General features: G+C 47.4%; 2 protein-coding genes and 1 long non-coding RNA gene across 4 annotated transcripts; 2 read left to right on the forward strand and 1 right to left on the reverse strand.

Moving 5' to 3' along the window:
* MAP6 (microtubule associated protein 6) lies at positions 10725-91949 on the forward strand. Its single transcript, XM_018059335.1, has 4 exons — positions 10725-13214; positions 70161-70374; positions 72988-73187; positions 90505-91949. Exons 1-4 carry the CDS (start codon positions 11995-11997, stop codon positions 91808-91810), a joined length of 2940 nt encoding a protein of 979 aa, XP_017914824.1. The 5' UTR covers positions 10725-11994; the 3' UTR covers positions 91811-91949.
* LOC108637660 lies at positions 99011-101756 on the forward strand. The gene is made up of 2 exons (XR_001919216.1): positions 99011-99198; positions 101348-101756. It is a non-coding gene; the product is annotated as an uncharacterized LOC108637660 (long non-coding RNA).
* On the reverse strand, positions 106889-117392 carry SERPINH1 (serpin family H member 1). Of its 2 annotated transcripts, XM_018059337.1 has the most exons (6): positions 117250-117363; positions 115682-115725; positions 112495-113150; positions 110917-111015; positions 110562-110794; positions 107256-107887 (listed from the first exon to the last, which is right to left on the reverse strand). In XM_018059337.1, exons 3-6 carry the CDS (start codon positions 113114-113116, stop codon positions 107585-107587), a joined length of 1257 nt encoding a protein of 418 aa, XP_017914826.1. In that variant the 5' UTR covers positions 113117-113150; positions 115682-115725; positions 117250-117363; the 3' UTR covers positions 107256-107584. The 2 variants fall into 2 exon arrangements, with proteins under 2 accessions (XP_017914825.1, XP_017914826.1); XM_018059336.1 differs by lacking the exon at positions 115682-115725 and having other exon boundaries at positions 106889-107887; positions 117250-117392.

Here is a 143706-nt window from a genome sequence, read left to right on the forward strand (position 1 = left end):
CAGTGATTTTAGAGCCCCCCAAAATAAATTCTGACACTGTTTCTGCTGTTTCCCCATCTATTTCCCATGAAGTGATGGGACCAGATGCCATGATCTTAGTTTTCTGAATGTTAAGCTTTAAGGTGATAGAAGTAAGGTCCGATGCTGTATAGAGCAATATTGCATAGGAACCTGGAATGTTAGGTCCATGCTGCTGCTGCTGCTGCTGCTGCTAAGTCGCTTCAGTCGTGTCCAACTCTGTGCGACCCCACAGGTGGCAGCCCACCAGGCTCCCCCATCCCGGGGATTCTCCAGGCAAGAACACTGGAGTGGGTTGCCAGTTCCTTCTCCAATGCATGAAAGTGAAGTCGCTCAGTCATGTCTGATTCTTAGCGACCCCATGGACTGCATCCTACCAGGCTCCTCCATCCATGGGATTTTCCATGCAGAGAGTACTGGAGTGGGGTGCCATTGTGTTAGGTCCATAAATCAAGGCAAATTGGAAATGGTCAAACAGAAGATGGCAAGAGTGAACGTCGATGTTCTAGGAATCAGAAAACTAAAATGGACTGGAATGGGTGAATTTAACTCAGATGACCATTATATCTACTATTGTGGGCAGGAATCCCTTAGAAAAAATGGGGTAGCCATCATGGTCAACAAGAGTCCGAAATGCAGTACTTGGATGCAATCTTAAAAACAACAGAATGCTCTCTGTTCGTCTCCAAGGCAAACCATTCAGTATCACAGTTATCCAAGCCTATGCCCCAACCAGTAATGCTGAAGAAGCTGAACAGTTCTATGAAGACCTACAAGACCTTTTAGAACTAACACCTCAAAAAGATGTCCTTTTCATTATAGGGGACTGGAATGCAAAAGTAGGAAGTCAAGAAACACCTGGAATAACAGGCAAATTTGGCCTTGGAGTACAGAATGAAGCAGGGCAAAAGCTAATAGAGTTTTGCCAAGAAAATGCACTGGTCACAGCAAACACCCTCTTCCAACAACACAAAAGAAGACTCTACACATGAACATCACCAGATGGTCAACACCGAAGTCAGATTGATTATATTCTTTGCAGCCAAAGATGGAGAAGCTCTATACAATCAGTAAAAACAAGACCAGGAGCTGACTGTGGCTCAGATCATGACCTCCTTATTGCCAAATTCAGACTTAAATTGAAGAAAGTAGGGAAAACCACTAGACCATTCAGGTATGATCTAAATCAAATCCCTTATGATTATACAGTGGAAGTGAGAAATAGATTTAAGGAACTAGATCTGATAGACAGAGTGCCTGATGAACTATGGACAGAGGTTCATGACATTGTACAGGAGACAGGGATCAAGACCATCCCCATGGAAAAGTATTTGAATTTAAACACACATAATACAACATTTCTTATCCCTCAGACTGGCAAAAGTTAAAAAAGTCTGGTAATACCAAATATTGGTGACAATACTGAAAAACACGAACTTTCACATCACAGGTGGGAGTGTAAATTGTCAAAATCAATTTGGAGAACAAATTGTTTCTTCTTCTATTAAAAGAAGCATATAGTGTATGACTTAGAAATTTTACTTCTGGATTGTCAACCCTGGAGAATTTCTCTCATACAGGCAATGTGATAGCTTACAGTGTTGGGTGCTGAGTTCGTCGTCTCCAAAGGAGAAGATTTAACTCTGGGACCAAAGACACAGTCTCAGTCACTCAGAGCTTCGTGCAGTAAAGATTTTTATTTAAAGTGAAAGGACAGAGAAAACTGATAAAGACATCAGAAGAGGGTGGAAAGAGTACCTGCCTCATTAGTTTAAGCAGGGCATTATATACTTTTCAATTGACTGCTGAAAATAGATAAAAAGAACACTTCAAGGCTGTACAAGGCTGTAAAAGTTTTACCAAATCCCTTCTCCCCAAATAACAGTGACCCAAGATTAGTCAAGGAGAACAGGTTACTGGCAGAATGTCTCTGGGCAAGATATATTATTTCTTAGTAAGCAGTGATATGAGAAAACAGGTTCCCAGGAAAGATTTGTTGCAATTAGAATCATTAACATAGAGGCTAAGAAAATCATACCCATGATTAAGATATATTACCACTGTGTATTTATTAGCTCCAGCTCTAAAGAAAAGCTAGTTCTCTCAGGCAAGATACATTGTTACACAAGGCTTAAGGAAAGTATGAGCAAGATATATGTTGCCTGTGCAGCCTACCCTGACTAAGGCAAAAGAATGTGAAAGGGCCTTGGACTCCCTATCAACTTGCCTAAGCTTTAACTCTCTCAGATGGAGCCAGACATAAGGAAAAATATGCTGTTCCAATTGTAACTAAAAAATGGCAACGTCCTAACTGTTCATCAGTGGAAGTGTAGATTTTTTAAGTGGTTTATCATGCAACAGACTGCTAGAGAGCAGTTGAAATGGCCTAACTAAATCAGGCTATATCAGTATGGATGAAGGAGAAGGCACATTGAAAAGTTTCATTAAGTATGATACCACTCAGGAAAAAAAATACCAAATTTATTGTAGGTACATGGGTATGTAATACATGTACAAAAACATGCATCTATACCATCTTCTTTTGGAGGTAACTTTGGAGAAAAGATAGGGAGTGTATTCACCATGGACCTTAATATGTATCTGTATCATTTTATTTAAGGGAAGCTGCAGAGTCATATCAAGTGGCTCCCACTGTGAAAATCTGGAACAATTTGAGCATCAAAATAAAAAATGATAGTAACAAAAATTATGCCCATTGGAAAAAAATTCATGCTGATATAAACAATGATGTCAACTAATAAATATAGAAGGAATGATGGAGTTAGGAAATCACTGTTTGGCAAGCAGCATAATAACTGTTTCAGGCAAGAGCCATCAATAGTTGTTAAAATAGTGGATGAAAGTTTGATGGGTAACAGGAGGTCTATAGCATATCAAAGTATCCGGCTTTTAGTATAATATTTGCATATGATAAGTGCAAGAATTAGGAATATTTTACCCCGAAGTGAAGTGAAGTGAAAGTTGTGTTCAACTCTTTGCAGTCCCATGGCCTATACAATCCATGGCATTCTCTGAGCCAGAATACTAGAGTGGGTAGTCTTTCCCTTCTTCAGGGGATCTTCCAAACCCAAGGATTGAACCCAGGTCTCCCGCATTGTGGTCAGATTCTTTACCAGCTGAGCCACAGGGGAAGCCGAAGAATACTGGAGTGGGTAGCCTATCTCTTCTCCAGAGAATCTTTCCGGCGCAGGAATCAAACCAGGGTCTCCTGCGTTGCACGCGGGTCCTTTACCAACTGAGCTATCAGGGAAGCCACTGTACAATCACAAAGAGTAGGACATGACTGAGTGACTTTCTCTTCACCCTGAGAAGAGAAGAATGGGGATATAACCATTGCTTTTTAATATGACTTTAAAATGTTGTCATGGGTGGTCTCAAGGAAGGATAGAAACTGTAAGAATTCCTATTTTAGCTCAATAAAGGAGCTACAACAAGTAAATAAAGGGTTTTAAAGAATATTCAGTTATTCCCAAATTGTAGCAATTTTAGCATTCATTTTTCTAGGATTCTAGGATTGTATCCTTCTATTAATTATGAGATTCTGGGACTCATAAGTATTTTATGACTCTAACATTCTACCCTTTTAAAATTCTGGTTCTAAGATACAAAGATTTCACTATTTTGGTATAATTTCTGTGTCTGTGGTCATGACACTGTTACAAGAATGAAAAGGTAAGTCACAGACCTGGAGAAAATATCAACAAAAAGTGCATCTGAAAAAGGACTGTTATCCAAAATGCACAGGAACTCTTGACATTCAGCAATAAGAAAATGAACAACCTGATTAAAAAGGAGGCAAACTGAGCAGACACCTCCCCAGAGCAGATGCCTCCCCAGAGCAGACGCATAGATGGCAAGTCAGCGTATAGAAAGGTGCTCCCCATCATATCTCATTAGGGAAGTGCAAATTAAGACAATGAGATATCACTGCACAACTATTAAGAAGGCCATAATCCAGAACACGGGTATCCCAAATGCTGGCAAGGATGTGGAGCTACAGGAGTTCTCATTTATTCCTGGTGAGAATGTAAAACATCTTCCACAGGCACTGTGGAAGACAAGCACTCTCCCCAAAACTAAATATACTTTTCTACTATGCAGTAACCATGCTGTGTTTACTCAAATGGATTGAAAATGTATATTCATTCAAAAACTTGCACATAAATATTGATAGAAGTTTTATTTATATTTGCTAAGATTTGGCAGCAACCATGATATTCTTCAGTAGATGACTAAATGAACTACGGTATATCCAAACAATGAACTATTATTTAGTGCTAATAAGAAATGAAATATCAAGCTATGAAGACATGAATGAACCTTAAATGCTTTTTACTCAGTGAAAAAAAAAAAAAGCCAATCTGAAAAGATTACATGCTGAATGATTCCAACTGTATAATATTCTGAAAAAGGCAAGACTATGGAGACAGTAGGCAAGCCCTGGTGGCTCAGACAACAAGAATCTACCTCCAATGCAGGAGACAGTTTCGATCCCTGGGTCAGGAAGATCCCCGGAGAAGGAAATGGCAACTCACTCCAGTATTCTTGCCTGGAGAATCCCATGGACAGAGGAGCCTGGCGAGCTACAGTCCATGGGGTCGCAGAGAGTCAGACACAACTGAGCGACTAACACAGTACTACATGGAGACAGTAAAAAGTTCATTGGTTGCCAGGAGCAAGGGGGAAGGGAAGGATGAATCTGCGGAACACAGAGGATTTTTAAGGTAGTGGAATTATTCTGTAGGACACTATGGTGGTGGTTACATGTCAAACATTTGTCAAAATCCATGGAGTGTAAAACACTAAGAGTGAACCCTAGTGTAGATTGTGAATTCTGAATGACGATTGTGTCAATGTAGGTTCATTGAGCGTAATGAATATACTGCTCTGGTGCAGGATGCTGGTAGTTGGAGAGGCTGTATGAGCTTGGGGACTGACTGCAGTATATGAAAATTCAGTATATTGTATGCTCAATTTCTCTGTGAACCTAAAACAGCTCTAAGAAATAAATATATTTAAAATAAATGTATACATAAGTAGGTAAAGTTCATTTAAAATTTCTAAAATTACACTTAGTACTTTAAATAGCAATCAATATATATTACTTCATATAATTTCTGTGGGTCAGGACTTTAGGAATGACTAGCCAGGTATTTCTGCGTCAGGGTCTTATGTGAAGATACAGTCATGATGTCAGCAAGCGCCGCTATCATTTGAAGGTTTGACTGGAGCTGGAGGATCCACTTCTAATTTGGATCACTCACATGGCTGAGAGCAGGAGGCCTCAGTTCCTCATCATTTGGAGCCTGGATATCCTCCCAATACGGTGGCTGGCTTCCCCAGGGTGGGTGATCCAAGAGAGATCAAGATGAAGCCACAGTGTCTTGTCTGACCTGGCTTTGAAACTCACACACCATCTTTTTCACAGTATCCTATTGGTTGCATGGCTCAGCTCTAAGCAGTGTGGTAGAGGACTACACAGAGCTATGCCTTCCAGAGGGTCAAGGTTATTGTGGGCCATCTTGAAGGCTCTTACCGCACAAGGCTTATAAATTTATCAGCAGACAATAATTTTTAGTGTTTGCCAAAGAGTCTTTAAATCTCTGCTGTATCTACAGTTGTCCCTCCTACTATCCTGAAATTGCTGCTGTGCGATTTTTGTTTCTGGATCAATCTGTCAGAGACTTGTCTTTTAAAGAAGCAGCTTTTAGATTTTTCTTTTTTAAAGTCTCTAGTGTATGGTTATTTTATATGTATTATCTATCTTATTACTTTATTTTTTCCCCTTCTACTTTCTTTAGGTTTGCTCTGGACTATCTCTAATTTTTTAAGTCTAATCACTAGAGCATTCTTTATCTTTCTTTGTTTCTAAAGTATGCATTTAGGTTATAACTTTCCTGTGAATATTGTTTTTAGCTGCATAAACTTTGATGGATAATGGTTTCATTTTCTTTCAGCACTGACTATTTTCTAGTATCCATTATAATTTCTTTTTAAACCCATGGATTATTTAGAAGTATTTTATTATTTAATTTCTAAACATGTGGAAGTACATCCACATGTTTAGAAATGTTTTTTATCTTTGTACCATCATCAGAAAAAGTGATCTGCATGAATCTTCGGTACTTGATTATGTTAGTTTTGCAGCCTACTGTATGCTCAGTTTATATATATACATCATGAAAGTTTGAAAAATGTGTTTTCTCTAATTGTTGAATGTAGAAATCATCAGATCAAGCTTATTAACTGTTAAATCTTCTACATTCTGAATGTTTTATGTTTGTTACCAGTAACTTAGTTGTTAATTTTCAATCTCTTTTTTATAATTATGGAGTTGTGCATTTTTTTCTTAAAATTCTACCCAGTTTTGGAACTTCCCTGGTGGTACTGCTAAGTCGCTTCAGTCGTGTCCAACTCTGTGCGACCCCATGGACTGCAGCCCACCAGGCTCCCCCATCCCTGGGATACTCCAGGCAAGAACACTGGAGTGGGTTGCCAGTTCCTTCTCCAATGCATGAAAGTGAAAAGCGAAAGTAAATTCGCTCAGTCATGTCCGACTCTTAGCGACCCCATGGACTGCAGCCTACCAGGCTCCTCTGTCCATGGGATTTTCCAGGCAAGAGTGCTGGAGTGGGGTGCCATTACAGTAGATAAGAATTCACCTGCCAATGCAGGGAACACTGGTTCAATCTCTGATCTGGGATGATTCCACATGCCTCGGAGCAACTAAGCACAGGTGACGCAACTACTGAGTCCAAGCTATAGAGTTCCCGAGCTGCAACTACTGAAGCCTGTGAGCCTAGAGCCTGGGCTCTGCAACAGAAGAAGACTGTCCACCACAATGAGTAGCCCCAGCTGGCTGAAGCTAGATGAAAGCCCTTGTGCATTAATGAAGACCCACTAAATAAATAAATAATAAATTTATTATAAATGTATAGCCTAAATAAATAATAAATTCTACCAAGTTTTGCTGTATATATTTTGAAGGGTATAGTGTTAGATACAAACTTTGTCATATATTTCTGGTGAATTGTTTCTTCTATTTTTATATGATGACCATTCATTTTTATCTCCAATAATGCTTGTTGTTTCAAGATCACTTTGTCTGTTATTAATATAATGGTGTCAACTTTCTTCTGATTAGTATTTACCTACTACGTCTTTTTCTGTCACCCGCTGTTCACATTTATGTGTCATTGTTCTAAATATGTTCCCTACATACAATGCATAGTTGCTTTTTGCTTTGTTTTGTGTTTTTCTCCAATCTGACATTCTCAGTCTTTTAACTGGAAAGTTTTGTTGGTTTTTTTGTTGTTGTTTTAATTTTTTTTGTTGTTTGTTTGCTTTGGCTGAATGGGTCTTTGTTACTGTGTGCAAGCTTTCTCTAGTTGTAGCAAGCGGGGGCTGCTCTCTAGTAGTGACTTCTCTTGTTGCAAAGCATGGGCCCTAGGGCACATGGGCTCAGTAGTTGTGGCCTGTGGACATAGTTGCCCTGAGGCATGTGGAATCTTCCTGGACCAGGGATCAAACCCATGTCCTCTGCACTGGCAAATAGATTCTTTTTTTGTTTAATACCTATTTTTATTTATTTATTTGGCTGCCCCAGGTCTTAGTTGCAGCTCATGGGATTTTTAGTTGCTATATGCGAGATCTAGTTCCCTGACCAGTGATCGAACCCAGGCCCCCTGCATTGAGAGCTCTGAGTCTTAACCACTGGACCACAAGGGAAGCCCCAGCAAGTCGATTCTTAACCAGCAGACTGCCAAGGGAAGTCCTTATGGAAAGTTTAGGTTATGTGCATTTACTTCAGTCAATGATATGTATACTTGAAAATATTCTCACCACCTTATATTCTATTTTCTATATATTTTATTTGCTTAGTTTTGCCCTTTTGCAGGCCTTAACAAAGTTTTCTATATCTGCTTATATTTCCTCCCATGTGCATTTTTAAGTTAATAAATATTTTAGGTTAATAAATGAATCAATGTCTCTCTTCCTCACAAACAAATAAGGACTTTGGAATACTTTAACTCTTATCATCCTCTCCCATCGCACATGTATCTTAGTTTCACACTGTTTTCATGTACCTCCAGATCCACATGCTCAAATGACTAAAAAGCTAAATAGAGACCCCAGAGCAGTGGTTCAGACAAAATAAAGTGTATTTCCTACTCACATGACAGGGCAGAAGCAGGCAGGTGGCCCAAGGTTGCTGAGAGAGCTCAGTTCCAGGAGATCACCCAAGATAAGTTTCCTCTATTTTGTTCTCTATCCTCCCAGACCCAGGGCTAAATCCTGGCACCAGAACTTTCTTATCCTTTAATGCCCAGGTGATAATTTACATCTGCTATGCCCGCATTCTATGCTATGGGAAGGAGAAAGATGAAGTTGAACCCAAACAAATACCTTAAGGAAGTGGCCTGGAAGTACACACAATTGCTCTTTGCGGTAGAGAATTCGGAAAATGTCTCTGGTTGGGTAAACAAGAGCCCAACTAAAACGTGGAGGTTTCTGCTACTAGAAGGAATATAAGGAGAGAATGAGTGCAAGGGGGAAATTGCAGTTTTTCACTGACATCATCAGAATCCTGCATCCTCTTCTGATTTTCTCTGTTTGCTTCAGCTTTAGGCAGGCAGCCTCCCCTAGTGATGGCAAAGATGGTCAGTAGCCTCATGGTTTCCCATGTAGCAACTCAGTGAAAAAGAGAGCAGCTCTTTATAGGTGATTTCAGCTAATGTCTAGAATTTCCTCCAGTTGGTCTAATATGGATCATGTGTCAGTCACTAAATAGTCCCTTTGGCCAGAATGATGCAGGGACTAGTAAACGGGTGTGCTTCACAGAGTCACCTCTGGAAGGTGGACTGAGTAAGGCTAACCACACCCAAATCATATGGACTGAAATTAGAAAAGAGGCATATCCAAAGTCAACCAATGAGGTGTTGTTATCATCAGAATTGATGCTAAGCAATCCATGTAACAGATAACCATTAGACTTGATTAGCCCATCGGGCCATTAGATGGTTCAAGGAGATTATACAATTGAACATATTTTAAAAATCTAAATGAATGAATGTGGAAGGTGATACTGATGATGAAGATGCCTGAAGTGAAAAGTGTAAGTCGCTTAGTTGTGTCTGACTCTTTGCAACACCATGGACTGTAGCCCACCAGGCTCCTCTGTCCATGGAATTTTCCAGGCAAGAATACTGGAGTGGATTGCCATTCCCTTCTCCAGGGTATCTTCCCAACCCAGGGATCGAACCTGGGTCTCCTGCATTGCAGGCAAATTCTGTACCGTCTGAGTCACTCAGGAAGCCCCTTAAAGAAGTTGCCTGGAGCATTCTTATTAATGCTTACACCTTGACTAGGAGAGTTCCTGTTCAGCCATCATTAGTCATTCATTCAGTACCTTGTGAATGAACCTCTATTATGCTGACCATACTATTTGCTAATTATTTATGTATGTCTCCCAGTCCTTTCATAATACACCCCTGTAATTGAGGGCTGCCCTAGAGCTAGAACCCATCTGTGTTCCATAGTGCCCAAGGCACAGAGCGGGCATCTAAATTAAGGAAGGGTAAATTCTCAATGACTCTTAATGACTTCCAGCTCTGATTTCTAGTCCATCTTTCATCTTTGGAAATTGTTATTGGAAAGACATAAACCAAATCCCAGGGAGTTCCAGAACTGGGGAGAGGAAGGGCAAGACCAGATTATTTTGTTTATAGAAATGTATCTCCTAATAACTGGAAAACAGTGCCAGGCATCATTTTATTTGTGGAAATCAAATGAAGTTACCAATAGGCAAAGACCCACATAGGAGGAAGTTCAGCATTTAATTGACTAGTCAGAGCTGTCTTCTCATTGTGTTTGATTCTAAGGTTTAAAAAGAGCTATATTTTGAAATCGATTCCCAATCGAAACACATAAATGACTTTTCCCCCATAGATATCAATCCCCCCACCCCCAACTTAACTGATGCTGAAAACTCTGGCTGTATTGGAGAGAAACAGAGCTACAGGCCAGTGAATGTAGCTAGGAGTCAGAAGTGGAAGACAGTGCAAGGAGATACCAAAAGGAGACGCTTGGAAGAACAAGAAGCCTTACTGCAGAAGGTGTCCAAGAGGCTGGCCTGCTTGGGAAGCTCCACCTCTGGGTTTCCCTGGGTGGGTTCTGTGAAAACTAATAGCTACCATTTATTGAACCATTGCTATATTCCAGATGTTGTGGCAAGGGTTTTTAGTGATTATCATTTTAATTCTAAGAGCAACCTTGTGAGCTGAGAACTGGCGCCCTCATTCGTGGATGAAACTAAAGGTCAGAAACTTGCAGTAATGTGCCCATGGCCATGAGCTAAGACATGCAAAAGCCAGGATTTGAATCCTCTGGGATTTGATTTGACTCTGAGCCTTTAACTATCTTCACAAAACCACTATGAGGTAGCTATAATTTCCTCCAGGTGAGGAGACTACAGTCTGGGATGACTCAACTTGTCCAAGTGACACAGGTAGTAAGTGTCTGAGCAAAAGCAGGAACATCTGACTCCAAAATTTTTCTGCCTCCCAGATAGAAGAAGAGCAAAGGCCAGGGGTCAGGAACATGGCAGAAAGCCACTGCCTGTCAGGCCCTACCCTTTCCCAGGATAGTATCTGGCTGTTTCCCACCCACCCCAACCTCCCCACTGAGGCCCCTTTTGAGAATTTTCTTCTCACTTCATCTCTTCCTGTGTGGCCCCTGGGCTGAACAGGGACTTGGTAGTTGTTGGGACCTTCTAAGACATCCCTCTCTGCAAAGGGTCCCCCGGAAAAAGAACAGCTAAGGTACCATCAGCCTGCAGTTTCCTGACTCCACATATGAGCAAAGCCTATGCATAAGACTGACAAGTGCTTAGGTCAGAAGCCAGCCAAAGGGGTTCAAATCCAGGCCATAGACTTTGGCCAATAACAGGAGCTCCTTTAAATATATGTATATATATTCTGGGACAGACATTTCACTAGGGGTTTCCTCCGTATTTTTAAATTGAATCTCCCTCCTTCCCCCATGTTTAACCCTTATTTCACAAAAGAGGAGCCTGAGGCTCCCAGTCCAGAGGCAACCAGAATAAAGACTGCAAGTCATAAGGAGCCTGGGACTTGAACCCACCTAGGCCCCAGATTCTGTGGTTGCCTAGGAGCTGAAGAGGGAGGAGCTGGCAGATCAGAGGGAGGGGAAAGAGAAGGCGAGCTCCCAGCAGCGCTCGCTGACGACAGCAGGTGATTTTTTTTTCCTGCAGCGCTCTTTCTCTCAGCATCTTTCCTGGATTTTTCCCCCCTCTGCTGAACGGCAGAAAAGGGTGGGGCCGCTTCCCTGCAGCAGAGACGGCAGCGGCGGCGACGGCAGCGGCTGCAGCATCCTCGGGAGAGGCGGCGGCGGCAGCAGTGCTCGATCTCCTCGAATGGTGATCTCCTCCGAGCCCTGCTAGGTGGCTAGCTGAGACTGGACGCCGGGCGGGGAGAAGAGAGAGCTTTGTCCGCGACCCTGCGACCGCACTGCCCGGCCCTTCTTCTGCGCCATGGCTTAAGCCTGCAGCCACCTCGCCTCGCGTCGCCTCGCTTGGCCGGGGTCTGCGCGCCGCCGCAGCCGAAGGGAGGGGCGCGTCCCAGACGCCCTCGCCGGCGACCCGGGTCGCCGTTTCTCCCGCTGCGGTGCCCGCAGCAGAACGCGCTCCCGAGACCTGTGCGGCGGCTCCAGGAGGCGTTTATAGCAAGGTATCGAAGGACTTTACCGACTTTTATCTCAGTGTTAGCTCTGCCAGCCCGACATTCCCGGGTGCTCTCTGAGACAGGAGGGCGCGGTAGCTCAGGACACCAAGGAAAACAAGGTGGGAACCAGACTGGCCGGTCGAGGGGACTGAGGAAGATTAGGGACTTGCTTTAGAATCCAGCAAGAAAGAGGACGAGTTCTGCAGCGAGCACCATGGCGTGGCCGTGCATCACGCGCGCCTGCTGCATCGCCCGCTTCTGGAACCAGCTGGACAAGGCGGATATCGCCGTGCCGCTGGTTTTCACCAAGTACTCGGAGGCCACCGAGCACCCGGGTGCCCCGCCGTCGCACCAGCAGCCGGCGCCCGCGCCCCCCTCGGCGCGCACGGTCGCCATAGAAACACAGCCGGCCCAGGGCGACGGGGATGCGGTTGCCCGGGCAACAGGGCCGGCGCCGGGGCCTAGCGGAGAAAGAGAGGCTGGGGCCTCCTCTGGCCGGAGCGGACCCGGCCCAACCTCTGGCTCCGGCTCCACCTCCAGCGCAGGTCCCGCGGACTCGGTGATGCGGCAGGACTACCGCGCCTGGAAGGTGCAGCGGCCCGAGCCGAGCTGCAGGCCGCGCAGCGAATACCAGCCTTCGGACGCGCCCTTTGAGCGCGAGACCCAGTACCAGAAGGACTTCCGCGCCTGGCCGCTGCCGCGCCGCGGGGACCACCCGTGGATCCCCAAGCCCGTGCAGATCGCCACTTCTTCCCAGGCGGCAGCGCCTGCGCTCCGTGCCCCCCAGCGCCGACCGCAGAGCCAGGAGCGCTGGCCTGTGCCGGCCGGCGAGGCCTCGGAGCAGGAGGCGGCCCCTGGAGGAGCAGGTGTCCTTGCGGCTGGAAAAGCGTCCGGCGCAGATGAGCGTGACACACGCAAGAAACCTGGGCCCGCCTGGATGGTGCGGCGCGCCGAGGTGTCGCAGAGCCAGGAGCGCTGGGTAGTGCAGGCCGCTGAAGCCCAGGAGCAGGAGGCGGCTCCTAGCGGAGCAGGCGTCCTTGCGGCTGGAAAAGCGTCCGGGGCAGATGAGCGCGACACTCGCAAGAAACCCGGGCCCGCCTGGATGGTGCGGCGCGCCGAGGTGTCGCAGAGCCAGGAGCGTTGGCTGGTGCAGGCCGCCGAGGCCCCGGAGCAGGAGGCGGTTTCTGGCGGAGCAGTTGTCCTTGCGGCCGGAAAAGCGTCCGGGGCAGATGAGCGCGACACTCGCAAGAAGCCCGGGCCCGCCTGGATGGTGCGGCGCGCCGAGGCGCTGGGGCAGGAGCAGACGCCGCTGCCCGCGGCCCAGGACCAGGTCCAGGCCACTGGCCCCGAGGCGGGCAGAGGGCGTGCGGTGGCCGACGCGCTCAACAGGCAAATCCGCGAGGAGGTGGCGAGTGCAGTGAGCAGCTCCTACAGGTGAGACGCGGTCCACAGCTCAGGCCTCGGGGCTGGTCATCCTTACCCTCTCCCATAGATTCTCCGCATCGCAGGCATCCCTGGCCTCCACCTCCCATTCCAGAACACACCCCCTCCTTCCCCCAACTCCTGGCCGACTGCTCTTAGACTCTTTTGTGAAAGCTTGCTACTAACCACTTCAGCCATCTTTTCCCCATCCCCGCCCCACCCCAAGTCCCTGCCTGCCCAACAGAAACCGTTGCAGTCTCTTCACAGGCTTTGCGTCCATTCTGCCCCACCCAAGCCACCGGCTTCATTAGCCTGGGTGCTGCCCTTTGCTGGCTCAGCTGACGCCAAAGAGTCTTGGTGCCTTCCTGCAGGGCAGATCCTCCCCCAAATAGAGTGATCTCTACCCCTTCCCCACCTCCCTAGCCTGGTTCACCCAGCCCTTCCTTCTTCCTTCTCCATCTCGGTCCTTGGCAGACACCCAAGCACCACACCCTTTTCAAGATTCCCTGCCAGCCAGACGCTTATAGAGCACCCTCCTCCTCCAGTCCCCTAGGTTTTGAAGGCAGATTGCTTATGCTTCTATTTGTGACACATTGGGCAAGTTTCTTAACCCTTCTTGGCCTCGGGTTCTTATCTGTAAGATGTGATGGATAACAGATTCTTCTCTTAGATTGTCTGCTCATGTACTGATTTAATATTAAATACTCAACTTATTTTTGAGCACCTATTATATGCTGAACACTGTGCTAGACATTTTGAAGATTAAATGAGATGATTCAGAAGAATTATGCCTGGCACATGGTAGGTAATTAGTACATCTTGGTTCCTTTCTGACCTTCTCATTATTTTGATTTCTATGTCCAAGACACTTCCAGCCTTCTCCCTTATTCCTTTCTTATTCATCAGATGTGGTTCTCATCCTGTTACCATCAAGAACCCCCTCTTCAGCACATTTAAATTCCCTTTAAATGAATGCCTTCAAACCTGAGCATATTCATTCACTCTCTTTCTTTCTAGAATTCTCCCTCTGCTGCAGCCTCAGCCCTTCCAAGCTGCTTTCTCACCATTTCTCCCTGTAATATATATTTCTGAATGCTTAGCTTTCAGTCCTGTCCTTATGCTTCTAACCAAAACAATTAGCTAACAGATTACTGTTGACTCTGAATACATGGCATTGGGCTTGGGGTTTCCGGGGAAGTAGATGTTCCTGATGAGTGACTGAGCTAGAAGTGTGCAAAATGTGACTTATGGGGTCCTTCATGAATGCCACAGCCAGCGGCCTCCTTCCTGCAGAAGGGTGTGGATAGGAGGACTGCAGAGTTAGTGTCTTTTGCCAAGACTTTATATGTGGCCTCATCACACTGATGTCCCTCTCCAGTAAATATGACAGACAATCCCTCTTATGCTGAGGAGAGAACAGCATTGATACACAAGGTCTTTTGTTAAGACTCCTCCCAGGTTTTGCCTCTGGAAAGCATTTCACAGTTAAAAGGGGCAGCTTATCAATTGGCCCCTATTTCTTCCTCTTGAATTCTACCTCCCACCTGGCATTTCTTTCTTTGTTTACCAGTATCATGATCATACTGGTCACCCAGGAGTACACCACTTCCTTTTAAAGCTCTGGGTCAGGCAAGGACACAGATCTTTTCCCTTGGCTCTAGCTAAGAGAAAGTGGAATGTTCACAAAATCTTTATACTGTTACCAAGGAGGATCTAAAAGAAAAGAAAGGAAACGAATAAGCAAGGGGACTACAAAAGCAAAGTCAAGATACAGTTTTGTGACTCTGTCACGGCTTTCTTGTTTATAAGGCAAGAACCCTAAGGCTGGCCTAACATCAGTTTTCTGGACTGACCTCTTCATCATCATACTCCCAATCTACCACCCTGAGGCAGGTGGAAACCTACCACCTACCAGACAGAACCAACCTCTCCTCACCTTAATACTGGAGTAGGAAACAGAAACCCACTCCTGTACTCTTGCCTGGAAAGTTCCATGGACAGAGGAGCCTGGCAGGCTACAATCCATGGGATCGCAAAGAGTGGGACACGACTGAGCAACTGAGCATGAACACCTCAATATAGTCAGTACCAATCAAGGGAGATCCAGACTCTCAAATTTCATTTGACGATCCTACTCAGTTTATGTTTCCAGGTTGGTAGGACTTGCTTTGTCCATCAGCAATTGACCAGACAGTCAGGGTATAAACAACCCTTCATAGGATAGTGGGGGGAGGCTCAAGAGGAAAGGGATATTTGTATACTTACCACTGATTCATGTTGTTGTACAGAAGACGCCAACTCAACATTGTAAAGCAATTATCCTCCAATTAAACATAAATTTTTTTTAAAAAAACCACCCTTCAGACAATTCACTCCAAATATTTTGGGATGTACCTTTGTTCTGTATAGCCTCTTCCTCCTAAACAATACCTTAACTGTGCAGTAAGCTGTCATACTGCTAGTTAGAATTACATACATACTGCAAGTGATTGGACTGAATAGGGGAACTATGCTCTTGCAGCTGTTAAGAACGATTTTTCATAGCTATCAGAATTTCATCAACCTGTCCGGAAAAATCTCTGCATACCTTAAAAAAAATTTTTTTCTAATTTGAATCTTCTGTAAAATTTAATTATGCATATGACTTTGGGGTCAGTAGTTCCATTTTGCTGTGTAATCAGAAGGGTTTGAAAGCATTAAGAGAATAAGCATTGCTAAGAGACATCAATTTCTCTAATGGACAATTTAAGTGCATGACAAATTTGATGTGAAATTTAATATTTTTGTTCCAGAAGAAAAATTAATAATAGGGAAATGCACTTTGGGTAAAAGCAGATATGAAGAAAAAAGATAATTAATTAAATGTACAATAAAGAAAAAAATGCCTGGAAATTATAGGCTTATCTGTAAACTTGATTTTTTTCCTCTTTATTCTCTCGCATCCTTTTCCTTGCTAGGATTTTGAGTATCTCTTGAATTTAAGTATGCTGTGTGTCTTACATCACCTTAGAAGCCAAACTGGGCCCCATTTTACCAATAATTTGATTGACAAATCCATTTCTTCTGTCACTCTACATAAATAATGGTAGTTTATACCATGGTGACTGGTTCATCTTATGGACTTTACAAATGACATCAGTCATATAGCATCAATGTGAGTAGTTCGCTTAACTAGAGAAAGGATACACAATCCATCAGCTTAATATATTGGTATGTAATATAAAATATATATTCATCCAGAGTCATATATCAATACATGCTATTTGGTTTTCCCCTGCAGTATACAATCAGTAGTTAACATCAAATGTCCTTTGATGCTATGGTTTTGAGAAATTGTCTCTGTTCAACAGTTCTAATTCATAGCTTATCCAAACTAGCCAGGTATTTTTGCATTCAAATGGTATCTGAGGTATCTTTAGAATTATTTGTAATCATGAAATTGATTTTCACTACATTCATATTACATAAATAATATTATAAAAATTGAGAAACATGTCTTTATTTTCATTTTAATGTTAAGGATGATCTCACTGGGCAGCTATCTGTGACTTTGGACCTAGCATTCTCAATCAGAAAATAGATAAGTCATAGGAGGGGATTAAAATTCCTCTCTCAGCCAACCCCATTGTCCCAGCCATTAGTTAAGAGTGATAGATGGGGTAGCAGGTGCTCCCCATAGAAATGTTAATAAGCAAATTTTCCTGGAAGAAATCAGCTGGAGCACCAGGAGGTAGAGTTAATAAACCAGAGGTAAAATAGTACTTGAAAAATGAGAGGGGTAACAAGGAAATCAGAAAGAAAAGGAGTCGTTACTATCCCTACAGTTTTCCATAAATGTTAGAGAAAGGTCCATCTGACATGGCTATGCTATTCAGAACTGCCCTGGGCTTCCCAGATGGCTCATTGGTAAAGAATCCGCCTGCAATTCAGAAGATGCAGGTTCCATCCCTGGGTCGGGAAGATCCCCCGCAGAAGAACACAGCAACCCACTCCAGTATTCTTGCCTGGGAAATCCCAGGGACAGAGGAGCTTGGTGGGCTACAGTCCTTGGGGTCGTAAGAGAGTTGGACACAACTAAGCGACTAAGCAGCAACGGCACAGAACTGCCCTATACCTACAGGCAACTGCCTATTTCTCTAGTGTCTTCCTAACTGAATCCCAGCAACTCTTCAAGGCCAGTCTCAGATACTAGCTTTCAACAATGCCCTCCAGGTCCTGCCACAAGGGACTATTTTTTCTCTCATTTCCTTTTCGTGTTCTGTGCACTTCTCATTGTCTGCTTGATTGGAGGATACTTTTGTCTCTATCTGCCTCCCCTACCAGATAAGAACACTTAAAGAGAAGGGCTATATTTTGTTCGTCTCTGTATCTCTCACAGCTTAACATTGTGCCTAACTACCATATAGGTTTGTTGACTCTAGTGAACTTTTTAGAGTTTGGTGAAGAATTTATTCACTTACATATTGATTCATTTCACTCTGTTTCATTTAGCTGAATTAATTTTGGAAAATGACCACCAAGTCCCTGCTATGTATCAGACAGGAATCTCAGGACACCAAAAGGTGATAACCCTTATGTAAAGAAATTGTGTTTTCCTTAGTCAAAATAAAGTGGGATTCTTACTCGGTTAGCACTAGAAGACATGTTCAAGTGGGGAAGAACAGCAAACCTTACAGACCTGATTCTAGGTGTACCTTCAGCAGGACAGCTGTGGCCCTCGATCTGAGCTCTACAATGGAGTCATTAAGGTGAAGTCACTCAGTCGTGTCCGACTCTTTGCGGCCCCACGGACTGTAGCCTACCAGGCTCTTCCATCCATGGGATTTTCCAGGCAAGAGTACTGGAGTGGGTTGCCATTTCCTTCTCCAGAGGATCTTCCCGACCCAGGAATTGAACCCAGGTCTCCCACATTGTGGGCGGATGCTTTACCATCTGAGCCACTGGCCACTGGTGAACTATAAAAGTGCTGTTGCAAGGTCTTCCCTGGCAGTCCAGTGGTTAAGACTCCGTGCTTCCACTGTAGGGGAGGCGGGGTGAGGGTTTGATCCCTGGTCAGCAACTAAAGGTGCCTCATCCCCTGCAGCACAGCCAAAAAAAAAAAAAAATGCTGTTACATAACTGCCTTGCCAGATATTCTGATTTAATGGGTCTGGGGTATGACCTGTGCATGTGAGTCTTTTAAAACTGCCCCCGGATAATTCTCATGTGCAATTCAGGTTATACCCTCTTCCCTTAAGGCAAAGTTTCTCAAAATTTCATTCACAAGAGAATCATCTGGAGAGCTTCCTAAAACGCAGATTCCTGGCCTTATCCTCAGACATGCTGATGCAGCAGGTTTAAAATGGAGCCTAAGAATCTATATTTTAACAAGCACTCTAGGTAATTTTTTAAATATTTACTTATTTGGCTGTGTGGGATCTTAGCTGCAGCATGCAGGATCTTCACTGCAGTGCACAGGCATGTAGGATTTTAATTCTCTGCCCAGGGATCAAACCCACATCTCCTACATTGCAAGGTGGATTCTTAACCATTGGATCTCCAGGGAAGTCCTGCACTCTAGGTAATTTTGATGCAAGTGAACTTCAGGCCTTACTTGGGAAAACACTGCTTGGGAAGATTTGCTGTCTTTAAGGTATAGTATTTTCCCATACACAAATATGGTATTTTTGCCATTTATTTGTCTTTTTGTCCTTCACTTACATTTTGTAATTTTCTCTGCAAAAGTCACACATGTACACACATACGGCTTCCCTGTTGGCTCAATAGTAAAGAATCCGCCTGCCAAGCAGTAAACTCAGATTTGATCCATGGATCAGGAAGATCCCCTAGAGAAGGAAATGGCAACCCACTCCAGTATTCTTGCCTGGGAAATCCCATGGACGGAGGAGCCTGGCAGGCTACAGTCCATGGGTCACAAAAAAGTCAAACATGACTTAGCAACTAGACAACATATACACATACAAAATAATTTTTAAGTAATAACATATTTATGCATGGAATGTAGTAGGGATCTAATTTTCCTTTTCCCATATGGAAAGTCATTTATTCCAATATACTTTTTAAAAGTTCGTTTCTGCATTAATATCCCCACTGATATCTCTTTATCACATAGGTTGCATATGCTTGAGTATTTCTGAGATCTCTGTTCTATTCCATTCATCTGAGCTAATACCATACTATCATTTTTTTCTGAGCTATTTAAAATTAGCTTTCTTGCTTTCAACATATATCTTATTACGTTTTCTAATTTGTTGTTGCTCATATGTATTAATTTTTATATGTTTACATTATATTCAGCAACTTTTTACCACTAATTTTGTTTTTAGATTCTCTTGGGCCATCTGTGGAGATAATGTATACTTTTAGTAAATGTCAATTTATCATCTTCATTCTGATATTCATATATTTTTTGTGTGTGTGTATATTGCTACATTGGTGGGGATATCCAGTATAATTCTGATGGTAGGTGATAATGGGCATCTTTGTCTGAGAAAAATGGAAATGCTCCTAAAGTTTTTTCGTTAAGTATGAGGTTTGCTCTGTGTCTTTAGGAGACAGCATCGTATCAGGCTAAGAAACTTGCCTTTATACTAATTTCTAGGGGTTTTAAAAACTATGGATTTGTATTGAATTTAATTAAATGATTTTTGGGGCCATCAACTGAGAAAGTTATATGGTTTTCACTTTTAGTCTGTTTATAGATTTTTCTGATGTTGAGCCATCTTTTCATTCCTAGGATAAATCTTACTTAGATAAAAACGTATTTTGTGATGCTGAATTCTTTAGCTACTTTTTATTTGAAATGTTTGCACATGTGTTCATAAGTAAAATTATTCTAAAACTTTTTTCTTTTTTATATCACTCTGGTGCAATATTGGTATCGTGGTTATAGCTATACAATTAGATAGGCAGATTTTTCTCCTTTTCAGTTATTGGAACAATGCTTATAATAAGTGTTCCTCCTTAAATAGCTGATAAGAATCTCCTGTAAAGCTCTCTGTAATCATGTCGTTTTTAGTGAATAAACTATTTTTTTACTACCAATTTGATTTATTCAGCTTTTGTATTTCTTCTTGAGCCAATTTTAGTAATTTATATTTTTCAAGGTAATGTGATCACTTTTTTTATAATTTTTAAATTTATTGACATGAGTCCTCATAGCGTTGTCTTGTGGATTTTATATTCAACTCTGCTTATCTGCAGTTAAATCCTCTTTCACACTTAATATTAATTGGTGCCTTCTCTCTTTTTTCATAATTGTTTTATTAAGGTTTGTTTAGTTTTTTTCAGGGTCACATTTTGGTTTTGTAAATCATCTCCCTTTTTAGTAAGGTTTCCTCTTATTTTTACTATTTCTTTACTTTTTATGCTATGAGAGGTCATACTAGGAACAGTTTTATATCCCTGGCTAAGGAGTTTGGATTTTCTTTTTTAAAGAAATGAGTCACTGAAAGAATTTAGGCTCAGGAACTACATGATAGTTGAATATGATTTAAAGTTTATAAATGTCCCACTGGCTGGTGACCTGGGGAAGTGAGAGAAAGGGTGGCAAGTAAGAGGCTATTGGAATAATCCAGAGAGAATGATAAAGCCTGGACTGTGGCTTTGGGATCTGAAATTTAAAGCATAGTACATATAGTTACTGAAAAACAGGTCTCAGTGATCAATTGAGATGCAATTGAAGATAAATTCAAAATAAATTTTTCTGGTTTGCATTTTTCTGGTAACAGTCCTAGTCACTGGAACAGACTTTTACTTAGACTTCTGTGATGAATGTAGAGAAGAAAGAGTCAGGAGTGGAAGCTGAGCTTATTTTTAGTATTTAGAATTTGAATTGTCTATGAGATATCTGACAAGAAGTTTCAAGGGGCAGCTGAGTAAATGGATCTGAAGTGTAGTGCGAGTTCAGGGCTGTGATTTGAAACATCCTGTGGAAATGATTAAAGACATGGAAGGAGGTGAAATCAACCCTAGAGACGAAGTAGAGAGAATTAGCCATCAGAGAATGGAGCCCCGAGGGATACATTCATTGAGGGTACTGACAGCAGAAGGAATAATCATGAAAAAGACAAACCATTGATCAGAAGAGAGGGAAGAGAAGTAGGAGAGAAATTAACCATGGAAACCACATTGGGCCCCTATCTCAGAAAAACCTTATGCCACCCTGGAAAATTTTACTGAGGATTTACTGTGTGCAAAGCATTTTTTCTGGATCAGTGGTTGACCTTGCATAGTTAGATATAATGTTACTGAGACTAACCCACAAAGATGAGAGGAGAGGAGATAAGATACACACACTAATAGTTGGTTGCTCTCCAAGGGGAAAAAAAAAAAGGCATCTAATGCATCTGTGAGCTTTCAAAAAAGCAGTCAAGGCAGTGACAGTTCTAAATCTATAATCACAAAGAACCACTTGGTGTCCCAGATATAAAACTCAAATAATCCAAGTGTCCACTAAAGCTAGAGAGAGCCAGCTCTGTGATCAATGCAGCTTTGGTTTTTCAGATTGTCAGCTGTAGACACATAGACAAGTGAGCTGCTAATTCTCTGCCAGATGAAGTAAACTGAAAATGGGCCTTGACCAGCAAACTAAAAACTCTCTTGATGTTCACTAAAAATGCTTGTTTTCTCCATTAGAAATAATAATAATAGTTAATCAAGTGCCTCCCATGTGCCTGGCAGGCTGCTAGAAACTTTGGATGCATTTTCTGCTGTAATCTATGTAGCAGCTCTGCAGAAATGGTTCTGTTACTTCCCTGTTAGAGCTCAGGATCCACAAGTCCTCTTGTGTGTCTTTAAGTGATACAACTTGAAGGCACAGACTTTGTCCAACACTTTGTCTACACACAGCATGTCTACTGCACAGTCATATAAACTTGTATTGTCTCAAATCCTCTTCAGTCCAGCGAATATTGATTAGTGTCTGTATCTGGGTAATTCCTAGGAAGACAAAGTAGGCCTTGCTCTTGGAAGGCTTATGTTTGTTAGGCAAATACAGGTGTGCTGAAAAGTTATCAGCGCCCTAACAAAAGTCTATGGAGGGTTTGGTGGGGCACAGAGGAGACAGGGTTAAATCTACTTGATTTGAGGGTTATCAGGAAAGGGTTCAGTAGAGAAGCGACTGGTAAGCCGAATCTTCAGATGACTAGGCATTCAATGGGAAAGGGATCCATCTGAGTAAAAGTACAGAAGAGAAATTTTCAGCCAGTAGAGCTTAGAGGTCTCACTGGATGAGAATAGAATGGTGAGAAATAGACCAGGTAGGCAAGCTGGACCAGCTCCTTTGTCCTATGAGCAAATGAAGAAGCAGGACTGGGTTTTGGACATTAGCAAAGGTGACTTTGGTAGCAGTGGGAAGGATGGATTGGAGGGAATTAGACCAGGAGCATAGAGTCCAGAAAGGAAGCTGGAGTCTAGGTATGAGATGAAGAAGACCTCCAGCCAGGAAAGGCTGTAAACAAGCACTGATGGTACAGAAAAATATGAGACAATGGCTAAGTGAAAGTCGACAGAAAGTTAAAGGGAAGAGTCTGGGATGTTTCCTTTGGATGCCTTGGATGTCTGGGGAAACAGTCATGTACTCAGCTAGATAGTATAGTTTTGGATAAGTCAAATTTGAGATGTCTTTGGAAGGATTGCATGGAGGTATTCAATAGAAAACGAAAATGGAAACCCACACTGCTGGAAAGGGGTGTAAACTGCTACAGTCACCTTATAAAACTCTTTAGCATTATCTATTCAAATCAAACATATGTTTGCTCTATGACCCAGCAATTGCACAGTATGTACCTGACAGAAATAAGTGCAGAAGACTTGTACAAGAATGTGTATAGCAGCTTTTAAAATAATAGCTAAAAAGTAAAACTAACCCAAATGTCCATCCAGAATAGCATAGATACTTTGTGGTGTATTTATACAATGGATTATCACCTGGCAGGATGAGATAGGTAGGCAGAATCATGGTCCCCTTCCACCACCCCAAAATGTCTGCATCCTAATTCCTGGAACCTGTGAATATGTTACCCAAACATAACATAGTCCTTACAGCAAAAGGGACTTTGCAAATGTCATTAAGACTCTTGAGGTGGAATGAGTATCCTGGATTATCCAGACAAGCCCACTGTAATCACAGGGATTCTTATAAGCGAAAGAAATCTCACACCAGAACTTGTCACTGTAATCACAGTACACGGTGATGCAGTGTGATAAAGATTGGCTGGCCATTGTTGGCTTTGAAGACAGAAAAGGGACATGCATCAAGGAATGTGCAGCCTCGCAGAAGCTGGAAAAGGCAAGGAAGTGGAATCTTCCTAGAGCCTTCAGAAGGAAACCATGCTTCTGCTGACAGCATGATTCTAGCCAGTGAGACCCATTTCTGACTTTTAACTACAGAACTATAAGATAATACATCCATGTGGTTTTAAGCCATTCAGTTTGTGGTAATTTGTTACAGCAGTATTAGGAAATTAATACACAGGGTTTCTCAATCTCAGCACTACTGACATTCTGGACTAGCTACTCCGTTGTTGTGGGGAGCTGTCCTGTGCACTGTAGGACGTTTGGCATATCTCTGGCAACTCCTTACCTTGCACATCTCTCTTTCTACTCCTTACTAGTAACATTCCACACCACGTTACTCAGCTCTGAGCTGTGCAGTCAAAAACCTTTCTAGACATTGCCGAAAGCCCTCTGTGTATGCCAGAATTGATTTTGGTGGAAAGCCACTTGAAAAGAAAATTACCACAATACTCAATAATATGGAAAGATCTCAAAGACATAATGATGAGTGAAAGAAACCAGATAGAAGTGTACTTACTGAATGATTCCACTTGTATAAAATTACAAAGCAGGCAAAGGTAACTGAAGATGACGGGTGTCAGAACAGTGACAGTCTCTGGGGGTGGGGTCGGTAATTGGCCGAGATGTTGGAAATGCTCTATATCTTGCTCTGGGTGGTGGTTGTGTGGGTCCATACACATGAACTAGGGTTTCTCTGGTGGCTCAGTGGTAACGAATCCACCTGCTACTGCAGGAGATGAGGGTTTGATCCCTGGGTCGGGAAGATCCCCTGAAGAAGGAAATGGCACCCCACTCCAGTGATCTTGACGGGGAAATTTCATGGACAGAGGAGCCTGGTAGGCAAGAGTTCATGGAGTCACAAAAGAGTCAGATGCTGAGCGACTAAACAACAACAACATGCATCCGAACCATTAAGATTTATGGACTTTCTTTATTTGCTTGTTATACCTCAATAAAAATAAGAAACAAATTACAGACTAAGGATATGGAAATACAAATTTGATGCTCGGGAGAAAAGGCATAACAGAAAAGAACTATCTGGATATCAAGCTGTCAGTGAGGATCAAGCATGTGGGCATCAGAGTGGGTAGGAAGAAAGGGGGTGAGAAGAAGAACGTGCTGCAGCCAGAGCCCAGCAACCCCGACATCTCAGGGATGAGCAGAAGAGTCAGCCAAGGGAGGAGCGTACATATCTGTGTCGTTCTCTTCTGAGACTGAGAGCATGGGCCCGCCATAGTCCTACAAAAGCTTACCCACACATTTATAGCATCGTAGTGTTCTTGCCCATCCTTCTGATCCCGTCCCAGTCCATTGTCAGTGTGTATTTCTTTTCAAACTGAATGAAGAGGCTTTGTAGGAATAAGCCTGATATAATTCTTTCAGTGGGAAAATAGGGACCAAGCCCCAAACCACAAAACCCATCCGGAGAGCCTTTCACTGTGTTGTTGCCTGTGGTCACTGTTTATTTCCTGCAGTGACTTCAAAAAGCTGGCCCATGTTGTGGAATATCTTAGAGTGGCCCTTAAGAATTGTTCCTTGTTAAACCATAGTAGTGGGAGAAAAACAGTCAGTGGCAGAAAGCAAAAAGAGCAGGTTGTTTAAGACATAACTGAGTCTCAACCTCATTTACTGAGCGCACAATGCCTTACTGATTTAACATACCTTTTAATTCAGACTTTATCATGACCTTTTAAGGTAAACCTTTCTCTCTTAAAAGATGAAGGATAGAGTCAAGGCCGTCTAGGGGCTGAGGTCACTGACCGCCAGTCAGTAGCTGAGCTGGTTCAGGAGCCTGGCTCTCCTCATTCCAGCCTCCAGCTATATCTTTCTTGTGCAGCCTAAGCAGCCCTCTGCCTTGTTCCCACAGTTCGATACGCCATTCCTGGGAGGGCAGCTGTCTGTCCCCCAGTTTCCACTCTCTTAAGCCCATACTCTCTTCCTTCACCATCTTCTGCAGTGGCAGAAGGACAAGTGGTTTCACTCCTCCTTGTCCTGGGCTCCCCATGGATGCTCTTCCCTTCCAGGGCGGGTCTCAGCAGCTTAGCCTCTGGTCAAGGCTTCCCAGGCTCTGATGTATCTGGAGCAGTCATCACTTTTTCCCTCTGCTCCCTTCGCACACCTGATGCTTTTTCCTGCAGATTCTCAGTACTGGTTGAACATGAAAATCTCAGAAACCCCAGGGAGTGATATAACCAGATCACCGGCTGAGCTGACCCTTGACAAGCTCCACACATAAACCACTGCTGGATTTTGCTCACAATTTTCCGTCCCATCCACCTTCCATCTTCTTTCTAAATCCTTCTATCCTTCAGGGCTTTTAGTTCATGGTGAAAGAGGCTTATATTATAAAAGCAGGGAATTAGGTTGGATTTATTTGATCATAATATCATCATTATAATAATATAGTGGGCTTAATGTCATTTTTATTCCAAGTTCATTGCAGCATCTTAAGAACATGCAAGGGCTGGGGCTATGGGCTATGAGGATTCAAGGTGCAGAGCACATGGAAATGGATGCCCACCGCCCCCACCCCTCTCCCCTCCACCACCCCGTACAGGAGCTTGCTGTCTTATGTGGAAGGCAACATGCATGCAAGGATCTAAAGTACCAGGCAGGGCCTGCTGAGGTTTAATCAGGATCCGAGTTCTCAAGGGCTGCAGTTAGGGCTGGTTAATTCTGTTGGAAGATTCATGGAGGGATGATTGTATGAGTCCTGGGTGATGTCCTGGAGTCCTGTAAAGCAGCAATCCCCAACCTTTTTGACACCAGGGACCAGTGTCATGGAAGATAATTTTTCTACAGACCAGGAAGCAGGGATGGTTTGAGGATGATTCAAGCTCATTACATTTATTGTGCACTTTATTTCTAATCTAACACTACTGCTGATCTGACAGGAGGTACCATGTGGCCCAGGGCCTTAGGATCCCTGCTGTAAAGGATTTGGTGACCAGTAAAACTAGGATTTGTATCATCTCTCTCTAACTAAAAATTGATGACCCTGAGAAACCCTTTATATTTCTCGTCAATAAAGTGAAGTGAAAGTGTAAGTCACTCAGTCATGTTCGACTATTTGCGACTCCATGGACTATGGCCCTCCAGCCTTTCTGTCCATAGAACTCTCCAGGCAAGAATACTGGAGTGGGTAGCTATTCCCTTCTCCAGGGAATCTTCCAGACCCAGGGATCGAACCCAGGTCTCTTGCATTGTGCGTAGATCCTTTACTGTCTGAGCTACCAGGGAAACCATCAATAAAATGGAGATTAATTTTGCAGTAGTGACCTCACAGAGTCATGATGAAGGTGAAGGGAGATAATGCTTTTATGAGTGTATGCCCATCAGTAAGTGCTACCCACTTTTGTTGTTATCATTGAGAGAATGAAACAGAACAGGTTACCAATAAGATTTTCATCAGTTCATTTATTTAACATCTACTACATCTGGTATCAGGCACTATGCTAGAACCTGGGGATATAGAAATAAATTACACAGAATCTGTCCTACAAGGGTTCCTGGTCTGAAATGAAACATAATAAGAAAATTATAGTAATGATAGTAAGTGCAATAATAGAAATAAGCAGAAGATAAAACCACAAACACAGGACACTAATGAAACCGATTGCATGGACCACAGCCTTGTCTAACTCAATGAATCTATGAGCCACGCCATGTAGAGCCACCCAAGATGGACAGGTCATAGTACAGAGCTCTGACAAAACATGGTCCACTAGAGAAGGGAATGGCAAGCCACTTCAGTATTCTTGCCTTAAGAACCCCATGGACAGTGTGAAAAGGCAAAAAGACAGGACACTGAAAGATGAACTCCTCAGGTCGGCAGGTGCCCAGTGTGCTACTGGAGAAAAGTGGAGAAGTAAGAACTGACTCATTGGGAAAGACCCTGATGCTAGGAAAGATTGAAGGCAAGAGGAGAAGGGGAAGACAGAGGATGAGATGGTTGGATGGCATCACCGACTCAATGGACATAGGTTTGAGTAAACTCTGGGCATTGGTCATGGACAGGGAGGCCTGACGTGCTACAGTCCATGGGGTCGCAAAGAGTCAGACATGACTGAACTGATCCGAACCGAGAGGAAAGGGGGATCTGATTCAGTTTGAATTAGGGACCACTTCCTGAGCAAGTGGACCTGTGCAGTGTGTTAAGAGCGGAGTTAGTTCCACCAGGAAAGCAAAAAATAGGAACTAAGTAGTCCTCCCTAGAGTTTTTTCCCAATGAGATAAGAACAAAGAAAGCCTTTTAAGACTACAATACTTAATAGGAATTCCAGCTCCTCCCAGATATCTAGCTTTATTTGGAGATTTGCGTTCAAATCCTGCTTACCATTTATTAACTGTATGTCTTTGGTCAAGTTACTTAACCTATCGTCTCTGACTTTGTTTCCCAGTTGGTGAAATAGAACCAATAATACCTATCTTGCAAGGTTTTCAAATGACTTAATGTTTCATGAAATCTATGACTCTCACCTGTCATATTTACCATTGCCCTCCCAGAACCAAGCTTAGCGCATGGTTTTTGCTGCTGCTGCTGCTGCTGCTAAGTCACTTCAGTTGTGTCCTACTCTGTGCGACCCCATAGACGGCAGCCCACCAGGCTCACCCATCCCTGGGATTCTCCAGGCAAGAACACTGGAGTGGGTTGCCATTTCCTTCTTCAATGCATGAAAGTGAAAAGTGAAACTGCAGTCACTCAGTCGTGTCCAACTCTTAGTGACCCCATGGACTGCAGCCTACCAGGCCCCTCCATCCATGGGATTTTCCAGGTAAGAGTACTGGAGTGGGGTGCCATTGCCTTCTCTGATGCTAAATAGATTTTAATTAAACAAATGCATGAATGATGTATGTTTGGCACTTAGCACAGTGCTTAGCCCATAGAAAGCACTAAATAAAGGGCAACTCTCCTCATCATCACTCTCAGTAGGTTTGAGAACCACTTGGCTAATATAAAGAGGTAGTTTTGCCCTTCTGTGTGCACACATTCTGAATTTCTGGGAACAGATCCATGAAATACTCAGATAAAAGATTTTCCGTGTTTATAGTCTGATATGAAGAATCAAGGAAGACCTCAAGATGGAGGGTATCACCTAAGCTGAACTTTGAAGGCTCAGTCCGATTTCAGTAGAAACACACTATCAGGTGGGCAAGAAGGTGACACACTGCAGGCAGAAGGGACAGCGGGAGAAGTGACAGCAGGAACAGGTGTAGCAAGGAGTGTATTTGGGGAACCACAGCTATTCAGATATGACAGATGTCCAAGTGTGAGGGATGACACGGCAGGTGGCAAGTCTGAAAAGCTCTTGACCAGTGATCAGCATCTGTTCTGTAGAGGGAAAAATAGTAAATATTTTAGACTTTGCTAGCCCTTATGTACGGAGAAGGCAATGGCACCCCACTCCAGTACTCTTGCCTGGAAAATCCGATGGACGGAGGAGCCTGGAAGGCTGCAGTCCATGGGGTCGCTGAAAGTTGGACACGACTCAGTGACTTCACTTTCGCTTTTCACTTTCATGCATTGAAGAAGGAAGTGGCAACCCACTCCAGTGTTCTTGCCTGGAGAATCCCAGGGATGGCGGAGCCTGGTGGGCTGCCGTTTATGGGGTCGCACAGAGTTGGACATGACTAAAGCGACTTAGCAGCAGCAGCAGCAGCCCTTATATAACCAAAAATAATAAATTTCCAAAAAGTTTCATTGATGAAATTCAAAGTATGATGATAATAGGTCTACTAATGAGAAGATTGGATTCTTTAGGGGGATAACATTTGCTGAAAATGGATCCAAAATTAATGTTCTTTTCCTTCATATTGATTGCAAACATGTATCTTCAGAAACCATTCCCAGCTCCTGGCCGAACAAAAGAAGCTTGAGGGCTGGATTTGATTCATGGATCATGGTTTGCCAATCTCTGATCTATATCACTGAGGACAGAACACTGTGCTACCAAGGTTCAGACTCTGAATTTAAGTAGCAGATCACCTCCTGAACAAAGTGCCTGAGAATACTTGGTTTGATCATGCCTGATTTAGCACATCGTCTCTTCTTCCCAAGTGACATAGTCCCTCTCTTGTTTCCTTACAACTGAAAAGCAACAGGGCACTGATGTATGTGAGAGTCTCTTTGTCTTCTTATATAATGGGTAACCAGCCCATCTCTCATAGCAACAAGGATACAAGGTACAGAAGTTGCCATTGTGAAATATATCAGTCTCTGGCTGCTATGATCATCTGTTTGGAGTTCCCCAGGAGTGGAACATGTGCTTGTTTTTTGTTTTAAACAGACAAGGAAAAAGTGGTGTTAAAAAGTGCATTGAGACTTAACCCACTTGCCTAGGACTCAGCACCTAAGTAAAGTATGGAAGAAATCTCTCATAAGAGTTTTATCTGACTCCTCAAAGAAGCCCCTGATCCAGCATCCCTCCAGAGTTAGCCTAAGACTGGCTGAAGACTTGGAGACTTGGTGATTTTAGCTGCTAAGAGTCTAATCTAATACCATTCTCTGGGGAGCCTTTTGAGCACATCCTAGTAGTCCTACCTCAAACAACATTTGTATGAAGGTGATATTTTAAAAGCGCTACCTTAATCTCTATCTAGATGGAGGAATTTTGGTAGAGAGTATTACTTTATGAATGAGTAGATTCAATTCATATTCAATTCATTCATTCAATTTAATTCAATTCCTATTTATCAAGTACTTCCTATGTATTTGCCTTGGCAGAAGCATGAATGCTTTTAACCAGAAAGGTGTTTTGGACTGGGGGCAAAAGGAAGGAGGCGAGCTCTGAGGAAACTAGTGAGGAATATAAGGGAAATTAATAGTCACTGAGAAGGCAGTGGCACCCCACTCCAGTACTCTTGCCTGGAAAATCCCATGGATGGAGGAACCTGGGTGGCTGCAGTCCATGGGGTCGCACAGAGTCGGACGCGACTAAAGTGACTTAGCAGCAGTAGCACTAGTCACTGATACTGATCTGGTAGCCACAGTGCAGTAGATCAACCAAATGCCTTGGCATCAGATAGAACTCAGTTCAAATTCCAGCCTTCCTGTTTACCATTTATGTAACCTTGGTGTCGTTATTTCAAGTCTAAGAACTTCAATTTCCTCCTCCAGAAAATGAGCAATATTATATATCATAGGTTGTGTGGATGTGGATGCGTTCTGTAAACCATTAGGTCTTGCAATTGTAGAATATTAATACTCAGAAAGAGCGTGGAATCCAAATGCACAGAAGCCTAGAGGCCAGGAGTGCGGTCACTCAGGGATTCGGCTCTGCACTTGAGTCGCTGGACTAGTGCTATGAGCAAGACAGGTGCGATTCACCATGGGTGAGCAGTACAGCAGCAGATAACGGTGTCAGACATGCATTCCCCTAACTAATATTAAACACAGCTGTGCGTAATTCTAGGCAGGGGCAGTACAAGGCACTAACAGAGCCCTTAATGAGAGCTTACAGGCCTCACCTGGACCAGGAGTTGGAGCTGCCAGCTGAGGAAGCAGCATTTGAGCTGAGCCCAGAAGGATGAAGGTGAGCCTTGATGACTGCCTCCTAGGTGACCCTGAACAAGCCTCCCCTCCACTGACTTCATTCTCCTCACCTGTCACTAGAGGGCTGGCCCAGCTCCCCTCGTCCCCCAAAGTCCTTCCCAGTGCTGAAGGACCAAACTCAAAGACCTCCGGGCATGATGCCAAAGCACCCTTGTCCTTGGCTTGCAGTAGACAACCCCGTGTAGAGGAGAGAGCATGACCGTGATGGGAAAACTCCGTGACATTGAAGAGGGAGCTTATGGCCCGGGATTTGGTTTCATCTATTTGATACTGCTCTCATTCCCTTCTAAATAGCTGATGCCGTCTTGTCTGAGAAATCTTCAAAGCACTTTTAATTTTTTTTTCTTTTTTAGAACTTTAAAAAATACTCCACAAAGAATAGTATAACACCCATATTGCTGCTACCCAGAATTGTAAGAATTATTTTATTATATTTACTTTTATTCATTTTTGCATTAAAACATCTTTTAGCCCACCTGGTCCAGACCCATTCTGCCCCTCCCTCCGACACCCAGGAGGTCACCACCATCAACCTTGGTGTGCACACCTCTTTATTCATAAACTATGTAAGACATTGCTTAATGTGTGTGTGTGTTTTCTTAAATGAACTCCAATGCTATGTATCATTTTGTGACTTTTTTTCACTCAACATTATATATCTTGAAAGAAATACAAATATGTACATGTAAATATCCATTCATATACAGTTCCTTTTTCTTAACAGCTATATAATCTGCCAGCAAATGAATATATCACATATTAATATTTATCTTTATTTACATTTTGGTTTTCCTGAACTTTAATTATCACAAATAATGCCACAATGAATCTTCTTGTATTTGTCTCTCTGTGAATATATTTAAGAGCTAAGTATGAAATGATTGGATCTTGGGTTATATGAACTTTACTAAATATTGGAAATTTGCTGAATAATTTTTATTTCAACTAATAGTGTATAAAAGTATCCCTTTTTCTTCTAATGTCAGAATTTAAAGTTTAAATTTTTCCCAGTTTCATAGTGTGGAAATGGTATGTTGTTTAATTCCCTAATTTTCAGTGAAATTAAGATGCTTTTCATGTGTTTATTGGCAATGTGCATTCCTCTCCTGTGGATTGTATATTCATTGTGGCTATTGTATTATGAGGAGGTTATCTTTTTTTCTGTTCATCTACATTGATTCTGATTATTAATCCTTTTTTTTCCTGTGGCTTGTCTTTTACCTTTATTTATAGTGTCTTTTGTCACACAGAATACTTTTGTTTTAATGTATTTACTGTGTTTATCCCTTGCCTTTATGGTTTATGTTTTTACTCCTAATTGAAGAAATATTTCACTATCCCAAAGAGAGGGACAGATTATTTTATGTTTTCTCCTGACAGTTTCAAGGTTTATTTTTACACATTGAGGGCTGTGATATTTACACCAGGAATTAGTTTTCCTGTTTAGTGTGAGATAGGGACACGTTTTCATGTTCTTCTCTGTAGAAGACCAGTGACCCAAATCCACTTGTTTGAAGGGTCATTTTCTCCCCAATTTAAACAGTTCCCTCTGTCTCATAGCAAGTTGCCTCATGGACTTCTATTTTTGCTTAAGGGTTATTGTTTTCCTGAGTTTGAAGATGCATTGCTTCTTCAGTTCCATGAATTTCTTGACCTATGTCTCTGAATAATGCTTCTCCCCATTTTCTCCGTTCTCTTCTCTGGAACTTACATACACTGTTTCTTCTCATATATGCTCTTTGTCTTTGAAAATTCTTCATATTTTCATATATCTTATCTCCTTGTGCTTAATTCTGGATAATGTCCTCAATATGTCACTAATTTTAACGCATATGATTTTACTTCATTCCCTGAGTTTTTTGTTTCTATAGTATTTCATTTCTAGAAGTTCTATTTGATTTTTTCAAATATGCTGTTCTTTTTTTCATAGTCTTACTATGATTTTTTTTCCTTGTGTCTTTCAACATTTATTAAATAGTCTCTTTCAGGTCTTAATGTTATTTCAGGTTCTTAGGATACTAATCATTATGGCAAGCCATTTCTCACATGGTTTTAAAGTTTTTATTGTGGGTTGTAAAAGTGGCCCCCTAGAGCACTTATGCACAATTAGGGATTCCACCCCCACACTTAGGGTATTGATGGACTGTGACACCCCTACCTGGACCCTTAGCAGAAAGGGACTTCCTTGTTACTACTCTAGGTCAGCAACACCCTTACACAGCAGGGGCGCCTTTGTGGCTCTGTTCCATGCAGGAGTTTCAGTTTCCACTGCCTAGATTCCAGAGGCCGGGTCTCCCTATCATCAGAGCCAGTACTGGGATCCAAAGTCCCCCCCTGGCCTTAGTGGAGTCACTTCTCAGGCTTACTGCTCTGATGTGGAGGTGCCTTTGTTTTTGGCATCTGAGGTTTCTCGTTTATTTCTTTTGGGCTCATCTCTCAATGTGGTGGCTCAGACGGTAAAGCATCTGTCTACAATGCGGGAGACCCAGGTTCGAGCCCTGGGTTGGAAAGATCCCCTGGAGAAGTGGCAATCTACTCCAGTACTATTGCCTGGAAAATCCCATGGACAGAGGAGCCTGGTAGGCTACAGTCTATGGGGTCGCAAAGAGTCGGACATGACTGACCGACTTCACTTCACTCAATGTAAAAAGATTTTTATTATATTTTATTATAATCTATCCTGATTTCTATGTGTTTTAACGGGGAGAGCTTAGCTTACTCAACCAAATTTCCATTCTTGGATTTTTCTATGTAAAGATCATATTATTTGCTATTAATGACAATATTTTCTCTGCCTTTATAACTTCCCTCCCTCTAATTTATTCAGTTTTGTCTTAATTCACTGTCTTGGAATATCAGTCCAACATTGCAAAGCTTCTCCATAGACTAGTATAGCAGAGAAGGAGGCAGAATATAGTGGCTCATTTTGGTATTTAGCAAACCTGGATGGAATTCAAGCTCTGTGACTTAATACTTCTGGTTTTGTGCAGATTGTTTACTTATTTAAGCCTGGCTTTCTCATTTATAAACTGGGATAATAGTATTTACCTTGAAGAATTATTCTTAGAATTAAATTAGTTACTATGGGTAAACCACTTGTATTAGTCCCTGACCTATAATTCAATACAAGTATCATAAATATTAATTATCAGCATTAATGTTGGGTTGGCCAAAAAGTTCATTCAGGTTTGTCTATAATACTGCACAGAAAAACCCAAATGAACTTTTTGGCCAACCGAATAGTTGCTAGTATACATTATAACTAGTCTTCCCAAATTAATTGTAGAGGTTTGTTGTCTGAGGCTCAGAGAAGTTGAACACCTTTCCTAATGTCTCCTAGCTAATAACAGGAAGCATAAGTTATAGCCCTGAACAGGTCCTCTGAGACTGTATCTTCCCCTTCCTAGATCATGCTCCCCCTGACTGGAGCAGTAGTTTGTACACTGTTGCAGAATCAGGTCCTGGGCAGAGAACTTGGCAGGCCATCAGTGGGAACCTGGAGGACAAAGGTCCTGGTACCTTGCTCAGCACTTCCAGAACAAACTTAGAGAAAAGCTCAGGGCAAGGCAAGATTCTTGAGAGGGACCTCAAAGAAAGAAATAAGCTTATAGCCTTTCACCTCTAAGAATAAGAATTCCTGTTTTCTAGGGTGTTGAAAACATCATCTATAATATAGAGAACAAGAAGCCACATAGGAGAGAAGCTGCTTTGCAAATCGTCCATCTATGCATACACCTATTCATCCCTGGATGCCTAAAGCTAGATGACCTAGGTTCTAATCCCAGCTCTGCTCCCTAACCTTGGCCATGCTTTTTGACTTCACTAAACCTCACATTCTTCATCTATAAAATGAAAATAAATCATAACAGCACCTACCTTATTGGGGTGGGGATCAAATGAGTTAATGTATATAAAACACTTAGAGAAGCACCCGACACGTAACATATGCAGGAAATGTCAGCTTTTATTATCATTACTTGTTTCTGCATATAATCAAGGGCTTGCTCTGAGTTCCACCTCTGGGACTGCCGGGAAGGATGTGTGAGACATGTGGAAACTGCTGTTGTTGCTTAGTCACTCGGTCATGTCCAACTCTTCGCCACCCCATGGACTGTAGCCCACCAGGTTCTCTGTCCATAGGCTTTCCCAGGCAAGAATACTGGAGTGAGTTGCCACTTCTTTCTCCAGGTGGAAATTGCTGTAGGTGTACAGAATTAGCTGGTTCTACCAACTGTGAATTTCAAGAAAGACATGATAGATGAAGTCAGATCTGCCTTCAACACCTACCAGTGTCCTCCTTTGTGCCAAGAACCTTGTTAATTAGCAGGGTTATAAGGTAGAAAGTTCTAGTCTCTGCTATCAAGAAGTCTGCATTCTGGATTGAAACTATGTGTTTATAGATGACAGACTCATAGTTATTTTTTTAAAAAGGCAAGATTAGGCTGCTGTAAGAAAACAAAGGAGGAACATCTTCAGTGTTGTGCTGAAAAATGATTAACAACCAGCTCCCGATATAGCCTATTGACAAAAAGGATGTGAACACACACTTGACAAATAATAAAATACATAATATTATTTACTGTAAATTTCGAACACCTATAACTTCTGTATGACTTTATATTTCTAACACACCCACCATCAGTTTTTACAATTCCACCACCAGCAAAGCGATCACAAACCAGACTGACTATGTGCTCCATCACTATTTGACTCTGCAAAGATATTGATGTTAAGGCACACAAGTGTGGTTCTGACTAATGTCAGCCACTACCTTTGTTTTTATTAAAGAAGAGATTAAAAGGAAGCAATGAAGATGCAAAGATATGTCAGAACTTCACTCTTTAGTCAGTGCTGTGAGCTTCTTTGCTCAGATAATAGTTTTGAATGCTGGAAAAATATTTCCTCGATTTTTTGTGCTGTTCACAATGAAAAAGCCTCAGATATAGCACACTTTTAAGTTTAACCTGCTTTATAAACATTTACCCTATCACTTGCTTAAGTCTGAACAATCAGCAAAACAAGAAAGCACGTGCTGGTTTGTATTAATAGCATTTGCTGATTTCCATGGTGTCAACATCCCAGCACATCCCACCATGGCAACCACTGCCCACCTGACATCACCTCCCAACAGGGTGGTCAGGAGCACACCAGTATGTAACCTTTTCATCCAATGCATACAATAGATCTAAATCACTCCCAAAGCACAGATTACAGTAACATATGGTAAAATAGAAAGTGGTGTGTTTTAAGCATTCACTACCATTATTTTTAATGTAACAATCAATGTTTGTATTATGTAGTTACATTTCTATAAATGCTGTGCTTAAAACAACTGGCTCAGAACATCCAGCAGTTGGCTCTCTCAAGGTAGTATGAGCTGGCTACAGCACATCACTGACCTTTGAAACAGACATGAAAATCAGAGAAAGCTTCTGAAGGACTGGTGTTAGAGCAGGGTTCTGAGGGTTGAGTAGAAGTCTACTGGGTAAGGTAGAGGGAGGCATCTCAGGCAGAGGGGACAGAGTGAGGGAAAATAGATCCCCAGGCCTCTGAGGACCAGGGTGAGAAGTAGGAGAAGGCCAGAGAAGATGGGCAGAGTTTGTAATCTTGAAGGTTCTTGTGAACCCCTTATCCCCAAATTCTAGGGAACCATGGATGGATATTAAATAAGAAAGTGAGTGACTGGATTTGCATTCTCAAGAGACCTGTCTGGAAGCTGTGTGGTGAGAGGTTTGGAGAGGGCCAAGGCTGGAAGCGGAGCATGCCTTGGTGATGTGGTGCAGTCAGTAAGGTGCCAGGTTAGGAAGGTCACGTGGTGGGGGAAGTGCACCCAAACACCATGGGCAAAGGCTTGAGGCATGAGAAGCCAAGCACAGGAAGCAGGTTGGCATGGGAAGCCTGGGCATAGACTTCCTGCCGGAGAATAGCAGAGATGTGGCTGGAAATCCGGGCCCTGCTAACACAGTAACAGGGAGCCTTGTGCCAGTGGATGTGTTGGAGATAATCCTGTGCTTGGACTGCACTGGCCGGAAGTGGGGTCAGTGTTCTGCATTCACCCTGAACCATGCTACGGAATAATTGCTGAATCCTATGGCTTGAGATCTCCCTGGTGGCTCAGTTGCTAAAGAATCTGCCTGCAATGCAAGAGACCAGGGTTCAGTCTCTGAGTCAGGAAGATCCCGTGGAGAAGGAAATGACAACCTACTCCAGTATTCTTGCCTGGGAAATCCCATAGACAAAGGAACCTGGCAAGCTGTAGTCCATGGGGTCACAGATTGGGCTGTTGGCGGCTAAGTCCTGCACGAACCAGCCTCTGGGAGACTGACTGTTTAGGTTTTTGTTACTCAAAGTGTGTTCCAATGACCTGCAGCATCAGCTGCATCTGGGAGCTAATCAGAAATGCAGAATCTCAGGGACCACCTTTGGTATCCTGAGTCAGACTGCATTTTAACAGACTCCATGGGTACTCTAAAGTCTGGGCATCCCTGAGCTAGGACAGGCTTTCTCTCAAGTGGTCCAGACCAACTGCATTGGAATCACCTGGCCCCCTGTGCAGAGTCCTGGGTCCAATGTCTGATCTCCTGAATCTGCATTTTTAAGTTTGGACCCAGGAACTTGAAATTTCAGTATGCTTCTGAGATTATTCATAGGAATATCAAGAATCACATTAATCACAAAAAGACTTGGTCCAGATAATCATGTTTGAATTGGGTCAGAAAAACTGAACTCAGACTGTTTCGGTAAGGTATTTCCTTCCTTTCGTATGTAAAGTGCTTCATAGGTCAATGGCTGGCAGATGGTTGGTACTCAATAAATGTTAGCATTGTTGTAGCATTTGTGATATTTGAAATGTCGTGAGTTCTTTGTCAAGACCCAAACTAAGCAGGATCTAGGGAAAAACGTTTCTGTGTGTGTGTGTGTGTGTGTGTGTGTGTGTGTGTGTGTGTGTGTGTTCAGTGTGTTGGGAGGAGGGGAAAAGGAGGCTGCAGAGTGCTAGGCAACTCCCATGTCCCCCAGCCTGTGCCTCACCCAGAGCCAGCGACCATCTGCTCTGAGCAGCCGCCTGTCTGAGAGTGGAGGGTATCCATGGGAACCAGGGTGGAGGTTGCCAGGAGGGCTTCGGGGCCACCAGCCAGAGGGGAGAGTGGAAATCAAGTGGAACCAGAAGTGGCAGACTCGTGTGTTCAGTGGAGTGGGAGGCATCAGCTGTGAGAGCAAGGGTGAGGCAAGAGCGCAGCCAGCCCAGCGTCTGGCCCCGGGAGGACAGCTCCAGACAGCAGTGTGACTCACACAGCTGCACCCAGAAGGGTCTCTTGAGGCTGTTTAAATGGTAGCATGTCTCTCCCTCTCTCTTCCTCCCTCCCTTTTTCCTTCTCTCTCTCCCTCCTTACTTTAATAGGCTTTTTTTTTTTAAGTACAACTTAGCAGAAAAGTTAAACATGAAATTTCTAATTACCTCATATCCCACCACTCAATAATTGGCTGCTTTAATTTTGGTGCGTGTTTGTCTTTTTCTCTACGCATATTTTTGTAAGGTTGAAATCATGCATTTTCAGTTCTGTATCCTGCTTTCTAAAAGGTTCTTTTGAGTCAGGCATTTAGCTTTGAGGGAAAAAAACCATTGGAATTGTAATGAAATGCCCCCCTCCCCTGCTTGCATCAATGATCTGCCTGGTTGAAAATGAATGGTTAAGGACAAAATGACAAACTGATCTGAAGTGGATATCCCTAAGTGATGGCTTATTGTGCCATCTGAGCCAGCAGTGTCCATTTCAGTCATTTCACCAGTTTTTGAATCGAGCATTTCTTGTGTGTTTAAGCTACTCTGGTGAAGCCTAGGCATAAAGAAAAGCAACTTCCAAAGGAAGAAGAGAAAGGAGATTGTTTTGCGGAGATATTTCTAGGAAGAGCACTGACATTGAATTGATGTATTGGATATAGAACATGACATAGTGAGTAAGAACTATATATCTAGATCACTTCTCCGGATTTTCCTGATACAGCCAAGCCCAATCATTCCTGTCACCCCAAGAGTACTTATGCCACACAGCAGGTGCAGCGTCCTCGAGTGACCAGTCAAATTTGAGGAAAAGTGGCTCCACACACTGAAATGTGCAAAGTACTGGTGAGACCAAGATGCCATTTCAAACAGAGTGTTTCTCAGATTCGTTCATTGTTGACACCAACTCTTTTCGGATGGGCTCACTCAGTTGTGTGTGACCTAGAACAAAACACTCCACAGAGGTGGTAACAGAAGAGCTGTAATAAGCGCTACTGGTGATGAGTGAGGAGAGTGTGAGCAAATGGGACTACTCTAGTAACCTCAAAATTTCCTGAGGCATTAAACTCCTTATTTTTTTAAAGAATTTATTTATTTACGGCTGTGCTGGGCCTTCAGTGCAGCGTGTGAGCTCCTCGTGGCAGTGGCTTCTCTTGTCGCGGAGCATGGGTTCTAGGCATGGGGGATTTCAGTAGCTGCAGCATGGGAGCTCAGTAGTTGCAGCGCACAGACTTAGTTGCCCCATGGCATTTGAGATCTTCCCAAACCAGGGATTGAACCCATGTCCCCTGCATTAGCAGGCAGTTTCTTTACCACTGGTCCACCAGGGAAGCCCCAAGACCAGTTTTAGACAGGCCCGTCTAATAAGCACTGGACCAGAGCACTCTTCTCTCATCAAGCAGCCTTCAGCTCCATCTTTTTGTTTGGCCTGCTCACATATTTCACATCCTTTTCACAGGAATGCTCCCAGCTTAGTCTGTTTGAGACTCTATATAAATAGCTGAGCAAAACCAATACAATATTGTAAAGTAATTAACCTCCAATTAAAATAAATAAATTGATTTTTTTTGAAATAAATAAATAGCTGAGCTTATTTGATTGGATGTGCTTCTGCCTTTTAAATATTTCTATCCTTTTACAAGTTTATTAATGAGTCAAAACTGTTTTCCTGGCACACTGGAAAGCAGGAAATGTGTCTTTTTCAACTTAGTGTCAGTAAATACTGTCCTTGAATGACTGAGGGGAGCCTGTGATCCTGTTACCAAACCAGGTTCATTTTCCCCTATGCTCAGCAAGTCAAAACACAGACGTCAAAGTTTGCTGCCAAGAGAGGGTTTATTCACAAGGCGGCCAAGGGAAGAGACAGAAGAACAAGTCTCAGATCTGCCTCCCAAAGGCAAGTACTTGGCTCAGGGTATTTAGAAGGTAAAGAATAAAGAAGCAAGGTGGTCTGGGGCTCAGGGCGCAGGGAAAAGTGATTGGGAAAAGGTGTGACAACTGTTGTTCTGCACACGAGAGACTGCACATTCAAAAGGGCACTGAATGGAGGGTGGACACTCACACATGCCCAGCTGAGTGGTCGGTGGTCCTATCCAGCCTTCATCAGCTCAGCTCGAAAAAGACACAGCCGACTCCATGTTCCTGGACAACAGCTCAGGTCAACATCACATTGTTTAGGCTAAGCGCTGCTTGGAGGATGTGCAGGTTTTAAAAGGACCTTGATTAAAGAAAGCAGGCGAAGTAGATTCGACCCACAGTTTCAATAACTCAACCACCATATGACCATATGCTGTTTAGCTGCACACGTCTGCTTAAAAAAAAAAAAAAAAAAACAGTTTCGGGGCAGCTTCAAAGTTCATTCAAAATTCAAATTCCCCCAAAGTGAACAAAGTCACAAATAGAAGGCTCCTTGATTAAATTTTTGAATCAATTCAACAAATATATTCAAACACCCATAGTGAACAAAACACTGAGTTAAGCCAATAGCTGTTCAGAGAGAGACAGTTTGCCCTTAGGTTGCTTCTGGTTTACCCTGGGAGGCTGCTAGAAAGTATAGGCTTTATTATTATTCAGGTGTGATAAGCCAACACATCAGGAGAGGAGCGCCGTTACACATCAGGAAAAGAGAGTTTGTTCTCAAGAGGGAGGACAGGCTGCACCGGCACTGCAGGGCTCCTTAGGGGAGGCACCAGGGCTGGTCAAGAGGCAGAAGGAAAACCTTGACAGAGGGCTTTGTTGGAGGTTTCACAGAAAGGAATGGGTGAGGCAGAGTAAGCAGGCTGAGCAGGGTCAGGATTGACTAGTTTGAACAAGTCCAGTGGGCTCTGGGGCATAGAGGGTGTCCACAGTTGACTGGAGTGGTTAGAGTAGGAGGGTGGGGGCCCAAGAATGAAAGTGCAATAAAGGAGGTGATGGGGGTGGGCACTGGATTTGGATGGTTTGCATGTGAAAGGTCTGTTTGCTGTCTAGGAATGGCTAGCCCAGCAGTAGGGGTAGGAACAGTCTCCCCAAGGTCAGTAAAGCCCCAGAGGCCAAAACACCAGATTAAAACACATGGTTACTGCAGAGACGAGGCAGATGCCTATTCTAGCACTGTACAAGGAGAAAAACTGTAAGTAAAAAAGAAAAAAAAGGAAGCACGCTTGGAGTATTAAGAGGGGAGGAAAGGATTATCTCAAGAATACTTGTCCTGACAGCGGCTAATGGAAGAAATGGCTTTCCAAATTCCCTGGCTGTCCAGTGGTTAGGCTCTGTACTTCCACTGCAGGGGGCATAGGTTTGGCCCCTGGTCCCTGGAGGGGTGGAGGGAAGGAGGGGGGCAGGGGAACTAGGGTCCCTCATGCCATGCAACATAGCCAAAAAAAAAGAAAAAATGGCTTTTCAGCAAGACAGGGCAAAGGGAGGGAGCCCTAGCTCCCCACTCACTGGCAAGTTGCCCACCTTGGGCAAATCACTTAAACCCTCTGACCAAAGTTTATTCTGTTTATATCTTGCGTATATGTGCATCTATTCAGTTTATATCAAAGTTACTATGCAGAACAAATGAATACCTCAGTGTTTCTCTCCCTGTGACAGTCCACAGATTTGTGTCAGAACCACACAGAAGGTCTGTTTAAAATGCAGCTTCCTGGGACCCAGAATCAAACTGTGAGGGTGGAGCCCAGGATCTGCACGTTATAAATCCACTCACTTCCACCCTAGCTGAATCTCAAGGACACTGAAGTTGGAGATCAGTCTAAGGAAAGTAAGCTAGGTGCATTCTAGAATCTACAGGGTAAAATACATACGTAAAGAGATTTTAGGTACTTATCCCAACCATTACCCTTGCTAGCCTTCAGCATCTTCTACAGTCAGCTCTTAAAACAAGAAACGTGTTTGGGTGGTCTGCCTCACATAGCATCTGCTGAGCTCGGTATTAAACACAGGACAGCAGAGATGCCGCCCCGGCCCTGCCTCCTCTGCCCCGGCTGTCTGCAGCTAACTGCTGGGGGAGGCTGATGGTACAGATTCTCTGATGGCCTGAGGAAGGACACAGCCAAGGAGCCAAGTCCCCCTCAGATGGCCAGTAGGCTCGACACACGGCTTGGCCTCCAGCGTAGCTGTTTGGTCTTTCAAATTCCATGTTTACCCACAGAGTTTGTATTTTTAGCTCAGATTTTTAAAAATAAGATCTGACAGACTAACTGAGAGTGATTTGGGCACTTTTAAGGGAAAATATGTAAGAATTATGAATAATGCTGGGTCCTCTGGCCTTGCCTAACTGGGGTCTTGGCAACTGGCGCTATAGGAACTGGTGGTGACTGGGAGAGGAAGACTTAGTGAGCAGTGTTGCCTGGCCTTGGCATTGCTGTGTTAATCCTCCTGGAAGGCCTCTGAAGTGTGTTTCCCCACCACATATTTGTGTCTCTAATTCAGTGAGGCTCATGTAGGTTTCACGGAAGGAAGGGGTAAGGAGGGATTCCAGGCAGCTGTTGGATTTCAGGGGCCCCTGGCTTTCCCAGCCAGTCTGCCTCAAGAAGATGCTGGATCCCCGGTTCTTGCTGTTGTTCAGTCGCTTAGTCGTGTACCACTCTTTCTGACCCCATGGACTGCTGCACGCCAGCCTTCTCTGTTCTTCACTATCTCCTGGAGTTTGCTCAAACTCATGTCCACTGAGTTGGTGATGCCATCCAACCATCTCATCCTCTGTCACCTCCTTCTCCTCCTGCCATCAGTCTTTCCAAGCATCAGGGTCTTTTGCGATGAGTCAGTGCTTCCCATCAGGTGGCCAAAGTATTGGAGCTTCAGCTTCAACATCAGTCCTTCCAATGAATATTCAGGGTTGATTTCCTTTAGGATTGACTGGTTTGATCTCCCTGCTGTCTAGGGGACTCTCAAGGGTCTATTCCAGCACCACAGTTCAAAAGCATGAGTTCTTTGGCACTCAGCCTTCTTTATGGTCCAATTCTCACATCCGTATTTGACTTCTGGAAAAACCGTAGCTTTGACTATACAGACCTTTGTCGGCAAAGTGATGGCTCTACTCTTTAATACTTTGTCTAGGTTTGTCATAGCTGATTCCCAGGGCTGGGGCTAAAGGGCATGATTCTAACTAATTACTTTATAAAACCCTGGATGTAGCTCTTGGTTTATGAACTGAAAAATTTTCAGTTACTGCCTTTCCTAGAGACCATTCTTACTGAATCTCTGATGAAACAACCCAGACCCTGGCTGCTGCTTCTGTTCTGCATTTCCCTTGCACTCCCCTAGTAATCATGCAGTAATTATCATGTTGATAATTACCTCATTAGTAATTTGGTGTGAGAAAGCTTTGCAAAAGAATAATAAAAGGGGCGTCTCTTTATAGCAAAGAAATTACAAATGACAAATGCAGTTTTCACAGTCCTTGAAGCCTCACTAGAAGGAAAGGGAGAATTTTTCCTGCATGATATTTTGAAAAGTGTTGGCATAACTCTTAATCAACACATGTCTAAGTTTTTCTTGTGGTCGGAAGAGCCCATTCCTAAGTGAGCCCCCTAAAAGTTCTAGAAACGAAGAGCAGCAACAACAATGATGAGCAGCCTCACATGCCCCTCTGCCCCTCATCCCGGCCATGGTAGTGGCAGGGGAGGGGTGGAATGTGGGGGGAGGCCTCATAAAACTGGAAAAGACACGCCCAGTAAGGGAACTAGCATCCGGGTCATTGGTCTCCGGTGCCAGCACCTCAAAGTCCTTTTGCTGAAACCAGGTCAGAAGCCCCTGGAGGCCAAGCCTTTGTTCTGCCCAGACCTTCCCGGCCTGACTCTTGGCCTGGAGAATGGAGGAATGAGAAGGGGCTGCTCAGCACACCTGGTCTGGCTCCCCACCGGCTGGCCATTGACTGCCATATACCCACTTGTTCTCTTCCCTCAGGACACAGACCACATGGGTCTTTGTGAATTAATTTTTACCATTTTAGCCATGAAAACCGTATGTTCCTCATCTTTGGTGCATTCTTAAGCGTCAAGATGGAACTCATCACCTCTTTGACATTTCTGCCCCCTTTCCCATAAAGTGAAATAAGTTTTCTCCTGTATCTGCCTTTAGCACTGTTCACATAGATGCCGTATAAGATGACTCATTCGTTCAGCACCCATCTGCACTCAGAGCCTCATCTGCCTGGCCTGGGATGGGGACACAGCTACTGCAGCCCACTCACCTATGATCTCTCATGGAGACTATTGACATAGCCTCTCCCCCGCCTCCCTGATTCCTCCTTGCATAAGTAGTGTCTGTTCTTCGCCTCCTAAAATGACCACTGAATCGTGGTGCTCAGCACCAGGTGAGGTCTTTTCAAATCCTGCAGTGGCTCCCAGCTCTCACAGAATGAAACCAGATCCCTCACTCACATGTACAAGGCCCACCTGATCTGCCTGTTCTTTCCTGCTCCTATCTCCCACTGCCCTCTCCCTGCCACCTTACTCCAATCCATGGATGCTGGCCTTGGTTCCTCATATCTCAGTACCCTGTCTGGAGTAATCACTCATTCACAGGGGTCGCTTCATCAGGTCTCTGCCAGGTGTCCCTTCATCGGAGACACTGTCCTGGCACTTGCTAGTACAGCACACACAGACACAGGCACCTGTGACTCTCCGTCACTTTTATTAGTCTTGTTAGAACTCTCCACCATTTATTATACAACTGCTTATTGATCTATTGCCCATCGCCCCGCACCATGATGTATGCCACACTGTCCAAGGCAGCAGGGACTTGATCTGTTCTGGCCTCTATTGTATCCCAATCTCCTGTCCACAGAATCTAGGTTAATAATACACATCAAATAAACAAATGAGTTAATTACTGAGCATCACTCAGCCATCCCTCAGTACTTACTGATGGAAAATCCTGTTTGCTCAGTGTATCTGCCAAAAGAGAGAGATTTAATTTCAAGTCATGGGAGGATTAACCTAAAGAACAATACCCAGGTGGATCTGTTGAAAGGATCATTTGCCTTCACACATCCTGTGGGATGGGGATTTATGAGCAAACGCCAGGGAACTTGGAAGACACAATGCGATGATTTCTAATGCCCTCTAAACGGTGACTCAAGTGAAATATTTCTGTAACCTACATTGCAACCTGTTTGTTAGCTTTTGTGCAAGTATTATTTCTTGTTTTTAACAGCATATATTAGCAACTTTAAAATAATCAGTCTATTCTGAAACTGTCACTACCTTGCTAATCAGCTATACTCCAATGTAAAATAAAAAGTTAAATAATAATAATAATCAGTCTATTCTGGTTCAAGGAAAAAAAAAACAACAACAACCTGGACTAGGAGTTGAGAGGCTTGAATGCTGGTTCCATCTCTGCCACTAGTTTTTATGTGACTCCATGGAGTTACTCTCCCTCTCACCACTTCATTTTCGCAATCTATATAACTAATATATTGGGTTGAATCATCTCCACAATCTACCAGCTCTAAAATCCCACCACATTTCCACAGTATTACCTCTCCTGGTAGGTTCTAGTTTCTTCTTTCCACCTTTTCCTGGTCCAGAAGATTCCTACTCTTTACCTGAAATTTTGTTATGTATACTCGTGAGGTCACTCTGTCTTTTTTGAATAGTAGACGGTCAGAAAACAGTAGATTGTAGATTGGCAAAAAAAAGCAGAAATGGTGGTAACCGAAGTATATTTATTCTGTGAGAAAAGAAGAAAGAAGAGGAATAAACATATTGACTTACATCTAAGAATTGGGGGAGAAGATCAAGTTCATGGAGCTGGCTTTACTTGTTACTGTTCGTTTTTGAGAGGCATTTCTTTACACACCTTTGCACAAAAAAATTCTGGCAAATTATAATCCCAGATGGTTGGATATGGAAGACCCAGGAAAAAAACTTAAAGGAGACCTTGCCCACCTGACTTGGTACCCTTGGGCAAATGCCCAGAGATGGCGTAAGTGAGAACACGGAGAAGCCTGTCCGGTCTCTGTGTGCCACTCGCTTTCTAGGTGACCTTGGGTAAAGTACCCCCTATACCTCATTTCCCTGAAGAATATAGTTAATAGAATTGAAGTGAGAATTAAATAAAAGTTTCAATGAGGTAAAGTAACTTGGCTTCAAGGTCACAGAACTAATCTTTCAACCCCAAAGCTCTAGTAGGAAGTGGGTATAAAAGGAATCAAAAAGAGACTCATAATTTCAGAGTATCTGTTGATTAGCTGATTTAAAGTAAAAATGCCTATACGATTCCTGCAGAAGTAATTTCACCATTCCTAGACATTTACTCACCCACACACTTGGTGTCCATTGCAGCAAAATACGCCAGAAATGCCTCAGCAGGTAGTATTTACGGGGATGGAATTGTATGATTCCATCTAAGTAGCATAATTGGATACTCAGTGCCTCTCTCCTGGGATGGCAGAAATGATCACTTCTCATTGATCTCCTTTTAGATCTGACCTTGGTATTCCTTCCTGTCTCCCCCTAAATATATCAAAGCACCCATGATTTAAGTGTTTTCTCCTTCACTTGAGTTTCACTGCTCTCATGCTGAGGTTTGTGTTCAGAAGTAAGCCTGTGATCTTCTAGTCACCAGCCTTTTAATCTGCCTTTTTTTTGCCCCTTTTCATGTTTGAGTTTTCTCAGCTGAGAGAGCCACCCGACTGCTAACCATTGTCAGAGTTGTGAAAGTGCATCTGTGCTGTGTCCTGACAGCCCTGTGCTAAATGTTCCCGTCTGGGAAGGGGCAGGAAAGGGGGTTAGCAAAGGGCAAAGGCAGGTAAGAAAATACTGTTGCTGAATTCCGTTAAATCATCACACTATGAGAGCAAAGTAGATTATATTACCACTGTTTTACAGATGAGGAAACTGAGGCTTAGAAAAGGCAGGTGTCTTTCTTGGGTACACAGCTAATGAATGGCATGTTTGGGATTCAGATCCAGGCTCTTTCTGATAGGCCAGGCTTTGCTATTGTTGAGAATGAATGGAGATTGTGTAAGAGTGACCGAAAATACCTGGATATAGTCTACAAGCCTATAACAATTAACTTTCCACCGAAGTGCAACCCTCTTTGAGGTCATTCGGGTTATACTTAAACTAGTCATACTGGCTCCAGCATGTGCCTTGAGCCTGGGCTGTGTGAGGCCCTTCCCAGATACTGTTTCTTTACTCATTACTTTCCATCCATACAGTCATGGTAACTTTCAAGTGATGTTTCTCAGATTGAAAACTGTACTAGACCTACTGTATTAGAATACCGTTGACCAACTCTGTATTAGATCTCTGACCAACTGTATCAGAATCACCCCAAGGAGCCTGGTAAAATACAGATTCCAAGACTTTACCCCAAGGAAAGAAGCAGTGGAATTTTCATTAATAACAGATTCGCTGGTGATGTTTGCCAGTCACAGTTGGAGGACAGTTGTTCTTAAAAGGTGATAAATTCTCTTAATTAATGCGACACTGAAAATCACCACCTTTTTTGAAGACTTTCTAAGCTAAGCATTTTGTATTTGAAGTGCAGTTATGGATTCTTCTAGTGAACAGGGAATGAGTTTAGAAAAGGAGGAAGCTGGAACTCAGTACAGGCTGAGTCAAGTGAATATTTCTGGGCAGCCAGAGGAATTTGAGGGAATTTATTTTTAGGGCTGATTGTAGGTCACAACTATAAAAATTCAAGTTCTGGTATAAATAGTTGGGAAAGTGGCCTCTGTTCTGGACTTTTGTAATATTCTATCATATAGCAAGTAGCCTCTCCCATGTTTAAGTAAAATATTTATCATAAGTTTTATCAGATAAGACACAAAATTATAGAAACAGATTTGTTTCCTCAATATCCATTTTTAAGTTAAAAAAAGTTTTCATAGAGCTGTAATAGTATATGTAGGCTTCCCTGGTGGCTCTGCTGCTGCTAAGTCACTTCAGTCGTGTCTGACTCTGCGCGACCCCATAGACGGCAGCCCACCAGGCTCCCCCATCCCTGGGATTCTCCCGGCAAGAACACTGGAGCGGGTTGCCATTTCCTTCTCCAATGCATGCAAGTGAAAGGTGAAAGTGAAGTCACTCAGTCGTATCCAACTCTTAGCGACCCCATGGACTGCAGCCTTCCAGGCTCCTCCATCCATAGGATTTTCCAGGCAAGAGTACTGGAGTGGGGTGCCATTGCCTTCTCCGCCTGGTGGCTCAGCGGTAAAGAATCCACCTGCCCCTGCCAATGCAGGAGAGCCAGGTTTGATCTCCGGGTCGGGAAGATCCCCTGGAGAAGGAAATGGCAATCCACTCCAGTATTCTTGCCTGGGAAATCCCATGAACAGAGGAGACTGGCGGGGCTACAGTCCACGGGGTTGCAAAAGAGTCAGACATTACTTAGCAACTAAATAGCAACAATATTAATATTATATGTACAATGTTATATGTTCCAGGTGTAGGATGTAGTGAGACTGGGTTTTTCAAGACTGCACTCCATTCATAGTTATTGTAAATCATTGGCTGTATCCCTTGTGCTGTGCAGTATACGCTTGTAGCTTCCTTCCATTACACATAGTAGCTTGTGCCTTTTAATCCTCTGCCCCAGTTTTGCCCCTCCCTCCTCCCTCTCCCCACTAGTTTTTCCTCTGTATCTCAGTATCCTTTGATGAATATCAATTCTGTGCTAAGTGCAATGGGTTTCCCAAAAATAAATCACTACATACACTAGTGAATTCTACCAAATACTCAAGAAGAATTAATACCAATCCTCCACAAACTCATCCACAAAATAGCAGAGGAAGGAGCACTTCACAACTCATTCTATAAAGCCAGTGTTCCCTGCTACCAACATCAGGTAAAGGCATGAGATTCGCCGAGGAAGGTGGGAGGTGTGAGCCCGAGTCACCTGCTCGTCCTCTGACTCTGGCAAGCGGATTTCAGGGAGCAGATGAGACAGACGTCAGCTGCAATGAAGACAATGACGGCGACTATGCTGGTGATTATTACCACAGCCAAGTGTGCACGCATGCACATAGGCAGAGACCGGAATCCAGCCCTGTGCTTTTGTCAAGCATCTTTCTAAGCTAGATCCTGGTCTTTCCCTTTCTCTAGAAAGCTCCTTTCTGTGGATAATTATAATGCATTAACAGAAGATATTAAAATAAAATGTTTATCTTATGAGCAAGAATCAGAATTCTTGCTCCTGTGTCAGCCAGACTTACTCTCCCTGACATCTCTTCTCCCCGCTCAGCCGTCACTCCCCTCCTACCCCCTCCTGCCCTGTAATTAGAGCTTGCTCTATAGAACACCAGCACCCCTGCCAGTAAGAGCTAAGCCTTGTTTCCCAACTTGATTTCAGATCCAGATCCAGCCTCTTTCGTTGTTTCATTTAGTTATGGCTCCTGCCGCTTGTGGTAGGTAGTCCTTTGACTGTCAGTCAAGCGACGGCATCTTCAGAATGAACTGTTTCCTTTCCAATCCCTTTGACTCCCTTTGAGTCACTTAGTATTTGGACCAACACCTTTTTACAATTTTTTTAAAATGTTGTATTGGGCTATAACTGATTGACAAGGTTGTGATAGTTTCAGGTGAACAGAGAAGGGACTTAGCCATACATATACATGTATCCATTCTCCTCCAAACTCCCCTCCCATCCAGGCTGCCACAGAACAATGAGCAGAGTTCCATGTGCTATACAGCATGGACCAAAGCCTTTTATCCTTTGTTGTGAAGTCCTTATTGAGTGAGAGCAAAATTAATGGAGAATAAATATACTGGTGATTGAGAACGTCAAAGAAGCACCCATCCCAATTTTCCTCGGCTCAGTTTGACCTGACAGCATCTGGATACAGGAGAAAGATCCCGGTGTGGAGTCCCTGTAAGTCTGAGTCACTCTGCCAGCTCTGTGACTTTGGACTTTTCTTTTCTGAGCCTCATGTTCTAATGTGTGAAATAGGGAATAGTAACTTCTATCTTGAAGGATTGGTTTGAGATTCAACTAGATCAAGTATGTGAATCAACTATGAAAGCTTCCAGCACACAGTAGGTTTTCACTAATTGTAACTTGCAAGATAGGACAGAATAGTAAGATGATTTTATTTTTGCCTCCACTATCCCTTTAAATTTATTCTGTGGGATAAGTTTTTTCCCCACCCTGCCACAAAATTGTGGGCAAGTCCCATCACTTGTACAGCAGATTTCAGTGAATGAAAAGCCCTCCAGTCAATAAGAAGTCCAGTCCCACATTGTAGTCAAATGTCGTCTATTTCAAGTTAAGACTTTTCCCCTCCTGCAGCTCTGCCTGCTGCAGAACAAAGGTCTGTGTTGGGGCTTGTACCCCCACTCTGCCCTGCCTGTCCTCCTCCCCTCCTGCAGCATTTACCCTGCTGGGGGTCAGTATTCAGGGAGTAAGAGCCAAGAGACGGAACCAGGAGAGTGCTAGTCTGGACAGGCACGGTCGTGGTGATCGGTGCTCTCTGGACCGGCAGGTGTCGGGGGTGGACTCTCCTGTGGGCACTGTGTGGGGTTCCCTTGAGGCCCCCACTTATCACGACAGATCTCAGCCTAGAAGTCGCTTGATAAATTACCTCCAGCAACTCCTCTTATTGCCATCCAAGGTCACAGTACTTAACACCCTCAGCTCCTGTTTCCTCATCTGTGAAATGAGAATGATGATAACGGTGCGATCTTCGTAAGTCCTCCACGAGGCTTAAAGGAGAGCATGCACAGAATGGACTCAACAGCCCCTGGCACCGAGAAGTTTCTCTGTAAAGTGAGCCACCTTCACTGCGATCACCATCATGGTGATTAATCTCTAAGCAAATCGGTCTCCAAGTGGGAAGATCACTCGTTTTCATTTTCCTTTTGTTGCCAACCCTTCCCCCTCTTACTGCTTGGCCAGAGCTCATGCACACACACACTGATGCATATGAACACACAGGGGATGTACGGCCATGGCTGCTTGCAGAGAGTAGTCGCTATTTGGGGGTGTCTCAGTCCCTGACCCACTTTGATGTTGGCTCTCACGCAACAGCACCCTAGGTGCCCTCTCCCCCACCACCCCTAATTCATGTGTCTCTTACACTGTCCCTCACAGCACCCTAATTGAGTGGTGGCCCATGTGGAGCCATCTGCTGCTGGATTATCAACCGTCTTTCTCCCAGAGTCCCTGGGACTGTGCTAATGGCCCCAGAGTTTCCTGAAGCAGAAAGACATTCTTATCCCATTGTTAGGAAATCACGCGCAGGAGCCTCTGTGTTAAATGATTATAAGCCTGAAAATGGTTTTAGAATCTCACGCAGTGATGCTCTTCATACTTTTCCTTCTGCTTTTAGTTGTTCCTTTTCAGGTTCTGCATAGTCTGGTTTCACTCCAAAAAAAGAGAAAAGAAAAGTAATGCGTCTCTCCAATCACCTCTCACAGTGAGACTGTCCATCACCCCCTAAGAACAGTTAGAGCCCTGCTCTGGTCTCCCCTGTGTTTGTCGATTACAGCACCTCCCACACCACAGGTCTCAAGGCTGCTTATCTTTCTCCTCTGCCCTCACAGACAGGGAGTGCCTTAGCCTCTCTCCCTGGTGCCTGGCGCCCAGGCTCTCTGAGGCCTTAGACAGTCACTTCACTCTTCTGAGCTTCCTGTCCTCACCCTTAAAATGGAAAGGAATCATGTCCATCTGGAAAGGTAGTGCTGAGGATTAAATGATTAAATAATGAGTGCAAAGCACCTGGCACAGCACAGGCCCTCAACGGAGGAAAACCATCTTATAACTGCTGCAGGTACTCAGTGCGGAAGTCAATGGTTTGTTAGCAGAGCTGACACTAAGTTTGTGATTCTATCATCATTTACTAAAACATACGTGAGTGTGCAGTCTTCAGTCTCTCCATCTCCCCCATCTCTAATTGGCCCCAAGTCACCCAAGCAAAGTACCTCGCAGCCACATCATCACATCACCCCCTGCTCGGAAGTCTCGAGTGTCTTCTGCCGCCTCTCCCTTGTTACTCCACCGTCCCGTATATGAGCCTCTGAGAGTCTCGGCGTGGCTGTCCAGGGCTGCTCCTCTGTGATTCTCCTGCAGTCGGGTTCACCTGACAAGCCTCTTCTGAATGTCTGCTCTGTGCCTGGCCCTGGACTTGCTCTGGGAACACAGCCCCTTCCCTCAAAAACCTCCAGTGAGAGAAAGATGCCAGCTTGTCAGGAGACAAAGACAGCAGAGAGGATGTGCTGTGGGGCTGAGGTGGGGATTTACGTGAGAGTGGGACTTCCCAGGTGACACTGGTGGTAAAGAACCTGCCTGCCAATGCAGAAGACGTAAGAGATTCAGGTTCGATCCCCGGGTCAGGAAGATCCCCTGGAGGAGGGCATGGCAACCCACTCCAGTGTTCTTGCCTGGAGAATCCCGTGGACAGAGGAGCTGATAGGCTACAGTCCACGGGGTTACAAAGAGTCGGATATGACTTAGCACACACATAGCACCTGTTTTTGTGAAACACATGGCTCACTGTTGGCCCAACACATTCCTTCTCTCCTCTCCCCCTCAGTCACCCCTCTGATGACCTGCCCAGTGTGTTAGATAAAGAAGGCAGGTCACTGATCTGAAAGAAGTTACCTATGAAATATTAATTGCTTCCCCCGAAGGGCTTTGTTTGCCCAGCTGAAAGCTCATGACCTTCCCAGCTAGAACCTGCCATTCCAAGCTGCTTCTGGGGATGTTTCTGAGATAGCTCCAAGTACGGGCTATGTTCCTGAGTTTATGGATGGGATCCTCTTCCTCTCAATAGCCCTGGAGAGCTCAAAGAGGGAAAGAAATCCCCATGCTGCTTCCAGAAATGTTAGTGCCTCCCCTTCTCTATAAACCCCAACTCACCTTCTGAATCCCCTCAGATTCCTTGGGGTGGAAGGCCTCCAACTCTGGAGCACTTGCCCCCCTCAGGCCCTGCCATTCGCCTGTACTTTCCAGTATTGGTGGGGCTCCTGCCCTAAGAAAGTTCCTGTAAGTCAAGTTCATACTTCATGCTACTCATTGAGACTGCACAGGTGCCTGTTGAACAAAAGAGCTAGCAGAGGTTCAGAGGCATGAAACAGGACTCGAAATATTGTTTGGGTGCCTGCTGTGTGTGATGTGCTGGGTTCAATCCTGTTTGCTCAATCGAGATGAGGCCAGGGGTCAGGCAGGATCTAGTCACAGCCCAACAGTTGCCTGTGTCAGAAACACAGACCTTTTCCTAACAGCCCCTGTGTCATACAGACTCGTGTCTAACCTCTTTAGGGGCCTGTATTTGAATTGCATCTTGACATAGCAGTTTTTCCAGCCAAAAAAAGGGGAAGAATAATATATCCCAGGTAAGGACAGGCATGTACAACACACAAAGTAATGGGGGTGTTTCAGGTTTCACAGGGCAGCCTATGGGGTTGAAACGTGGAATTGCACAGACCTAGGCTCAGATCTGGCTCTGCCGGACAGACGTAGCCCAGGTAAGTTCTTGCCCCAGTCTTGGACTCGGGGGACCTCCAGCCATAAGGACTACACAGAAGGTTGAAGAGTGAACAAGTCAATTCCTCCCACGCTGGAACAGAGAGGAAGAAAGACAGACACAGTGCAGCCCTAGATTTTCTCCGGCCCCCTAGCAACCGGCCTCCAAAGGCGTTGGCCACAGCAAATCATTGCTATGCTGGCCTCTGACCCAGGCAAGCGACACACTCTACACGGTGGCTTCAGGAAGAGATTCTGGACCCCAGCTTTGAAGAAGCCCCTCCAGACTGTGTGGCCTGAACATGAGCTCACGTTCTCTCAGCCTCTGATGCCTCTGAGGATGGTCTCTTGCTTCCTCAGACATGCAGGTTGCTGAGAGACTTCCTGGAAGTCAACTTACAACATAAAGAGAAAGAATGGTATTGAAGCCATACAAGGTTAGTCTGCCTGAGTAAATGAAGTCCTTTATTCACTCATCAGACCACCCACCCATTTCCTGCCAGGCTGCCCTCTCCCTGCTGCATCTCAGGGCTCCTCTGACCTCAGATGGGTGGAGCGTGGGCAGTCGAAGGGAGAATTTAAGTGGTATCATTTCCAATGAATCGTTAGCAGCAAGAAACAAATGCATTAAATGCACAAAAAATGGCATCATGGGGATCATCTGTTTAATACTGTTATGCTCAATATCATTTAATAATTTCTGGAGCCACGCTCCGCTGTCAGACTGAGAATGTATTCCTGTTTCCAAACAGAGCGATGATCTGCAGCCTTCACACATGATGATAACCAAGTGTGTTATGATACATGAAAAAAAAATTTCTTGTCCAGTTATTTCTTTAAGGCAAGCTCCTAGAAATGGAATTGTGAGATCAAAGGATTGCAATTTTAAAGCTTCATTCACTTCATTCACTAAATTCACAAATTCAGCAAATATGCAGTGATCACATGTGATGTTCCAGACCCTCTGCTGGGCCCTGGGATTACAGAGAAGCCCTGTTGTGCTGGACAAGGCTACAGTTTCCCCACATCCTTGCCAATAGTGGGTACTGTGACACGCTGTCTGTTTTGGCAGTCTATGTAAAAATAGTAATATATTCCCAATGGCTCAGGATTTAAAGAAAAATAAATACATAAATGCACAAAGGCAAAGTTATAAATATTTATATGATTTTGACATAGAGGACTTTTAAAGCATAACCTCAAGAGTAAAAGGATAAAGGAAAAAATTTATAGATTAGGCCCTGTGCAAATTTAAAGCTTATGTATGGATGTAACCACAAGCGAGGAAGCTACACTGACTCTTGTCCTTTCTCAGGCCTTATGTATACAGCTTTCCAGTGATGCTCAGGAGACTGCTGTAGAACACTGGGGTCTCTCATGGACTCATCCAAACACCCTGAGGCCCCAAGCAGGAGGGCTCTGGTCCCAACAGAAGGCCATGGCAGGCCACTGGGATTTGCATAGACATAGATAGAGCCATAGAGATGTAGGCAAAAGACGAACTGGGGAACACAGTGACAGAGAAATATTATGTCATATTTTTATTTCTAACACTTACAGAGATTCTTACCAATTAATGGGAAAAAGGAAAATGGACAACTACGTGTTACTTTTACAATCAAAAAAGGAAAGACAAGGGACCTCCCTGGCTGTCCAATGGTTAAGACGCCATGCTTCCACTGCAGGGTCACATGTGCAACCCCTGATCAGGGAACTAAGATCCCACATGCTGTGCAACCAAAACAGCAACAAAAAAAATCAAAGACGAGAGTACATGACTACTTGTTCAGCAGCACTGGTTGAGGGCATGATGAAAGGTTCCAGCCTCCAAACCAAGCACCTGGGTCACAGAAAGGGCTTAGAAGTCCCCATCGTCCTCCCAAGCCTCCCAGATGGTCTTGGAAACAACCAAGAGCCCGCTGTGAGCAATCAGACACAGAAGCTGGCACAGAGAAGTCCCAGGGCACCAAAGGAGGCAGGAATCAGCTCTGCAAGATGAGCGGGGATGTGAGGAAAGAGGATGATCCAGCTGGATGTTTTAACAGCTTTATTGACGTAGGGTTTACATGACAAATAATTTACCCCTTTTAAGAGTCTAGTTTGATGAGATTTAATGAGTTTATGCATTAGGGCAAGCAAACAGTGTTAGAATATCATCAGCCCTCCCGCTAGCCCACCATTGATCATTCTGTTTCGACAGTTTGTCTGTTCTAGTAATTTTATACAAACAAAATCAAACAATGCATTGTGTCTCCTGTCTGGCCATTTCATTTAGCATGATATTTTTTGAGATTTCATTCATATTGGTTCATTCCTTATTGTTGCTGAGTATTGTTCCCTGGTGTGGATTTACCATTTTCTTTATTCTTGTATTAGTTGTTCAATATTTATGTGGGTTGTTTCCAGCTTTTTTGGCTCCCATGAGTAATACTGTTATTAACACTTCTGTGTCTGTTGTTTGCAGTGTATTTCTCTTTGGTACTTAGAATTGCTAGGCCATATGCTGTGTGGCTTCCCTGGTGGCTCAGTGGTCAAGAACCTGCTTGCAAGGCAGGAGCCACAGGAGATACAGGTTTGATCCCTGGGTCAGGAGGATAACACGGAGGAGGCTATGGCAACCCACTCCAGTATTCTTCCTGGGAAATCCCATGGACAGAGGAACCTGGCAGGCTACATCCCATAGGGTTGCAAAGAGTTGGACACGACTAAAGTGAATGAGCACAATGGTGTGTGGCTAACTTAAAAACAAATTTTTTTCCAAAATAGCTGTACCATTTTACATTCTCATCAGCAATGTATGAAAGATCCAGTTGCTCCTCATTCTTGTCAAAATTTAATGTTGTCAGTGATCTTTATTTTAGCCAGTGTGTAGTGGCTTTTCACTGTGGTTTTAATTTGTATTTCTCTACAAATTGTGGTGTTGAACAAATTTTCACGTACTTATTTGCCATTTGTATGTCTTCTTTAGTAAAGTGTCTATCAGTAGGTTTCCCATTTTAAAATTGGGTTGTCTGTCTTTTTACTATTGAGTTTTAAGAGATCTTTATATATTCTAGATACAGATTTTTTTTAATCAGATACATGTTTTGCAATATTTTCTCTCAGACTCTGATTTGTCTTTTGAAGAGTAAAAATGTTTAATTTTGATGAACTGCATTTATCATTTTTATATTTTATTGTGTTTTGGTTTTTGTATCATATCTAAGAAATCTTGGTCTACTCCAAAGTCACAAGATTTTCTTCCATGTTTACTTTATGAAGTTGTATCATTTTAGAGTTTACCTTTGGTTTAGGTCTATGGCATCCTAGAAACTGATCTAGAATTTCATCTAGCTCCATTTTAATTAATTTTTGTATGTAGTATAAGGCAATGACTGAGGTTAATTTTCTTTCCATATGGACACCCAGTTTTCCTGGAACCATTTATCTTCTCCTCCATTGATTTATCTTAGCACCTTTGTCAAAAACAAATTTATGAATAGTAGTATGATGATAAATGTTTAACAACTAACTCCCTGGGGAAAAGAAAGGGCTTAATTTGTAGTATTGGCCAATTTCCTAGTATGAATACATTCACATAGCTAATGTCAAGCTACCAAAAATTTAACAATCAGGTCACCAAATGTCTGAAAATTGGATTATCAGCTCTGTGAGTTAAGATAGGTCAACTTCAACACACTACTGTATACAAGGATCAATTTCTGAACTCTCTATTTTGTTCATGGATCTATGTGTCCATCTTTATGCCAGAAGCACACTTGATTACTGTTGCTTCATACTAAGTTTTAAAATAAGGAAATAGCAATACTCACTTTGTTTCTCTTTCTCAAAAATTTATATAAATTCTAGGTCTCCAGTATTTCTATATCAATTTTAAAATCAGATTGTCATTTTCCACAAAAAGTCTTGCTGGGATCTTAATAAGATTTGCCTTGAATTTTTAATTTCTAGAATGCCATCTTAGCCATATTGAATCTTCCAATTTAAGAGCATTGTGAAAAAAAAAAAAAAAAGAATGTTGTGTAGGTCTCTCGGCAATATTATGTAGTGTTCAGCGTATTGCACTTCTTTTGTTGAATTTGTTCCAGAGTATTTTATTCTTTCTGATGCTGCTGCGGATGGAGTTTTAAATTTTTTATTTTCTTATGTCTGTGACTAGTCTGTAGGAAGGTAGTTAATTTTTGTATATTGAGTGTGTATCCAGTAACCCTGCTACACTCATTCATTTGTTCTGGAACTTTTTGTGGTTTCCTGGGGATTTTCTAAATGCAAGTTAATTTATGTGCAAATAGTGATAGTTTTACTTCTTTTCTAATCTGTATGCCTTTAATTTCTTTATCTTTTTTGTTATTCTGGCTATTGACTCCACTGTAATGTTGAATAAAAATAATGGCAGTGGACAACCTTATCTTACTCTAGATCTTAGGGGGAAAGCATTAAGTCTTTCACCATTGAGTATGATGGTAGTTGTAGTGTGTCTGTAGATGTCCTTTATTAGGCTGAGGAAATTTCCTTCTAGTCCTAGTTTACAGAGTTTTTTAATCATGAAAAGGTGTTAGATTTTGTCTAGTGTTTTCTCTGTATCTGTTAAAAATGATCATATGATTTCTGTTCTTTATTCTATGAAAATGCGTATTACATAATTTTTTTCTGTATGTTAAACCAAACTTGCATTCCTGGGGTAAATCTCGCTTGTTAATGCTGCTTTAACTTTTTTTTTATATATTACTGGGTTTGATTTGATAATCTTTTGTTAATGTTTTAATATCTATATTCAAGAGTAATGTTAGCCTGTAGTTTTCTTATAATGTGTTTCACTGGGTTGGTATCAGGGTAATACCTGATTTCACCCATCTTAAAATGAGTTGGGAAGTGTTCTCTCTTCCTCTATTTTTAAAAATGATTGTTAGGATGGGTATTTATTTTTTCCTTAATGTTTGATAGAATTCAGCAATGTGAATTTTAATTCTAATGTTTGATAGAACAATCATCAGGCATTTGGATTTTCTTTGTGGAAAGATTTAAAATTACCAATTCAGTTTCTTTACTTGAAATACATTTATTTAGATTTACTATTTCTTTTTGAGTCAGTTTTTGTGATTTGCATCTTTCTCAGAACTTGTCCATTCCATCTATATTGTCAAGTTTATTGACATAAAGTTGTCCTTAGTATTTCCTTATAATGGAGCTATACTTTAAAGAGTAAATAGCATAGATCTCAAAAAGTCATAAAATGATATCTTCAGCATCAGCTTTATTTATTTAAAAAGATTTACAAATCCCTACTATACACAGAACAAAGAATGAGGAAACATATTTATTAGGCACTTCAGTAGGTATATTGTACAATGTGTATCAACTACTTTTTATAGATCATCTCATGGGAATGTTCTCCCAGAATTCTAGGTTTACCCAGAAGGAGGCAGCACTCTTTGCCCCGCTTTGGGTCAACTCTAAGCATTCCCATTTCCTGTCTTAGGAACCATCTTTCTGCTAGGAATAGACATGGGTCCTTGGGGACACAACCATCCAGAAGAGAGCAGCCTCAACCAGACAACTGTGATCTTGCAGCTCAACTAACCCTGCATTTCTGCAACCAATGAATCAGGATAATAATGCAAACATGGGAGTGAGGGATCGAGGAGGGAGTTAACTGTGATTTTCTCACAGCTTCTCATCTAGATCTTATTCTGTTTTGCATGAGGCGTATTTGTGTGTGTACTTACCTTCACCACCAAGCTTTCTCACTCTGCCAACTGTAAGTTTCTAATTTTGCACCCTTTTTCTTCCCTACAGTTCCTAGCATAGATACTGCAATCTGAATTTGTATAGAAACAGATGTTTGACTCCTAGTTTGAGCAGTTTTCACTTTTATCTATCTGTATTCTAAATTATGGGCTTCCCTGGTAGCTCAGCGGTAAGGAATCCGCCTGCCAATGCAGGAGACGCGGGCTTGATCCCTGGGTTGGGCAGATCCCCTGGAGAAGGAAATGGCAACCCATTCTAGTATTCTTGCCTGGGAAATTTCCGTGGGGAGAGAAGACTGGCAGTCTACAGTCCATGGGATTGCAAGAGAGTCAGACAGGACTTAGCGACTGAACAACTCGTGAATATACAGTTCATGCACGTGTCTTTCTCTATGTGAGGCACTGTTTCCCAGGTGCACAGGGGCCCGTGAGCCCCACTCAGCCCATGACAGACCGAGATGGCAGTGACCTGCAGAATGAGCCGTTTACCTATCGAGGGGATGCACGTCCCGACACTTGTCTTTGCCAACTGATGTCCATGACAGATATTTCCATGTAAGAGAAAGGAGGCTTCTTTTCCTTTCATTCTTTGTTCACATTAGATTAGCTTCCAACTTTACATACTGACAATTTATTTTTTGCCCAGTGTGTGCTTTCCTTGCTTTAGAAAGCCATCGTACACAGTGTTGCACATGCATACCAGATCTTAATGGGTAAGAAGAGCAATCTTAAATGATTAGAATGTTGGCACTCTCCATAAGAGTCCCTTTTCTTCCTTTCACACAAAAGAAACGGAAAGAGGCATGAAGCACATATACCTGCATAGATCATGACACTCCTCTCTTGACCCAGACATCTCTGACTGGAAGAAGCGACCATCCACTCCCCTCTGGAAGAAGAGAACTTCTAAGCCTCCTGCCACCCTCTAGGCTCAGGGATGTTCATTTCTTTTTATCTACAAATCCTGCGTCCTTTAACCAACTCCTGACAATAGCTTGGCAACCGACATCACTCTCTGCCTCTGTCAGAGTTCAAGAAGGAGCCCGCTTCCCTTCTAGAACACTTTAATATAACAAGCGTAGCCGTGATTTTTGAACGAAGACAGTGTTTCCATGACAACACAAATCACTGATGCGCATCCACAAGAAGATTTTAAACCATTAAGATTGTAAAGTGTGGTTTTCTTTCCTCATAAAGCAGTCGAGGAATGTTGTTGAGAATTCCGTTGTCAAGAGAATGGAGAAAGAATTCTCTTTCCCAAGGACTTAGGACACATAATAAATAAATCTGAGCTTATGGGCAGAGAAGTAGAATTTATATTTGGCTGTAGTTGGCAATAATCTATTATTCTGCCTTCACTTCTGCTAAGAAGTGGTTTATACCGATCAATGCATGTAGATATTCTTCACAGCTATAAAACTGTCCGTCTGTGATTCTCTTCCATTGTTTCTTGTAAACGTCAGGCTTTTCCACATGAGAAACGAAGGGCTAGCCTCTATTCTCTTCTTGTACAATGTCTCCGCAAGGCCAAATCCTCCCTGCATTCCCCAGACGCCTTCCCTCCCCTCCCTTCCTCATTTGGGACCTGGCTTCATCAATCACCCAGCTCCCACCTGTCTTCCATCTCTCCCTCTGTAATTGCTCTTTCAATATCTCCCCTTGAATCACTGCAGGAAAATGTGCTTAAGTGGGACAAGGCCTTAAGAAGTGAACATCTGCTTATAGTGGACCCTCAGTATTGGAGATTCAATTAATCAGGCATTCGTTGAATGCCACTTTGTTTGAGTTTAACATGAAATGCATTCAGAACGAATCATTTGAAACAAAACGAAATCGCCACTGGGAGCTTCTGTCCACATTTTGTGCATTTCGGGCACTGGAACGTTGACTGCAGTGGTCAGAAGAAAACAATAGCCTTGACGGATGTTTGATGTCTGTGTAATTGTTTAGACCTCCCCACTGACTGCAAGGTCAGTGAGGCAGAAGCAGCATCTGGCTTTCACACTGTGTTTCCAGCTCCGTGACTGGAATGGAGAAGACGTGCCATCATTTTTCTTGAACACGTGACTGTGTAATGAAAACCAAATACATTAATATATAATTATCCACCATAGATTTGGTAATGCTGATGTTCAGGCCTTCTACAACTAATGCATTCTCACATAAACCCTCATCAATCCTGTGAAACAGGCCCTGTCCAAGGGTTTCCAGATGAGCTCACTAAGCTGCAGAGCAGATGAGAGACTGATGGAGCGTGCCGAGATGGCACCCCAGTTTATTTAATTCTAGAGCCTGCGCTCTTGCCACGGAACCACCACCTCTGTTCTCCTCTGGTTTCTGTGCTTGTTCCCACCTCCCTGACCTCCCTGCCTGTGCTTCCCTGAGCCCTGCGTGTGCTGTGTGCACTGAGGCATCATTTTCTCCCGCGAGTGCCTGAGTTTCTTTGTTTCTGCTTGTGACCATGCCCCGAGGCACGTTATTTCTTAACCAACTTTGCTGCATTGGAGGCTTTCCTACCTCTAGTGAAGGCTGCAAAATGTTCTCCTTCAGGTTCTTACAACCCAAGCAATGCAGGAACCCTGGGTTTGATCCCTGGGTTGGGAAGATCCCCTGGAGAAGGGACTGGCAACCCACTCCAGTACTCTTGCCTGGAGAATTCCATGGACAGAGGAGTCTACAGTCCATAGGGTCACCAAGAGTTGGACATGACTGAACGACTGATACTAACACTGATACTAACTAGGAGCGTGGAGGAATTTGTGGACATCCTGTGAGAAGTGGTATAGAGGCCATGAGCTGCTTGTGTAGCAACTTTATCTCCCCTCCCTAGCGGGGGCAACCCAGGGACTTCGTGTTCAGCTGTTCACAGGGGTGAGATGGGGGTGGCATTCTGAATCCCTTTCCAGGGCACAGTGAGGGTTACACACAGATGGAGAGACAGTCCTGACGTTCAGCAGAGGCACAGTCTGGGAGGGAAGGAAGATGTCTCCACAGGGAGCCTAGGACAAGCTGGAGCACAGTGAGCGCTACCAAGAGGTGAAGGTCAGAGGAGGCAGGCTGGATTCGGCAGTGAACCTGGGAACTCCCTAGAGGGGAGCACACTGGAGCCTGGCACGGAAGGTCACGCAGTGCTTCAGCGACTGGAGGTGTGGAGGGAATAGTGTGCCAGGAAGGGGAACAGCATGGCAGAAGAGCACAGTCTGTGTCTGGGGATATGGGGCCATGGCGTCCTCCCAGGCACAGGGTCCCTATGAGGACTGCATAGGACAGCGCAGTCTAAGGGCATTACAAGGTGCCTGGCATGCAGAAAGCGCTCACTCAGTGATGGAGCAGATGAAGATAAAGGAAGCTGGAAGGGTCACCTCAGGCCACATCATAGGGCCCTGCATATCCTCCTGAGAAATCATGACGTGTGGCAATCAGAAGGGCCCTCAGCTGGGAACTTGGTCCTTCAGGACCCTGGGGACAGCTAAGGTGTTTCCAGAGGGGAGCAGTGTGCCCACAGCTGAGCTGGAGTCAGATTTACCCTGCAGCGTGTCTCATGTGGGTCAGAATGAGGAGACAGGGACCAGGATTCTGATGCTAGGTCCAGGGAGAGAGAAGAGGTGCTGAGGGCCCAGGTGAGGTGGGCAGAGGGGCTGGACAGGAGAAGGTGAAGGTAGGGTGTCTGGTGACCTCTTTAAAAACTTCACCTGGTTCAGTTCAGTTCAGTTCAGTCGCTCAGTCGTGTCCAACTCTTTGTGACCCCATGAATCGCAGCATGCCAGGCCTCCCTGTCCATCACCAACTCCCAGAGTTCACTCAGACTCACATCCATCGAGTCAGTGATGCCATCCAGCCATCTCATCGTTAGCACGATCTAAAAGCCCTGCTTCAGCAGCCACTCTGGACATGACCGGGCTGGGATTTAAAGGTCATGAGGGAGCAGGTCAGGAAAATCTTGTCCACTGAGTCCCCGTGAGACAGCACGCATCCCTGGCTAGAGCCTGAGGACCAGCCCAGGCTTTCTCCACAGAGTTTCCTAGCACATGGAGCCGTCAGCAGAGTCCTTTAAGGAGTCCTTAAGCCCAGATCTGAACACAGAAGTGGAGCCACTTCTCTGTGCAGCTGACCCACCATAGAGAGACATCACAGTCCCAAACCCTCTCTGCCCCTTCAGGGATTATTAGCACATCAGTCATGCACTGACCCTCCCGTAATGGGGTCCATCTGGGGGTCTGCTATGGCAGGCACAGGGGGCCCTTGGCAACGCGGTTGGATCATCCTGTCCCCGTGACTTCCTTAATCCTGATACAGGAAACACTGTGGATGAGGAACAACTCCAGGAGGCCAGGGCAGCAGCCTGCAGATGCGGGGGGGACACCCTCCAAGTTTACCCAGAGCCTTGCTGCAGTGCGCACCAGATGGCCTGAAGAGCAGTGCTTTCTTGTGTTTACTGCCAGGAGCTAGAAGTGGGTTACACACCCATCCCCAAGTGCAGGGAAGCAGACACAAGAAGGCCTTTGAGTCAGGCAGACTGCGGTCCAGTAACTGCCTCACCGCATACCAGCTTCTACTGACTTGGCGTCCCTTCCCTTTGCTGTGTGCTCAGTTCCTCATATTCGGCACGGGGTGAATAACAGTGACCGCTCAGGGTGTTCACAAGCTAAAGCAGGATTAGATGCTTAAAGGGCTCAGCCTTTTAACAAGTAGGTGTTGGGCAAGTGTTTGTTAAGCCTTCTTCTCCTTACCTGCCTTGAGTCTCGGCTGCTCCCGCTGCCCCCAGTCAGCCCCTTTCCTATCAGGGCACTCAGTGGGGTGCTGGGCACCTCCCATCCATCTAGGGAGGATGGAGTCTATGCAAGCTGGGTGACTTCACATGTTCACCCTAGGAAGGGAAACTTCCCAACAAGGACTTAAGACCTGCAGTTCATGGGTTTTAGGGGAGGTGGTTTAAGCAATAATCTGCCTGTAATGCAGGAGACCCAGGTTCAATCCCTGGGTTGGGAAGATCCCCTGGAGAAGGAAATGGCAACCTACTCCAGTATTCTTGCCTGGGAAATCCCACGGACAGAGGATCCTGGCAGGATACGATCCATGGGATCACAAAGTCAGACACAACCGAGCAACTAACGCTTTAAGTAATAATAGAAGCCCTGCATATAAGCGGCCTGCACAAGTCTCTGCAGTAGAACAGAACACTTGATTTTCTTTGATCCTCCAAATACTTCTTGGATGTTTTGCTGTGCTTTGCAGGGCAGCAGGGAAACACAGGTAACAGAGCTTGGTACCTGGTACAAAGGGCCTCTGGCGAGGGCAGGAGCCACGCTGGTGAGGCCGTCATCATTTCAGCATGATGGACACTAGTCTCCAATCGAAGTCTCCGATGTTCTCTTGTCTCCAAGGAGCAAGCACTGCCCCATTTGGGTGGACAGGAGGGGCTCAGAGGAGGGCCAGGAGCTGACCAGAAAGGAACTCCACTAACAGCTGTTTCTAGTAAATGCCTACTGAATGCCAAACCCTTCAGTCTTAACGAAGAATATAGGAAAGACATGGCGTATGGCTCTAAATGATGGCCCAGGGTGAGGGAAGGGCCCTGGCAGGGAGGTGGGGACTGGGGTCCCCATGCAGCCAGGCCGCTAACCTGCAGTCTGCCACAGGAAAAGGTAAAGAATATGGCTCTACAGCCATGCAAATGGGACTGGACTTGAAGGAGAGTTCTGTTCTGAGTTTTCTCTTAAGTATCTTATCTCCCAAGAGAGACAAATAGAATCATGAAAGAATTAAAGCCTCATGAGAGTCAGACAGTACAGTAGAGGGCCCAGGAGCCAAGAACTGGGAGACTTTGGACTGAGAAATCCAGGAGGGGTTCCTGGAAGAGGAGAGCCCTGAACTGGGCCTTGAAGAATAAAACTGGGACAGTCCACAAGGAGGGGATACTGTCAGTGCAGGAATAGGAACCGTGAGTCAGCTCACTCAGCAGTGTTCAGTGGCTCCCCAGGCCTCGAACAAGCATCCTGATGTGGCATTCCAGGCTCTGGAGCCTGCTCCCAGCTCCTGCCCACCCAATCACCTTGCCGTCCCTCCAAGAGCCCCAGCCGCCCACTCCCTGAGTGCGTCACCTGCCCTCTGAACCTGTCCCACACACCTCACTGCTGCCCGATTCCCCCCACCCACATCTCCATCCGCATCTTTCAGTGCCCCTTCCCCACCTGACCCCTTAGAACAGAGCATCTTTTCCCCTCTCTCCTTCTGGACTCTGTCCCATTTGCTTCATTCTGGTTTTTCTTGGGATCCCACTGGACAAACCCTGACTCACTAACTGTAGAGACGTCTACCTTGGCTTCCTCCTCTCTGTGGGCCGCGTGCCATGTCATGGCTGGAGTCTGGCAAATGCCAAACGAATGAGTGAATGAACACGCGGGAATCTAGCTGCACAGAAAGGGGAATCGATGTTGACAGGCGACCATGAAACTCACGGCCAGAGACACTAGATGTGACTGACCTGGGAGTGTGGCCCACACTGCTCTGGGTGGAGCATCTGAGGGCCAGAGGAGCACAGGTATTCTCTGTCCAGTCTGCATCATATAAAGCCTCCAGGGCGTTGCAGACAGCACGCCCAACCCTACCCAGGCAGGGGCCTCGGGCACACTGCAGCTCCAGCACATTCTCCAAGTGCAGTGGGAAGGAGGTGGGCTGTGGGGCCCAACTGACCAGGGCTGAGAATCAGCTCTGCTGTTTGCCAGCTGTGTGGCCTTATGCAAGCCACTTAACCTCTCTGAGCCTTGGTGACCCTCTTTCATAAAAGGAAAAATAATACTACCTCCTTTCAAAGTCATTGTAAGGATTATAGAAAATATACAAAAACAATCTTCCAGCTTATAAGAGGTAACAAATGAATGGTACATAATTCTTTTTTTATGACATATGATTAGTTGTTCCATGTGGCTGGGGAAGGCTTTGTGGAGCGTTCAAAGAAAGTTCTAGGTAATAAAATTTGGGTTTAAACCTAACAGCCTGTCATAACTGTGGTGAACTTATTATGAGACTCATTAACACATCTCACATAGAGATGATGCACCAAAGTTGTTCAAGACCAGTTTTACTGAGCTGTCCGCTCAAGGACACGTCCCATTGATAATGCTCACAGTGAGACCTTTGCCAGCCACGGCAGAGAGAAAGCTGTGAAGCCCGGCCTAGGAGAGATGACCCAGAAACAGTGCTTAGGGTCGGTGTATACCTACCTCAGCCCTCATTCTGTAGCAAGCAGGCAGAGGTGGGAGCAGAGAACCCAGGTTTCTGCCATCATATTTCGGGAGCCAGGTTCTTATTGCTTTGGCTACTGGGAGACCTGGGCCAAGTATCAGGGCTTTGGAACTGAGGGTGGAAGGAAGGAGGGAGGGCCTGGCATCTCAGGCAGGTGATAGTGATCAGAGACCCAGCTACAACCCGAGCCAGAGCTGGGCCTGTTGTGGAGGCAGAATGGCTCAGAAGTCAGGTTGTGGTAATGTGTTGAGTCTACAGAGGTGTAGGGAAGAGGAGTGGAGAAGGAAATGGCAACCCGCTCCAGTATTCTTGCCTGGAGAATCCCAGGGACTGGGGGAGCCTGGTGGGCTGCCGTCTATGGGGTCGCACAAAGTTGGACACGACTGAAGCGACTTAGCAGCAGTAGCAGCAGCAGGGAAGAGGAGAGAATCAAAAAGCTCTCTAGAAGCTAAGTAGGTGTTGTCGTTAACAGAATCAGGAGGGTCTCAACCCTCCTCCTAAATCCCCTCTCTTCCAAGGTTCCCTGGCTTATAGGTAATATCCCTTCACCCCATCCCACAAACCCCCAAATCTCTCTCTGAGCCTGGCCTCCCCCAGCTCAACGGAGTTCAAGTCCTGCCCATCCCCTCGGCGCTGTGTTCCGAGCCTACCCCCCACCTTCCCAATTCAGGCCTCTGCTTTCCTCCCAGCTCCCTGCACAGCCCTCTTGGCCTCCAGCCCCACCCCTCCACTCTGTCCCCATTCACACCGCTTCCAAAGTTCTCTTCCCCAAAAGGAATCTGGCCACATTCACCTTGAACTCGTTCGGCATCTCCCTGTTACAGTCCAGACCATCCCCTCGGCCAGACTGGCAGGAACTTCATGACCTACCCAGCCTCTCATGTCCCCACCAGGTTTCAGCCCTGTCACCTCAGCTTCCCACGCATCCCCCTGGGGGGCTGCGCCTCTTTGTGTGCTCCTCATCCTACCTGGAACCCACCCCTTCTCTCGGTCAGCTCCCACCAACCTCTGTGATGCCCTCCAGAACCTGTCCTTCAATTCCCAACCTGGCCCAGGAGCTCCTCCCCTGTGCTCCCAGACCCTTCTCCTACACAAAGCCTCCCTTATTGTCCTCCCATCCCTCCCACTCCCACGCCTTGAGCTCAGCATCCTAAGCAGAGCTAAGCACTCAGTACATGTTTAATGAATGAATGAATGAATGGTGGGTGAGTGAGTGAGAAGGAGCAGCGAGGGAATCCAAGAAGAAAAGACGACTTGGCAGGGGAGACAGAATGATTTGCTTCGAGGGACGCTGAGTTTGAGTTCGTGGGGGCATCTAGGTGGAGGTCCCAGCTGCACTGGAAAGGTGAGCCTGAAGCTTGGGGAAGTTCTCTTAAGAAACTGTAGTCTCTCTGTTCACACGTGAGCCTGTGCCCCTCGGGAGCTCAAATGACCAGCTCAGTGTTGCCAAACCAGCTGTATCAACTCAGAGAGCCTCAGAGCCTGAAGGACACTCTAAAGAAATCATCTGGTCAGCCTTTTTTTTCAGACAAATGAGGAAACTAAGACTCAGGGAGGGGAGAAACCTGCTCAGCAGCTACCTAGAGGTAGAGTGAGGGATAGAATTCGTGTATCTCCATCACAGTCCGAGCACTCTCTCTACTGTCCCCTGGGGCCTCTTGTTGGTGGCACTCATGTCTGAGCCCCGAAGGAGGGAGTTACCATGAGGATGAGAGAGGGCACTGGAGAACCTAACTCGACAGATAGTCGTACACTGGCTCTTCCTCTCCCCCAGCTTCTCACAGCCCCAGATGAAGGGAAACCTGATAAAAACCTCAGAGCCACAGAGCTTAGGCATGCGATGTCTTGCACTCAACAAACAGGACAGACCCGGTGGTCTCCATCAGCAGTGATATTAATTTCACCCTGATTTGAACATTGTCACCATCTCCTCTCCAGTCCTGTAACAGATCAGAAACCAGGAGAGAGAGTGCTATGAGCAAGCAGCCTGACACACTGACCGTAAAAAGCAGCAGATGGGGATCACTGGGGGTAAGAACCAACAGCCATTTACACCAGCCCCACCAAGACTCTCCTGTACATCATATATCCCAACACAAGTCCTCATGGTGACATCCAGTTGTGCTCAGTACATTTCGCTTATGATCTGCAGGCATTTAGACATTTCATAAGGATTTTCATCTAAAGTGATTGAGATTGTTCGGTTTCAGACAGCACACAAAAATCAAGCCCTCTGCTATCACAGGGAGGAATAAACTTTAAGGATTCAGGTTTACAAAATGTCTTCATCACAACAAAGGAAGGAACAGAACTGGCATTTTTTGTTTGGCCACAACCTACTGGGTACACCGTCCATGTAACAGTCACAACTCTCTCACCTCACACATAGCAGCATTGGGTCATATGTGCTGAACTCATAAGTGACTGAAGATTGAGTCTTCAGCCTCATTTTCAGTTCAGTTCAGTCACTCAGTCATGTCGAACTCTTTGCCACCCCATGGACTGCAGCACACCAGGCTTCCCTGCCCATTACCAACTCCTGGAGCTTGCTCAAACTCATGTCCATCAAGTCTGGACACCGTCCAACCCTCTCATCCTCTGTCATCCCCTTCTCCTCCTGCCTTCAATCTTTCCCAGCATCAGGGACTTTTCCAGTGAGTCAGTTCTTCGTATCAGGTGGCCAAAGTATTGAAGTGTCAGCTTCAACATCAGTCTTTCCAATGAATATTCAGGACTGATCTCCTTTAGGATGGACTGGCTGGACCTCCTTGCAGTCCAAGAGACTCTCAAGAGTCTTCTCCAACACCACAGTTAAAAAGCATCAGTTCTTCAACACTCAGCTCTCTTTATGGCCCGCCCAACTCTTACATCCATATATGACTACTGGAAAAACCATAGCTTTGACTAGACGGACCTTTGCTGGCTGCTTTTTACTATGCTTCCTAGGTTTGCCACAGCTTTTCTTCCAAGGAGCAAGTATCTTTTAACTTCATGGCTGCAGTCACCATCTGCAGTGATTTTGGAGTCCAGGAAAATAGTCTGTCGTGGTTTCCACTGTTTCCCCCTCTATTTGCCATGAAGTGATGGGACCAGATGCCATGATCTTAGTTTTTGATCTTTTTTTTTTTCTCAGCCTCATTTTAGATATTGTGAAAAGGAGGCCCAAAGATTAGAACTGCTTGTCCATGATCACACAGTGGGAGCTGGGAGCCTGCACTCTTTCTCTGAGGTACTACTGCTGTTGCCACAATCTACCTTGACTGGGCCAGAAGGAATGCTTACATTTATGCAAGAGGAGAGACAGTTCACTCTCCGGCCACACATCAGTCAGAATGACAGGCGCTAACAGAGAGCTTGCTGTGCTTGCAGCTCTGAGAGAAGGCCCTGCTGCCAGGTAGAGGATATATCGAATCACTTAGCTTTTCTTTGATTTGCAGGAATGAATTCAGAGCATGGACGGACATCAAGCCTGTGAAACCCATAAAAGCCAAGCCCCAGTACAAGCCCCCAGATGATAAGATGGCTCATGAGACCAGCTACAGTGCCCAGTTCAAAGGGGAGGCCAATAAGCCAACCCCAGCTGACAATAAGGTCATTGATCGCAGAAGAATACGCAGCCTCTACAGCGAGCCCTTCAAGGAACCTCCAAAGGTGAGACAGATCTTCTGGGGACTCATCAGCAGTCTGACATGGGATGGGTTAATGGTAGCCAGAGATGGGGGCGGGGCTGCTGCCAACTCTGGTCCTTAACCTTCTAAAGTCCCTTCTTTCCATCTTAGCATATACAGAGTGGCTTCTTACCGTGAAACTGAAAGTTGCTCAGTCGTATCCGACTCTTTGCAACCCCATGTACTATACAGTCCATGGGATTCTCCAGGCCAGAATACTGAAGTGGGTAGCTGTTCCCTTCTCCAGGGGATCTTCCCAACCCAGGGATCAAACCCAGGTCTCCCACATTGCAGGCAGATTCTTTACCAGCTGAGCCACAAGGGAAGCCCAACCTTTGCTAAATCAAAAGGAAATTTCTAAAGGAATATTACCTAAAACAGGGATTCCCAGGTGGGTCAGTGGTAAATTCAGGAGACTGCCAATTCAGGAGATTCAAGAGACGAGGGTTTGATGCCTGGGCTGGGAAGATCCCCTGGAATAGGAAATGGCAACGCACTCCAGGATCCTTGCCTGGAGAGTCCCATGGACAGAGGAGCCTGCTGGGCTACAGTCCATGGTGTCGTAAAGAGTAGGACACGACTGAGCGGCTGAGCACACATTACCGAAAATGAAAACAGCTTAAAAACTGTTAGATTTCCAGAGAACTAGCTTCTGATTTTGAGAAACTCAGAAAGAAATGGTAGAAAATCTCACCTGGGCCCTAAACCCCCTTGTCTTAAAATAACTGTGCTTTTGCCCCTGAAGGGCTAGCCCAGACATGGGGGCATCCTTGCCTGACTTCTTTCCCACCCAGCTCCTGCCTCATCCTCTGCTCCAATCACTGGACACTTTCTCACCTCCTGAGTCCTGAAAATCACCTGCTCTTTCTTATCCTTTCCCTCCATCCAGCAGCAATCCTTAGTCTGTCAGAACACACCTGTCACATCAGCTGCAAGAAGTGTTCCAAGTAATCTGTTACTATGATGAACCGTTTGTGAATGATTTTCGTTTCTAAGTAAGATACAGTGGATTCAGGTGTTTTCCTATGAAGACAATTGTTGTTGTTCAGTGACTAAGTCATGTCTGAGTCTTTGTGACCCCATGGTCTATAGCACACCAAGCTTTCCTGTCCATCACCATCTCCCAGAGTTTTGCTCAATCTCATGTCCATTGATTCGGTGATGCCATCCAACAATGCTTTGCCTTATTTGTATCCCTATGTGCAATCATGAGAGGGGAAAAGCCTGTTGGATTCTGCTGTTGAGGCCGGAATCACACATGCCATAACTTATTATATGATATCAAGCCACATGGAATCATGAAAATATCAGCTCTCCTTTCTATAATAGCAGAAAATGTCTGAGCACCTATGTAGCCTTTGCTCTACTTTGACCTAAAGTCTTGCAGTCCAGCGGAGTTTCCTCTTTGGTCCAGGACCACTAGTTTACAGGTAAGGGAATTACCCAACCCAGTTTGCCTGGACTATTCCAGTTATAACATTAATGGTTCCATATTCCATGAAAGCCCTCAGGCCTAGGCAAGCCAGGATGATCTTATTTATAGGTTGACAGTGACTGAGAGCCCCTGAACCTCATTGAGTGGATGACCCAGCTGGTGAGGCCCCGTATCATCTCTGTCCCCCTTCTACAGATGAAGTGGGACTGAGATGTAGGGTTGGCTCTGGACAAAAGATTCAAGTGGAGGGAGGAGGGAAGATTGGGGAAAGGAAATCCAGAGATGGATGGGAGGAGGATAACATATTGGGGGACCATATCCAGTGGCCCAGAATTCTTGAGAAAGAGAAGCCACAGCCATCTTCTAGGAATCGGAGGGAAGAACTAGCAGAGAAAGCTTGGGGAGAGTGAAGTGAGCTTGAACGGCAGCTCTGGAGAAGACCATCTAGGGAGCCAGCCAGGGAGAAGGAGGGGACGCTAAAGCCCTCACTAGGCAAGACTGCCCGCCCAAGCCTCTCAGTGAGGACGTCCTTTCCCCGGAGCTCAGAAACAGGGAAGATCGGCTGCTGCTGTGAATGAAAGACCAGAATCCTGATGTCTTCCATCAACAAAGGTTGATTTCTTATTACCATGTGTCCACCGTGGGTGGGCTGCAGCTCTCCATGTCCACACCCCTTCAGGCTGAAACTCAGGGTGAGGAGCAGCCTCTCTGCGGCAGAGGAAAGGAGTAGGTTGGGCAGCGTGGGCCGACTCCTGGCCTTTTGTCTGGAGGGGGAATCCTCACCTCTGCTCACATTTCATTGACTAAAGCCACTCCCGTGCCTGCCTGAGTTGAGCAGGATAGTGAGGTACAATCTTCCCATGGGGAGGGGCAGCAGCCCAGAAATACAGTCCAGTGCCTTGGCGGGGAATGGGGGCCAGAGCTGGCATCAGAAGCCAGAGTGGCTAGAAAGTGGGCAGCTAGAACGGGGGACCAGGGGCTCCAAGTGAGAGATGCCAGGTGACCAGGCATCAGCAAAGGGGCTTTACATGCCATGCTTCTCAGAGTCCTGTGCTTTCATTAAGGTTATCTTTCCACTAATCACATCTTCTCTCTAAATTCTCCCTCCAAATCCCGCCCCTTCTGTGTTTCTGTTTGCGGTCTGTCTGTCTCTCCGTGCAGGTGGAGAAACCTAGTCTCCAGAGTTCCAAACCAAAAAAGACCTCAGTGAGCCATAAGCCCCCGAGGAAGGCCAAAGACAAGCAGGGGGCGTCGGGCCGGGCATCCAAGAAGAAGAGCGCGGAGGGTGCGCGCCCCGCCCCGCCCACCGCCGACAAGGAGCAGAGCTCGGAGATGAACAATAAGCTGGCTGAGGCTAAAGAGTAATGCACTGCACTTCTCTTTCTTCTTCTCTTCCCTTTTTTTTTTTCTTTCACTAATCAACAAAAAAGGCCACAAAATTGATTAGAGGCTTCCCGTCTGCATGGGTCCTGAGTGTTCTAGGAGCTCTTTGGTTTCTCTGAGCAGGGGGATCCTATTTCAGAGACCAGGCGACCTGCCTCCTGTCCAGATCTAGACAGGGCCACGCCACGGGGCCCCTGGACCCGTCAGCGGCTGACTTGCAGGGCAGTGCCTCCCTCCGGGCAGGGGCAGGCACGCCTGGTGAGGCAGGCGGAGGACACCGGAGGAACTGCCCTTACACTTCGACATGAATGTGGGGCATCCTCCTCCTGTTCCTCCCCAGCATCTGCGCCGGTGATCAATTTTGAACTTAGGTAAAAGGTGTTCTCCAAAATTCGCAGTTATCATGTGCTATAGAAGCCTGATCTGGGCTTCAGCAATTGACAAGATTTGTGGAAATATTTTTTTTTTTTAATTTTTTTTTGGCCTTAATCTCAATAAAATGAGTTGTGTTTGTTAAGTAATTTTTTCATAGACTCTTTTGCTTGAAACAGATGACTACGTTTAGTTTCCTACCAGTGGGCTTTAAACTCTATGCTGAGTAAGAGATGTGCCAATGATGACCAAAACGACGCCAGGGCAAAGTAGTTAGGTGTCATAGGTACCCTCCAGACATCATAGGAAGGTGACAGAAATAAGACTGTTTTCCTGTTAACCCCCAACCTATCCAGTGCTGCTGATTTTGCAAAGTGACTCGTTAAAGGGACTGGAGGAAGAAAGTTCAAGGTGTAACGATAGTGTATTTAGAATGTGGCTTCTTGCTTCTGAGAAACACACAGCAGGAAGCAGACATAGCGGCTACTGTGTCAGTGGTTACTGTCCCTGCCTGGACTGTTCTTGCCCTGTTCCTTGGAGAGGACGGAACGTGCTGAACTTCAGGTTCTGGGAGATTTCTATGACTTAGCCTAAGACAAGGAGTGTTCCCTGCTCGGTAATTAGCAAGCTTTTTTTTTGTTTTAACCTCATTCCTGAAGAAAAGCAGCTCTCCCTGTATTGTGTGTCTTGCGTCTGTGTGGCCAAAGCAGCCAGGGGTGGCAGTGCCACCCCAGCTGTGCTTGAGTTGTGTTGTGGGCATTAGTCAGGGAGTCGTGGAAAGACGCCATATACCTATGGGAACAATTACATTTGCAAACCCCACAGCGTGTCCGTTCCTTGGTACCCTTTATTTCTCATGTATGCAGGGTGCTTCCCGTCGCCAGCATTCTGAAATTGCTGGGGCCTCTTCAGGAGTACTTTTGTTTTGTCTTGAAAGCGACGAAGAGTGAAATCCTCACAGTTCCCTACCTCAGAAGTCCCTTTAGGTCCTTCAGGTTGGGGGAAATAGAGCCTCCACAAGCTCTCTCATATTCTGACTGTTCAAGCAGCAAAATCCCCATTTGCACCATTTTATTTGTCCCCTTCAGGCTTATTAATATGTCTCTTGTAAATTAACTGAGCCTTCACTATGCAGGCCCTATTTCCTAAGAGGACAGGACCTGCAGAAACAAAGCCCTGGGCCAGGCAGGCCTTTCTGCCGTCTTCCGAAAGGCAGCTCCAGAGAAGGAACTGTGAGGATGAAGAACTGAGGAAGGTAGACCATGTGAGTGAGTGTCAGTGTTTGTGAATCACGGATTTGGATGCCTCGATGGAAGGGGCTAGAGTAGATCTGAGTACTGATTCAGGTGTTTGCTAGCTGGTCTAAACAATGTCAGAGAGCTCCATCAACAGGACCTTAACTCTGTCCAGGAAATTTGCCAATGTACGTTCGTTCTCTTGAGATATCTGGTATTCATCAAACATGTTGATGTTAGCCACAGTTTGAATTTCTCCATAGAATAGTCATCTGGTTTTCTTTGCAGATCGAGTAAACCAAACTTTACATCACACAAGGGACCACTCCCTCAACATTCGATTGTTCTAGGCCTGTGTGCCTGACCAGGAGCCGGCCATGGTGGGCAGCATGTATAAATCTGGCTCCACCACAGCACCACCAGGGTGCATAGGGCTTATCCCCGTGTCTGATCCAAGTTTGTGTTGTCCAAACTGTAGTGCCTCCTGCCCCCTTGCAGCCCCAGGCGCCGAGCTTCCTCCCTGTCCCACCTGAGGCTTTCCGGGACCTGTAGGTAGGGTGTCTCTTCACGTCTTCAGTCTGCCCATCTCTTTAGCCTCCCGCTGAGAAAATCCTTTGGTAGTTCACTTTGACTCTTGAATGTGTCACTTCACTGGCAAGAAACCTTTGATTTCTGCTGTTTACAAATAAAACTCAGTCGGTCTTGTTCTGCACTCCAAACATGCTGACTGAAACTGATTTCAGCCTCACAAGCAGTGTTTCTGTCTCGCCCTTCTGAAGGCGGCCAAGCTTCAAATGCCTGTTCGGCCCATTTTTGTACACTTCCCTGTGGTTCCCTGAACCCCTCTGACGAAAGAGCGAGGACTGGAGCCTCCCCCCGATCTGCTTCACTCGCCCGCAAACCCGAACCCTTGGAGCTGTGCGTCGGGTCCTTAATGCTGTCCCTTTTCCGCCGGTGCTCCCATGATGCCTTTGCTCTCAAGGCAGACCGGAAGCATCTAATTACGATTTTGTGGCCTGGGTTTTGTTGCGTACCACAGATTGTCTATGTATGTGTAGCGCACACCTTTCTTTGGTGCTATTTCATTCCTGCTGTTAGTAAGAAAATGACAAAAATATTCATGTATAGCCAATTGATTGTGCCGTGCTTGTGGTCTGTGCTTGCTAAGAAACAAACAAACAAACAGTTTTTCCAATTATAAATAAATGCTAAAGACGAACACCACTTTCTTGATCTTATTTCCTTGGTAAGGCCCAGCTGAGTAGGTGAAGGAACCACCTTTTGCCATTTGAGCTGCTCTCCCCGAGAGGAGCTGTGCCCTGCAGTTTCTCTGGGGGTCCTCCATAACACAGCTTGACTCTTTTAGATACTTGCCTCTCAGATACTAATTGCAAGCAGTCAGAGCTAAGTGTTGGGAAAGGCGACGATGGACCAGGAGACCCAGTGGCCAACAAGGTAGTGTAACGATTTGATATCCTGTTGCTGGGGGTGAGCGGCCAGCACGGCCTTCCCAGGCTGGGAGGCTGGCCCCTGACCCCCACCCTCTTCCTATCAACCTGCAGGACTCTGTTCTGGTTTTTCTCCTCCCAAGGGATGGCAGAGATGCCTTCCCATGCTCATTTAACCTCGTCATTGTGGAGGCTCCACCCCCTGGGGGCTAGCTTACTGTGTGGATTATGGGGTGACAGTCTTGGCGTGTACCTAACGTGGGAGTGTGGAAACTGCCATAAGAGAACCCAAACAAGGCAACAACAGACCGGGTAGTGGGGAGCTCAGATGGAGGTCAGGATTCTTCCCACCAGGAATGGAGAATCAGAAAGCTTCATGATGAGTGGGGGGAGCTTGGAGAGTGGGTGGGATGTGGGTGTGTGGGGCATGCAGGGGCTGGCCTACAGGCAGGAGAGCAGAAGCATGGGCACCCCAGAACCAGGGCCAAAGGGTGCCCACCTTGATATCCTTCTGCTGAAACGGGAGATGAAAGATTCTGTACTTCAGGATCCCACTTCCTTTTTCCAGTGCGCGTTGATTGAATACCTATCAGCGGTGGGCATTGTGCCCTGAGCAGAGAACCAGGATGGCTGAGACCCCCACCTCCAATCACAGTGAGACACAAAGAAGGAATCTGTTCTAGCAGATTCCGTGTGTCGGTGGATGGGCAGGTGGTGACCAAGTGAACAGAGCCAGGGCTGGCCAGAAGCAGAGGTGTGGGGGCCCCACACCAGGCGAGCTCAGTCCTGGGGAGTGGTTCATTCGGGGAGGGTCAGGGCAGTGTTGCATCCTGATGCCATGGCAGGGGGTGGGGTCACTAACCAGGGTCTCCATCCACACCCCCAGCTAGTACCCCACCTGTGCATGCTCCTACCATTACGCTGCTCACCCTCACCCTCACCCAGCACCAGCCACAAGTCCTCCGTTGCCCTAGGCTCGGAGCTCTAGGTTGGAACTCATTCTGTTGCTGGTTCTCAAAATCTGGACTTTGGGGAGGAGCTGTGGTCAGAATAATCAAGGGTCACATATATGAAAAAATAAAAAAGCATTATATATTTGTTTTCCAGATGAACAGAAAACATTCCACCCACCTGCCTGCTTTTGTATGAGGCAGAAATGCAAAATACTGTTTAATAATAAAACACATAAAAGTATATTTAAGTCTCTTTTGATCGGTTAAGAATTTTTTTATCAAAACTAGTGCTTGAGAGAGGTGAAAAGGCAGAAGAGGCAGAAACAGAAGCAGAGAGAGAAGACAACACGCTGAGATTAACCCAGGAGAAGGCGAGATCTCTCGGAATCAGAGAATGGGCAAGGGTGGGCAGGGGAGGAGCAGGAAGGTGGGCACCACTCAGTGGTCAGGCTCACCCAGAGCCTTGGCCTCACTTCCACTGTGCTCTCTGATGCTTCCCAAGCCCAGGAGGCAAATCCTCACCCATTACTATCACCACCTCTCTGAAACAGCAAAGTTAAAACCAGCCTCTGATTTTGAAATAGGTTCCCAATGCTATTAATACATTAGTTGTAAGTGTAGTTTAATCCTTCCCTAGAGTTTGTGTGTTCTTAGTGAAGCTCTTCCCTCCTTGTTTGTCCACTATGGTTTAAAAATGCACAGCCTGCTTCCTGGAGACTCACAGGGACTGTCCAGTCTTCTTTAACAAAGGCTGTGAACACCCTCTATCTGTCATGGTGCTTTCAAGGCTCTCTCCCTGCTAAAATGCCTTAGGGCAGTTTACATTTTCAGGACCCCAGATACAGAAAGTTTCTTTCTGGAGATGGGCCATGGACTATCTACAGTTAAGGGGAGACCCTACCGCAGTCCCAGCTGAGAACAGCAGGGCAGGAACAGCGGTGGGCTTGGTGGTGAGAGCCGAGCTGAGACAGGAGAGGCAGCAGTTCCCTCCTCGGCCTCCCCTCACGCAGAACCGGGCACGTGATCCAAAGCTCTCCATCCCACTGCCATTAATGCATCAATCCTCATGACACTAGACCGTCCTAGAGTAGCTCTAATACCAGAACTGCCTTCATCACGTATTTGCCTCCTCAGCATGTGAATACAGGTTAACAGTGGCAGTGCCCTTAGGCCTTTACCAGATTCATGGATGGAAGTCGGTGCCAGGTAGGCAAGTCTGTGGCATACACTAAACTCCCTGAGCTTTGGTGTCCTCCTCTGAAAATGGGGACACTAATACCCACCTCAGGTGAGAGGAGTGAGGATGAAATGACTTGATGGCTCTAGGGAACCTGTATGAGCACTACGTAGAGCTCATTTCAGGCACCTCCACCTTCCCTGTACAGTACTGGAGAGGTCTGTGTTCTTCATCTCTTCATCTTTCTGATAATTAATCTCTGACAATATATGAAGTGGATTGAGGCAAACACTGATTAAGAAGAACGCTTTTGTAGAACTCCAGCTACTGAATTACTTTGAGTCCACAAACCTAAACAGTAGCATTCTAAGAATTTATATTTACTGATTGCTTACAAAGCATTCCCTTCTGTGTGATCCCACTGACCCTTCCTGATGTAGTGAGGCAGGCATTTCCACCAGGTAACAGACAGGACCAGGCAGCTCGGAGGGAAGGGTGTCTGCCTGCGCCGCAGCCTGGACTGCTTTTCCCCTCCCAAGGTGGGGCGGGCAGCCTGAAGGGAGACAGGGTTCAGATAAGATGGGTTCCTAACTAAGTTATGTCCTCCCTCCCTCGAGGGGCCCCATCTGTTCCGACATCTGCAGGCTCACCTAGGATCCCCTTTAAATCTTGGGAACTAGATACAAATGAGGGGAAGTAAGAGTTGGGTGAGGTCTTCACACACAACTGGCTCAAACATCCTGAATGAACTGACCAATTGTCTCTGCTAAATATATAGGTATTCTCCTTGGGGTGCTAGAATAACTGACCGGGTGACTAAAATGCATGGTTACTGAATACAGAATGTTCCGACAGTTTTCATTCGTAAAAAATACACTTGGTACCGGAGATACCAAGATAAAACTGGTGTCCAAACCTGACATTGGAGGGCTTTGCTCAGAGACCATCACCTCATGCTTTTTATTTCAGTGGAACTGAGCTTAACTCTGTGTCCGTTGTCCTCATATAAGTGGCCCTCGGTCACTGGTTGATTTGGTATTGTCTATATCTATCTCAATCCAAACATCTTATCTGGGGCCAAGGGAGCTTCAGATACTGAGATACACAAATTGCTGTCACTGGTACTGGTTTAAGCTGCCAGAGGGATCCATAGGACATGCAATTCTGACCATGTCACATCCTGCTTTAAACCATCTGTGGGCTCCTCTCGGCCTGCAGAAGCTTGTGTCTGCTCAGCGCACCATGCTGCTTCTCACCTCCATGCTTTACCCACGCCGCCCCACCTGCCCAGACTGCCCTTCTCCTGCTTCTCCACCCGGCTAACTCATCCTTCAAGACTCCGCTCAGGGGACAGCTCCGGGAAGCCTTTCCCGCACCTCCCAGGCTGGGTAAGACGCTCCCTGTGTGTTCTTCATCATGGAACTTAGCACGTGTACTGTGTCTGCTCATATCTGTGTACGTGTCCCCCACAAGAGTGTGCTCCCGCGGGGCAAGGACTCAATCCTTCTGCTCATCTTTGTAGTCCTGGCTTCCGGCCCATTGTCTCCTGCAGATCATGTCTTCCAAAGTGCTTGTTGAATGAAGGGTGAGTGAATGAATGAACGATGATATTCACCGTCTGCCTCCACATCCACCGCCATGCCTCCACAAGGCTTTATTCTGCCTAGTAACTGGCTCTGCTCACATGACAGGGGTGGTTTTGAGAAAGGTCATGGCAGCAGGAGAGCACAGAGGTGTCAATGGCTGGTTTTAAAAAGGCCAGACTCCAGGTCAGCCCCCCTGTACTTTATATGGATGCTTTTTCTAAACAGTCCTGGCTTTATAAACATAGATTTGGGGTTAGAGGGTAATCTTAAGAGGCTGGCTGAGCCCAACCCTTGCCCAGTGCAGAGCTCCTAATTCTGAGATGGCAGGGGCATCCCTTGAGGGGCATGTCTTAGACGTAAGGGCTGGGAATTAGAGCCGACAGCGCTCAGTTGCTTCAGTCATGTCCGACTCTTCGCGACCCCATGGACTACTGCCTGTCAGGCTCCTCGGTCCATGGAATACTGGGGTGGGTTGCCATTTCCTTCTCCAGACACCAACAGTCCTGGTTCTAAATCCAAGCTCTATTAGTTACTAGCTGTGTGACCTTGGTTGAGTTTGTTACTTTCTTTGAGCCTCAAAGAGGATAACAAGCATACAGGTATCCATCACCACCCAGATCTATGTGACTCCCAAGATTCAGAAAGTAGGAATTTGGCCAGCAAGGGATATAGTGTGATCCCAATCTGTTTGGTTCCAGTGTGGTATAGCTGGTGGTAACAGAAAATCGTGTTTGTGATTCAGAGGACTATTATGAGAGGGCTTCATGGGGTTGCATGTGAAGGCCTCTGTGAACTTTCAGAAGGCCTCTGGAACACCCTTGTCATAGTTGATTTTGGGGTAGCTTGCTGACCACCACTTTCCATTACCACCTTTCACCCCAACAGAGTGGTGGTAGCTGGGGCGACACACGGCAAATCCACTCTTTCTGCCATGCAACCGCTCGAGGCGAAGCCCTTCCAGCACTGGCTGTTGCTGCCCTCTGCCCTTCCCAACCTTTCCCCGGCCCCTCCTCCCTGAGCACCCGATCAATCAATCTCCTGGCGCAAACTCTATTTCTGCAATTACATGGTCATTTTCACTGATTCACTCTGGACACACCAAACCAATTTTTGATTAATGGCTCAAGAGCCCATCCTTTGCTTTAGATGGGATGGGGAGAAAGACAAAGATGGATTTGCAAGTTCCCAGCTAGACAAGAACTGAGCCATTACATCTGGCTGCCTTAGTCTAGCACTTCACATTTTTAAAAGGGTCTTTAGCAGGATTATCAGATTCATGATAGCTCATTAAGACAGTCAACTATGCTCTTGACTTAGCCTTCCTGGTGTTAAGACAACCAAAGAAGCTTTTAAAGTATCTACTATACAACTGGGAATTTATTTAGTTCTTAGCAGGTTATATCTAGAAAAGGTATTTAACAGTAAAAAGGAAAAAGTGGGGACTGCCCTGGAGGTCCAGTAATTAAGACTCCAAAATTCCACTGCAGGGGTCATGGGTTTGATCCCTGGTCAGGGAACTAAGATCCCAGATGCCACACACAGAGTGGCTAAGTTAAAAAAAAGAGAGAGAAAAAGAAGGAAAGGAAGGGAGGAAGAAAGAAAGGAAATAAAAAAAGAAACAGGGATACATCTGTCTACAGGGGACTTGGTTAGTGTTAGTTGGTGTTATTCACTCAGCCATGTCCAACTCTTTGTGACCCCATGGTCTGTAGCCTGCCAGGCTCCTCTGTCCATGGGACTCTCCAGGCAAGAATACTGGAGTAGATTGCCATTTCCTTCTCCAGGGGATCTTCCTAACCCAGGGATCGAACCCAGGTCTCCTGCATTGCAGGTGGATTCTTTACCATCTGAGCCACCAGGGAAGCCATCAGGAGAGCTGGGAGTGGTGGAGAAAAATCCAAACTAGGAAACTGCTCCAGCTGTCTAGTGCCGCTTTGTAAAAGGCAGAGGTGGCACAACCTAGGGGAAGAGAAGGAGCATGTGTTTGACCTTTACACACTTGTTCCCATTTAATCCTCACAATAGGGCTAGAGAGTCTGTTGTAGACACCAGCCCCATTCATAGATTTAAAAAAAAATGAGACTCGGTGATTAGATAACAAAGTCACACAACTTGTACATGGTGAGCCAGGATTTGGAGCCAGGTTTGGGTGACTGAAACCCATTCCTTGTCCAGCACTTGGGACCATCTCTAGGATTCCTACTGTAAAGAATTCCTGCAAGAGCAGTCTCCTCCTCATCCTGTCCCTTCCTTGCTCCAAAGACTTCAGTGCTCAAATCATCTTTGGAAAATGAGTCAGATGAGGGTCACAGATGCTGAGTTTGCTCAGACAGTTACTACCCACTACCCACCCCTCCACCCCCTCAGCTCCCACCCAGAATTAAGCCTTGTGGTGGCAGCCTTTTTTCTAGCCATGGTCCTAGTTGCTCTTCCTGTGCTGATAAGCCACAAATAGATGGACTCTGTATAGCCCCAGGCTGATCGACTGACTGGCAGCCATACAGGTAGGGCTTACAGGTGTGGGTGCAGATGGGCATTCTTAGACCAGGATGTACAAGCTTTCTGAGACTATCTTCTTTGCCAGGGTCTGCTGAACACCAGGAGGTAAATTAAGGAAGTCTTTGTGCAGTAGATGCAGGAAGGGCCGAGGCAAAGGGGAGCTGGATGTTGGAGTCCCAGAGGGGCAACTCTCAGGAGATGCAGTTGGGAGCTCGGAGCTGGGGACCTGTAGAATCCAGTGGCTGTAGCCTTCTGGACCATGCAGAACCAATCAGAGTTATGTCAAGCCAGACCTAGTTCAGACATCTGCAGACAGATTTGGGATCTCTGGGGTTGAAGTCCCATCCCTAAGGGATATTGTTGCAGAAAGGAAAGAGCTTGACTGCAAGTCTGTCATCCTCAGTTAAGGTCTTGGCATTAACAGGCTCACTATGTGACTTTCTGGAGCCCTGCTTCTGCCTTTGGAAAACAGGGACACAAGTGAACCCCATCTGCCTGGGTGACGGGCTGCTGTGAGAATACAATATGCCACCTTGAATATGAAGTCCTCTTAGAAAACCATGAAAGGAGGTTGCAGTTTGGGAGGACAAAAAAGGTGCTAAGCAGTTAAAAATAGGGAAGCCTGTGTGTGTCATGTAAATACAGTTGTTAGAGTTTTATCTTGTGTGAGTTTGTTTGTTTTTTAAGCTTCCCATCTGGGGTGGTGTCCTCTTGTGGTGCTAGCCCGATGCTATGGCACTCTAGCTCTCTGTCAGCAGTTTGTCACTTAGGAGGCATTTATTAAATGTTGTGGAAGGATTGTTTAGTCACTCAGTCGTGTCCGATTCTTTGCAACCCTATGGACTGTAGCCCGCCAGGCTCCTCTGTCCATGGAATTCTCCAGGCAAGAATACTGGAGTGGATTGTCATTCCCTTCTCCAGGGGATCTTCCCAGCCCAAGGACCAAACCTGGGTCTTCTGCACTGCAGGTGGATTCTTTACCACTGAGCTGTCAGGGAAGCCCTGTGGAAGGATGGAGGGAGTAAAAAGGAGGGGAGGGCGGGGGATGGGGAAGGAGCTGGGGAAGGAGGGAAAGAGAGAGGAAAGAGAAGGAAGCAGATGTGGTCTCTGCCCTAAAGAGCCCCCTTCTGGAGAGGCAGCTTCAAAACTGTTGACAGCTGACCTGATGGGGGCTGCTGTGTCCAGGCGAGGGAGTGGGAACAGGGCAGGGACGTGGGGACACAGGAGAAGGGGTATTTGACCCCTGATAGTAGAGGGTCCGGGTGATTTCACTAGGGAAGTGACCCTGAAACTGAACCATTAGTTGCTGAGGAGGGTGGTGCTGTGCCTGAGAGACGGCAGCGGGGGGCTGTATCCAGGGAGGTACAGGTGCTGGGGCAAAGGAGGGGTGTGCTGTCTGGAGACCTAACGGGGACATCCCTTTCAGTTCTGGGGTCACACTTTCCATAGAAGGGAGCCAACCAAGATGTGTAGTGAGGAGAGCAGTCGGAACAGTGAGGGCTTCGGGCCGCAGTGGGACACATGTTGCCCGGAGAAGTCAGGGATACAGACACGATTGCTCTCCTTTCAACTACGCTCATGTATCAGTCAACAGGGCATTCTCTGGAAAGATTACCCCAGAGCACAGGATCCCGAGCAGGGCAAGGATGGGAGGGAGTGGAGCTGACAGAAATCCAGGCTTCTGCTCAGGGTCCTGGCTACAGGGCGTGGGCTGCCTCATGCAGGGGTGTGCCCGACCCCCCAGACCTGAGCAGCTCAGGCAGCAGCTGGGGCCTGCTGCTGGGGAGACAGCGGCCCAAGTTCAGGAGACCCCATGACCCTCCAATCTGCCCTTCCAGCCCGGGCGCCTTCAGATCGGTTCTGCAGAGTTGGGCTTTCTGGGACCAGGGAGTGAGGACTTGCCCAGCACAGTGACGTCTTTGCACTGAAGGAACTTAGGCCTCTCTGGTTGGAGAGACACGGGCAGATGAGGGCTTGGGGCCAAGGCTGGTGGTCCTGGTGTGCTGGGAGCTTTACAGGGTTTGTGGTGTGGTCCCCACAGGGGGGGCTCCCGCCTCCTTCATGCCCGCCTGTGCCCCCCAGCACACGGCCTAACCCAGAGCACAGGCACGGCAAACTTGGTCCAATGAATGGATAAAAGAGAAAAAACATCAAATATTGATAGAATAAAGAGAAACAGCTCTACGCCAGCTACCCAGTACTCCCACAGAAATCTGCCAGGTACTAGGAGCCAGACACTAGATACTCATGATGCACGAGCTGGCGGGGAGAGGCAGGTCATTACCAAACACCATGATAACTGCAAAACAGAGGCCATGGAGCCTCATGGGAGACGGGGCGGGGCAAGAGCTCTTGTTTTGAGAAAGCCTTGTCTCCCGCAATTCTTTATAAGAATAACAAGCCTTTCAAAGGCAGTTTCCTTGACACTTTCCCTCGGGTAGCTGCACCTCTTATAATGTGTTGGCAGATCTGTCTGTGTCTGGGAAACGTGCATGTCTGTACAGGGCCCTTGGAGTCAGACAGAAGGAGACAAAGCTGTGAAATCGCCTGGCCCACTGCCCCCCTCCTCCTCCTGCAGGGCCCGTGAGGTACAGACAGCCTGGCCCCTCTCAGTCTCTCCTGCCCAGCCTTGCTTCAAGTGAGTTTGCTCCATCCCTTCCACCCACCCAGTGAATTTTGAGAGGCCTCTGTTAAGTCCTGGACCTGCTATTTCTTAGCCGTGTGGCTGTGGGGAGTTGCTTACCTACTCTGGGTCTGGTTCCCTGTCTGTAGAATAAGACATTGGTTCAGATCACCAAGCTCCTTTTGGAACTAATGTTTATGAAATATCTCCTGTATTCCAGGGGTCATGCCATGAGTGTTCCCATAAATGAAGGGAGAATTCTCCCATTTTATAGATTAATAAACTGAAGCTGGCAGCCTGGATGTCCATGCTGACATCCGCAGCTAGGGTGGACTTGAGTCAGCCTTTGAACCCAGCTCTTCTGGCCTCAAGTCCCGTCAGTGTACTTTTTCCTCTAGCAGGCTGCTCTTTACTGAACAAGAAATAATCTAGGTTTAAAATACCCAGTACCTAAACTGACCTATGAGTTTCCTTCTTTCTCAAAGCTTTCCCAAGCTGAGGAAGCAGGGGTTTCAAGGACAGGGTACACAGGCCCCTGATTTCTGAACAAGGCCCTACGCCAGGAGCACGGCCTCAACTGGGGCCCGCTGTGGTGGTGCATCAGCAGTCAATCTGGGAAGTAAAAAAATCACAGGTGAATTATGAGATTAGAATTGTGTGCAAAGGCAAGAATCAGTGGGAGGGAAGAAAGCTTTTTGTCCAGATAGTCTCAAGCAGGGCTTAATAATCCTACTTCCAGACTCTAATAAAGCTTGGCTTCAAGGTCAGTGTGTGTATACCCACGAGGCATTGCCTGTCACCATGGAAACAGGAAAACAGGCAGAAAATTAAGTTTTTAAGACTTTGGTTTTCTCATATAACCTAGGAATATTACATTTTGCAAATAAGACATAGCCTGGCACAGAAAAGCCTCTCATTTATTCATTGATTGGACAAGTCAGAGATTTCCCTGAGTCAGGTTCTGTTTTAGGTACAATGATTTACAAAATGGACATGGTCCTGCCCTTTGAACACTTCAGTCTAGAAGGGGAAACATTAATGGAAAAGAATGCAAGTAATTATCTGTGATAAGGGATAGGAAAGAAAATGTCAGGGACCAAGAGAGCCTGTACAGTGGCCTGGTCATATCTGCTTCCCTGGAGGATGAGTCGGATTAGCAAGGAAGAGGGAGCAAGAGAATGTCCCAGAAGGAGACACTAACATGTGCAAAGTTGTGAATGAAAGGAGCAGGGCATGCTGAGAGGCTAGGGCACAGATGGCTGGAGGGCGATGGAAGCAGGCTGGTCAGCGAGGGAGGGCGGTGGAACAGGGTAAAACTTCTTTATTCTCAGTGCAAGGAGAAGCCTTGAAGATGTCTCACCAGGAGGAAAGACTTCCTTTGAGTTTTGTTTTTTTTTGGCTGCACCGGGTCTTAGCTGCAGCATGTGGGGCCTTCAGTTGCAGCATGTGGGATCTTTAGTTGCAGCATGTAGGATCTAGTTCCCTGACCAGAGATTGAACCCTGCACCCTGCATTGACAGTGCAGAGCCTTAGCCACTGGGCCACCAGGGAAGTCCCAAGGATTTGCTCTTTTTTTTTTTAATTTCTGTATGAAGACTATGTTGGAGGAGAGGCCAGAGATACCGGTTAGTGGGCTGTGACAGTGGTCCACAGAGATGACGGCACAGCTTGGGGGAAAGGTAGGGACGGAAAGAAATGTAAGTATTTAGGAAATACATGTTAGGAGCCAGAAAAGACGGTTCCTCATGGATTGAGTGAAGGCTTTGAGGGAGCAGACGGTATTTAGGATGACTCGGAATTTCTGGCTGGGGCCATGGGATAGATGATGAACCAGGTTTCAGCAACAGTAATTTGTGATTCTGTTTGACCTCTTTTGTTCCAGGTACTGTGCGGGGCACTGGGGCTGCAGGCCAGGTGGATGGTCCCTGCCTTCAGGGAGCACACAGCCAAATGGGGCAGGGGGGTAAACTTGACATGCAATCAGCGTATCTATGAATGCAGGGAGAGACTGTGAAATGGTGATCCAGGAAGACCTTGTGAGGAGGTGGATCCGAGCTGAGCCATCAGGGACAGACAGGGGAAAGTGGGTGAAAGAGGGCAATGCAGGCAGCAGAAACAAAGAAACAAACATTGAAAGCATGTTCAGCAGCAAGGGTGGCCAGAGGACAGTGCAAGAGGGTGAGGCTGCAAGGCTGTCCACCACCTTCCTGCCTTCCTCCAGGGCTGCCAGAGGCTCCAGTGAGCTAAAATAATGCACCTGTGAGCGTCTGGTAAACTCTTACACAGTTACTGTGGTTATGGACTTACTTACGTGAGGCATCAAAGTGAAAGTGAAAGTCACTCAGTCATGTCCAACTATATGTGACCCCATGGACTGTAGCCTGCCAGGCTCCTCTGTCCATGGAATTCTCCAGGCCAGAATACTGGAGTGGGTAGCTGTTCCCTTCTCCAGAGGATCTTCCCAACCCAGGGATCAAACCCAGGTCTCCTGCATCGCAGGTGGATTCTTTACCGTCTGAGCCACCAGAGAAGCCCATAAGGCACCAAAGCTCTCTTCAAATGTCACCAATTATGATTTCAGATCCAAACAGGATCATCTGATCCTCTGTCTAACGCTCTCTGGCATTTGTATTGTCATCCAGTTTACAGATGAGGAAACTGAGGTCTGTTGTGGTCGAGTAATTGCCCAAGATCTGGCAGGGAATAAGCAGCACAGAAGCCAAGGAAAAGCCAGCAGGTCACTCTAGTTTCTGAGAGAGTATACAGGCTGGGAGGTGGGAGGAGCCTGTCCTGTGTGCTGTCTTGAGAAGATGTGCAGCTGGCTCAAGGCACCAGACACAGACTCAGTTGTGCAGCCTGGACCAGGCCCCTAGGCAGCTGGCCTGTGGGCTGAACATGGCCCTTCACCACTCACCAACCACACACTGGCTTCCACCCTGGGTGTGCGGCTGTCTCATTCACACAGAGGGCACTGTGAGTGGCGGGGCATTTTACAGATGGGGAGACTGGCAGGCCACCACGGAACCAAGTGATGGCCAGTCAATGTCAATGAGAGTTTTATGTTGCACTCGAGGATGGTTTTGTTTGCAGGAAGACCAACCAAGACTGCTTTCGTTTTAAAAAGAAATGTTTAATTTATAAAAGTAACAAACTTAAAAATCTAGTAAAATGGAACAAACCCTTTTAAGGAGCATTTTATAACTTAATTCAATTCCCCTAACTTTTTAAAATTATTAGTAATTTTTTAAAAAACTAAGCTTAAAAATATGTTTACCATTAATTTGTAATAAAAGTTCATCATTATTTATAACATTCATAAAATTGTCATATCTTTCAACTTAAAACTACAACTCTAAATTAATTATTCTATTACACATTTTATACTGGAATCACAAAACTATTCTATAATATTCCAAATATATATTATAATAATGTATATTATTATTTAGATATAATATGCAAATTATTTCAAACAGTGTCAATACTTTCAAACTAAATCTACACAGATATTTTTCCTAAATTTAATACCCCCAAAGGTAATATTATTTAATTTATCATTTCTAATCTAATTCTAAATCTTTCCATGATTAAAGACACTTACTAAGGAAACAAGTTTACTAACCAAATCAATATAGAGGTGTATATCAGAGCAATTTTGGGGTTAGCTCACAGCTGGCTGAGAATGTTCATTAAGCAGAAAAATGAGGCAAGTCATGGGAACCAGTGCCACAGACATCCAGGGAAAGGTACTTTGCACTCCATGCTGTGGGTCTGGCCCTCTTTAAAATCTCCATGCCAGCAGAGGACACTGGCCCCATATCCTGCCAGTGGGATAGGTTTTGCAACCCAAGCCCTGAGATCAAGTTAAGCCATAGTCACCTCTTTTGTCCCATGTCTCAGCTTTATCACCCCATTTGAGATGACTCCATCCAGGTAGTTCACTTCCAGATAGGATTATCTAATCAATTTCCTGCTGGATTCTACTCTGAATTAGGTTTTTGTTTTTCCTCTCTGGCCAACCAACAAGTATTAGAGGTATTTTAATGCCATGCTTAGATTTTGCATGCTTCTCGTCGCCTTGCTCCCTCCATAAACACTAAGGTCCTACTAACGGTAGCCAGCTGTGTCCACGTGACCAGGGCATTCTGAACTAGGGAGCCACCCTGGCCCCTCTCTTCCACTGTGATGCTCAGAGACATCCAGAGGGACCGGATGGACAAGCTGCCTGTGGCACTCTGTTTAGAAATGTCAGTTCCTAGGAGGTTCAAGATGCTAAATATGGTAAGAAGCTTCTGGACTTGGACGACATGTCAGAATAAAAATAGTCCAAATATATGTAACTTTACATCTAAGTAGACAGAAAAATAATAGCAATATTACATAGAACACGGTACAAGGTGCTGTATGTATATAATTTCTAATCATCATAAATTTCTGAGTAAATATCATTTTACCCAATGAAATAGATGACACACTTGAGGCCCAGAGAGACAATACCAGAATGAGCTAAGAAAGTGTACAACTAGAAGTCTTACAGGACCCACTTTAAATGACAGGAACTGTTCCAATGCTGAAGTGGGTTCAAGTATAAAGACTTGATTGGCCCAGGGAGAGTAAAAAGGGCCAGAGTGGGGACAGAGCGAGGGGAGCAGGGCCTCTTCACTGTCTGAATGGGGAGTCCCAGCCAGTCACCACCAAATATGCTGCAGGTGACAATGGGGTGCATGGTCTATACGAGAATTTAAAGCTATAATAAAACTGATTAAAAGCTGGTCTGCTTTTCACTGTCACTCCAGGCGGCTGTTCTAAACAATGTGATAAAATACTTTTCACCCTTTTAGGGGAGGTGGGGAAGAGAGACCTTCCCACTGCCCTCTTTCTCTCGTGTGTGCCTTGGGACCCCTTGCCCCTCCCCACTGAGCACTTAACAAGGGGGTCAGGGAAAGGGAGGAGTCTGGAAAGCCCTGAGAACAGAAGCACTCTAGCCTGTAGGGTCACCTGAGTGGAGAGCAAAGATGGGCCCCCAGGATGGACCCCACCTATTCTGGAGAAAGGAAGAGAGGCCTGGGGGGAGTGTGGGGTGGACAGGCTGCTAGGATGCCCACTGGACGACTCTGAGTCCCAGTACAGTACTGCCACTGTCACCTGGGGGCCGCCCTCCATGCCACCTGCAGGTTATAATCAATTGGCAAACACACTGAATGACCAGTTCCCAAGCCTGCCCTTCACCCTACCCCATATTCTGTACTAAGGGTCTGGAGATCAGATCCTCCTCCTGACTCCCCAGCAAGAGCTGCCCTGCCCAGGCTCCACTGGGCAAGACTTAACAGGCAATCTGTGCTCTGCCCTGTCCCTGGTCTAAGTGCTGGCCCTCACAGTGACAACCTCTCTCTCCTCTGCAGGAGCCAGGTCGAACCCACCAGGGATTCGCCTAAGAATCAAGGTCCTGTAGCCACAGAGCCAGACAAGGATCAAGGTCCAGTGGGCCCAGGGCCTCTGAAAGATCAAGGTCCTGGGATCCAAGAGCCTTCAAAGGGTCAAGGCCCTGCAGTCCCAGAGCCTCTGAAGGATCAAGCTCCTGTGGTCCCAGGGCCTCTGAAGGATCTAGGTCCCATAGTCCCTGCATCAATTAAGGATCAAGATCACACGGTCCCTGAGCCTTTAAAGAAAGAAGGTTCTGTGATCCCAGCACCAGTCAAGGACCAAGATTCCTTGGCCCCCATGCCTGTAAAGAATCAAAGTCCTATGGTTCCAGCAAGAGTTGAAGATGAAGGTTCCATGGTACCAGAGCTTCTGAAGGATCAAGGCCCCACGGCCTCTGCACCTGTCAAGGACCAAGGTCCCATGGTCCCAGCACCTGTCAAGGACCAAGGCCCCACGGTCCCTGAGCCTGTGGATCAAGGCCCCCTGGTCCCAGCACCTGTCAAGGACCAAGGCCCCACGGTCCCTGAGCCTGTGGATCAAGGCCCCCTGGTCCCAGCACCTGTCAAGGACCAAGGCCCCACGGTCCCTGAGCCTGTGGATCAAGGCCCCCTGGTCCCAGCACCTGTCAAGGACCAAGGCCCCACGATCTCTGAGCCTGTGGATCAAAGCCCCCTGGTCCCAGCACCTGTCAAGGACCAAGGCCCCATGATCCCTGAGCCTGTGGATCAAGGCCCCCTGGTCCCAGCACCTGTCAAGGACCAAGGCCCCACGATCCCTGAGCCTGTGGATCAAGGCCCCATGGTCCCAGCACCTGTCAAAGACCAAGGCCCCATGGTCCTATCACCTGTCAAGGACAAAGGTCCTATGGTCCCAGAGCAACTGAAGGATCCAAGTGCCATGGTCATAGAACCTGTGAAGAAGGAAGGTTCTGTGCTCTCTGAGTCTGTAGAGAAACAAGGGTTAGTCGTCCCACAGCCGGTCAAAGATCAAGGAAGAGGGGTCTCAGAACTTCTGAAGGATCATGATTTTGTGATTGCAGCACCTGTCAAGGATCAAGGCCCTGTGGTCCTGGAGCCTATCAAGAGTCAAGTTCCTATAATCCCGGTGCCTCTGAAAGATCAAGATCCTCAGGTGCCACCACCAGCAAAGGACCAAGATCCTGTGGTTCCTAAGCCTCTGAAGACTCAAGGTCTCAAGAGCCCTCAGCTGCCCACGGTCTCACCACCACCTCCAGTCATGATCCCAACTGTTCCCCATGCAGAATATGTTGATGGTTCCCCTTGACACTCACCCCTTGACATACCAAAGAAGTAGCTGGAGGTGAAAGTGCTCCCTCCCAGGGGCAGCGAAGACACTTATTTAATCTGCATGAAACATGTATTGTATAGTCTTGCTGGAATCTAATAAAACTGGTCCCTCTGGCCCACCAGTGTCTCTCTGGATTCGAGTGTGTGTGTGTGTGTGTGTGTGTGTGTGTGTGTGTGTGTGTACCATGCATACAGGAGTGTGGGCATGCAGGGCTCTGCATGCATTCATTTGGGCCGTCTGAGAAATCCCCAGCTCCTGTGAGTTGTCAGCATGAGATGGGAGTGGGTGGGAGATGCTAGGATCCTGACGACCAGACCCCACTGTGAGGGTGCAGGCAGGACATACTTGTCTTTCCCTGTCACTGTCACACTCCGACCACATCTCACTTGTGACACCACAGGTAGCGGGTAGGACTTCTGCACATCAGGCAGTTATCTACCACTAGCTGGGGATCCTATATTTAACTCAATTCTGACACTATCTACCTAGAGCCAGCATTAGCTCCCACAGGTTAAGAGCTTCATCCTACAAGACTGCCTCCTTGTCTCCCCAACTTCAGATGCCAATTGCAAGTCCCGGGCTATCCCTTGTACTTCTAACTGACTTGCTTTAATCAGGGTTCCCACAACTCCCTGCTTGGGTTCACTAATTTGCTAGAATGGCTCACAGAACTCAGGGAAACATTTATGTTTCCTGGTTTATCCTAAAAGGATAAATAACACACTAAGGTGGAGAAAAGAATAGAAATGTATAGAGGAAGGGACACGCAGCCTCCATGCCTTGGCCAGGCACACCACCCTCCCAGTACCTCCAGCAACCTGGAAGATCTTCGAACCTCAAACTTTGGGGATTTTTATGACAACTTTATCATGTTGGCATAATCGAACATTAATTCCGTCTCCAGCCCCTCTCCCCTTCCCAGCAGATGGAAGGCGGGGCCGAAAATTCCAAGCTTCTAATTGTGACTTTGTGTTTCTGGTGACCAGGTTCCATCCCAAAGCTATCCAGGAGACCACCAAGAGTCTCCTCATTAAAACAAAAGACATTCCTGGACTTCCCTGGTGGTCCAGTAGTTAGGAATCTGCCTGACAAAACAGGGGATGTAGGTTCAATCCCTGGTTTGGGAAAATTCCACATGCTGGGGGCAACTAAGCCTGTACACCACACCTTCTGAGCCCATGCTCTAGATAGAGCCCACGCTCCACAACAAGAAAAGCCACTGCAACGAGAAACCCACACACCACAACCAGAGAACAGCCCTCACTTGCCACAACTGGAGAAAGCCCGTGCACAACAATGAGGACCCAGTGCCGTCAATAAGTTTTTTAAATTTTAAATAAAACAAAAGACACGCCTATCACCGAGAAAATTCCAAGAGTTTTAAGAGCTCTGTGCTAGAAACCTGGGGCAAAGACCAACACCTATATTTTCTATTATTTCACAGGTCAAGTTCCATGAAAGCCTAGGTACCAAACAGATATCAAACCACAGCAGGCTGAGCCCTAGATTATTCAGAGCAGAAGCCTACAGAGGAAAATGGGAGCAGGGGCCCAGCTGGCCCAGGTTAATTCTGGATGACAACTGTTTGCCAAGGGTCCTGAAGGTCATCCAGAGGCCATGCTTCTTGAGAAAACTGGGCCTCCAATCAGAAGAGTCCCAGGACACTCATGAAGCAGAACCTAGCGTCTGCTAGTCCTCACTCAGTATCCAGGACAGCTCAGCCAGGACTTCTCAAACAGTGCCTGAAATCCCCCACTCATTCATGCATGCAGTTTGACTTGTCCTTAGCACCCACTTTGTGCCTCGCTCCATGCCGGGCATGAGGTCACAGAGGTAAAGTCCCACTTCAGACAATAAAAGCTGGTGTCAGATGAAGCCCTAGGCCAACTAAAGCCCCGACTTTGAGAGGAGAGTGACGAAAAAATGTCTAGCCGGGGCAGTCAGGAAAGCTTCTCAGAGAAAGTAGCCATGAAGTACAGACAGCAGAGGTAGGAAGGGGTATCATGGATGTGGCCGGGGTCAGGGTAGGCGGGCAGGGTAAGCCCCCTCTGGAAGTCCTTGAATGAAAGAAACCTGATTTGCATGAGAGATTGACCAAGGAGTGTAGCAGGCCTCTGGGGTAGACAACTGAGAGCAGGCAGGGGTGACCAGGTTTCTGAAGCCCAGGATGTCGGGAGGGAAGTCGGTGGAGAGGAGGCAGTCCTGTAGGCTGTGAATGTATCACTGGGAAAAAGGCTGGGGGGCTGCTGAAGGCTAAAGCCCAGCCTTGCCCATAGATGCTTCCTGCTGGAATCCCACTGGTGTAAGTCACAGTAGCCTCCCCTTTAAAACCCAAAGCCCTGGGACTTCCCTGGTGGTCAAGCAGTTAAGAATCTGCTTTCCAATGCCAGGGATATGGGTTTGACCCCTGGTCAGGGAACTAAGATCCCACATGGCACTTAAGCCAGTGCCTTCTAGAGCCTGCATGCCACAATGAAAGATCCTGCGTGCCACAACAAAGACCTGATGCAGCCAAATAAATGAGTATTTTTAAAATAAATAAAATGGAACCAAAGTCCTCAGGGGCCTGGGACCCTTGGGGAAGCAGCGACTGTTGCCCCCACCAAAGCTGGCTCCCAAGGAACACTCCTACCCCTTTAAGACTTTTGAGACCCATTATGGTCATTAACCCCTTTAAAGGTCTCTTCTTTTTTTTTCTTTTTGGTTGCATCCTGCAGCTTGTGGGATCTTAGTTTCATGATCCAACCCATGCCCCCATGCATTGAGTCTTAACCACTGGACCACCAGGGAAATCCCAAAGGACTCTTATTTAAAGGGCTCTTTTTAAAGGAGTGCAGGTTGGTTCTTACAGAGAAATCACAGGAAATACTGATGATTTCCAAATGGTCCAGTTTTCTAAGCACCTGACCCCAAGCCTATCTCCTCACTCTATTCCCAAGAGCACCAGGGTTTTCTGCTCCCACTAGCCACTTCTATGGAGAAGGCGATGGCACCCCACTCCAGTACTCTTGCCTGGAAAATCCCATGGATGGAGGACCCTGGTGGGCTGGAGTCCATGGGGTCGCCAAGAGTCAGACACGACTGAGCAACTTCACTTTCACTTTTCACTTTCATACATTGGAGAAGGAAATGGCAACCCACTCCAATATTCTTGCTGGGAGAATCCCAGGAACGGGGGAGCCTGGTGGGCTGCCGTCTATGGGGTGGCACAGAGTTGGACACGACTGAAGCAACTTAGCAGCAGAAGCAGCAGCCACTTCTATAAACACACACACACACACACACACACACACACACACACACCGATTATGAGGATTCTTCCTGGCCCATCACAAGTTTGCTGCTATATGAATTTTAATAGGGCCCTGCAGACAAGACAAGGCCATACTGAGGCTAAAGCAGTATTGTGTATGGATACCACCCCTCCTCCTTTCAGCTCTCCCTTTGACCCACACACCCAGTCCCAAGTCACACACATTTCCGTGGCCCAGGCAGATGGTGCTATCTCTGAGTGGGCAACATCTCACCCGGGGAAAATGTCCAGAAAGCCATAGGCTACCAGGGCTTCCCCTCTGAAGTGAGAGCTGCCTGGAAACAAGGTCTGGGAGTCAGCCTCCCATGGCCCCCGCTAAGCTTCCTCAGGGACAGTGTCAGAAGGAAAGAGAAGTGGACCCAGCCTGGGGCTCTGGTGACTTGTTAAAGGTAGGAAGAGAAAGGCACAAAGGAAGCTGAGGAAGTGTTCGTCCAAAGCTGTATGGAGAAATCAGGGCCTGTGGTGCCAAGGGTGATTCAATACGGAGAATGATGCCCAGCGTCAAAAGCTGAGGGAGAGAGGGCAGCCCAGTCGAAAGGTGAGGGAGCGAAGCTGTGGGATTCGGCAGCTTCCACTTAGGAGCAAGTCGCCCTCCAGTCCAGCGCCAGCCACCGGTTTCCTCATCTGTAGAATGGTCCTGATGATAAGAGGAAATTCCGAGGCCGAAAACCTCCAGCCCAGGGTTGGGCTGCAGGCCGCCGCCTCACCGGCATCACACCCAGCTCTCCACTGCATTGGAAGAATGCCTAGTGAGAGAGGTTGTCGGCTCAAGGCCCCCGTTCTGGGCTGGGGCAGGGAGAGGCGGGACACTAACTAGATGCTCAGCCCTTCTCAGATGCAGACTTCATCCTTGACCTCGTTCTTCCCAGGGGCAGCCATTTCCCAACCCCGCCCCTGCACGCATCGTCCCCACCCCCTTCGCTGCCTGGTGAATCCAGACTAAGGACCCGGACTGGCCGCAGCCAGCAACCCCGCCCGCACAGACGCGGCTGCCGAGAGAGGGCGGCGCCCCTGCTTTGGAAGCCTGCAGGGATCCGCGACTCGGAGCCCCAAGATGCTCAGTCTCCGCCCAAGAGCCTCGAATCTGGCTCCAGGCTCCGAATCTGGGGATCGGACGTGGCCCCAAGGCTGTAAACCCTAAGCTTGCACCGCCAGCCCCGGTTCCAGTTGCCAGAGCTTCGGGGCGCGGGGTCTGGCCCTTGGGAAGACAAGGACGGGGAGAAGGCTGGCTGGAGAAGCCTGGGGGCCCGCAGACGCGCGCTACCCGAAGGCGGGTCCCGGGGCCCTTTAGGAGCTGGGCTGAGGCCTCGCTGGAGCCCCTGATGGCTGATCTGAGGAAAGACTGAGATTTAGCTCCTCTCGCGCTGTGATCCCCGCCCTTAACACCTGGGGGTGCGAGGGCGGGTACCGCCGGGGCACATTTTTGGCATTTTCAGGTAGCAAGGAGACGGCGCTTGCGGATTCGGGGCAGATCACAGGGTCAAGTCCTGCTGCAGCAGCACCTTCCGCAGTCTTTGTCGCGGCGAGGATGGACATCTAGAGGAAGAGGATGGGGAATGCACCCCAGTCTCAGTCCAAAACCTGGGGGGTAAATTGCATCCATTTCCAGCCTCTGCCTACAGTCTGCCACTAAGACCTATGCCCTCTGCCAGCTAAATAAATAATGAATCTGCCCTCTTTTTTCTATCTCTAACCTCACACATATCACAGTTTGTAAATCTGTATGTGAATTACCTGATGGCACTCAGGATGTAAGAAAGGAGGAGTTTTCTTATTTTGACAAATCAAATTAAATCTAGTTGAAGCTCCTCCTCTCCCTGCCAGGGTAGGCAGGAACTCTAATTAATCTTAGTCACTTTCCTGAAGCCTCCCCCTGTCCCTAGGTCCAAGAGGCTTATGCCTCTTGGAAGACACATGATGGTTGTCATGATGGCTGCTGCAGTCCAGCTGGAGGGGCGCTGGAGGCCTCATGCCCCCTGAGCCATGCTTGGCTGGGGAGCTCCCTAAGCCTGCCCAGGTTGTGTGGTGTTAACATCGTTCCCCAGACATTCCTGCCACCACCCGCATCCCTCAGAGGCCCCATAATCCAGACCCCCAGCTCCCCGCCCTTTCTAAACACTCCTGTTCCCAAGTCAGGCCATTGTCAAAACCTACATTTTACCCCCTCTCCAAGGCTCATGCATTTAACATCCTCCATGGACTTAGAACTAATTCTGGGGGGCAAGGGCTGCACCATTGTATATTCTCACTTGCAACATATGAACATTCCAGTTTCTCCACATTCTTGTCAACACTTGTTATTGTCAATCTTTTTTATTATAACAGTGATTTCTTTGCCTATTCCAGAATCTTCCAATCTTTCTTATACACCCAATAGATATGTAATAACTGTGTGTTGAGCAGATGAATAGGAAAACAGGAAACAGCAGGTTTAAGCAGGAGGATGAGCTCAGTCTGGTACATGTTGAGTGGGACATGCTTTTGAGACAAGGAGAAAGGTATCTAGGAGACTTCTGGATATTGTAGACTCAGTCTGGAACAGGAGTCTGAGATGAGGCAGAGATGGGGATCTCATTAAAATGTGGGCTTTGCTAGCCCTGGGAAGTTATGTGAGGCCATGAGAAGGGCTGCATTTACTCAGGGAGAGTGTGGAAAGTGAGAGAAAGGTCCAAGACAGAGTTTGGGGAAGCACCAACATTTCAAGGGTAGGAGAGGAAGGAGGCTCTGAGCAGAGCATGCCGCAGAGCAGCAGCAAGGTCAGAGGAGAACTGGAAAAGATTCACCTTGGAGAAAGAATCAAGGAAGTACAAGTCAACAGGATCAGAGACATGAGTGCTTCCCTATGAGACAGATTACTAAAAACATGCATTGAACAAAGTGGGTAAACTGTCAATACAGTTGAAATTGAAACTGTCGATACTATTGAAGTTTTGTGATGGGTACTTACTTAGAAGTTCATTACACTATCCTCTCAACTTTCATGCACATTTGAAATTGTCCATATTTCCAAAGTGACTTTTTAAAGTATCCATTGGACTAACAATAAGGAAATTACTGGTGAACTTGGCAATTGCATAGTCTCTGGAGGGAGAAGAAACCCGATTCCAATAACAGAGGATTTTCTCGTACCTGACTCGGGACTCACCAATATTCCAGTAAGCAATCACTGGGCACAAACACCCAAGTATTCCTGAGAAGAGAAGATTGTGTGTGACAGTCATTAATTTTTCATAGCTGTTGGTACCTCCACACAGGGAATTTTTCTCAGCAGGCCCAGCAGCCAGCCAGGAGCTCTTCCTCAAAAGGAGGAAAATTGTTTACCAAGGAGTGCCTGGCTTTGCTCCTGACTCCTAGACACTCCATTGCGGTTCTTTTCTCAGGGTTTGCCACAGGCTGACTTCATCCCCATCTGCTGCAAACACATGAATCACTTTGCATCCGCTGAGTCATCAAGGCTATGAGAAAGAGCTGCCTGCCCTTCAGCCTGGACACCTGGAAGCCTTCTTTTGCACTAGGCTCCACTTGAAGCTGGCAGCCTTACTGGCTTCTCTGTAAATGAATCAGAGCAGCACTCCAAAATGTGACATACATTGCCACCAAAATACATGGAAACCCAGCAAGTATGCTTCTTTCTTACTACTACTAGGAAGCAGAAAGCACAGCAAGTTCCTTTTACTTTGCAGGATGTGATAATGTTACATGTTAACTTTACTGGGCCACTGGGTGCCAAGATATTTAGTCAAATATTATTCCAGGTGTGTTTGTAAAGAATGAGATTAACATTAGACTTATAGATGGAATAAAGCAGATTGCCCTTCCCAGTATGGGTGGATCTCATCTAATCTGTTGAAATAGAACAAAGGGCTGAGTAAGGCTGCATTTGCTCTCTGCCTGGCTATCTTCAAGCTGGGACATCGGTCTTCTCCTACCTTCAGACTGGAACTAACCACCTCTCCTGCTTTTCAGGCCTTCAAACTTGAACTGAAACTATACCACTGGAACTCCTAGCTCTCCAGCTTACATCACAGGACTTCTCAGCTTCAATAATCCAGTGAGCCAATTCCTTATAATACATCTCTTTGTATCTCTCTATCTCTATATATACATATCTATAGCTGTGTCTTCTATTCATTTTGTTTCTCTGAAGAACCCCAGCCAGTATCTCTTTCCTGGCATGATCCAGAGCACTGAACACCCAGAAACTTCACTCAGGTGGTAGGCCCCTATGTTATGGGATTCATCTCCCATTATCAGCATTTTTAATCTTAAAGTATCTGCTACTTTTAACTCTCTGAATCCTAGGAACATGATGTCATCAATGTAATAGACATTCTGTGTCTGTGTTATGGAAGGATGATCAGGTTACATTGTAACAGAGAATCAGAGTTTCAAGACAAGATAAGAAAGCTGTATTGCTGCCCCTGCCAAGAAAAATAAGGCTGCTTCTGGTATTTTCTATAGAGGAAGATTAAAAAAAAATTCTTTTTCAGATAAATAGTTTCATATTAAGTGACAAAAAAAATATGTATATTTGCTCCCATAAAAAGACTACACCTATTCATTCTTTAAAAAAATACTGCACCTAGAATGGGAGCTGCTGGAATCATTATTTGGAATCACCTGAGTAAGTTTATGGTAATTCCCTGTTCATCCTCCAAGACTTATGCCTTCTGCACAGACTGAAGAAGTAAGTTAAGCGAGATGCAATAGAAAGTAGCTTGCATCTCTCAAGTCTTTGATGAGGGCACACATTTCTGTAATTTTCCTAGATTTGCACCATTACTTTGGGTTATTGATCAGTAAGAAGAAAGTTCGAGAAGCTTCCGCTTGGCCCTTTCTACCATAATGGCCCTTATCCACAGTCTACAGGGGCATGTATGCTGTAGATTTCAATTATACTCCCTGAAACTAAAGATGCAGTTGCAGGATGAGCCCAGGCACCATGCCTGGACTGAAGTCAGACTCCGGTTGTCGCCTGACACTTGTGAACCTCTACACAGTGGTGTTCTGTGTTCTCAGGAATTAGCATTAGATAGACTCAAGTCCTGCTAATCCTGAAAAGCCCGTGTATTTTCCTTTCACAGAGCACAGTTCTCTGGCAAATGGTCTAGGACCTTTTGTGGAAGGTAGGCTAAAAGGAAGATTTACAGTATGTATCTGGGGTTCTATTGAAGGGCTCACTCTGAAGGGTACTGGCCTCTCTTCCTTTCAAGGGACTTTGGGTGAGGGACCAAAGTTCTCTTTCATAATGGGTCAGATCAGGTTTTTGCTAGCAGGACTGGAGGGTTTTATTTGTGGTTTTGCTTTGTTGTTTCTGTTACACAGATTACGGAGTACTTAGAGGCTGCCTGTCTATTCCCTTTGGTCTTATTTGGCCCTTAAACGATTGGTCTTTGCTAAAGACATCTGTGGGTTAGATCTTTCTGAGTATCACTTGGCATCTGCTGTCCCAGGTGACGAAGTGCTGCTGTGTGTGCTCTGCTCCCCTGGGATCCCATCATTTCCACTAAAATTATAGAGTGACAGTGTCTTTCACTAGCATCCTTAGCCTGCAGAGAAAAGTACTACATCAGGTTCAAAGATGCTCCCCTCACTGACGTGTTTCTCCGTGCCTTGGTGAAGGGAATTTCCTCCAGGCTGTCTAAGAGGAAGTTGGGACTGTGGAACTTGGCTTGGGGGAGTATGTGAGTGGATCACACAGGGTAAATCCACATCAACATTGCTTCCTCCCTTAGCACTGGATTCCTTCCTCCATATTAAAGCAAAGAATTCTGGCATTTCAATATCAAGCATAGACCTCAGCTGAATCCAGGTTTCTGTCAACCAACTAAGCAAATAATAAAAACCACTCGTAGGTGCTCAAACTAGCACACTGACTCTGGAATCGGCGGTAAACATACTCACACGGATAGTCCAGCCCAGTGAAAATTATGTTCCTCCGTCCAAGGACTAGCACCCACAGACAACATCCCCACAAACATTATCCAGACTTTTGGGTGATATATTAATAAATTAGCAAAACCTTGCAATTCTTCTGATGTGGATGCTTCTTCCTCCCCGATCTGACTCTGGAACTAGTCCCCTGAGGCAGGAAAGTATCTAAATCCAGTTATGGGACTAGAGACAATGGGGCTGGGACAGGAAGAGGGTTGGCCGCCCCTTGGGGAGTAGATTGAAATCAAGCCCATGATATTTTGCAGCTCCTTTCATCCATGGGTAGAGTCTCTTCCTCACGCCTTGGATCCTGGCTGGCTTGGTGACTTGCTTTGACCAACAGAATGAGATGGAAGCAACATGATTGAAGCTGCAGAGCTCAGGCCTCAGAGGCTTAGCTCCTGCCTTCATCATCTGAGAATCCTGAGGCCACCACTGTGCCAGGAAGAAGATGGAGATGCAGGACCACATGAGAGGGAAGCTCAGTGCCCGGGCATTCCAGCTAAGCCCAGCGTCTAGTGGATGCAGTCACCGAAGCCAACCCAGACCAGACCAGTGGAATAAGCCCCCAGCCAACCCACACAACTGTGAAAAAGAACAAATTGTCATTTTAAGCCACTACGTGTGGAGTGGTTTGTTTCTCTACAATAAACAACTAAAACACTTTGCAGATAACTTCCAAGACAAGGTCATTTCAAGGTCTTCAGGGAAGGCAGCTTGTGCTGCATGGGGATTTAGTGGAGCTAGGGGTGTTCTAAATCATTCAAATCCTCCCATATGGCCTCTAATTCCCACCCTGAGATCAGTGCCCTAAATTTCACCCGAGATCTAGCAGTGACGTGAATGCAACTGACAAACTGACAATGTAATTTGTTGACTGCAGCATCAAAGCCCCGTCTTGGTTAAGTTATATAACATAGCTTAGCACACCCCTCCTGTTCTCGGGCCTCTTCTCCCTTCCCCTGCTGAGTTTGTCATCTCTGGCTTATACCAAGACTAGGTTAATGGAGAAATGACATGGAAAAAAAAAAAAGAAAAGTCTGACCACTTCTCAGTAGGTGTATTTGAAGTGTCAAAACACTTGCTAATTCTTGCTGAAACAGCGGGTGGGTTAGCTCGTGCCTAACCACGTGGACTGTATGCTCCCCTTAGAAATGAGACACTGGAGGTAGGCGTGTGGAGGAGCTGAGAAGACATGTCCATGACAGAGAGGAAGGAAGAAAGGTGACAGCAAGTGGTAGTGAAGGTCCAAATACCGCCCCCTGCCAAGAGCATCTGGAGGGAATGTTTGGTGTGTGCTGCCCAGAGATGCTTCCATAAGACCCTGGGAGTGCAGAGATGGCCAGACTTCTGACAGGGCCCAGGGAGGGTCTCCAGGGAGTCAGTAACCTTTGAGACAGGCTTTGAAGGATGAGTAGGGCATCCATGGGCAGAGGTGAGGGAGGCATGATGCCAGCAGAAGAGGCTGCAGGAGCGAAAGGAGAGGGAGGGAAGTCCAGGGGAGGCATCAGTCAAGCTCTGGGGAGAGGAGGGAAATTGGAGGAGTGGGAGAGGCAAAACCAGCTGATCTGCTCCTGCAAAAACATTCACTGAAACAGTGAAAAAGAATAAACCATTCACTGACCTCAGGGCCTCCCCATCAGCCTCTCCTTCCAGCCTCTCTGAGCGGTTCAGCCCAAAGCCTGGCAGCCAGGCCTTCCTCCATCTCACCACTCCCCTGCCCCCACCTTCCCCAGGCCTCTCACTGTGTCCCAAGCTCCCACGACCCTCCCAGTGGCCACATCTCTGTTCATGCTGGGCCTCTTTTCCAGAATGCCTCTTCCTCCCTTTCCTACCCACCTCTAGCACTCTTCTTCCAGGGAGTCTCCACTGACCGCTTCAGCTCAGCCTTATCCCCAGATTGTATGGCATAATAGAAATAATCAGGCTTCAGGGGACTTCCTTGGTGGTCCAGGGGTAAAGAATCTGCCTTCCAAAGTGGGGGACGTGGGTTTGATCCCTGGTCGGGGAACTAAGATCCCCCATGCCGCAGGGCAACTAAGCCTGTATGCTACAACTAGAGAGAAGCTCTTGAGCTGCACCTAAAGATCTTGCATGCCCAACTAAGACCCAATGTAGCCAAATAAATACATATTTTTAATTTAAAAAAATCAGGCTTAAAAGTTGTAGAGATCAGAGTTCAAATCCCATCTCTGCAGTATGATCTTGAGTTACTTGCCGTCTCTTTTTAATAGTATTTCTCAGCTACATATTGCCAAAGTACCATGGGTTACTGGGCAAATTCATTCTGATTTCATTATCACCACGACTCTATGAGGTATGTACTGTTATCATTCCCATCTTATTAGTGAGGAAATTGAAACTCACAGAAGTTAAGCAACTGGTCCAAGGTCACACAGCTAGGAGTGGCAGAGCTGGGTTTCCGGCCCCAGTGTCTCTGCCACTAAGCACCAGAGGACCCACTGAATCACTTCCTTTGAATGAGCATTTATTAGGCACCTCCTATGTGCCAAGGGTATACTGGGTCTGGAGATGTGGCAGGGCACAGGCAGACAAGGGCCCACTTTCAAAGAGGTTTTAGCTGGAATCTGTTTCCTCCTCCATAAGATGCAGGATAATGAGCCCCAGGTGCATAAACTGGGGTAAAGATTATATAGGATCCCATTGGTTACTGACTCCCTCCTATAAACCAGAGGACCTCGTGTGTATTGACCCCCTCTCTCCTCCACAGCCAGCAGACCTGCACTCCCATACTTGCCAGGATCTGTCATTGACCTGCTAGGTGGCCTTGGGCAGGTCACGCTATTCTCTAAGCCCCAGTTTTCTCATCTATAACTTGGGGCTACCAAGTTAGTAGTAATAGCCACCCCTGAGGGAGGCTCTAAGAATTAAAGGAGATTATACACAGCATTGCTTGGCACACAGTTGGTGCTCAACAGAAAGTTAATCCCCATCTCCTCACACTTGCACTCACACCCAGGACCCACACAGTGAAGCAGGGTCATCGTTTCTCTGAGACTTAACAAGCATTGTGGTGGAAATGGCAGAGAGGTCCCTTCAATGGCCTCAAGGTGGCAAGAAAGCTCCACACAGGACTGTGATGGGCCATCAGGGGCACTGACAAGGCTGGTCCAACCCTGACCTATCTACCCACCTCCGCCACCTGCCCTGCCATCCCTCACTGTGAAGGGGGAGCACAGACCTCTCACCACCCTCCCACCTGTGCCCAGACGGAGGCAGGTGGCCTCAGGGCCCCCTTGGCGTCATCTGGGCAGCCCCACACTCAGCCCTGGCTTCCTTCACTGTCCCATGCCCACCTGCTAAGGGCGCTGTTGCAGGCTGAGCTTTGGGTCCAGAAGTCCTGAGTTCTAGTCCAGTCTCCCCATCTCTGAGCTATACCTGTGGGATTAGGAAGACTTCCCAACTAATTGGGCTATTATGGGGATTAAGTGGGATAACGTATAGAGACTGTGAGGTTATACACCTTTACGATTAAAATCTGGCCAGTTCCTTTCCAACCCTTCCCATGTGGCATGGAGAAAGAACTCTTAATTGACTAGGAACATTTCCCAGCTCACCCCCTCTGGCTGGGGAACCTCAGGTAGATCACTTAATCTCTCTCAGCCTTGGTTATCTCATCTGTAAAATGGGAATAATCCCTACCTAGCCAAGCTGTCAGGAGACTGGGACTAAATATATATATTAAGTGACTGACATGGTGTTTGGCACATAGTAGTCGGACACGACTGAAGCAACTTAGCAGCAGCAGCAGAAGCAAAATACAGAGGTAGGATCAGCTGTATTATTAAAATCACTATTCTGATCAAGAAATGCCTACTTACCCTTCAAGGCCTACTTACCCCAAGTCACCTCCTCTTGGGATCTCCCCGCGGCAGTCATGGCTTCTTCCTCTGGATTCCCAAAGCCCTGGTGCCCTTCTAACACAGATCTTCCACTTACTAACTCATGTTTTGAGTGTCTTATGTGTGTGTGTGAGGCACTGAATTTGGGTGCAGGACGTAAATAAGATGAACAAGACATGGTCCGTATTCCCATGGAGCTTCCATTCTAGTAGTGGGGACAGACCATGAATGTGTCAATGGGTAGAAAATTTAGGAGCAGAGTCAGTAAAACAAGAAAACAAAGTTAAGTAACATAGATTTTAGTTTCTTGGGCTCCAAAATCACTGCAGATGGTGACTGCAGCCATGAAATTAAAAGATGCTTGCTCCTTGGGAGAAAAGCTATGACAAATCTAGACAGCATATTAAAAAGCAGAGACATTAATTTACCAATAAAGGTCCATCTAGTCAAGGCTATGGTTTTTCCAGTGGTCATGTATGGATATGAGAGTTGGACCCTAAAGAAGCTTGAGCACCAAAGAATTGATGCTTTTGAACTGTGGTGTTGGAGAAGACTCTTGAGAGCCCCTTGGACTGCAAGGAGATCCAACCAGTCCATCCTAAAGGAAATTAATCCTGAATATTCATCAGAGGGACTGATGCTGAGGCTGAGGCTGAGGCTCCAATACTTTGGCCATCTGATGCAAAGAACTGACTCATTTGAAAAGACCCTGATGCTGGGAAAGATTGAAGACAGGAGAAGGGGACAACAGAGGACAAGATAGTTGGATGGCATCACCGACTCAATGGACGAGTCTGAGCAAGCTCCAGGAGATGGTGAAGGACAGGGAAGCCTGGTGTGCTACAATCCATGGGGTCGCAGAGTTGGACACGACTGAGTGATTGAACAACTGACTAAAAATCGAAGCTGCTTATATAGTGAGGTTACGGAATGCTTTGTGGAGTAGATATTTAGGCTGATTTCTGGAAGACCAAAAAAAGAGCAGTCTTGCAAAGATCTAGAATCATTTTCCAGAAAGAACTAGTGCAAAGGCCCTGGCTCAGGAGAATAAGCGTGGCACGTCTGGAACACCGTACTGAGCGTGCTTGTCACTGTCTCTACGTCTCCACTTCTAGATGAAACTTTTTGAGGGCAGAGATCTAATTTACTGAGTCCACAACAGAGAACAGCCCTGGAGCTCTGAACAGCCATGGCATTATGGTAATAATGAGAATGAATGGGCTGGCCCTTCTGCAGCCCATTCACTTCTTGGAGGACTCTACCTAGGTTGCCCAGTCAGGCAGGGACTTCCTTTTGAGACCAACACCACCCAGGGCAGAGTTGTTGGCAAAAGGAAGTGGGAGAGGTGCCCAAAGTTACACAGCCAGCAAGCAGCAGAGATGGGTCATGAACCCAGTTTCCTCTGTTCCTCTGCCTCGCTGGCCACTCCTCTTCTGTCCTGTGCAATCCACTTGCCCTCTCCCTCCCTGAGCTGTGAGGTCAGGAGCCCCAAGCCTCAGAAGAGATAACCACTGTGTATCAGGACTCTCCTCGGCTCCTGCTCCAAACCGAAGTACAGAGCAAGGACCCTACAAGCTCCTTCTTCACAAAGTCCTGCCCAGTCAGGGAGCCTGAGCTTGTGCCCTCCGGCCCTGGATGTGGATGAGGTCAGACTGAAAGGAAGGCCTCGGGGCTGAAGACTGGGATCCTGAAGGCAGCAGGACAGCAAAGCCCTGGGCTCCATTCTGGCCCTGCAGCCTCCACCTCTCCAGGGGCAGCCAGAGCCACAATTCCCAGAGTCAGCACAGTGGGCCTGCCACACAGTATTATCTCACTATCTGCCAGGATTTGGGGGCCTGACAAGGACTATTAGTAGCAAACAGGGCTTAACAGAAGGAATCCTTGTCCCCAGGGAAGAATGACATGGTAACCTCCGATCCAGTCACCTTCCATGATCCAACAAAATTTCACTGGAAAAGTTTTATTGAAAAAAAAAATTGTACAAATAAGTTCTTGGTTTGATAGCAACAAAGGCTCATTTCCCCACTTTCCTCCCCATTTCTGAAAATCTATAAAAGGAAAAAAACAATGTTCATCCCCATGATGCCTGATCGGAGTCTGCCCAAACCCACCCCCCTCCATGAGCTATTTCTTAACCCCCTCTCAGGGGTCAGACTCACTGTGGGAGTACCTGTCCCAGGGACTGCAGCACCTAGTTTTATAAATGAGGGAAGTTGGGAGAAGATTGGGAGGGGGCTGAGGTGGTGGTCGTGTCAGGAAGAGGGCCCCCATTCCATGAGGGCTTGGCTGAACCCCCAGCTCGATTCCATCTCACAGATGAGAAAGCACTGGGCTATAAATATGAACACTGATTGAGGCAGGCTGGATCCCAGGACTGAGAGCGGGGCTCGACGACTGCCGTCCAGCTCCCATGGGACACGGGGTCTCTGGGCTCAGCATCATGACACCTGGGGGACCGTGTCCAAGCAGAGTGAATCCAGGCCGGGAAGGGCTGCTCAGACACGCAGGAAGCCCCCCGTTTTCCCACCCCCACCCCACAGACTATCCAAGGTCGGTACCTCAGCTCCCCCACCCCCGTAGCACCCATGTGTCTCAGGAGCCTCCCACTGCCCCCTGCCATCCCACACCCACCCTGGGGCCCTACAACTCGTCTCGCATCTTGTCGCCCTTGGGCCGGACTAGGCGCCCGATGAACAGCAGAGAGCCGCTCTGGGTGTCTCGAACCAGGAAGATGAAGGGGTGGTCGGCGTAGAAGAGCTTGGGGCTGCGCAGCTCCTCACGCCCGTAGATGTCCTGGTCGAAGGGGTTGCCGTCCGTGTCCCACTCGAAGGCAGTGGCGTGGAACACGCTGGCCAGGTACAGGTCCTTCTTGCCCGACATGCGAGACAGGTCTGCCTTGTTCTTGTCGATGGCCTCGGTCAGACCCAGCCCAGCCAAGTGTTTCTGTAGAACCAGGTGGATGATGGTGAAGCCATGGTAGGCAAAGTTCCTAGCCCCTTACCCTCCACCCACACCACCCACTGTCTCTCTTCTTCTCTGAGCAGAAGTCACCATTCCCTGGCCACCTTCTGTGTGCCAGACATGGTGTGGAAACTGCAAACCACTTTCCTAATTCTTGACAGCCCTGCAAGAGCTTCCAATCACCACTTCACAGATGAGGAAACCAAGACTCAGGGGGAAAAGGCAGAATATATGCCTGGACCCACTGAGCAGTCTTGACCTGTGGTATGAGTAGTAGACAGCCAGCATCGGCCTCCCCTGGGGGCTTATATGAAATGCACGTTTTCTGCTCCAGCCCAGAGCCTCTGAATCACAGTGTCTGTAGGTAGACCAGGAACCCTTCTTAACCAACTCTCCAGGTAATTCTTGACACACTCATGTTTGAGAAAGACTGACCTAAGGACAGCTCTGACCACATCACTCTGGGGCTTAAAATCTTTCCAGAGTGATATGAAGGCTGGGATTTGCTTCAAGATAACCTGATGGGTGTGATAGTTGATGTTGAGTGATGGATACATGAGGGTTCCTTACATTAATCTATTTTTAATATATGTTAATGTATTTCCATAGTATCTCAAAAGTTAACACACACACACACACTCTCTCTCTCTCTTCTCTCTCTCTTTCCAAGGCTCTGCACAGCCCCTGGAAGCCAAGGACAAGCTCTTTCCTAGGAAGTGTGCTTGCATCACAGTTTCACCCCTAGCATGTACCACTCTGCTCTCCATGCAACAGCTTCCCTGAAACTGCCTCCTCAATAGCATCTTTGTGTCTACCCTGTCTCTGTAAGGCCCTTTAGACGCCACGTCTTCTGGGGAGCCTTCCCAGCCCCACAAGACTGGAGCCACGCAGCCCTGGCCTCGCTCTATCAGTATATGGTCCTGTCGTCTCTCCCACCTGGCTCGGTGCTCCCTCAAGGCAGGGCCCATGTTTGGGGCTCACCCTGCTCTCAGTGCAGAAGAGGCGGTGGTAAAGAACTGTCGGCTGAGTGAACAGCTGCCCTCAGGGCCCAGCTTCTGGAGGACAGTGCACCTCCCCAGCATGGCCAAACCGGCCTGATACCTAGGGGCCTGAGAGTCCAGGTGTCCCGAGAGAGGCATTCGAGGCCCAGCTATTCCAGTCCCCATGACTTTGCACAAATTACCACTTGGAATTTTCCACCTCCATCTACTGTAGGGTGGTAGACAGTGTGTCCACCCAGCGTGCCAGGAAAACACGGGAGAAAGAAGACGAGTCAGGTGATGGCAACTGCAGAACGGGCTGGGGGAGTGTCAGAACAAGCCCAGGAGGGAGACGGGTGTGGCTTCTCTCTGGAAACCTCATGCTGTCTACCGCACAGACCACACAAGTTCTACCAGCCTCCAGCTTGGAGTCTAAGCCCCATCTCATCTCAAGCTTTCTCCTCCACACTCCCTCAGCAGCAAGTCTGAATCAATTCTGCAGGCAAGCGATCACCTACAGAAACGTTTCTGGAACCTAAGGGAGGAATGAGATGAAAGTTTTCCTTTTTGAACAGAGAAAAAAAAAAAAATCTCTCCTGATTGACAGAAAGGCCACCCTGAGTCTCCACCTGAGAACTGCAGCCCCAGCACTTACTATCCAGGGTAACCTGAGCAAGTCACTGCTTCTCTCTGAGCTGCTGCCCACCACCCAGGGTGGTCATGAGGGGGAAACGATGCTTAGCAGGTTGGTTAAGTTTCCAACCAAGTGACTCAGAGCTGAAAGCTATTATTAGTCTTACTAGTGCATGGGGAACAATCCTCCAGCTTGAATAGTGGAGGCATACCCTAGAGACATTGCGGGTTTGGTTCCAGACCACCACAATGAAGTGAATATTGCAATAAGTGAGTCACACAAATTTTTTGCTTTCCCGATGCATATAAACGTTATGTTTGCACTATAGTCTATCAAGTCTGCAACAGCATTATCCCTTAAAACAATGTATGTACCTTAATTAAAAATGTTTCATTGCTAAAAATGCTAACCATCATCTGAGTCTTTAGGGAGCTGTAATCTTTTGCTGGTGGAGGGTTTGAAATATTGAGAGAATTACCAAAATGGGACCCAGAGACATGAAATGAGCAAACGCTGTTGGAAAAGTGGAGCCAGACTTGCTTGATGTAGAGTTGCCATAAATCTTCAAAAATTTGTAAAAAAAAAAAAATTGCAATAAAGAAAAGCACGATAAAATGAGGTATGCCTACACCTTGTGCTAAGAGGCAGCACAATGTAAGATTAAGGACATGGCTTGATGCTAAATGTCTGAGTTAGTGACTGTATGACTCTGGATAAGTTATTCAACTTTTCTGAGCCTCAGTTTCCTCATCTGTAAGATAAGGCTGATAGTCCTGCCTAATATGGTGTTGAGGATTAAGAATTTAACACATGCAGAGTGCTTAGGAAGTGTGCCTGGCACACAGCAGGTGCTCAATTATACTTAAGTATTGATGTTGTCACCATCTTCCCAAAGGCAGGGACCCATGCCCCCCTCCCTTGGCACAGCCCAGTACTGCCTGGACACCCAGAGGGGCTCAGGACAGACCCGCTGAGCTGGTGACAGACCACCCCCCTGCCCAACTCTAAGCCCTGCAGGCCCCTGAGTTGGGCCTCCCCTCACCTGCAGGTCGTGGGTCACCTCCACGACTCCCTTGGGCAGGGAGATGGCTACAGCCTTCTTCTGCATCTTGCCCATCCAGACCTTCAGCTGCTCTTTGGTCAGCAGCTTTTCCAGGCGCTCAAGGGGCTCCACGTGGTGGGGCATGATGATGATGAGGCTGGACAGCTTGTGCGCCAGCGGCATCTCCACCATCTGCAGCTTCTCCTTCTCGTCGTCATAGTAGTTGTAGAGACCTGGGAGAAAAGCCGAAAGGGTACTGGGCATGCTGTGGGGCGAGGGCGGGCCAGGCCCTCAGCACCCTCGGACCCTCACATTGCCCACCCGCCCGGCCCACCCTACTCTGCAAGGCACCTACCTGTCCGGTGCATCATGGTGACACCCACGGTATAGGAACGGGTCACCATGAAGCCTCGGTTGTCCACCATCTTGTGGTGGAATCTCTCGTCCCAGTGCGCTGTAGCAGGAAGTAGAACACAAGATCAGAAACAGATGCGCTGCTCCCCTTACCCTGTAAACACATTCTCCCAACTGAGCATCCCAGATGATTCACCCCTGCCACAGGCCTTCGTTCCAGTCTTTGAGGTTCAGCTGCAGCCCACCTCCTCGCTGTGCACCCAGTCCCCTAGAGTACATGCTCCTGCTTTCGGAATGGGGACATGCAGCCTGAAGACAGTGCTCTCTACACATAGTCAGGGCCTGGCAGTTTCCACATGACAGGAAATATCTCCAAACGGAGGATCCTCAGTCCAGCCACTGCCATGTCCACCTCTACCCTGACCCCTGCCAGGCATTTGGGAAACACGTGCTGAGCTGAACTCCCCACACCCCCTGCCAGCTGAGGTTTGTGCCCCAAGATTGCCTTTAATTCTTGTCTGCAAGCCCTGTCCCTGTGACCAAAGAACATGACCCCCAAAACCTTGCATTTGTGACAGTGGCCTGAGTCCTGACCAAAGTCACATCCAGACCCGTGTTCAAATTCAGTCTCAGTCACCAACTGGCTGCAAGACCTTTCACCGCTCCTATCTTGGTCCCCTCATTTGTCAAACAGGGGCACCTCATCCTCATAGCAGCCTGTAAGAGCAACAGTGCTATCCATATAGATACTCAGAAGTACACATTAAGCCCGAATCAAATCTTCAATTCAAGATGCACTTGGACATGAGTCTGGGTTCTCTCCTCCTAGTTCGGCCTGTTTTATCACCTATGAAATGGAGGTAACACCTCCTACCCTCAAAGTTGCTTTGAGCATTAGGCATGATCACAGGTGTGGAGCCAGCTCATTACTGAGGCAGAAATGATTACTGAATTTAATTCCAAGACAATCAACAGCACTCTGATGTGATGCGACACATCCTATGGAGTCCTTCGGCTGGGCTTGTATCTGTGTCCCATTCCTTTAGACACAACACTGTGCTGTGCCGTGCTGAGTCGCTCAGTCGTGTCTGACTCTGCGACCCCATGGACTGTAGCCTGCCAGGCTCCTGTGTCCACCAGGATTCTCCAGACAGGAATACTGGAGTGGGTTCCCATGCCCTCCTCCAGGGGATCTTCCTGACCCAGGGATCGAATCCAGGTCTCTCGCATTGTTCTTTACCATCTGAACCACCAGAAAAGCCCAAGAATACTGGAATGGGTAGCCTATCCCTTCTCCAGGGGATCTTCCTGACCCAGTAATCCAAGTGAGGTCTCCTGAATTGAAGGCAAATTCTTTACCAGCTGGGCTACCAGGGAAGCCCCAGACACAACACTACACCTCCCTAAACCTAGTTTGTCATATATAAAGAGTTCAATAACTGCCTCCCTCCATGTCCACGGGTTGCTGTTAATGAGGACTGGTGCTTGGCACAGAAATACTGATTGATCGGACTTGCCGGGGGCGGGGCCTCAGGGAGAGGAGACCCCGCCCCACCCTGCCCCGCCCCACTGGACTCACGCTTGAAGAACATGGCATTGACTAGCAGCGCGCCATCGGTGCGCTCCACGTCCTTGGTGACCTCGGGCAGCTTGCCGTCGGTGGTCTGCGCCGCCCACTCGTTGATGGACTGCAGGGCGCTCCGCTTGTCGCGGAAGTTGATCTTGGAGTGCTCACAATTGTAGTGCTGTTTGCTGCTACGCACGAAGTCCTCTGCGAAGCTCACGGAGCTGGGCCCATACAGGCGGCTGCCCAGCTTCCAGGTGACGTTGCGCGCCGTGCTGTTGCTGAGCGAGCGCAGCAGCTCGCCCAGGCCCGCGTGCACCTCATCGTCGCGCAGCTGCTCGGCGCTCAGCACCGCCTTGGCCTGCGACGCCGTGGCCGCCTTGCCGCCCAGCGACACTAGCCCCAGGGACGAGGCCACCACCACCGGTGACAACAGGATGTTCTCCACCGCCTGGTCCTTGGCCATGGCCTGGTATAGGCTGAAGGCCAGGCCGGCGCTGCGCTCAGCCAGCGTGGCCGCCTTGGGGCTCAGCTTCTCCGCGGTGCCCGGAGCTGCTGCAGCCGCGGGTTTCTTCACCTCAGCGGCCAGGGCCCTGGCCAGGAGGCAGATGGTGCTGATGAGCAAGAGGGCACGCATGGCTGGGAGGTGGGCTGTGAGCACCGAGGAGGACCTATGAGGGTGGCAGAGAGAGGGCACTCCTGAAGCCCCAGTTGTTCTTCCCCTGCACCCATCCCCACCCTTCTGGCTGCCACGGAGTCCCCTGGAGACGGGAGTGGGAGAGTCCAGAGCTCTGGGGAGCCCAGACCTAACTCCAGGTTGCCCGAACTGGGGCTCTCCATCTGCCAGATCTCTGAGGCCTTCTTTGACTCCTCATCTAAAGCAAGCAAATAGCCACCTCAGCCGTATTTATTTCTTACACTGAACTTAACATTTACACTCATGTGTCTGTTACATATTGTTTCCATCACAGACCTGGAAGTCTGTGTCCTCCAGGAGGGCAGGACACACAGCCCGTCTGGCCCCCCTTTATAGTCCCCTGTGCCCAGCATGCAACAGGCCTCAGCTATTCCTGAATGAACAGAAACCAGGGCCACTTGGCCAAACCCAGGCTCTTCAGTTTGCTGAAGGTTAGCTCAGATCTCTTACAACCCTGGGACCCTTTTCCAGTGGGTGGGGGAAAGTGGGAGACGAGCTGAGGGTCTGCATGAAACTCAGGGGCCTGGACAGAGGATACCATGTGGGCGGAGGTGCAGTGTTGCTCCCCCATGCCTTCCCTTCTGCGCTGGGATGTTAATGAGTCACTGGTAGGTTCACTGATTAAATGAGAGAGAACCCAGATGCTCTACTCTGCTGCCCCAAAGGGTGACCTTGAGTCTGAAAATGTGCATGTGTGTGTGTGGCCACCCCTCACTAAGTCTCGGGCTCCCATTTTCCAAGTTGTATGGGTCTTGGTCTCCATGCCCAGGCCTCTGCCTTCGCAGGACGTGCCTGCCTACCACCCCTTGAGCAGATGGGAAATCCCCAGGACAAAAGCAGGAGGGGGATAGGAGGTGGGGTAGGTTTCCTGAGAGGAAGGATATTAAGGGACAGGGCACGTTACAGCTCAAAGGAACACTGACACCCGCTCCCGTTCACCAGAGGCTGGTGGCCAGCTGTGTATTCAGTCTCCCAGGAAGCAAGGGCCACTCAGATTCCATTCTGCCCTCCCATCCCCATCTGGCAGAGATCGCCGCACATGCCCACCTACACTGCGGCTTCAGGACTGCCATCCTCAAACCACAGCTGTCGCAGGGTCCCCTACGACAAGCCCCTCCCCCCTCTCTGGGGCCTCCCATCAGGACAGTCTCTCCACATTGACTTATTTCCACACTCGCCCCACTTTGAGATCATTTCCACCTCTCCTTTGGACAGCACAAAGGAAGACGAAATGATAGGGCAAAGAAAAGGGCTGGAAGGAACTGTGGTAGAAGCTGGGATCCCACTGTGCTGGCACATCCCAACTCGTGGTCCTCAAGGTGGGAAACTCAGAATCCTGGTGAACGACCCTCAGTATTTGGGAAGGAGGGAAGGCCACCAAGACCCACAACTGCCTGGGAGAAGGTACCAAAGAGAACTGTAGCCTAAAGTAGGGATTGCATAGGTAATGTAATTGCATAGGTTTTACCCTATAGAATATCTCTGGGCCCAGGTCACCTTCCTCCCACCAGGCCTAGAGCCTCAGAGGCAGAGGGCCTATATAATTATTGTACAAACAAGGACACTTGGACACTTAAGAGAGTAAAATGGTAATCAGTTCAGTTCAGTTCAGTTGCTCAGTCGTGTCTGATTCTTTGCGACCCCATGAACCGCAGCACACCAGGCCTCCCTGTCCATCACCAACTCCCAGAGTTCACTCAAACTCATGTCCATCAAGTCGGTGGGAATACTACTAATTATTATGCCAGGACAACAGGCATATGGTCATCCTATTCAAAGGCCGCCTTTAGTCCAAACAGCGGATGCCAGAGCTTGGACCTCTGCAGAGGACACCAGCATCCTCCGGAGAGATAATCTTGGAGCCCAGTTCACAGTCCTGCCACGTGGCAGGCACTATCTTGACAGCCCCCACCCCCAGCCAACCAGAACCTCAAAGGGCTGGGAGGGGCTTTTCAAGAAAGCTCCAAATGACTAGTTTGGGATTCCTCAGGCAGCCACATAGCTGCGCTCCTGTTCCTACTGCCGGCTCCAGCTCCGGGTGACGTGGCAGGCTGGAAACTGAATTATCTCCACCCGCCTGCAGAGGGGGGCTTCCAGCCCGGGAAGCCGGAGGCCTGGGTTCAGGTCCCAGGGCGTGGGGTGCCACGGAGCCTTTCTGGCCCTAGTTTCGAGACCACAACATCAGACTTTGCAGGGAGATGTGCGGCGAGGGTGAAGGGCTGTTAACCCAGTGTCAGGAACAGAGGAAGGCAAGTCACTGCAAGCAAGCCAGCCTTCCACAGCCCAGCCCCTGTTGCCACAGAGAAATCCCAGCCCTGAGGCCAAGGTTAGATGATTTATGGTCCCACAAAGAAAAATACACAATCACAGAACCAAGGCCTGTCCCCACAGCTAGCCAGAAGGAGACTGGATTCCAGGCTTTTTAAGTAGATGAAAGGGAAGCAGATTGGCAGAGGGGTGGGAGCACCAGAAAGGGTCTCAAACACTGGAGGAGGTCTAAAGTACCTTGAAACTGCCTCAGGGGGAGGTCAAGGCCTGCCTTTTTCATTCTGAAAGAAAGCAAAAGAGTGAGGAGGATGGGGTAGGGCAGAGCTGGGTGGCGGTGAGGACAGGCCTGGAAGGCCCAGCCCCGCTAAGGGACCCCCATCTATTCTGCCCCTGGCAGAAGGCAGGCACAACCAGCTCCAGATCTGGGGGAACTCGGACGTCATCCACTTCACTGCATAGCAGGAGAAACTGAGGCCAGAGAGGGGCAGGGAGCCACCTCCATCCTCAAGGATCAGTGGGGGTCGGGCTTCCTAGCACAGGGCTCCCTCCTCCCAGAAGCTCCCACAGAGCCCCTCCAGAGGGCTGGATTCAGTGTCCGGTTACAGCCAGTTTTTAAAAAAAACATTTCTGCTGGGAATCCCAGTGCCCAGAGACAAAAGGAGGGGACCAGGAGGCCTCAGGAAGGGGGGATGGGCAGATGAACTGTCTGAGGGCAGGAGGGTGTGGTCCCAGCCAGAGACTTCCAGAGAACCAAAGCCCCCAGATTTTCCTGCAGCCTCCATCCGGGCCCTGCAGACCAGAGGGACCAGCCGGAAACCCTGGAAGAGGCGGGGCCAGGCTTTCTGGCCATGCTGGAAGCCGGTTTCATTCTTCTCCCTCCACTCCAGTCACCTCAGGAATGTCCCTAAGCTGGGGGCAGGGAACCCCGGCCTTTGAAGTAACCTTAACGCTGCAGTGACTCCAGGAACCAGGTGGCGGCGGACAGAATTAGAGCGGGTGACCAAAAGCATTCTAGGGAGCCCCCTCCATCCCTGTCCGTCCTCCCTTCTCTGGGGGGATGCAGACCTGGTCACCTCCTCAGCCTCTTTTTGGAGGGAGGTTGGGGAGACTGGTGCTAGCCAAGTCCCTCTTTTAGTTGCCATCACCTAGGCATACAGGCTGCTGATCAGAAATGGAGTCGCGGTGGGTGACTCCTCCCAAACCGTGGGGACTCCGAAAGCCAAGACAGGCTCCAGGAAAAGTCAAGGTTATTTCACCTCCTCTCCCCACTACCCTTCCTCAGGAGGCTCAGATTCCCCCCATCAAGCCTGTGAGGAGGCTGGTCCACTGGCCCTTGGGCCTCAACCCACAGCTGGAGGCACAGGGACATGCAAAGCCAGCCTGGCCTCCGTGTTCTTGCTGGAAGGAAATGCAGACCCGGATCCTCCCTCCTTGATCCTGCAGAGAGAGGAGCCTCAGCATCGTGGCCCCCAGCCCGCCTGTTCCCTCCTGGCCACCACCACTCCTGCCCCACACTTCTGGGGAACCCTGCACTTTCTCCGGGCCCTGGGAGTGTCCCGACTGCCCATCCCGGCTCCATCGCGGCGGTGGCCCTCAGGCTCTCTCCGCCGTCACCATCTAGTCTCCATCTCCAACTCTCCAGCTGCCCCCAAAAGTGCTGGGACTCCAGTCTGCGGGCTTAGTCTGTGGCTCTGGTTGGCCCCTAAACCCTCGCCCGGGCCGCTCTCCCCTCTCATTCCCTTGAGTCCCCCTAAAAAACTCCCCCTGCTCCCCGCCGCTCCCCCCGGGCCACCCCCGCCCCTCACCTGGCCGGGCTGCAGGGACCGCAGTCACAGTGCCACACTGGAGCCGCGAACGGATTCCACTCTCCGCCGCGCCCCCGCGCTCCAGATCTATATATGGCGTTCCCCCACCCCACCTCCCGCCCGTCCCGAGAAACTTCTGGAAAGTTGGAAAAGCTTCCGGAGGGCGCCCCTGCCTCGCCAAAAAAAGCCAGAGACCTCCCCCAAACCACCCGGGCTTCCGCCCCCTCCTTCTGCAGGCAGTCAGCCGGCCCCTGGGTCCTACTGCCCTGCTTATCGGACGCGATCGCAGCGCCCAGGAGCTCCGTGCTGGGCGCCCGGGGCCCGCACGACTGCGGAGCGAGCGGGCATCCTTCGACTCAGTTGAGACTCTTGAGTTCGGACCGCTTAGATGAAGGGGACACGGGGCTCCCTAGTGAGAGTTCCGATCGCTTAGACACAGGGCTTCAGGGTCCTCCTCGCTGGAGAGGAGCCGCCACACCCCAAGGCTCTTGGCACAAGCCGGCTTATCCCTGATCTCACACCTTCCAGCTCCCCTAACCCGACAGCGGATCTGCCTTCAGGAGGATCCACTCCCCCATTCTCGAACTGAAATTGGGCCCCCCTGCCAGCCCCCTCCTCTCCTTTCTCTCAGGGGAGGTGGTCAGAGGTTGGGAGGCAGCACCCTTCTCCGTCTTCAGTTTATCCTGAACACCTTGGAGCTCAACCTCAGGGACCACCTTAACAGGAAGAGTGGCAGCCAGTTCCTGTACCTGGCCTTACCGCAAGAAGGTCTTGGAGACACCTGGGGAACACCAGGCAGTCTGGCTGGGCCTGAAAGGGTGCACGAGGAGAATACCCGGGCTGACCTTTAAGTAATATGCTGTGTGACCGTAAGGAAGTTACTTTCCTTTCTGGGCCTCAGTTCCTTTGTGAAATGTCATTCGTTGCCTCCTTTCCTAGTCTGTCTCTGTCTCTCTCTCCTTGGTCATCCCTACCCCCTCCCTATCTGAGTCCCCTCCCACAGGTCTCACTATCAGCTCCTCTCCCCTACCGTCCCACAACTGATAGCCTCTGGAGCTCTGAGCTAAGCTGGGGTATTCATTTCTGTTCCAGGTGCAGAAGAGGAAGCCAAGAACAGGAAAAAGTCCCTGCCCTTGGGATGAATATTCTTAGGAGGGTCCGTGCGTGCGTGCTAAGTCACTTCAATCATGTCCCACTCTATATGACCCCATGGACTGTAGCCTGCCAGGCTCCTCTGTCCATGGGGATTCTCCAGGAAAGAATACTAGAGAATGCCCTCCTCCAGGGGATCTTCCCAACCCAGGGATCAAACCCACATCTCTTATGCCTCCTACCTTGGCAGGCAGGTTCTTTATCACTAGCACCATCTGGGAAGCCCTGTTAGGAGGGTATGCATATCTTAGTAGGGAACTTGAGAAGGCAGATTATTTAGGACATCCCCACCCCAAATCTTTAACAGGGAAATCATAGATAGCCCCATGGGCCCAGTATGGACAGGAAGGGACAGAATAGAGAGACAGTTCACTCACTCACTCATTCAGTCAGTCAACAAACTGTGCTGAGTATCCTTATTCCAGGTGCATCTCTGGATCTTGGGGAGTAAACTTAGGCCCACACTCAGCAGATGAATCATTCGGGTCCCTAGCTGCAGAGGTGAGGGGAGGGCCTGTTCTGGCCACCCTAGCCAGGTGGTGGTGGTGACTAATTTCTCAGTCTGACTTAGGCTGCTAGGCTGCTGGTGTCCACAATCTGATTACAAGGACTGTGGCAAATCTTAGATCCCAAGAGCTTTAGTCTCTTCAAATCAAAGTCAAAGAATCAGAGATTACTAGAATCTTAAGGTGGTCAGCACAGAATATGATATTCCTGTGGGATCTTTGAATTCATCTAAGGAATCTTAGAATGTTGAATCTCAATCAGGGACTTCCCTGGTGGTTCAGTGGTTAAGAACCCTCCTTGTGATGCAGGGAACAAGGGTTCGATCCCTGTTCAGGGAACTGAGATCCAACATGCCTCGCCTCAACTATTGAGCCCACCTGCCACAACTAGAGTCCTTGGGCCACAATGAAAGATTGTGCACAATGCAGTGAAGGTCCCACGCGTGCTGCAACTAAGACCCAATGCAGCCAAATAAATAAAATTTTTTAAAGACTCAAAGTCAAAGAATCTTAGAATAAAAATATTGAGGACTCTGGACTGCGAGGCATCTTAGAGGTCATGAGTTCTTGTCTGCAGCCGCAGGCAGAAGTCCTCTCTGAACCCCAAAAGGCAAGAATCCCAAAAAGGCAAGCACCCAGGCTCCTCCAAGAACAGGGAGCTCACCTCCCTCGTAGGCAGCCCAGTATCCTTTTCTTTGGACAGTTCTGATCATTGACAAACTCTCAGCCTCAGGGTGGTGTCCATATCTTTGACCTGGCTGTCCTGGTTTTCATGTACTTCCTCCTGCCTCGTCTGTGTATTGCTTTTAAGAAGTCCTTGCTATTCGAGGAAACTGAGGAAACCACCTGGGTCCCAGGCCCGTCCACCCTCTAGCCCACCCCCCATCCCACCCTCAGTTTGGACCTCAGGTGGTTACTGACCAGTCAGCTAGTGAAGTGAAAGTCACAAAGCAGCCCGGGAGTGAAAGCTCTAAAGCTAAAGCTCTTGGGATCTAAGATTTCCCACAGTCCTTGTAATCAGACTGTGAACACCAGCAGCCTTTGCCACTCTTTGCCACCCCATGGACTATACAGTCCATGGAATTCTCCAGGCCGGAATACTGGAGTGGGTAACCTTTCCCTTCTCCAGGGGATCTTCCCAACCCAGGGATCAAACCCAGGTCCCCCACATTGCAGGCGGATGGCTCAGATGGTAAAATGTGTGCCTACAATGCAGGAGACCCGGGTTCGATCCCTGGGTTGGGAAAATCCTCTGGAGAAGGAATGGCAACCCACTCCAGTACTCTTTCCTGGAAAATCCCATGAATGGAGGAGCATGGTAGGCTACAGTCCATGGGGTTGCAAAGAGTCGGACACGACTGAGCGACTTCACTTGGTCTTCACTTGGTCTTTACCAGCTGAGCCATAAGGGAAGCCTGGCCAGTCAGCTAAGCGTCCATCAAAGCTAATAGAAAGGAGATGTTTGTCTTGATTACCGGCAGGTCCAGATGTCTGAATCCCACAGAGATTACCTTTGCTCTATACCTTTTCTCTAAACTCAGCTCTCCGAGGCCTCACCAGAACTCTGGGAGGAAGCTGAGTGCTACAACTCTCAGGGACCGCACCTAGGGGGCAGGGTAAACTGAAGCGCATGCTGTTAGATAAGCCCAGTACCTTAGAAGGTCAGAGTAGAAAGGACCAATGCCCTCCATATACAAAAAGGGAAGCTGAGGCTTGGGGGAGGGCACTGGAGACCCTCTCCCAGTCTTATTAGACTCTACCTTAGCTCAGACTGGGTCAGAAGCTTCCTCTATGGCCTTCTGCTGCATTATCTGTGTCATCACCCTATAATGTCCCTGAATGTCACTGGCGATTTTGGATGGGCAGAGATTTCTTCTCCCTCTGAGTCCCCAGTACCCAGCACAGAGTATGCCCAGAAAAGGCACACGATGAACCATGGCCAGTGAGTGAGTGATGGGAAGTGTCTGCCTGAGTAGCTGGACTCCAATCACAGCCTCCTGCAACCTCCCTGAAGAAAGAAAGGCAACGGCTCCTTTAAATTTCCAACATCAGCAAAAAAGTTTCAAGAGCCTTTGCCACAGTATTCTTAGCTCTGAGCCCAGCCCTGGCCTTGCTGACTGCAGCCCTTCCCCCACACTCCCAGGCTGCACTTTCTGGGAAAGGCACTCTTTGGAAGGAGGAAAGAATCTGAAAGGCGGAGAAACTCTTGAGCATTTCAGGTGTGTGTTCCTCCTGTGTCCCTGCTCCCAGCAGGAGCCCACCCACCCCACCCCACCCTGACAGGGGCTCAGCTGGAAATCCTAGGGACCAAGCGGTATGGTCAGGAGGAAGTAGAAAACCATAGAATGCAACTTCATTCATATTGTACAGGAAGGAAAAAGAAAACTGGGCCCCAGAGAGGGCCAGCAATTTGCCCAAGGTCACAGAGCAGTTCAGAGGTGGATCTAGACCAGAGCCCAAGCCCTAGGCCTCAGCCCTCCTTCTCCCACATCATCTCTAGCTGGGCCTTCCAGGTAGGCAGGCCCAGTTCCACCAGGTATTGCAGAAACAGCTGTCTTTAGCCCTGGTGGCTAGATTCAGGCAGTCCTCACCCTATAGAATTCTAGGACAGAAACTAACATGTTAAACGCCCAGTTTGTTCATGTTATCATATTTAATACTCTCAGGTTAAGTTGAATAGCTCCATTTTAAATACAAGAAACTGAGGCTAAGTTCAAGCCGTTATAGCAAGTTGCAGTTAGAACTGGGATTTGAGTTGTTTGTCCATGGTAGATGGGGAGTGGGGGCCGGGAAAGGATAAGGAGGTGACATTCTCGGGGCACTTTGAATGCTGTGGCCAGGCACCCTAAACAGTATCTTACTTTTAATTGTAGGGCGTTAATTGGAAGGAAGTGTCATCCTTTTCTTCTTTTTACAGAGGACCAGACTGTGGCCAAGAAAGGCTGGGGTGACCAGCCCCTGGTGGGCCCTCTCCCTGGGAAACCAGGGCTGCCACCGGCAGTTCTCTGAGATGCTGTCCAGAAGCCAAGAATGTGTTCGCAGTCCCAAGCATGAGTCAGGGAAATGCAATTTCTGCAAGCTCTGATGCTCTCTCGTGAAGTGTGGGGCCTTCTGACCCAAAGGGCTGTCCTGTGAGCTGCCACGTTGGAGGGTGGGAGGCCCGTGAGAGGTGGGCCGACACATGATTCCTCCCTCCTCCTCCCAGAGCAAGCCCCACCCCAACCCTCCTACAGTCCTCCTGGTGCCTGACGCCCAACAGGACGCCCAGGAGACATGCCCACTGGCACATGACACTTCAGACACACGTGTGTCCACCTGCCCGCTGCGGCCCCTTCACGCAATCCACACGTACACACGTCTGCCTAACTCTTTAGCAACATAAATGCCCTCACATGTGGCACACATGCCTGATAGGTACCTGTACACAGGCTCAGGCTCAAGGGGAGGAGGGGAGGACACAGAGCAGAGCTGGGATCCTTCACCCCTTATTAGCTGTGAAGCCTTGGGGAAGTCACTTTCCCTCTCTGGGCTTCAGTTCCCAGTTGTAAAATGAGAGAGTGTGACTTCTCCTTGGCACCCCACCTCCTGCCAGTTGACAGTCCCTCCTGCCTTCACCCCAAAACCTGAAGACATTTCTTGAGCGTCTACCGTGTGTCGGGTCCAAAACCCGACAAAGCAGGGATACAGTTCCCACTGGGAAATGGAATGAGCCAGGTGCAGAACACAGGTCAGGTCCCCTGATGCCAGACCAGGGCTTTGTCCATTGCACCTGCTCAAAACCCTTCTGTGGCTCCTAGTGGCCCCCTTGGACAAGCCCCTGATGCTGGGAATGATTGAGGGCAGGAGGAGAAGGGGGTTGAGGAGGAGATGGTTAGATGACATCATCAGCTCAATGGACATGAGTTTGAACAAACTCGGGGAGATGGTGGAGGACAGGGAAGCCTGGTGTCTATGAGTTTGCAAAAAGTCGGACACGACTCAGTGACTGAACAACAAGTGGCCCCAGGAGAAAGTTCAAGCCCCTTTGTGGCCCTTTGTGGCAAGCCAGTTTGCAAGTACAGCTACTTGGGGCTCCTGGTGAGAGACTCTGTCTTCTCAAGGCCAGAGCAAGGGAGGATGCTGTTAAGAAAGCTCAGCTTTGGGACTGGGAGCTCTCTTCCTTCTGCCAGTCTCCCTCTCCCAGGCCGCCTCTGGCAACCTATGGAAGTGGCTCCAGCTGCCAGGCTGGAGAATTGGTAGCATGGTCAGATAGCCATTACATGCCTTCTTGGCTTTTCCCTTCCCCTGTTGCCTCTCTACCCACCCACTTACCCAGTGCCCAGATCTTCTTTTCTCCCCCAGGTAACGCTGGCAACTGTAACAATAGGGATGCCCAGATCAGCTGTAGGGCTGCCTTCCCTGTCTTAGGGTCTCTGACACTCAGAAAAGGGCCCCTGAGCTCTGACCACCCCACTCCCAGCCCTAATCTGCTTCAGTCCAGTATAGCCATCCTGGCATTATGGAATATGAGAAGCCCTGGCTTGGGGGTCAGGAGGTCTGGAATCCTGGCCCAGCTCTGCTGTGTTTTAGCTCTGTGCCCGTGGTCTAGCCCCCACCTCTGACAAATAGGAATGATGGACTGGAGGATGATGAGAAGAACAAATGAAGCAAGTTGGAGAGCACTTTGAGAACTGCACGACGTTAGGATCTCTGCTCACCCCTTCATCACCTGGTCAAATCCTTCCTAACTTTGGTCTTCCCTGGTGGTCCAGTGGCCAAGACTCCGTGCTCCCAATGCAGGGGACCTGGGTTCAATCCCTGGTCAAGAAGCTAGATCCCACACACCGCAGCTAGGACCCAGAGCAGGCAAATAATTAAAAAATAAATAAAATTTAAAAATCCTTCCTAACATTAAGAAGCCACTTGGGACCATTCCGGCTCTGTCCATCCTGTCATTTCCACTCACACCTGGCCTTGCACAGACACAAGAGGGTAGCAAAGGGCTGGAATGGGGCCTTTCAGGGGAGACAGAGGCCGAGGTGGCAGCCCAGCAAAGGAGGAAGTACCCAGCCCGGAAGTCAGGAAGCCTGGGTGCCACCTCTCAGCCAGTGACCTTGGAAAGGCACTGCACCTCTCTGTGCCTTTGTTTCCTCGCCTGTAACATGAAGACATGAGCAGGATCTGGAAGCATCTGAGGGATTTCATTTTAAACAGGAAGAAGGTTTCCTCCAGGTGTTGGCTTGAGGAGAAATGGGTACACTCTTTCTAGAAGGCAGTTTACACTGGGAGCTTTAAACCGTGTGCTGAATAACTCCCTACAGCACTGTTTGCAATTGAGAAACTTGGAAACAACCTTACTTTCCATCAGTAGGAGGTGGGAAGACCAGGAGAAACAAAAAGTGAGGACGTTATTTATGTCTTGATGTTGGTTCCGATCTCAGAGCTGAAGTGAAGGCAAGTGTTACTTAGATCAGTACAGACAGTCCCAGTAGTCGGGTAGAAACTGGTAACACTCCTTGATGGCCGGGGAAGGACTGGATGTGAGAGGGAGAGGGGGAGGGGTAAGGCTGTGTGCCATCCGGTATGAATTCGGAGGCTACGTGAATGCATTTCCTATTCACGAATGTTAAAGTTTTATTTGTTCTTTAAAAAATTTTTATTAAAAAAATAACTATATTGAAGCATAGTTGATTTACAATGTCATGTTAGTATCAGGTGTACAGCACAGTGATTCAGTGAGATGTATATAGGGATGCAGGTTTCCCGGGTGGTTCAGATGATAAAGAATCCACCTGCAAAGCAAGAACCCCTGAAGATCTCCTGGAGGGGGGATGGATACTACTCCATAATTCTTGCCTGGAGCAGGCAGAGTAGCCTCGCAGGGACTACAGTCCATGGGATCACGAAGAGTCAGACATTATTGAGCAACTGAACACACACACATATGTGTATGGAATATACATTCTTTTTCAGATTTTTTCCCTTGTAGATTATTGCAAAATATTGGATACAGTTCCCTGTGCTACACAGTAGGTCCTTGTTAGCTATCTATTTTACAATATATATATATAGTAGTAGATATGTGTTCATCCCACCCTCCTAATTTATCCCCTGCCTTTTCCCTTTTGGTAACCATAAATTTGTTTTCTATGTCTGTGGGTCTAGTTCTGTCTTGTTAATAAGTTTATTTGTATCTTTTTTATTTGTTCTTTGGGGAGAAAAAAAACAATTTTGAGGAACATAGTATAAGGAAATTATTTTTAAAAAACGTGAGTGTAGATACATGTACAAGAATGTTCATTATGGCCTTATTTGTGCGTGCTAAGTCATGTCTGACTCTTTGTGACCCCAAGGACTGTAGCCCGACAGGCTCCTCTGTCAATGGAATTCTCCAGGCAAGAATACTAGAGTGGGTTGCCATGCCTTCCTCCAGGGAATCTTCCCAATCCAGGGCATCTCCTGTACTGCAGGCAGATTCTTTACCCACTGACCCATCTGGGAAGCCCTGGCCTCATTTGTAAGAGTGAGATCAGAATTAGAGACAATGTCAGTAAGGGAGGAAAACTGGCAGCCGAAATAAAGGTGGAAGCCATGTTAATCCTTAAGCAGAAGAAGAGAGCTTAATGGACTGGTGGATAAAAAATGGAACAGCTTATAAACCAGCATGTTTATCAAAATTCTATATGCAGAGGCACAGAACTGTGAAAGAGTGTTCACATTTCACCAAAAAGTCGACTTCTGTTATTAGGTAATTTCCATCTGATTTTTCAACCATTTCTACTCTTTGGAGCTTTTTTCTCAATGAAAGTGAAAGTCGCTCAGTCATGTCCGACTCTTTGTAATCCCATGGAATTCTCCAGGCCAGAATACTGGGGTGGGTAGCCGTTCCCTTCTCCAGTGGATCTCCCCAACCCAGAGACCGAACCCAGGTCTCCCACGTTGCAGGCGGATTCTTTAAGAGCTGAGCCACCAGGGAAGCGCATTTCTCAATGAATGTGCACTTAAAAAGTAGAGAGAGATGCATAATATTCATTTTAAAAGGCCAGAAGGAAATACTCTTAAATGACTTAATACTGTTTATCTTTGGAGATGGAAATATCTTATATTTCTCTTTTCAATTCTCTGTTTCTCTGAATTTTTTCAATAGCGTATATTACTTTTATAATCAGTTTTTAGCTATCAGTAAATAGAGGGTTTCCCTGATGGCTCAGTGGTAAAGTATCTGCCTGCCAATGCAGGAGACATGGGTTTAATCCCTGAATTGGGAAGATCCGCTGGAGGAGGAAATGGCAACCCACTCCAGTATTCTTGCCTGGGAAATCCCATGGACAGAGAAGCCTGGTGGGCTACAGTCCATGGGGTCGTGAAGAACTGGACGTGACTTAGCAACTAAACAGCAACAACAAAGTAAATAGACAAGCAACATTCAGTGGGAGATCAAGCTAGGTCTGAAGCCATGCCTGAGTAGGCGCTGTGACAGGGCCCAGGCTTGGCTCCCTTGTTGCAGCTCTGTGGAAGCTGGGAGGCTGGGGAGCCAGGCGTTTTCTACCCCCACAGGCTTTTGGCCTCAGGCTAGAATAAGCTGAACTGTACCAGGCTTTCATGGCAAGCAGCCAGAGCAGGCAAAAGCGTCCTGACAAAGGTGACCATGTATGGGGACAGGAGCGTGTGCTGAGCCGCTTTAGTCGTGATTCTGTGCGACCCGGTGGACTATAGCCCCCAGGCTCCTCTGTCTGTGGGATTCTCGGGGCAAGAATACTGGAACGGGTTGTCATGCTCTCCTCCAGGGGATCTTCCCGACCCAGGGATCAAACTCATCTCTTATGTCTCCTGCATTAGCAGGCGGGTTCTTTACCACTAATGCCACCTGGAACAGAAGCGCAAAGCTGCAGAAAATGGCCAGGCCAGTCTCACAGGAGCTTGGGAGCGCCCCCACCGGAAGGGAATTTAGTAGGACAGTGACAAGGTCATATTGGAGTGTTTAAAGAGTTCTGTATCTGGTGAGCAAAGAGGGTCAGAGGGAGGCCCGAGAGGAAAATGTCACAATAACCCAGCACAAAACACTGGTGCGTCCTTGGAACTTTGCTTCACCTTATGTGGCATCTTGGATGGGAAGGGAGTTTGAGGAGAATGGATACATGTATATGTATGGCTGAGTCCCTTCACTGTTCCTCTAAAACTATCACAACATTGTTAATTGCCAATATCTCAATGGAAAATAAAAAATTAAAAGAAAAAGAAGATGCTGATGCCTGGATCCAGGGAGGGGCCACGGGGCTAAGAGCATCCAGCAGTGGACTGGGGCATGGCGGGCCAGGGAGAAGGAGGCAGAGGAGCTCCCAGGGGTCTGGCCTGGGTCTGCAGGTCCTCTCTGAGATGGAGACTCTAGGCGGAAGCAATGAACTCCGTGGTCTGCAGACTGGAGGCTCCCAGGAGGCCATAGCATTGGTGAGTCTGGCCGAAGCCAGGCTGGAGAGGACAGTTGGGAGTCAGGGCACAGGAGAGTGACGGATGCTGTGGGATGGTCAGTGTCGGGGAGGGCAGGCGCAGAGGGGGAGAAGAACGGAGGCTGGGGAGAAACAGGCCCTGCCAGGCAGAGCGGGGAATCCCTGCCACCTTCAGGAGGGAGAATCAAGGAGGAGTTGGCAGGGCCTGGGTATACAGGGAGGAAGGCCATGCTGGATGCAATAGAGCCACGATGATGCCCTCCATCCCCTCCTCCCTCACAGAGAAAGCTGAGGGAGGACCAGACCATGCGGTGATTCCGTGGCGGGTGGGGTTGGTCAGAGCCGGGATCTGTACACTCGGCTGGACCCCATTGGCTGGCGGGCAGGAGCCGGCTCAGGGACAGGACCAGCTGATGCAACGTGGGCCTATCGTTGCAGGCCCTGCCGAGGGGATGCAGCTGTGCTGGCCACTGCCCAGAGGTTCCAGCGGGGAGAGCAGGGGCCGGCTCTCAGGGCAGGCTGGAGCTGTCTGTTCTGGGTCTGCTCTGACTCAGGAGGGAAATACGCCTTTCATGGAAACACCAAGAGCCCTGGGCTCTCTGCCGGTGCCTGAGGTGGGGGAGGGGCCCCAGAGGATGCTGCTGCTTAGATGTCCTTCTCAGGCTCCGCGTTCTCCAGGCCAGATGGGGAGATGGGAGCCCAGGCTAGATGAACATCAAGCCCCGGGGTTTCAGTCTGTGCTAAGCCTCTGACGCTGTGTGTGACTTTGGGCAAGTCCCTGATCCCTCTGAACCTCAGCTTCCCCATCTCTTGCCAAGACAGAAAGTCATGGAAAAGAACTCAAGGCTTGGGAGCTGGAGCAGGGGTGGGGGTCACCAGGGGCACAGCTGACCAGTCTGGGCACTCAAACTTGGCACAGGAGAAAGGGAATTATCATTTATTGATGCCCGCTTTGTGCAGGGAGCCACTTCCATATGGCTCAGATGGTAAAGAATCTGCCTGCAAAGCAGGAGACCTGGGTTTGATCCCTGGGTTGAGAACATCTGTGGAGAAGGAAATGGCAACCCACTCCAGTATTCCTGCCTGGAGAATTCATGGACAGAGGAGCCTGGTGGGTTCTCTGGGGTCCATGGGGTCACAAAGAGTCAGACACAACTGAGTAACTAACACTTTCACTTTGTACAGGGAACTCTTGCATTCTCTGTTAACTCCCATATCCCTGCTAAGAGGCAGGCATTTTAACTCCTAATTTGCAAAACAAGAAACTGAGCCTCAAAAAGCCCAGGAATGATAGAGCCTGGATTTGAAGCCAGGTTTCCCTGCTTGGGTCCAGGTTCTGTTTACTGCAGCCAACTGAGGAATCTCAGACTAGCATCACTGACACCCCTCAGAGCTGTCCCAGGCTGCTACATGCCTCCTCTTTGTTAACCCTGCCCAGGCCCCAGGATCAGGCCCACAAAGAAGGGGGATTTGGACAAGTGACCGCCAGGTGCAATGGGGCCCCAGGATGCAGTTGGTGATTTACAGCAGGGGTCCCCAACCTTTTTGGCACCAGGGACCAATTTCATGGAAAACAGTTTTTCCACAGACCAGGAGCTGGGGACGGTTTCAGGACGAGTCAGAGGCATGACATTTCTTCTGCACTTTATCTTCTAATCTAATGCTGCCGGTGATCTCAGGAGGTACTGGTCCGTGGCCCAGAGGTTGGGGACCCCTGATTTAAAGGGATAGGCTTCAAGCTCAGGGACACGTAGGCAGTCCCCTCAAACTCCCTGACTCAGAAGCCCTGCCCTGAAAGACTGGCAGGAATGGGGCTGAGTGTCAGAAAGGGTCTCAGCTATAAATCTAGGCAAGCTTGGTCCCAGGAACAGGGCAAGAAGCCTGGTTATAGGAGCAAAACCATGAGCCCCTGAGGCCAGGTACCACCCAGAAGCTCAGCGTGGCTTGTACAGAGAACAATGGGTCAGTGACAGGCCACAGGCAGGGGCCATCACAGGGCAGAGACGAGGCTGCCCCGATAGCGAAGTCCCAATTGTGGGCGCACACTGCCTTCCTCCATGTCAACAGCACTGGCCCATACCCGCCTCCTGCCAGAGGTCTGCCCTGCCACCTGGAATGGGGCTGGGTCTCCCACAGTGTCTCGGGGGGAGGGGTGTGGGGGACCAGCAGGCCCAGCGTCCACGCAGCTGGCTCTGCCACCATTGAGCATTTCCAAGGGGGTTTACTAAGGTCCTTCTCAAGACAGAAAGACTTGACAAAGGTATCCTGTTGACATAGAATTCCATACTCCTCGGTCACTCATTTTCACTGAAAACCAGTTTTTCCGGAGCAACTCTTCTGAGCCAGGCCCTGTGCTGGGAACATGGAAACAAATCAAATCTTCTCCCCATCCTTAAGCAACAGAGCCCACATAGGGTGATCTGGGCTGTGACACAGGGGAGAAGGCAGAGGGCTGCCAGAGACTATGCAGGGATGGGAAAACAGGGAAGACTTCCTGGAGGAGGCAGCCTGGGGTGAAGAAGGAGCTCACATCAAGCAGAGAAAGCTTGGGGAGGGCGAAAAAAGGGAGGGGCTCTCCCCAGGTGCACAAAAGCCATAGGAATAAAGATAAGTAATATTTTCAAGCAATATTTTTAGAAGTCAATGTTAAAAAAAAAAGGATGATGAACAAAATATCAACATTTTAATAAAGACAGGATCAGGGCCAACTTCATGGGCATACAACCTGTGCAGTGTGACAGAATACCGGACTTGGTTGCCATCTTGAAATTCAGAATAAATTTTGAAGCAGGGCCCCACACACCATGTAGCCAGTCCTGGATAAGAATAAAACAATACTGTGTCAAGTCGTGTTGGAGCCTGATAAGCAAAAAACAAAACTACTTATTTAAAATGTTGATATTTCATTCATCATGGATTTTTTAGTATTAATTTTGATTTTTTTAAAAATATTGCATGAAAAGATTTTTTTTATTATTGAGGTTTGGGGTGCCCCTTTTAATTTGCAGCCAGGGTAAATGCCTCACTCACCTCTCCCTGGTGCAGCTTTGAGAGCAGATGAGAAGGAAAGGGCGTCAGACAACTAGAAAGAGGGCTGTCCAGCAGCTGGAAGCCTGCGGGTCCTGTGTTGGGAGGGAGAGGGGACAGGACAGCCTCAGGCACCTCTCAGATCCCATGATCCCTTGCCAGAGATGCACCTGGGTGTCTTCCCACTGTCAAATCACTGTCCAGAGACTCCATGCCCCCATCTGCAAAGTGAGAGCAATGGTTCCTTTCGGCAGCCTGTGTTCCAGGTTGAGGGACAAAAGAAAAAGGTGCTGAATTTGAAACTGGAGAGCCAACTCCACTAGAAAGTTCATGCATGAGTTCTGTGTTAGGGACCCTGCAGCGCCCATGGACATGCAGGGATCCAGTCTCCCACTCTCCATACCCCTCCTTCCATCCTCCAAGCTCTCAAGACCCCTTCTGCCTTTTCATAGCCTTCCCCCGCCAGTCACAGCTTCTCCCCGCCCTTGCCTTCAATGTGCACAAGAGGGAGAGAGCATATTAAGCCTGTTATTTTTTTGGAGGGGGTGCTGCATCAGGTCTTATTTGCAGTATGTGGATTTCGTTCCCTGACTGGGGACTGAACCTGGGCGCCCCCCCCCTCACCGTATTGGGGGTGTGGAGCCTTAGCCATTGAACCACCAGGAAAGTCCCTTAAGCCTTTTATTTTATTTATTCCTTCTTTCATGCAACCAATATTCATAAGGACTCAGGGTGCAAGGACAAAGGAGGGAACAAAAAGGACCTTGCTCTAGGGGAGATGCATATGCGGCTGGAGGAGGCAGGCTATACACTCAGAAACAGATCTGATCATTCCAGATAAAGGTAAACGCTGTGAAGAAACCAAAGCTGGTGATTGCAGGCAGGGAGCTGAGTACTTTACTGCAGGGCCTGAATGATGAGAAGCTGTACTGGTTTCCTATTGCTGCTGCAACAAATTACCATAAACTTAGTGACTTAAAACAGTAAACTTATAGTTCTGGATGTCAGAACACTAGAATGGATCAGCAGGGCTGTGTTGCTTCTGGAAGCTCTGGGGCAAGTCTGTTTCTTGTCCTTTCCAGTTTCTAGGAAGCTGCCTGCACTCCTTGACCCAAGGCCCCCTTCCTCCATGCTCAACGCCAGGAGTGTATCATCTTCACAACTGCCCCTTCCTCTGATCTCTGCTTCCGTCATCACATCTCTGTCTCTGACCCCTGTCCCCTCTTCACTCATATAAGGACCTTTGTGTTTACACAGGGCCACCAGGTAATCTCTCTATCTCAAGACCCATCATTTAATCACATCTGCCAAGTGCCCTTTACCATGGCAGCCAAAACATATGCAGGGGTCAGGACCCAGACATCTTTGGGAGTCACTCTCCTGCCTACCAATAAAATTAAACCCCTGAAAGCCTTCGAGTGGAGGAGAGCATCCCTAACAGAGGGAACTACACGTGCAAAAGCCCCAAGGCTAGAACAAATTAGGCATGTCCTCAGAATAGCAAGAAGGCCAACCTTCCAGAGAGCAGTGCTCCAGGTAGCCTGACTTTAATTCATTTCATCCGTGGGGCCAGTCTCACCCTTGCAGAGGAATGTGGTGTGTTCCAGGAATCCTGAGCAGCCAAGACAGCCCTTAAAGAGCTTCCTCTCAGCACTGAAGGTCATCTCCTCTCTCCCCCTGCTTCTTGCTGGGTGACCCTTCACATGCTTAGCATAAGAGCCTTGGGTGTTTGAGGAACGTGCCAACCCGGTGCCCACCTGGAGCTGGCGGCTAGACTGACTTTGGTGGAGGAGTGGGCCCAGCCCCTGCTACCTACATATAATCCTGCTCTTTCTTCCCTGCTGAAGGCAAGGATTGTGTGGCTGAGGGCGGGAGGGGGCAGGAAAGGCTGGACCTCGAGTGGTGGCAGCCGCCTTCAATGGCCATATTGTTAGCTCTGGGCTGCAGAGGGGAGGGCATCAGAGTTTGGCTGAATGAGGCATCTGTGCTCACAAGGTTAGGATGCCCAGGTCAGAGGCTCTCCTAGGAGATGCCCCCCACTCCCACTTCTGCCCAGACTCTGCCATTTGGGTTCCTGATACCTCAGGGACCGCGGCTATCACCAGCTGGCTAACTGCGCCATGCACTGTTGGTTGGTGGCCTTTCCTGTTATGTTGTAAACTCTCTGAGAAGTCCAGCAAGTCCCAGTACCCAGCCCAGGGTTTGGATCAGAGAAGTTGTCCCGTAAATACATGGAATGAATGAATGAATGAATGAATGAGACTGTTGTCATTCTTGCTTTGTCTTATCACCTCTTCCTGGACCGTTGCAGCAGCCTCTTCACTAGCTTCCCTGTCTCTGGTCTTTGCTCCTGCACACTATTGCCAGAGGGTCAACAGTGAAGGTCTAACATACCATCAGTTGAATCCTCCTGAAGCTCCCTGAGACCCTCAGGGTCCAACTAATCCCCCACCAGCCTGGCCAAGTGTTCACCTCCAACTCTGTTCCCCACCTCTATACTTGTTCTTGAGAACACCTGATTTTTTCCAGCCTGAATGGCCTTGCACTTGTGGAATCCTGTTTGCAGAATGCCCTTACTCCTCTTCTTCCCTCCTGGGTGACCCCTCTCATGGCTCAGGCCTGACTTCCCCCAGCCTTTTCTACGCTCCCACAGGACCTCTGTGGTTACACAGGGCCTCCAGGCAATCTATCTCAAGACCCATCAGTTAATCACATCTGCCAAGTGCCCTTTACCATGGCAGTTAAAACATACGCAGGAATCCGGACCCAGACATCTTTGGGAGTCACTCTTCGCCTGCCAACGAAGCCACACCTCCAAAAGCCTTAGAGTGGAGGAGAGCATTCCAAGCAGAAGGAACTTCATGTGTAAGGGCCCCAAGAATAGAACAAATTAGGCATGTTCTCAGAACAGCAAGAACCCACTACTCTGTGCTCCCAGCACCCTCTGCACCAGTTGTAATTGCCAGTTAACACCTCTTTCTCCCTAACCGGACCCTGAGCTTTTCAAGAGCAGACACTGAGCCTGACCGGTATTTTCATCACAGCCGGGGCCCTGGACATGGTCAGGCACAGAGCAAATGCTCAGCGAAGGTCTAAGCGCAATTCCAAGACAGTGAGTGCCTTTTGCTCCCTCTGGTGGTCATTTTTGTCACTGCACTTTTCTGGAGACTTCACGGGCTTCAGTAGAGAAACGGACACCTGAACTGCGATTCTCAGAATGTATACCCAGGACCAACAGCATCAGCATCACCTTGGAACTTGTTAAAAATGAAATTCTTGGGCTCCACCCCAGGCCTATGTGATTCAAAAACTCTTGAGTGGAGCCTAGAAATCTATTCTAACAAGCCTTCCAGGTGATTAAGATGCAGGCTAAAGTTTGACGTTCCTTTTCCTAGGAGCCCCAAGTAATGGAGCAGACACCAGGATGCACCAGGTAGAGTTGCCAGCTAAAGTACAAGACTCCTAGTTAAGGCTGAATTTCAGATGAACAATGAATTAATATAAATATGCCTGGTGCAATATTTGAAACTTCTTTCTTGAAATTCTTAATAATTTTTGGACATGGAGCCCCGCATCTTTGTTTTGCACAGGTATTTAGTCCTAGGAAGGACCCAGAACTCAAAGGTGGGAGGGGTCAGACCACCAGCAACTGAGCTGTGTCTCTAAGTTTTCCCAGCTCCCCCATCTTTCATACTCCCCATTGCTTCCTTCCCAGAGGAATCAAACCTTCATCCCATCTCTTCAGATTCCAGGAACTGTCTCCTCACTGTCTTGCTCCTTCATTCCCACCCTTTCTGTCCCACCTTCCACAGAGCAAAATGAAGTTTCCCAAATGCCTGCCCATGTCATCCTCAAAGGGTTTCCCAGGTGGCTCAGTGGTAAAGAATCCATCTGCCAATGCAGGAGATGCAGGAGACATGGGTTCGATTCTTGAGTTGGGAAGATTCCTGGAGTAGGAAACGGCAACCCGCTTCAGTATTCTTTCCTGGAAACTTTCATGGACAGAGGAGCCTGGCAGGCTGCAGTCCATGGGATCGCAAAGAGTCAGACACAACTGAGTGACTGAGGACGCTCACACATCGTCCTCTAAACTTTCCTCGGGTGTCTCCCTACCACTGCTCTTACGATAACAGCCATTTCCCATTCGGAGCACTGAGCCAGACTCGTGGCTCCATGTGCTCCGGTGTTCTGTGCGGTAATTCTGCCTCTGCCCAGTGCCCTGGGGTGGGGTCCTGTGAGCAGGACCTGCCTGCAGCCTTGGGTGGAGGGCTGAGTATCAGCTTCAGCTGATGCCCAAAGAAGAGATGCTGTCTAGGATGCCACGGAGGAGCAGGAGGAGGAGAGGCTCCAGAATGATTTATTGAGCACCTACTTTGTGTCTGGCACTGTTCTGAGTGGTGGGGACACTCCCAGCCAAGGTCCCAGCTCAGAAAGCTCCCAGAGCTTGGGGATGAGGAGGGAATAAACACCTCGTAATGAGAAGGTTGTAATGGCTCAAGGTCTGTGTGCTCACAGAGGTGGTAATGGGTCCTGGCTGGACCAGAGCTCTGGGGTGACCACCTGTCTGGATTTGCCCATGATCAAGGAATATGGGACTCCCAGTGTTAAAAGAAGGACAGCTGTCACCCTGCAACAGCTCTGACCCCATGACGGCTCCTCCTGCTCATTTGATGCTTCCAGGCCCTGGATGAAGGACCTGAGAGATCTAGACCATGTTAGTGCACACAGGGAGGTCAGCCTGGTTGTGGTCCCAGGGGCTGGTAGACAGAGTAGGGTCAGGAGTCAGGGTGGCCAGGGCTTGAATCTGCTTTGGCTTTGCACTAGCCACTTGCCTAAAATCCCTGAGCCCCCTTTCCTCTTCTCTAAAATGAGATGTGTAGCATCCATTCGACAGGCCGTTTGTGAGGATGAACATGGGACAACACAGCAAATGGGAGGTATCGTTGCAGGATTAAGTTCAACTATAAATAACAGAGGGCTTCCCAGGTGGCGCTAGTGGTAAAGAACCTGCCTGCCGATGCAGCATACATAGAGACGCAGGTTTGACCCTTGGGTTGGGAAGATCCCGTGGAGAAGGGCATGGCAATCCGCTCCAGTATTCTTGCCTGGAGAATCCCATGGGCAGAGGAGCCTGACAGGCTACGTACAGTCCATAGGGTCGCACAGAGTCAGACACGACTGAAGCAACTTAGCACACACACACAAACAGCAGAATCATTTTGGCTTCAACAAGAGAGTTTGTTTCTCTCTCCTATAAAAGTCTGGAAATAGATGGTTCAAGGGTGGCATGCGGGCACTGCTCTGCTACATTCTCAGGATTTCAGGCTCCTTAGCTCATAGCTCCTCCAACCCTAGGGTGTGGCCCGTGTCTTTAAAGACCCAGAGGGTGGCTAGAGCCCCAGCCATCACATCTACGGGAGCTGTAGACACAGAGAAGGTATTTAAAGTCTTGCGATTGGATGAGCTTGATAAGGAAAGGGCTCCTCTGGAGAAGAGAAGCCCCAAAACTGAGCTCCAGGACTCCCATACCTACGGAAAAGGAGAAACCAGCAGCAGCTCCCCAGTTTCCAGACTTCTCTCAGCCCCCAGACATGCAAGCCCAGCTGTTTGCCTAACATCTCCACTTGGATGTCTAAGAGACATCTGAGAACTCGTATATCCGAACTTGAGTTCTGATCTGCCCCTACATCTGCTCCTGTTGTCACCTTCCTCCGTGTCAGATCCTGGCAGCACCAGCCATGGAGGGGTTCGGTCAAACACTCGGGGTCATAGCTGACTCTGTCCTTTCTCTCACAACCGACATTCCATTCACTAGGAAATCCTGTGGTTGTACCTCCCAAGGACAGCCCAGCATCTGATTACTTCACTGCCCTGCTGTTGCCCTGATCCTCTCATCTGATGCCACTTTCCTCTCCCCCTGCTTCTACCCTCTGCCCCTTGGTCTATTTAACTCACAAGGCACATGAGGACACCCTCTGCTTGGAAATCTGCAGTGCCTTTTTCATTTCAATTGGAGTAAAAGTCAAATTCCTCACCATGGGCTCGAGATGCTTCGTGATCTAATCTCAGTGACGTTGCACATCATCGTTTACATCTGCCCCCCCACCCTCCGCCCCCGCCGTCACTCCCTCCACCCCAGCCCTGTTGGCCTCCTGGCTTGAATAGACCAGGTACGTCCCACCTCGGGGCTCTCTGTACCCGTCCTCTGCTTCAGGTTTTTACTCAAATGTCGCCTTCCCTGACTACTCTGTGTAAGGTGGTAACCCCCTCACCAATACTTCCTACTCTCCTCCATCTGTGCTGTCCCTTCTTTTATCCAAAGCATGTATCCCATCTAATATATACCTTTCTTTCTTTTTTAACTATTGTCTATGTCCTTGTACTGAAAAGTAAATTTCATGAAAGCAGAGATATTTGCTACTATATTAGAACATTAGAACTGGGTTTCCCTGGTGGTCCAGAGGTTAAGAATTCATGCCTAGCCGCTCAGTCATGTTCTATTCTTTGCGACCCTTTGGACTATAGCCCACCAGGCTACTCGGTCCATGGGATTCTCCAGGCAAGAACACCCTCCTCTAGGGGAGCTTCCTGACCCAGGACTAGAATCCAAGTGTGTCTCCTGCATTGAAGGCGGATTCTTTACCCACTGAGCCATGGGGGAGGCCCAATCACTCAATATACATGAATTTAAAGAATATATATCACTCAGCATACATGAATTTAAAGGGAGGGAGCAATGAATGAGTGAAGAAGTTACTCTCCCTGAGCAGGAGGTTTGGGCTGTCCAAGAGGACAATAGGGCAGGGGTCATGACGACTGACCACCATTGTGTGGACCATAATGTACCCAGCCCTGTGCCAGGTGCTAGGTGTGGCCGAGTAGAAGCAGACACCTGCGCTGCCATCCACAGAAGTGGCTGGCAAATGAGAGGATGGAGGGAAACCCAGGGGCCTGTGGGAGCACAGAGGCGCTTCCACGAGGGGGTGACTCGCGAGCCCTGTCTGAAGCCACACCCTGCCAGTCTCCCCGCAGCAACACTTGAAGTCCAGTTTGACTTGGAGGCAGCTGTGAGACTGAAAGGCGCAGATGTAACGGCAGGGCTCCCTGGGTTGCATATTGGCTGACCAGCTGGGGGACTTGGGGAAAATCAGGTGCCCTCACTACGTCTCACTTTGCTCATGTGAAATGTGGCAGCTACTAGCCTAGAGCTGCTGCGTTCTTTCCAACCAGTCAGTCAGTCAAGTCTTGGAGGCGTACTGCTCAGCTCTCCCTTCAAGAGAGAGCTTGCGAGACCTCCCTGGTGGTGCAGTGGCTAAGACTCTGCACTCCCAATGCAGGGTACCCAGGTCAGAGAGCTAGACCCCACACACAGCTAAAGATGCTGCATGTTGCAACTAAGACTCGGCACAGGCAAAATAAATACATTAAAATTAAAAAAAAATTTAAACAGAGAGAGCTTGTAGGGTAGGGTGTTCTTAGCAACAGCCTCCTGCTGCAGCCCATTTGGGATCTATAGCAGTGGTTGTGATGAGGTCACATCCTTCCTGGGCAATTCCCACCAGTGACTGGGCAGGAAAACAAGGGTCTGGCGATTTCCGACCAATAGGGTGTTTCCTCTAACAGGTAACTCGTGCTCCGGTCTTCCCACCATGCTGGCAGGACTCTCTCGGAGCTGCCCTGCAGCCCGAGGCTCGTCCTATCTAATTCTTCCTTCCTTCTCTCCATTCACAGACCACAGGCCTACTCACAGCCTGAGGGAGGCTCCTAGGAGGAGGCAAAGCTAGAGCTAGGTCTTCCAGGTTGGCCAGGGAAGAAGGCATTTCACGTAGAGGGTTCAGCAGGTGCCCAGGATTGGGGGGACCGAAGAAGAGTTTTAATCAAGGGACTGGTGTGGTCAGATCTGAGTTAGAAGGAGTGGGAGGTGGGGTGGAGAGGGCAAGAGAGGAGGTAGGGAGAGCAGTGAGGAGGCTGAGATGATGGGACCCAGCCTGCGGAGGCGTGATTATGGGAGCCACAGGGTCAAGGAATGGTTGGAAAGGTGTTTAGGGACCTCCCTGGTGGTCCAGTGGCTAAGAACCTGCACTCCCAATGCAGGGGCCTGGGACTGATTCCTGGTCAGAGAACTAGACCCACATGCTGCAACTGAGGCCCGGTGCAGCCAAATAAATAAAAAGAAAGATGTTTAGGTGTTTAAGAGACAGAAACTCCAGAGCTAGGAGGATGGAAATTCCAGTAGCTCTGGAGTCCCCCTTTCTGAGTTCCATGAATGACTGGCTTTGGGGATCTGGCCTGGGCAACCAGGTGGACTCTGGGGCTTGCTACAGAGATGGGGAAGGGAAGGTGCTTAATGTCACTGAACTGCGTACTTTAAAATGGTTAAAATGTAAACTTTATGTTATGTCTATTTTACCACAATATATATATTTTTTTAAAGAGTAAAATGCTTGGACCAAGTGCATAACACACGCTCCAGAGCAGACCCTTCTCCAGGTAGGGGAGTGGTCTTAAGATCCAAACTCTTTTCATAATGATCCTGAAGTGTCATTTGTCTTTTCACTGGGATGACGTCTCACAGACGAGGCAAAAACAATGGTGGTAAAAACTGCTGGCATCTCAACACAAATCAGAGAAGTGGCTCCATGTTCTATTAGTCGTCATTCAAACTCTCTGCCACCACACCCTCCCAGCAAATCCCTGCCAGTGTCAGTCAAGAAAGTCTCTCATGGAGACTTCTCTGGTGGTCCAGTGAGAAAGAATCTGCCTGCCAACGCAGGGGATGTGGGTTCGGTCCCTGGTCTGGGAAGATGCCACATGATTCAGGGCAACTAAGCTGGTGAGCCATAACTACTAAGGCCCGTGTGCGCTAGAGTTCCTACTCCACAGCAAGAGAACCCACCACAATGAGAATAAGCAAATAAAATGTATAAAAAGAAATTTGTATACAAATAAATGTATAAAGTTTGTTGGAAATTCTCTGGTGGTCAAGTGGTTAAGAGTCTATGCTGTCACTGCTGAGGGTCTGGGTTCCATCCTTGGTCAGGGAACTAAGATGCCCCATAGCATGGACAAAAAAAAAAAAAAGAAAGAAAGAAAAAGTCATTGATGAAGCAATAAAATTTATTTAATTTACTATATATTGACTCTTAAATGCACATCTTTTAAGTATCATGTGTGACAAAATGGTAAAGCCCTCCTTCTGTAGACCAAAACACAATAGTTTTCTCCAGAAACAGCATTTGTGAGGTTTGAATTGTGAGCTAAACTAGCCAGTATTTTCATGGGACACCATTTTTCCTTGAAAGAAATATTGACATAAATTATGGTTATGCAAACTTGAGTATTTGGAGGACATTTTTCTCAAAAATGAATAAAATCTGTCATTTCAAGGTAAACTGACAGTATTTGTTGCTAATAATAAAACACAAGCTTTCAGATAAAAATTAGAATTTTGGAAAGCTTGTGTTCACCAACTGTGAGCTTTATAGCTTCCAAAAATTTAAAGACTTTTCTGATGAGATTGGTGGTTATAGTAATGAATTTGATGTTTAATATTATATATTGAAATTTATCAGTATTTGAAATATCTGCATGACTTGGTGAACTATTTTTTCCCCAAATGGCCATTGCGTGCTTTCACAAAATCACTCATGGTAAAAGATACATGCAAAAGAGACCAATGGATTTTAATGTAACTGAGTAAGAAAATCTCATTGATATGGTTTCAGATTTTAATAGTAATAGAACTTCAAGAAATACATCAAGTTTAACTTAGTATCAAGTAATAGCCACAATTATTTGAAAAGGCCATTAAAATATTCCTTCCCTTTCTAATTCATATCAGTTTGAGCCTGTATTTTCTTTGTAAACTTCAACAAAACAATATATTGCGTGACCGAAAGCAGAAGCAGGTATGAGAATCCAACTGTCTTCTATTGGGCCATCCAGTAACATTTTTTGTAAATATAGAAAGCAATGCCACTCATTTTTTGTTTTGGAAAATGTAGTTATTTTTCATTAAAATATGTTAACATTTACTAAGGTTGTTATTATAATTTTAAATTAATCACTTAAGTATTTTAAATGTCTCAGTTATAATACTGTAAATATCGATACAAGCCCTATAAATAAAGCTCTATGGGAACTTTAGGGTGTGAAAAATGGTCCTGAGACCAAAAAGTTTGAGAACCAGAGCACTAGTGTTCAGTTCAGTTCAGTCCTGTTTGGTACTAGTGTTAGTGGTTAGGATTATTGTTCTGCACCAACAAGGATTATACAGTAGGGGGCAGCAGAGGCAGCCAAATGAAGGTATCCCTCTTGCCTTTGTTTAGCGAAGGGTATTGTGTGTCTGCTTGTTGGGTGTCATTCATAACGGAAATCAGTCCTGAATATTCATTGGAAGGACTGACGCTGAAGCTGAAACTCCAATATTTTGGCCACCTGATGCTGGGAAAGATTGAAGGTGGGAGGAGAAGGGGATGACAGAGGATGAGACGGTTGGATGGCATCACTGACTCGATGGACTTGAGTTTGAGTAAACTCCAGGAGTTGGTGATGGACAGGGAAGCCTGGCATGCTGCAGTCCATGGGATCACAAAGAGTCGGACAAAACTGAGTGACTGAACTGAACTGAACTCACACCCTGTACTAGAGATGCGAAAGTAAATCTCACAAAGAGTTCACGGTCCCGTGGGTAAGAGCCCCTGACAATTGGTGGTGGTGGAGCCAACCCAGACACCGCCAACTTGAGAGCATAGGAGGTACGGGTAGAGGTGAGCTTGGCATGATCATGGATATTCTCATCTGCTGGTGGCAAGGCCTGGTGGAAAGAAGAGAGCCCACAGGATCTAGGGTCAGAGAGGGCCCTGAACTTCCCTGCACTTTCAAGACTGGAGCCTGAGGGACTTCCCTGGTGGTCCAGTGGTTGAGTCCTGCCTGCCAATTCAGGGATTCGATCCCTGGTTCAGGAAGATCCCACATGCCCTGGAGCAACTAAGCCCGTGCACCACAACTCCTGAAGCCCCCTCACCCTAGAGCTGGTGCTCCGCGGCAAGAGAAGCCTGCACGCCACAAGTGGAGAGTAGCCCCCTGCTCACCGCAACTAGAGAAAGCCCACACAGAGCAATGAAGACTCAGGGCGGCCAGAAATATTAATAAATAAAGAAGAGCCTGGAGCCTGAGCAGGGATCCAGGAGAACGAGAAGGGGGCCTGGTGTCATTTCTTACTTGACACAAGCGTCCCCGAAGCCGCCCCCAACCCACAGATTTCTGGCTTCCATCTGAGGCAAGTTTTTTCCTCGCTTCTCACATCAAGGCTCCCGGCTTCACGCCACTCCCTTGGCTGCTCCATATGGCCCTCACCTTGCCCCCTGCTTCATCTGAGACCCTAGCCCTGACCTTCCTCACCTGCCCCATCCCGACTCGGGTCCTCCCAGTCCCAGAAGTAAAGGAAAGCTGCCTCTCCTGCATCTCAGGCCACTGCCTGCCTCGCTACCCTCACCCGTTACCTCCTCCTTGCATCTCTAAAAGCCTCCATCCCTGCCTCCTCCTCCAGCTGCTACCCAAGTATGCACCCTTCACAGCTACCCTGGGAGGGTGCCCACACCAACTTCAAACTCACCCCTCCTCCTGTATCAGTTCCCACCCCGCCCCTCACCCTGGACCACCCTCAGTCCCAGCCGCTGACCGCAGGATGCTTCCTTCTGGCCCTGCTAACTCTCCCTTCTGCTCACTCTCCTCTCAGGGTTTGATTCCCCCGTTCCCTCCTCCCTTCTCTGACCAGTCCCTCTCTGGCTCTTTCCTGGGTCCCATTCCCTGCCCAACCCTCTCCCCGTGAGTTTCACACTCCTTCCATGGGGCCGCTGACCCTCTCCTCCCTGTCTCAGGCTGTAACCTCGGGCCCAGCCCCTCTCCTGAGCTCTGGATCCCTCTCACGCTCTCTCTCCTTTGCCCTTCAGAGACACCATCAGTGGCCTGCCTCTCCCCCTTTTCCCCAAAGTGTTCCTGACCTCCCAACCCTGCCCCACAACAGGGGCCCAAATCGGATCCTCCTCTCTCCTTGTCACCCGGACTCTCAAAACAGTCCCCAGCCAGCCTCCCTGCTTCCATCTCTTCTCCAGACAGTGATCAGTGCAAGCTCGGAAGAGCAAACTCGATCTTGTTACCTCCGCTTAGACCCTCCCAGGGATCCCCTCTGCCCTCAGCAGAGAAACCAAACTCAGTGACAAATGTGACAAGTCCCCCTGCCGCCTCTCCTTCCATCTGCTTCAGCTTCAAGGGGCCACTCTTCTCATCTCCACTTCACTCATGGAGAAGCCTAGACATAGAGTGGGTGATGCCCAGGCCAGGATGCGTGTCTGGCTCCGGCGGAGTCTGTTGCTTCAGGCCTCAAGTGCCCTGTGTCCAACTTCACCTCCAGTTCCGGCACCGGACTTTGTCCCTCTCGCCCATTCTCCACTCAATACACCTTTGGATCCAGTCCCAACGTCCGTTCAGCCCAGCCAGGGCCTGGATACAAGGCCCTGCCCATGGGACCTGGGCCCCTCCTTGACCACCTTTGGCAATTAATTGGGCCATAAACTTTCCTCAACAAGTCAGAGAATTTTCTCTAGATCTGGCAATGATCTTAGGTTCAACATATTCACTATCATATCAGATACTGAGCATAACAAGGCAGGCCATTCAGTGTAATACCGGCTCTGCTGTTATTCAATCACTAAGTCGTGTCCAATCCTTTTTCACCCCATGGACTATAGCCCACCAGGATCCTCTGTCCATGGGATTTCCCAGGCAAGAATACTGGAGTAGGTTGCCATTTCCTTCTCCAGGAAATCTTCCCAACCCAGGGATCAAACCTGCATCTCCTGCATTGGCAGGCAGATTCTTTACCACTGAGCCACCGGGGAAGCCCCAGAGGATAGGATGGTTAGATAATATCACCAACTCAACGGAGATGAATCTGAGCAGACTCCGGGAGATAGTGAAGGACAGGGGAGCCTGGCATGCTACAGTCCATGGGGTTGCAAAGAGTTAGACATGACTCAGCGACTGAACAACAACAACGTTTCTTCCTGTATGTCAGGGTGGGGGTGGCCCTAGCCCCTACAGTCTCACTATGAGTGAGACTTTCTATATAAGTTGACTGATGCCATAGGGCCACTGAGGGCACCAGAAGGCTGGGGAAGAGGAGCAGCAGGCACGGCTGGGGGCCAGCTGGGTGTTCACAGGCTGGGAGGAGTGACATTCCCCCTCTGCTAGTGTTCCGATGCCCTCTGGATATAAAGGCCAAACTCACAGCCCCACCTAACACGGCCTCTGCTGGCCCCTCCAGCTCCATCCTGTTTATCAGA

This window comes from Capra hircus, chromosome 15 (assembly GCF_001704415.2).
Source record: "Capra hircus breed San Clemente chromosome 15, ASM170441v1, whole genome shotgun sequence".
In the NCBI taxonomy this organism is placed as follows: domain Eukaryota; kingdom Metazoa; phylum Chordata; class Mammalia; order Artiodactyla; family Bovidae; genus Capra; species Capra hircus.

Coding starts and splice junctions, on each gene's coding strand:
- MAP6 (XM_018059335.1), top strand. CDS start 11,995: ATGGCGTGGCCGTGCATCACGCGCGCCTGCTGCATCGCCCGCTTCTGG. Junction 13,215..70,160: donor GCAGTGAGCAGCTCCTACAG/GTGAGACGCGGT, acceptor TTTGATTTGCAG/GAATGAATTCAGAGCATGGA. Junction 70,375..72,987: donor CCTTCAAGGAACCTCCAAAG/GTGAGACAGATC, acceptor CTCTCCGTGCAG/GTGGAGAAACCTAGTCTCCA.
- SERPINH1 (XM_018059336.1), bottom strand. CDS start 113,116: ATGCGTGCCCTCTTGCTCATCAGCACCATCTGCCTCCTGGCCAGGGCC. Junction 110,795..110,916: donor CACCATGATGCACCGGACAG/GTAGGTGCCTTG, acceptor CTTTTCTCCCAG/GTCTCTACAACTACTATGAC. Junction 107,888..110,561: donor AGGTGACCCACGACCTGCAG/GTGAGGGGAGGC, acceptor CTGGTTCTACAG/AAACACTTGGCTGGGCTGGG.